The sequence below is a fragment of the Nipponia nippon genome, unplaced genomic scaffold, assembly GCF_047370975.1.
Source record: "Nipponia nippon isolate SJK-2023a ecotype South Korea unplaced genomic scaffold, ASM4737097v1 scaffold_8, whole genome shotgun sequence".
Taxonomy (NCBI): domain Eukaryota; kingdom Metazoa; phylum Chordata; class Aves; order Pelecaniformes; family Threskiornithidae; genus Nipponia; species Nipponia nippon.
Genome location: NW_028262402.1, coordinates 48,065,789 through 48,209,967, shown reverse-complemented (window position 1 = coordinate 48,209,967; position 144,179 = coordinate 48,065,789). Strand labels below are relative to the sequence as shown.

The following is a 144,179-nucleotide window of genomic DNA, read 5'->3' as shown; positions in this document are numbered from 1 at the left end:
CCATGCAAATCAATCATCTACTTATTTCCCTCCGCTTGTGCTGCCTTCAACAACAGATTGATAATGAGGACAGTTAGACAGACAGAAACCATATGATGAGTCCTTCACCTCAGAGGGCACTGTAGTATCTGGCCCACTTTTCTTCCCTTTGTCTCTGTTCTTAAGCATTGCCTTTCTCAAGGATAAAGAGAAAGGAAAGGAGAGGCAGGAGAAAAGATTGTCTTCCTGAAATCTGGCCCATTGCAGAGTTTTTATGCTTAGGCTCAGCTATAGATATAATATAATTTCTGGTACTCACACACAAGACTACAGTTGCAGATAATTGTTTGATTTAGGCTTGGCTACTACATCTTAACGATCTCCCAAACCGTGTTGTGCTGTGGGGCCACAGTACCTGTCATCTGTTGGCTGGACATGCTTGAGCACGCACACTTTGGGAGTGTCGTATTTTATTATTATATGCCTTTGTCTCCAGAAAAGGAAAAAAAAAATTGCCTGGCATGGCAACGAAGCCTCAGAAAGAAATTTTTTGGAGGCAGAAGTGTCAGAGGGCAGAGAGAAGGTTAATGAAATGTGTGAGGCAACAGAAAGAATTGCCTATTTTTCCTCGGTGATAACTGGTCATTTGCAATGAAGTGAGCGAAAAAATTCAAAATGAATAAGGCATTAGATACCAGACATTAAGTCAGAATTACAGTGCTGGAGCAGAGCTGTCTAGAGAATGAAATATAATACAAGTTAGCTATCTGATTGCTATCTGGGCAGAGCACTGATTCCTCACAAGATTTCTCTCTGCAGCACTGCCCCTTTTGTTCATAGGTTGCCTAATTCAGCACTTTTATCAATGGGAAAACAGTCTCATACTGTCATTATTGTTATTTTAATGCACAGACTTGCATCCTCTGGCAAGGGTGTGGGGAGCAAAGAAAACACACCTATCACTCCATAATCATGTATGATGCCTTCACACCAGCATGGGTGATGCATTGCCCCAGTGGCCCTTCTCGCTGCTCGTGGGTTGCGTCTCCAGTAGCGCCTATGGATCCCAAGGGCAGGTGCTGGCCAGGGAATGACACCTGCACTAAAATCTTCAGGGATGGGCCAGGTTGAGCCAAGGTACAGGAGCTGCTGCCTCCCCAACATGGACAATGCAAGAGATCTCCTCTCCTGACACTCATTGCTGGAGCTCCACCACGGGTCTGTGCATGTACTGACCAGCAGCAGCACCCACAGCCCATATCCCACAGCCTGGCACAGCCAAACATGTCCAGCAGGTTTGAAGCGGGGCATGCATTTAAGTGCTTCACTGAACCAAGACCCACATGCCCATAGTAAATGTGGTCCATTTACAGCCTGCATCTCATCACAGCAGTGCACCTGATCCCACGTACTGCAAACCGTTTCACTTACAGGTTTACTTTAAAATGTAAGGTGAGAGCTTATACCTTCCCTGAGGGCAAGGAAGATACTGAAAAACTAAATATACAGCTTAGTAACACAGAAGAATTGAGAAATACGAAGGCATGTTTGATGGGAATATATAATTGTTTGACACCTGTCACTGAAGTTTTAGCATACCAAGAAAACAGGAGGAAGAAGAACATATCAGGGAACACCTTCAGGCTGGAAATACCTAAATCATACAGCTAAGTGGTTCACAAATATCATCTTTCTTTAATGCTCTTGACAAGAAGTCCAGGACTCGTCTAAATTATGCGTTACTCAGAAATAACTCATGAAGTAATTTCTGCAAATGATTTTTGGTTTCACAAAGAGTTTGTAACAACTGTTTGGCATTCAGAATTGTTTTGTTCTGTTTCATCTGGCTAATGAGCCCAAATCATTGCTTTGGTCATGGCAAGGTTTAGACTCAGATTGCTAGAACAAATTCATTCATCTAATAATTTCAAAAACAGTTTCCCAACACTGTTGGAATACGTTGGCATAATCTCTGCACATCTGCAGTGCAGAGCATAATCTCTATTTTCAGAGCCGAACAGTGCTGTTTAGGACCACCAGGGAGAAGCCACGGTAGCCCATCTCCAAGCCCCACAGCCTGGTTGTTGCTGCCCCCATCCCAGGACCTCTGCTCGATGAACCAGCAGACTGCTGGAGCCAGACAGAAGGAAGATGGTGTTGCCAGTGCAATGCCCGAGGGGCTGCGAGTTGCCCAGCTGATCCCCTGAGCAGAGACCCCAAAGCTCATCAGATGGTCACAGAATAGGGGGAATAACACACACTCCTGCTCCGTGTCCAGCTATCACCAAACAACAGGAAAGCCTAAAGCGCAGATGCTCAGCTCAGGGGACACTTGCCAGACCCACGGTTTGCAGCTGTAGGGTGTCTCAGGGCCAGGCTGAGAATCAGTGAGACACTGCTCAGATCTACCTGGCCTCAGATTATCAGAGGGCCAAATACAGAGCAGGGTTGTCCACAAGAGAGACCTGACCGTGCCAGTAAAAAAGACTCTAATAGTTCTGCAGGCACCTTTGGCAGTAATGTCATTCTCTATGCTTTATATAAGATCATGATGAAAAGCTCAGGAAAAATAACTGAAAACAAGTGATGGGTCATAAGAAAGAATCAAAGGAAGGCTAAAAAGAAAGCAGGGTAAGATTTTCTGTTTATTCCCCCATATGATTATATGAAGAATGGTGTACTTTAAATTATGATACCATTTCTTAAGCACAGTTCATCTCATGAAACTCATTACACAGCTTAAGTTTAAAAAAGAGAATATTTTTATTATAGAGACATTCTTTGGAACTGCTTTGCAAATTACTGGGAAAAGGCATTACCCAGGAGTTGCGTGTTCCTCCACCATTGAAGGAAAGAGCTTTGCAGGATCCAAAACAATAAATGAACCACATTGTGAACAAAGGTAAAAACTGTAGTTACAGTAAAACATTTAATTTAAAGAGCCATGAGTTTTGGCAATGTTATAAGCTTTCATTATTCAGGGCACACGCCAACTTCCCATCAAAAGGGATTATAAAGAAACTGCTCTTCTGGACTGGTTAATTTATGATTGGCCATTTCAGGACCTTTTCATCTGTGTCTCAAAGCTTCTTCAGTCATCACTGAATAGCGGATTAGATCGACAACTTGTCCACTATGGCAATTCCCAAGCTCCTATTCCAAGCAAGTACGCTAAAAAGGAATGCAAAACCAACTTAGATTCTGCCTTTTTTTTTAATGTATTTAACTGGTTTGTATTAGTAACCATATACTCAGAAAATACATTCTCTTTCCTTTGTCCTGAAAGCATGTCCATCCCAGCATGTCGTTCCCTAACAAGGAGGTTGTTTTCAAGATATTAGTCAACACTGAAACATGCATTTCAACTGAAGCTACTTTAGTAGCTTAACTAGGTAATCATACGGTAACTCATGTTATTATTGATGTAGTTGTTACAAGATGCTTGCCTTGGCCATGCGAATGACAGGGAATGTGTGAGCATTCGTTGTGCTTCAGTCTTCAGTTCTGCAGGAAGTTGAAAAATGTGCAATAACAAAAATCACACTTTTTTTGATACTTGAGAATTTAACACTGAATCCATGAAATTCTACTGGCAAAAATGGATGATGATCAGATTAGTTCATCCAGAACAGAATGCCTTTATTAATGTACCTGATCACACAGAAATGCTCAAGCTGAATATATAGTCCTCTGTATAAGGCCTCTGTATAAAGCCTCTGTATAAAGCCTTCATAAACAATTCCCAGTGCTTCATTCAATACTTCTACCATACAAAGCATTAATTAGTGTTCTTGCATACGTCAAATATTTAGAAGACCTTTTAACTTTTGCAGAATGTTATTTCTGTACAGGCATAATTATCACAGAAAATTTTGCTTACTTATTTTTCCACATGCTTAGCATAGCTGGTTTTAAGTTTCACAAAGTAAGACACACCAAAAGTCCATTTGAAGGCATTAATGTTACATTTAAAACATAAAGCTTCTCTCAGTTCGTATTCTTCTCAGCCTGAAGTATTTATAGATGTTTTAAAAAAAAAGAACCTTTATTTTCAATTTCCGTTCTTGAACTGGTAGTACATGGATTTTACATACTTCAAGCCATTCAGCTCCTCTTTATTCCTGAAGGCTAATCCTCCATAGCTGTCATTTTTTCTTGATTAGTGCTGCGGTGCAGAAGTTGTGCTGGTTTGGACAACGAGCCGTGCACAGTTGTGGTACTGAGCATTACCCAGCTGCAGTACTGGTCCTCCTGGTGCCAGGACCCACATGAGCTTTGCTCTTATCTGCCTCGGGGAGGTTCCAGCTTCCATCCTGCTGCAATAGTGGGGAAAACACAGCAACAGGTATTGCTGGGGTGAGACTCTCAAAAGCATTAAACAGTGTTGGAGGAGGGGGGAGAGAAGGGAAATTCTTTGAGGAAATTAATGAAGTATCTGCACTGCATTTTATTATTTGCTGCATATCTGTTGTAACTGTCTTCACAACTTGGTCATCAAGAGTTTAAACCTTTGCCCTGATTGCATAAAGTTGTGCCTTCATTTTAAGTTCATTTTGTGTGGTCCGCATAGGGGAGCCTGAAAGGCAGATTGTTTTCTACAGCAGCGCTGACAACTGTTACGTTTGGAAACAGGGATATATTTACCATCAACTGACAAAGGGCCAATTTGAAGGATGCTGGTGGCAAGCCCTAAGCTTCAACTGGCCAATGAGTCCTCCCTCAGGAGGAGGACTCCCTTAGGAGTGATTGTCTACTATTTATTTAATTTATTTCTTAGGATGAAAAATCTCCACTGATAAGAAATTGGTTCCCAGAGTAGAGCTAAATTGCACATCTGAAATGAAAACTTCATACTTGAGATTTTGGCTATTAAAACATTGCACCTCTGCTTTCTCAACCTGTGATTCTCCTAATGAAAATGTATGCAGAGAAGACGACTTCTGGGATGGGTCACTGGTAGCAATGTGAGTACCAGGGGCTTGTGGATATGGGCACTCGGTTGAAATGACTCAGAGAGAAGGGTGCCAGGCAGGACTGTGAACGCTGCTGCAGCCAGCTGCTTCCAGCAGGCTCGCACACTTTTGTGGAGAGACCTTCCCAGAGGTCAATGGTGCAGGCATTTGCACAGGTGCAGCAGCCTGAGAGCAGAGGGGAGCTGGAGCCACAGGGGCTCACCGTATTGCACCACTGTCCTGTTACACTGCTGTCATACTGCTGGGCTGGAAAGACAAATTGGGGGCAGAGGGGGCGGGCTTCCAGTTTGTGTGGAAGTCTCTGGTAAGGTTCAGCCAAGGATGGTTCTGGGGTCTTAAGTAACTGAGGGCATACTTTGTACAGAAATAACTTCAATCTCAAAAAAACCCCTCAACATCTGAAAAGTATTTCCAAATAGTTCCTGCCTGCCTAAAATAAATCCCTGAGGATTAACCTATATAATTCCACCTTTTGGCATCTCAGGCTAGTTATATCTCGTACGTCTATCCTGAACTAAATACTGCTTGCATTAGGCCAGTATTAGTTTGGTATGCTGGATGTAGAAAGCAAACAGAGTGAGAATGACCTAAGGTTAAACATAAGTTCTATTTATATATTTTCAAGTGATCAAGTTAATCTGCATGTACATCTTGAGTGTGACAGTCACTAATATGCCATAGCAGTTCAAACCGACCCCTTTAAAGGAGATATTACATAGCCTGGAAGGAGCAGAGAAAAGTGATTCTGCACAGATCTATGAAGATAACAATAACTGCTGTAAGGCTTTGCTGTAACTTGTCAACTATAAGGCACCATGCAAGTGGAGCAGATCATAAAAGACTTTCCAGCCTAGCTTCTAGCAAAGATTGTGAATGGGTTCTTGCTTAGAAATGTGAAAATATAGAAGATGGCAAAGTGACTAAAGCAGAAACAGTAGATTAGAATGCTATTCATAGTCATTCCCTTGGTGATAAATTAAGTAATTTTTTTCAAGATCTGCACATAGCTATATGATACATTTTGATAATATAAAAATTTCACGTATTGCCTGTAGTATAGTACTCCCTCTTTCAGCAGGGAATAAAACTGGAGACTTGGCTCAGGTGCACATAATTGTCTTTATGGGCACAGGTGTCTGAAAGCCTGGAAGTAACCAAGTATTTTTCTAGCTGTTTCTTATTACAGAATTAAAAAACTAAATAATCGGGGGGTGGGGGTGGGGTGAGACAGGAGAACTGCATTATGAACTTTTGTATCTGCAAAAAGTGTGCTACAGCCAAACAGTTTGAACCTTGACAACATATTATCTTTTGCAGATGATTTTGGAACATAATATGAAGAAACACTTTCCATTTACACATTAATAGCAAAGTGGGGTGAAATTTGCTTCTAGATAATTGTTCAGTTCAGATACTAAATTATGCAGCAAAATACACCATAGATAGTCATAATTTGATCCTAAAGTCTATAACAAATTCTGAATCACTTTTCTTCATCTGCCAAAAGAGTTTCAGAATTATAAAAAATTCATTTTGTCAAATGTGAACATGCACAAATACCAAAGCATCCTCTCACAAGACAATTATGCCTACATCCTGCTGCTGAAAAGCTAAACATACTTATCAGCTATCATAATTTACTTCTGAATATCAGGTCAATTAGAAAAATCTGATCTTACATGCACTAACATATACAAACAATACATTCCTTGAAGAAAAAGTTGGAGCCCAGAGTTTGCATCAGCAAACTATGCAATCTGTTCTGTAGTCAAGAAAGTATTTGTCTGGAAACACTTTACAGTTAAGCAGGGAATTGGAAAGTGATTTCATTCCATCGTATATTCAATCTCGGGCCTGATTGCAGATTACGAAACTGAATTAGCAATTGAAACAGGCTAATCTTGCTCTATTCTCTCTTATTTTTTATTTTGCAGAAAATGATGCTGGCAATTCAAGGTCTCAAGCTTGCCGGCAAGCTAGGTAGCATTTGCTTCTATCAGTAATACTGTAGGCTGAGAAACACTGTGTTTATGTTTGTGCATGCAGCTTCTAAGATCTTTGTACCATTTGTACTCCATCGAAGTACCATTTTAAATAATAATCTGAAAATTACAATGACTGAACTTTCGTTTTGGACAGCAGAAATTATACTTTGGTAAGATGTACTTTGGAACAGACAGCAAGGAAGAATTAAGAATTCACCTTAGAATTGATGGCATATAAAATATATGCATTCACCCCACCACACTCAGTGTGGGGGTGGGTATCTGACAGACCATCCTTTTCTCTGGTCTTGTATCACCTGCCTTATTCAGCACCTGGGGCATACATAGTCTTAATTCAATCAGTCCAGAGCAGGAGCATGAAATCCCCTCTCCAAAGTGAAGGGGTCAGGCCATGATCCCTTTTCTTCCCCCGGAAGCATCAGGTACCCCAGGTACCCCTTTTCTGTGGCTGGGGTATGTGGCCCTTCCTCCCCAAGGCAGACTGCAACCCTGCAGGCTCCAACAACACCATGCTCCCTCAGCCGTGAATGGTTCCCATTTCTCTTCTCCTATTAACACCCTGCTAGGAGGTCTGGGATAACTGGGATACCTGCAAACCGTTGTCTCAGGCCATCTCCAGGTCCATACAGACCTTTACGGCACCAGTTATGCTCAGGTGGCATGTTCCCCCTTTCCTCCTAAACTCCATGGGATAAATACCTCCCTTTGAAATGGAAGATGTTGCCCTAGTTGCACAGCAGCAGCAGTTAAAGCCACTGTACTGTGTCCTGAGAACTAGAACTGGTAGAAAATATTTCCCTGTGTTTACCTCAAAGAGAGCTCAATAGACTTTAAATTACTGCTGTGGATCTGGCTTGTGGGTTTTCTGCTGGTCAGTTGGCATCTCAGTCTTTCTCCTAGATGGAAGAATCAGTAAGATTTTACCCTGCAAACATTACTTCTTGAGTGTTCCCTCAAATTTTGCTTTAACTGTTATCTTTTCAAATGCAAAACTGTGCACTCATGGTCAAAATGAGGCAGAAGCTTGCAACAGGAGAACATTGCACTCCACATCTGCTGTGCAGGACAAAGAACTCTGCTCTTTCTGATACAACACTGCTTGTTGCCAGTAGACATAGTTTATTCATTTACGAATTTTATAGACATAGGGACATTTTCCTATGCAAACCTTACTATGACAGGCTTTTTTCCCCCACCCTCCGTGAGATTGCTTCCAGTGGGCCAGCAGTGATGCTCACTGCCACAGCAATCACAGCCACAGTCACTCATTTTTTCCCAGACTGAATTTTCAAAACATGTCCCTGAAGGGGATGTCTTGGAATAGTTTAGTCAGAATTGATTTAGCAACTCACTTTTGACCCTGGAACATGGAGGACTTGAGTCAGCAAGTCTGCAATGACCATGTTCCTACAGACTTCTTCACTTAAAGAAAAGTCATGGACAGTATGATGTTTGAGAGAGTTACTTAATCATGACATTAGAACATCTTCCCTCATTTATCAGCAAACAGCTTGGCAAAGACCACAGCTGATGTAGCAGTTGCCTTATTTGCTTTCTCTAAAGTGAAAGCAGAAATTTAAACCTTCCTTTTCTGCTTTAGATGTAATGGCATTTTAGAAAAGGTGTTCCTTCCCTGGCAGAAGCACAGTATATCAATAGATCAATTTGTTTTCCTCAGAGGTTTCTGTTACACCTAATTGAAAATTGAATTTTTACAGATAAAATATCTTTCCAGAGCAAGGGGAGGAGGGCCTTTGATGTTGGGGGCTTTTCTCCTTTGCTGTTATTCCCTACAACCCAGTAATCAGAAGCTCACCGTAGCCAAATCCAAACACTACAGCCAAGCACAAGCTGTTCTTTTGTTGTTCCTGGGCCCCTTGTATTTTGAGCTGCACTACTGCCTGGCACTGCAGTGCATATGCCCACACAACTGCTGCCAGCGCCTGAGTCACTGGGAAATTAAAAACAAAGCTGTGACTCAGCAAAATGCCAATCAAACCGGAAAAGAATATAGTATGCCACACAAAGAGTAAACCTCAAGTAACTCAAAGCCCAAAGGACAATAAACATCGAAGAAAACCACCACTTTTCTACAGAAGGATAGTCTTCATTAAAATGGCAACATCCATTACCAGCTGTTGCAGCAGTTAAAATAAAAACAGCTATGAATACATCAATATCTCAGATACTACTGTTTCTTTCTTTCTTTCTGCATGCACAACAAGCTTAAAATAGATAACAGTATTAGTGCTTGAATTTTACAATGTATTGTTCCTGCCAGCCCGACTTCTCTCTCTAAAAGCTTCTTAATATGCAGGCTTCAATTGAGCCTGGCTTTTGTCAGCCTGTCAGCTACCCTGTGAAATTCCCAACTTGCAGACTTCCACTCTTTCCTGATCTCAGATGGCTTCCAGGTAGCGAGAGAGTTTTAACCTTCCCCTTCTCTGGCCACCTTAGCAAAGCAGGAGAGACCAAGGAGACAGAGACAACCACGCACAGAGCATGTGGTTAATCCTTCCTCTGACAGGTTGTCTAAGAAACCTCTGAGCCCAGAGTGAGCCTCAGAGGGAGCAAAGTGGAAACATTCATGATTGTGTTACTTGGGGAGCTTAATCTCTGAGGACCTTGCAGAAGTGAAAAAGTTCCCATGCACACCGGGAGGGTGCCTGGCCAGACCAGCCTGGTGTTCCCAGCCATCAGCTTCTTCCCCAGCTTCCTTTTACTGAAAGCAGCACAGACCTCACCCCACGTAGCAAAACATGCAAACTTACTCCCATGCACTATCTAATTAGTCTCAGTGGAGAGTGAATCTCAAAATGTCAGCTCCTGCAAGCCACACTGGCCCATACCATCTGAGGATCTGCCTTCTAAAGGCTCTCAAGGGGACATTAATTGGATCCGAGTGTGACATTCTCCATCACAGCTGCCTGTTCAAGGAGAGCTGTAGTGTAAGGGGGGAATGAGGAAGTTAGTGCAAGGTTGAAAACACTAAGTTCTTCAATGCCTAAACATTATGTTTTAGGATATTTGTATTTCAGCAGTACTCAGGTCAGGAACTGGGAACCCACTGTGAGACATGATTGTTTCCCATCCAAGCACAGAGCGGTCTGTAACACTAGGCACACAACTCTTGTTTTTACTCACTCTCTTTCGAGGTATTATTTTTTCCTTAGAGTTTTGAGTAATGAACTGTAAGATGAGAGAAACCCCCTACTTTATCCAGAAAGAGCAAAAGAAAGCAAAAACTTGAGGAAAGCATTTACAGGATTGTTCCTTTATTTTTTGACATAGGTTTTCAGAATGAGAGTCTCATCTCAGACCTCCTCCATGCCACATCTTGGTGACACATAGCTTCTACCGGCCTCCATTTCCATTACCAGTGGCCATAGCCAGATGCCTAAGCCAACAGCAATTGCTGAAAGCTGCGGCTGGGCTCCAGTCCCTACTGCCCAGCTGAGTGTCTTTGGATAACAGCTTTTCAGAGTTTGCCAGTCTGTCACTTTTTGCCACTGCCCATATGCAGAACCGCCGTGTCCTTTTGGATCATGCTCAAAAGCATTAAGAAAGGACTCTGCTGCTGCGATCCTCTTATAAAGCATACTCCTTGCCAGGAGCTGGTGCAGGCAACGATACATTTACTGTAGCATCTTGCACATTTCCAGCTGCTGACCAGTGCCAAGAGTTTCTCTATAGCTTCTCCAAAACACAGGCAGCAGGGCTGAGCTGTCCCTGCATCTCTCTCTGTTGATCATCCACCCGAAGCAATAGGATGGGGAAAAGAAACCTGCCCCCCTCCCCACCTCTGCACTAAGTCCCCGCCTGCCTCAAGCTCAGTACCAGCCAGGTGGCGCTCAGCTGCTTCTTGGTGTGCCCACTGCACGACTGTTGTTTTACAATGGGAGATGGACCTAAATCAAAGAGCCCAAACCCAGAGCTGAATCCCCCGGAGACCATGGAGCATGCTGGTCTCTGGCTTTCTCCCACGGCACCAGCAAGGCTGAAGGTGCACGGCTGCAAGCTGAAGCTACAAAGGTTGGCAAGGCCCATCCTGCTTCTGAAATCAGATAGCTTCTCCTCCTTAACTGGAGAAATGAAGGAGACGATGCAATTTTTAGAGAGAGAGAGAGAGAAAGAAATTCAGTGCCCCAGGCAGCAGAGCTAAAGCAGATGGTGAGATCTGCTGGGGGGGAGGGAGATAACCTCAAGGATTATAACAGCAAACCATGAGCCCTGACTACTATCAAATAACTACTGAAGCAGAAGGATCAGTCCAAAATCAAGTGACATATTGACTAAGGCTGAAGTTTATAAAAGCAATGCTTTGTCGATGCCTCCATAAGGAGCACAGGCATGGCAACCATCAGGAAAGAAAAGAGGTGGCTGGGTAGTTTCGATGGACTATATTTAAAAGGCTTTTTGGTGTCAGCTTCCAACAACCAGTTTAAAAAAACAGAGACCTATTACCTCAGCAGCTTGTGGGAAATGAGCCTGGATAATGGCCATTTATGCTAATACATGCACAAATCCCCTTGTGAAATACAGAATGCCCACCCAAAACCACCTGGACACCCGGGAGGGGACCAACAGTAGCAGATGCTTTTCTCTTTAAGACCTGAAGGCTCAGAGCTTTAGCAGATAAGATTTTCCTGGGCCCCATTTAAATAAAGAGTCAGAGTGATTTTTACGGGAATTGTGCCCTCTGTTGATGCAGGCGAAACACTTCACCGAGATGATGCTGCTAGCTGAAGTGCGGCTGCTTTAGTAAGACATGTTCTTATTTAGGAAAGGGTTGTTTTTGTCTGGCTGGTTTGGTTTTTAACGATACTTTTCAAGTAAGCCCATAACAGACATCTCCTGACAAGGACTGGGCAGGAATGCATTAACATGAAAAAAGTTCTCCTGGTCACTACTTATGAATTTCCCCCCTGGGATGAGCATGAGAAGAGCAGGGCCAGGTGTCCACCTCCCTCTGGTGTCCATGCACCTGAGATAAGACAAACAGTGGCTTGAGCAAGCAGGAGAAGACAAGGCCATGCGCTGCTGTGTGTGCGCGTTGCTCCATTTGCATGGTTTCGGTGTCTGAATTAGAAAATGGAGTGGGAATGAGAAGAATAACAACAAATTAAATTAAACTTATACAATAAATTAAAACTTCACAAGGTATCTGAATTTCCTCATTGATCCTTCACACATTTGTCTTTTCCAAATCATGCTTCTAACAAATATTTTCTCTCAAAATAAATCAAAGGAGGCAACAAACCTGTAGTTGTCTTACCAAATTAAATATGCCGTATATGGCATACAGAATATGCCAATATGGCAATACAGAATACCCGTGACTTCTCCCTTAAGTAGTGTTCTTTAAGCAAGGATGTCTAAGCAAGCATGTTATCTCCCTGGTGTTTTTCACTCCTCTAACCAGGAGTGCAAGACTCTGGCTTGCCTGATGTCAGAGGTACTGTTAGACCAGCGGGGCAGCCCCTCCAAGCACTCTTGTTGGCTTTCTGCCCTGTAGACTTTTCTATTCAGACTCGAGTGTTGTGTTCATTATGGAGATTTCTAGTGACATTCACCCCAAGCCTTTCTAAAGTCTCACTGCTTAGTGCCAACCTCTTCTTTACTGATTCTTTTTTTTGATCCCTCTATTCTACTTACCATCACACCACCATTCTCTTTTTCCCATTTTTCACACTTGCTGTAGCTGTAAGCCACCCTTCCCAGTAATCAGCCATAGATGTGTTATTTAATATCCTCTGATAAGGATATTTTTTGTTTTTATAAAAAAAAATTACAAGCACTGACTTAAAATCTTGGTGCAATTCTTGGATTTGAGTTTCAAGCAGATTGGCTGCAGGTTATGTGCACAGACACACACTTTGCATGGATAAAATCTGAGGAGTTATGCAAAGACTTGCTATTTCCATCTCAGAAGTGAATAGGATACCTGCTATCAGAGACCGAGGCATAAAACTTGGGAAAAAGCTAATGTGGTTCAGACTAAAAAACTTTAAAACCATGGACTCTGGCATCTGCCCAATAACAATACTGGCTGATGTTCAACAGAAAGGGAAAAGTCTCATAAGGATCCAAGAAACTTTGGAAATGTTAATTAAATGTTGAAGTTAAGATTTTAAGTTGATGCACTTAGCCTGTCCCCTTATTTGCTTTGCTGCCTGTGCCTAGCAAATGACACAGCCATCTGTCACACAGCAGCACTGCTTTCCCAAGCCTCACCATTTCTCCATAGGGAGATATAATATCAATCACTTAATGCCCACATGGGGTGTCCCTGGAAGGAGGCTAGCAGGGGAGGCTAACACCTTCACTTCTTTCACTTCTTACCAGCCTTGTCTTGGGGTGGCTGGGGCTGCTGCTACATAGCCTGGGGACAACTCCTGCTCATCCTGCTCAGACAAGAAACACCAGGCAAGACTAACATGAAGGGAGATGCCAAGGTCAGATCATATTCCTGCAGATTTACCGTAGCCCAAAGGGGAAATGAATACTGCTTCCCAGTCCTTAGAGACTGCAATACATACATATTTGTGCTAGACCACCACGTTACAGGCAGACGTGTACAATGCAATGACAGCTTCATTTGGCACATATAATGAAATCCAAATTAAAAAAGGATCCTAACAGGTCACTATTGCAACAAGACACTGCAGTGCTGCTGATAGTCCCATTGGGAAGGGACTATCTCTCTCAAACTACCTCCGGTATCACAGGTGCTTTCAGAAGCGGCACAGGAGCACGGTAGCAAGTGGTTTGCTCATAGGAGACAGTATTAAATGCACAATTTCTTGGTTTCTTGCTCAGCTTATCAAGGACGTGTATCTTTATATAAAAATGGATATAATCAAATAATATACTCACCATCAATTGTTATTGCAGAGCTTGCTTCTATTTGTTTAGGATAGATAATTACAACATATCATGCTATGTTGTGCACCATTAAACATAACAGTCATTGTAGTCACCTCACAAATACACATACTGCTTTATTTACAAGAGTTTGACATGAGATTAGTATTTAGGGAGAGGGTGTGTTAGAGATAAAGCAACCTTCCCTTAAGCCTTTGCTTGAGAGGAATCTGATCAAACATGCTTTCCCATATATTCTGCAATACCTGGATGATTTCTTTTCAGCTCTGAAAAGTAAGATCACCTCTGGAGTCTAAAGATCTCATAGAATATTTTATCATAACTTATCAGCTTACCTCACAGGCAAATTTATTAGTCTCACAGACTGGAAGAAAAGCGTGGAGGTCTCTAATCCAACCCCCTGCTCAACACAGAGTTGATACCAAAATTAGATGAGGTTGTTCATGGCCTCACCCGGCCAGGTTTTGTATATCTCCAAGACACAGACTCCACAGCATCCCTCAACAGAGTGTTTCACTGTAACGACTGTCATGGTGAGGAAATCTTTCTTAATATTTGCTCAGAATTGTATCCTTTTACCTTTATATCTTGGAAAATACTCTGGCTCGATCTCCTCTGTAACCCCCCATTAGGTACTTGGAAACAACAACTAGATCCCTCTTCAGGCTTTTTACCTCCCAGCTGCACTTGGCGCTCTCAGTCTCACCAAACAGGAGAGGCAAATTTGGATGCATTATCCCACCCCCGGCCTCTTGCAGAGGGCTCATTCAGGTGAAGTACTTGCTGAGGTGAGAGGAAACGCATTTTCATTCACCTAAATCTGCATTTTCAACCTCAACTTCTAATTACTGCTGACTTTCAGAAGTTTGATTTTAAAAGTCAACTATTTTCCTCTATAGCCATGGTTCTTATTCTGGCCCCACATCAGGAGCAGCAAAACAGACAGAGAACAAAACACTGTGATTTGTGCTGCTTCCAGCTCAGCCAAACCCAGGGAACAGTGAGTTTCTCTGGGGATGGGGTCACCCCGTGAGGCTGCCAGGCCAAGAAGATGTGATTGTGGATGGAAAAACAGGACTTTTCCATGCTCTGGTGTTTTTCAGCACAGCTTGTGCTTTTTCTACACCAGTACTGACCTAGTCTTTTTTTTGCATGCCTCAGTGGGAAAACACACTGAGAAAAAACCCAGGCACTTAATTTATAAGCCTTTTGGAGAAAGGACTGCCTTTCTTGTACTTTCCATATAATACCAAGCAGGCTGTCAGATCTTAAACAAGGGATTCATAAAGAGGTAGTTGTATTACTAGACACATATGAAAAAAAAACTTGTTTTGCACTCAGAGCCGCCAATGGCTCAGCACACCCCTCAAAATAAATCCCGCCAATTTTAACATTAGGTTATGAACATGGGCCTCTCCCCATGTTTCACTTAGAACAGGTGAAGCTTCTCTGCATCAGCTGTGCACACTGCTGCCTGTGTTGTAAATGCCATGGGGATCAGATTTCTTGCAGTTTTTCAGATGTCTCCACCGTGATTCCTTAGAAGAAAAAAAAGTAAAAAAAAATACCTAGCAGTATTACCAATGGTCATAATTTTCAAGACAAGATAAAAAAGCTGACTAAACCACGTTTGGGACAGCTCTGATCCAAAACATTTCTGTTTGCATCTTCTGTGCCCTTTTCTGATCACACAAGTGGGCAAGCACATTGAAAATCATTGGGTGCAGGGAGCCCCCGCCTCCCGCCCCCTGTTTGCATGGGGCCAGGCTGGCTTCATGGGCTGACGCGCTCCTGGGAGGCGTGAGGAACGGCCACGTTCGCCCGTTGCACCTACATCAGGGGCTTCCCACCCTCACACCCCAAATAATTAGTTATATTTCTCTTTGGGAAGGAAATAGTCTCTTGGAATGACAGTAATATACATCCACACCCTTTTTGGCACGATAGGCAAAATTAAGTACCATCAGTCTTCTCAAAAGGGCATTATTTCACCTTCATCTCCTTTGTAGCTCTTTCCTTTACTTAAGCTTCATTAAAAGCGCAGGTGAGTATCAGTGGTGCCCACTACACAACAGTATAGCACAGACAATATGGTAGGTAACCTTTCAAAAAAGTTTGCTTTCCAATGTCACCATCTACTCATGTTTTGTAGCACAAGTGCCCGGTTAAGTAACACACAGACATGCCAGTGAGCCAGTATTTTTTCTTAAGGCACGCAGACATCTTGAGAAAGTTCAAAACAAGAATTAGGCCAAATTCGAAATGCTGATCTCAGAAACCCACAGAGTTAGGTCACTTTGGGATTTGGTCTCAGTTTGCTCTTAAGATTAGTCTCTAACCTAAGCTCTGCAGCAGCTGAAATTTCTGCTTCTCCTCTGGCTGGCCATTATTACAGAAATTTGGTCAAACACTGGGACAGGTTGCCTGAAGAGGCTGTGAAATGTCCATCTATGGAGAAGTCTGGAGCTACCCATGGAGGTGCCTTGATCAGAGATTTCATCACAGACCTCTGGTGTTCTCCAGCCTGAAGTTTGTTGTGGCTCCAACGCCTCCTTCTGGTTCCCCATATTGCCCCAGCGTATTTTCCTGATTTGATTCCCAAGCCATCTTCTGTAGTTTCCCCTGACATACACTGAAATGAGCGTCACTTGTGCTTTGGTGTGATGTCCCATCAACACGTGCTCAACCTCTTTGTGGCAAAGGCACATCAGCAGCATCTGGAGAGGGCAGGGCTCAGTCTCTCTGTTGTCAGCTCTTCAGTCAACAGCCACAAGGCAAACTGCAGGGCTGGTGAGCAGAGGTAAGACAATATGTAGATTTTTTTTTTTAAGTTTGGGAGGGATTGTTTGTTTTTTAAGAAAAAAATGCTGTCTTGCTGACTGGATTTGGCAGCTGCTAGATTCCCAGGCAGAAAAATACCATCTTCAAGCTGTAACAATCCAGGAGGTAAACTTGCTTCTTGCTTTCACCATGGTCAGAGCTTGGCCTGGGGCTGAGGGCAGGGAGCTCCCCCATCTCCATGGCTCTCTGGCTGTGCTCCTCCTTCTTTCTCCTTTGTTCAGCTCCAGGCGCTCTTGTGTACACATTGCTGAAACTTTTAAAGTTGTCAAAATACCCCCTTCCTGCCCAACCACCTCTGCCTTTTCCATTTTCAAGCCCTCCCTTAATAACCCTCTCCTCCATAACTCTCCCCTTTCACCCTCCTCCATGACCCTAACGCAGTCCCCATCACCTGAGATACTTCTGCATGCTGTGTTTTACTCTGCAGAGCTTAGCTTCTTCTTAGCCTCACATGCCAGTATCTCTGGTTATTCCTATTGGTCTCCATTTTCTACAGCCTCCACTCCCTTTACAAAGCCTCTGTGACAAGAAGTGCAGATAGTGCTTGACCTGAAGTTGTGCCACCCAGTCCTCTTACAGAACTAATGTCTTCTCAACAGTGATCTTCAGGGGAAAAAATATCGCCTTACCATTACCTACACCCTTTGGACGACTAAAACTTGTAGAGCCGATGTTTCAGTGAGCTACCCACAATGATGCTCAGGTCAGAAAACAGTAATTATATTCCAGCTGTATGAAACATGCATAGTAATTAACTATGATAGCTCTTTGTGGATTAAAGTAATTGGGGCTTATTATGATGTTTGCTTAGTTTTCTTAACCATCAGTCACATCCTGCATAAGAGGAAAAATCAGCTTTCTTTAAAATATCCAGTTCCTTTTCTGTGCAGGCTTTATTGAGCAATCAACATTAAAATTTCATTCCTTAACTCTGCTAAGATTGAAAAGCGCAAAAGAAGAATGGATACCCAAAACATCAGATTTTGCAAAGGATCTTTAGTAGCTCCAGAAACCTGTATTGTTACTTAATTTAGTGGCAGCAGAAATACCTGCAACTCCATTTTGTCTTAGTGTGTATCAACTGCATATCAGTGGCACTTCTATGTGTTATATGCTTCTAGCAATTATTCAGTTTGCAATTACTATTTGAGAAAACGTATTTAGGTAATCATAATATCAAAAAGGCATTGTAACATGGCTTAAAAAGGCCAATTATTAAGACATATTTTTAAATGAAGTGTTAGATTCAATAGGTGTGCTGCTGGTAGCAATCACTTCAGCCACAAACACCTCTAACATGCAAGCTAGCAACTTATAAATGGCAGCCCTGATTATTTGGGGATCTTCCAGCAGCAATGAGCTGCAGTGTCAGTGTGCTTCCACAGAAAGTAGACTTATGGTTCACTTTGACTTCTTTAGTTGTCTAACTTCAGAGCCAAAATTTGTCAGACACAGAATTAATTCCAGATTGTTTTATTACCTGAAATCAGTAACGGAGTCCAAATAAGGCTCCTGAGCTGCTGAATGTGGCAGCTCTGTTACATAAAGGGCATGAAAGTGTATCTCAACACTGCAATCTGAGCAGAGGTATTTCGATGTAGGGCTACCCCACCTCACAATATTATCCAATCTAAATGAGAAATTCATATGGTATAGGAGGGTACCAGTGATATCAGGGGGTACTGCTCAAAAATTCTTTAGCATAACCAGAGATGGTAAACTCTGGCCCTTGGTTTCCATGGGCCAGTTCCCATAAATAAGGGTTGGAAATACAGAGGAATTTTTCCGTATTGAGCACAAATGACCACAAGAACACAAAATGTTAAGTTTTTTTTCTATCAACTCTGTGTGTGTACAGATCACACAAAGGACTGAGGAATGCCTTCTTTTTAAACTATAAACCATAGAACCACATGTCTATTGACATTCTTTTGAAACCTTAATCGAGGAGTATTACCACTGAATATGCTGCCCCTCTGATTACAGATTACTCTGCTCACTCCAGAAGAGAACTGTCTGGCGAGAACTGTATGAAATGTGTACTAGGACTACACCACCCATGTGCAAAGATGTTATATATAAACCACAGGTACTGGCGAAGATTAATTCTGGTCTCCACAGCATAGGCCTGTAAACCCACAGCTAAGAGCCCTTATTTATTCATAGAATCATAGAATCATAGAATCATTAAGGTTGGAAAAGACCCTTATGATCATCGAGTCCAACCGTTAACCTAGCACTGCCAAGTCCACCACTAAATCATGTCCCCAGGCACCACGGCTACCCATCTTTTAAATGCCTCCAGGGATGGAGACTCAACCACTTCCCTGGGCACCCTGTTCCAGTGCCTGACTACCCTTTCAGTGAAGAATTTTTTTCCTAATATCCAACCTAAACCTCCCCTGGTGCAGCTTGAGGCCGTTTCCTCTCGTCCTATCACTTGTTACTTGGGAGAAGAGACCGACCCCCACCTCGCTACAACCTCATTTCAGGTAGTTGTAGAGAGTGATAAGGTCTCCCCTCAGCCTTCTCTTCTCCAGGCTAAACAACCACAGCTCCCTCAGCTGCTCCTCATAAGACTTGTTCTCTAGATCCTTCACCAACTTCATTGCCCTTCTTTGGACACGCTCCAGCACCTCCATGTCCTTCTTGTAGCGAGGGGCCCAAAACTGAACCCAGGACTCGAGGTGCGGCCTCTCCAGTGCCGAGTACAGGGGCACTATCACCTCCCTGGTCCTGCTGGCCACACTATTCCTGATATAAGCCAGGATGCCATTGGCCTTCTTGGCCACCTGGGCACATTGTTGGCTCATGTTCAGGCGGCTGTCAGCCAACACCCCCAGGTCCTTTTCCACCAGGCAGCTCTCCAGCCACTCTTCCCCAAGCCTGTAGCATTGCCTGGGATTGTTATGACCCAAGTGCAGGACCCGGCACTTAGCCTTGTTGAATCTCATACAGTTGGCCCTGGACCAATGATCCAGCCTGTCCAGGTCCCTCTGTAGGGCCTTCCTGCCCTCCAGCAGATCTACACTTCCACCCAATTTGGTGTCATCTGCAAACTTACTGATGGTGCACTCAATCCCCTCATCCAGATCATCAGTGAAGAGACTGAACAGGACTGGCCCCAACACTGAGCCCTGGGGAGCACCACTTATGATCGGCCGCCAACTGGATTTAACTCCATTCACCACCACTCTCTGGGCTCAGCCGTCCAGCCAGTTTTTAACCCAGCGCAGAGTGCACTTATCCAAGCCGTGAACAGCCAGCTTTTTAAGGAGAAAGATGTCACTTTTTGCTCTACCTATGCCTTCTATTGTTTCTAACATATTCAGTAGTTAGGGTGATTACTGTCGTGATAATAGGTTACTTCAATGTAACCACAAAAGAGTAAATACAGCATGTATTTATAAAGTACTGGGGAGGTGTCCAAATTAGCTCAGAGCAGTGCAACGTTTGAATGGCTTTATTCTGAACTCTTAATTTAATACCTGGTGTTTTAAGTAGCCATGGCAGAATTATATGAGCAGGCTACTGCTGCCCTTCAGTGGGAGTTACTGATATAACACTGGAACAGCACACAGAAAAAGGTGCCAACACTGCCAAATAGCAACAGTTCCTGCAAGAGAGGTTTGTATCTATTTTAGGGTCTAGAAGAAAGTTTAAAAAAAAAAATGAACATAGTGTGTGATCAGTATCTATCACGAAAATTACAAGCAAAGAGAGCCCTGCCACCAAGAGGTTTTCCCTCTCCCAAGCTTTCCCTGCCAGAGAGCTGCTCACAGACTCTCATCTATCAAAAGCCATGAGGGTGCATTTCTCTCCGTTGGTAAGGTAGCAAGACCTCACCATTAAGCACACCTCTTTGTTTAATCTTTAGTGGTCCCAAGAAGATCCCCCAGCAATGCAAAAGAACTGTGGCTTTCTTTTCCTCTTATCCGCAGTAGTGCTGTAGATCAGGCACTACGTATTTCTGAAGATCACAAAGGTCACTTCAACACCTAGAAAATGGTTTAGAAAAGTTAGTTTGTCCAGCCATGTAGCAGAAGCCCCACCACGTGCAGTAGGGATAGTAACCAGCTCATTCATAAAGCTATTGCACTATGAAACTTTGCAGTCAAGAGTTTACAAATCAAACCTTCAACAAAGCACACAAATCACTGTGCAAGAACAACAGGGAGAAGGTACTCCTGAGACAGGGAAAGGTACTTCTGCAGTTAATCAATCTGATCCCAAATGATTGACAAATGACTGCCACCCTCTTCCTAGGTTCAGCTTCAGCTGGAGCTTATCTTAGTGCAGAGCGTTGCATCAGGGGCAAAACTGATCTTACAAGAGCTGTTGTTTTATGAAGACAATCAAGATGATCACAGAGGACAGAGGCAAGGAAACAAGAAATGTTTCTTAATGAGCATATGCTATATACAAGTATAGCAAAACACAGTAAGCCATAAGTGATGATACCTCACATTGGTGATTAATGCACCCATTCACTTATTCATTTGACTCCAGCAAGTCCATGGCCAGGGGTGGCCTGCATTGGTGGGAGAGACAGGATAGTGCAGCTGGTTCTTTTCTTTTCTTTTAAGTCTTTTGTAATGATCCTGTTATGCTACCTATACATTAACTCCTATTATCTTCTCCATGCACATGGCAGTGCATGATAGGCCTTGTCAAAATATGAATATTTGTCACTGAAATCATCCTAGTTTGAGGTCAATTTATCCTAGTTCCATATCAAAGTTTTCATACAAACAGTAGCTTCCCTTCAACAAGCCAGTAACTGTCTTAGAAATCGTGTATGTCAGCAAAAGGCTTCCACATGTGCAAGTACCAGCAAAACAAACATTTAAAAGTTTATGTTGCACACAGAGGCACATGAAAAAGTCTGTGCCTCAGCCTGTGCTAAAGAGTGAGCCTATGTTAGACCAAGGAGGTCTAGGGCAGGGCATTAGCAGTGTTATAGCTATTTTGGCAGCACTTGTAACTGGAGTATCAATGCAGAGTGGGAAACAGGTGCTGTCCCCTCTTCCCATCCCTCTGTCCTGCTCAGCAGGCAAAGCCACAGGTGGGCCAAAGACAGCTTGTTCATGGGCAGCGATGCCTCATGCCTTTCTGCTCCGACTAAAACGCATACTGCTTTGCCCTGCTTTTGCTCTTGTAAAACACATGGCCAGACGTGCACCTGGAAAAAGTAAAAACCTTAAATCACTTTGCACAGAGAATTTTCCCCCAGGAAAGAGTGAAAGACTGACAAATGTTAGTCTTGCAGGTTAACACATGCCACTTTGCCTTCATCACTGCAGTATCATGAACCTTGCATAGAATTGAGTCCTCCTCAGGCAAAAGTCTTTGAGAGGCAGGATACTCTCATCCAGCAAGGGGACTGAAATTCCTGACTTCCAGAGTATGAGAGCCTGTGTGCAATTCTGCCTTATATCCACAGGTGTCAGTGAAAGACTGGCACTTTTGAGCTGTCTGGAGCAAAAAATCACAGAGTTGGATTGAGCCACATAAGTTTAACATAGCTAAACTCCAGGGCTGTAGGCCCATCACCTGGAAAGCATACAATTTAAAAAAGACTTCAAAAGACATGGTTTCCTGGCAATCTCAGAAAAGACCATTCCTGAAATGAGGAGGGCTGAAGAAATCAGCAGAGTAGTTCCCTTCCACACCTATCTAAGCCTTTTCTTTGTGCCATGAAACCCTGTCTGGTTTGTGTTTATTCCTCAGGCCAGATACCTTCAGCTTCCCCATCCCACAGCTCCTTTCATGTGCTAAATTCCCAGTGTGTTTTCCCTTCGCTCCACTGGACACCACAGGTCCAAGCTCACCTTCTCCGTCAGCACTGGCTAACTTCTGCTTCATTTGTGCTTTTCCACACCAACCCCATCAATCTTCTAGTTAATGAAAAAGATACAGAGTGCCTTCTGCAGTCCTTCTAATTAAGGCTTCCCAAACTGTTATTGCTACTCTGAGAGCTACTGAAAGAGTGAGGGAGAGGAGAGCTCATGTATGAAATAAGAAGTGCCTTAGACGTGGGGTGTTTTGCAATCCCTGCTCCCAGCCTGAGCTCACAGCATACATTTGGCCTTTGAGGGCATCAAGACGAGACAGATCTTATGGAAGACTGTTTGTGGCAAAGAGAGGGGGTGGATGCTTGCAGCTGTCCTCAGGGACATGCAGTCAACTAAACTGCCTCACCCTCCATGGGGTCTGCCTGTGCATGATGCTGTGGTATTTGCATCTTTGTGATCTCCATCCAGGCAGGGCACTTCTTTGGAAGCAGTCGCAGGACAAAGTATCCCCTTGCAGGAACCACCTGGGACCATCTGGGGATACAGCTGTACCCTGATACACAACTCCTACACAGGAGATACAGATGTAAAGCAACTCCTTGCTGCGAAGGAGAAAAAGGAAAACAGCCTTTCCCGAGCAGATCACTGCTCTGTATCAGCCTAGCTGTATGAGCACGTCTACTGATTTTTCATTTGTGAAAAAAACCCTTGTTTCATGCACCCCTTCCCAGGGCAGTGCACACGCACTCCTCATCACAGCTTCCCTGCAGAAAATCCTCTCTGACAGGGAACACACTGTGGTGCTAAATCACCCTCCCTTGTCAAAACAGAGCCACAGATCAAGCTGGGAGGCAGCTACCTGGCTGCTCCTGTCATTTCATGCCACAGCCGCAAAAGTCCTTGGCTTCAGCAGAGATCTGTGCTAACCACTGCCGCTGCCAGCCGCCGAGGTTGGAACAATCCCAGTCAAGCCAAGACACCAGGAATCTCCTTCCCCCGCTGCTGCTCCTTGGACAGGCATTCCCGGCTGCGGGATGAGGCTGGGGCAGGGGTGCTTTGCATGGGGACCAGCTGGTCAGCGTGCCTGAAAGGGATGACCAGGTGCAGCTCTTGCAGATAACCAGGAGCTAGGCCTGCTGCGCCCATAGGTCTGTGTCTTTTCAGAAGTTTCATCATCGCAATTCTGGAGAGTAAATAAAAGCCATGTGGGCTTCCCCACCCATCCTATGGAGGCTCTCACTTCTGTGAGATTTTATTTTCCTTGATTTAACTTTTATTAGTTGAGATTTTAAAAGAATGTAATTATTTAAAATTTGAGAATTAAGATGGAACTGAGATGGAGGTCACTAGTGAAACTCATGAAATAATGATTGTTGCAGGCGGGATGCTGCTGGCACATTAATGAGGAAAAAATTATGCACATGATCATTTCTGAGGTGTGACATTTCTTGTTTGCAGAAGGGGATAAGGACCAGTGCTTCAACCGTGCAGGTTGCTTAGAGCAATAGGAAGATGTTCCTATGGAAGAATATGGGAAATGGTTCCCTGAGTGAAGGACATAGTATATTAAGAAAATTCCCTGCTGTGCAATGAAAGTTAACATAAACTCTTGCTTTTATTTTTTAAATACCACTATAATATATGAATATATAAAAATAACTGTATATGAATAAATATTGTGCCCCTGTGAAAACTCTTTTTTTCATGAACAATTAATGTTTAAATGCTGAAGTATGGGAAAAGTTCCCAAACAAAAATGAGTGTTCATGAAACACTTTCATTTTATGTCAAATGTAACCAGATGTAGAACTACATTATGCTAACTGCTGTATCTTTTGAAAATGTCACTTTAATTCCAACTGCTCAAAAATACTTCGCATATCACTGGAAGAACAATCGAACCAACATTACAGTCTGTGCAGGTTTACACTAGTCTGCACTATTTGCTGTCAATGAAGCAGTTTCACGCTTTGCAATTTACAAGTGATAGCTCTGATTACAGCAAATCTCTCCAGTTGCCATTGTCCATTGTAATCTGTAGAGCATCTACACAGTATTCAAGGCAAAAGTCTCTTCTGTTTTTGAAGCCACAATTATTCTATTGTGTTGTCCCACTGAGCTAATTTGGGGTGATTTTTTTTTTATTTGGAGGAAAAAATTTTCATTAGAACTAATTCCACTTCTTTTAGTCTTGCAGACTACCCCTATCATGTGAAAAGAGATATTTCCTGCTCAGATTTGTGCTAAAACAGTGAAATAAGATCCCTGTAACTTCATATGTGGTGGAAGAGGGAAGAATTAACAGCAAAGCCATTTTACTTTAATTCTACATCCAAGACAAACTTTCCAAATCTACACTCTGCTTCAGAGGTCCATGAACAAGTATGTGGTGCATGACCTAAATCAGCGTGGTGTAGGCAGTGGCAGCTCCCATCTGTCTCTCTAAGGTTGTTTCTGAGCACTGCAGCTCTGGTCCTTCACAGTGTTCAACCTTGTACCTCCAAACAGTGGCCACCTGCGTGCAGGCATTGAGCTGAGCCATGGAGCAAGTGTATCTCCAGGGTAGCTACAGGGCAATTAATTTTTCAGTAATTAACAGCCATCAGCTGTTATTGGCATATTGATACGTGCACAGAAGTGCCTGATCCTCACAAGCAGCTCTGTTCTAGCTCAGTAACCCAGCTCGGGACGTGGGAACAGGCTGTAGGAATCGTAGGGTTGCTACGGTGCCATAGCAGGGAGGCTGGTGAAAGGGGTCAAGCCAAGTATCAATTTGTGCGACTGCAGGAAGCTAGTGGCAAGGTTTTATGTTGGTGGTGTTACTGCAGGAGGTGTTGAGGCTCCTCTTTTCGTTTGGTTTGTTCAGGCATCATTAGTCAGGTACAAGGAGACTCTGCAAGCAACTACACACAACGTAGAAGCACAAGGCAATCATTTTATTGGCTAACACCTGTGAAAAGCAGGTAGGCTGTAATGACCTATTAAGCTGAGCACTAGAGCGCTCACCACCCTGGTGAGGTAGGATGGGCAGGCAGGTACCTGAATCCCTGAGCTGTTAACAGTCCTGTCTCACCACCTGGCTGCCTGAGTCAAGGTTATGCAGCTGTGTACCAGAGCTGGGACTTGCATCCTTGGCAGACAGGCAGCAAAACCCCTGGGGTGGGAGAAGCGTATAGGAGAGAGACAGTGAGACACTGTTGCTGAGCTTCTACCTCTGGGAGAAGTACAAAAACTTGCTAGTGTTTGTGTGGAGCAGGAGGTGTTGGAAAGTACAGTCAGTACTGCCTTGGCTGCAGATTGCCCTTGTAGGTGCTGGTGCATGCTGGTATCTGAGGAACTCGGTTTGAACTACGTAATAAGTATTTACGGAGTTATAACTAGAATTTTTTTTTGTTCTAGCAAGCTTCCTGTACAGCAAATTTTGAAGAGAAAGCAACGTTAAGTTCTGCAGGAGCTGGTAAATACTGTGCAGCCTCACTTGTTGAAAGGATGACAGTGTTGTATTTTTTATGTTTTACTTCAAGAGGTTTGCTAAAGGAGTTCTGGACTCTGTACTTAATCAGACAAGATTTCTTTTGAAGTAACGACTGAGTTAGGATTTATGGATTGTCTGTACATAGGGGAAACAAATAGTAGAGAATCTGTCGGCTACTGCTTGCTTTTGCAACCCATGAGTATAAGCCAATCCCACAGCAGGCAAATGTCACCTCTGCAGACAGGAGGCATGTAAGCAAAATAAATTATTTTGTGACAATATGGTCACAATATGGTGATTTATTTTGCATTCATGTTTTGGAGAATTGCAAATACATGTATATCAGGTGTATTCTACATGTTATATATATATGCTTTTGGATACAAAAGAAAAAAGTTCACGTAACTTTCTGCTGTGCTCAGCTTCTGGTGCTTCTTTTTTCCAAATATTATGGTTATTTGAAGGCAATGGTTTTATTGATGTATGTCTCTGGATGTCTGCTGGAAGAAATCATATACAATGAATTTGCAATGAGTTGCTGCACAGCAGTACTGATATGTATGCTCAGAGATGATAACACAGAGGTAAATTTGCTGCAGTAGTACTGCCCAGAGGCTTTCTTTAGCAGCCTTCTGGAAATGCAATAATGATTATTACTGCCTCCTAGAACTATCCAAATTATCTGACATATATGTATCAGATGGAGGCTCTTCGTTATTTTTGAAAGCAATGGAAGTGTATTTCAGAGCTCTGAAAGCATAATACTTCATGGTATCAAAATAGCAAAGGGAACAATAAAAATTAGCGTTGCCAACTTATTAATGGTGGTGTTTGTTCACACTAGGTATTTACCAATGTGCACATCTCTTTTGCTGAAACTATCCTGTGGCTGTTCACGGCGAGAAAGCCTTGTCCCTCGCACTATGCCATAAGTAAACCCAATCTTGCCTGAAATTCTTCAGAAAAGGAGGTCTCTAGTGTCATCTCTCGGTGAAGTTCAGGAAGACCCACTGAACACTTCCAGGGCTCATTGCACTTTTGTTGACTATACAGGTAATAAAATGGTACATTTTCAACTGAGGTCACATGTTCCTGTGGCGTTATCTGGCAATTCGTACCCTGCATACCTCTATAGAAATACAGGGTTTCCCTTACTTCAGCTCTTCAGAAATATCAAAATACAGCCCACACACCATAACTTGTGCTGTGTTTCCCAGTTTGACACCCAGCTGTGCCACAGGTGCAGACAACACAGCTGGGCCTGCCCAGGAGTGATGCTGTGCACCAGGATGGAGGTGCCCAGCAGAGACACTGCTCTGGACAGGACAGTTCAGCCCCCGGGGCTCTGTCTGCCCTAGGAGGCTGTTGAGCAGGGACTATGCTCCCACTAACTACACCAGGTCCACTACACTGCTTCAGCCACTGTTTTATGGTGGGCGACCACTTTTTTCAGCCATGTCGTGCCCCATGTGATTTTATGCTGCCCTGTGACTGCCTGCAGGACCAGCCACCCCACCAGTGTACCCAGAAGCAGGTTGGGAAGGGAAGCCCCCACGTTGCTCCAGGCAGCATTATACCCCATACACTCTCCTCGTGCACCATCCTCCTACCTGAGGGGAAGAAAGATTGGGGGATTTTTAAGCCAAACGACAGTGTCAGATATCCCAAGACCTGTTTCCTCCATTTGCACGATGGAAACAATCATGGAGTTAAGGATGCCAGGAAGGTTTCTGGGGCAAAAAACATCTGTGAGCTTTGTCATACATTGTATAACTACAGCCAGGGCTGTAAATACTATTGCTGGCTCTGCTTGCTTCATAACCATGCAGGTGACAAGGGTAAGGTGCACCAGCTGCTGGCTCCTGTGCAGGTCTGGGGAACACTTACAGATTTTACAGAATGCTTATGGTTTTCTGTGAAAAGTGCAAGACCTGTGTAGGAAAACATCACAAATGTAAAGTCTGCAAGTACAGGCTGCACCGTGAACAGATCTGTAACGTAAACCAGCTCCAGTGTTCTGTGCCCATGATCAAAACTCCAGAGACAGGGCAGGGCTGTACTATCAATGACCTGGGATGTATCCAGGAAAACAGGACACGTACCCCAAATTACGTTTTTGCCATGGAGTTAGGACTGGGTGCCCATTTAGATGCAGAAGGGCAAAGAGGGAAAGATCTGAACGGGAATGGTAGTTTAAAGAGGATACACATCTCGTAGACTTAATTCCGATGTTTATGGACACAAAGTTTCAGAGCTATACTTTCCTAGCAGGTAATGCCAAAGGCTGTGGTGGCTACTTCATTGTTAGTCAGCTTCTGAAGAAAAAAATAGATGTGCAATTTATCCCTCAAGTTGGTGAACTCGTGTATCGAAGTCACCAGCCTAATTATACACTTCACTGACTCCCGAGATAAATTACTATGATTTTACTAGCCTCTATCCCTTCATCAACAAAACAATACCATACATTCTTGTGCACCCCAAAGCTGTTTTTGAGAATTTTGACACCCTGACAACCTGTTTTAGGATAGTCAAAGCAAAGATCTACCTGCCTCATGGGCTCTTTTTCCCCTGAGAGTCAAAGGCAAGATATCTTTTCCCTTATGCTACTCTTGCACTGAAACCTGCCAGGTCCCCTGCATCCAGTGATGAAGAAAGAGCCCATGTGGGCACCTGATGTTCCCGGGAACTGAACAAGGCTCTGCAGGAGGGCTACAGGCAGGTTTTTGCAAGGTTTTGCATGGAGAGGTAGCAGTCTCTTCACAAATTGCATAAAACTGCACCTCTGCCAGAAGCAGGAAGTATCAGGCTGTCCAGCCTGGTGCACAGATGATAATAAAAAAGTGAAATATGTTGAAGATTACAGGCAGAAAGAAGATGTCCTTTTGTGGGCTGAACATATTAAGAAAAACCCTGCCAAATGCCAAATTGCAAAACTGTTTTTAAATTCTCAGGGGGGGAAATTTGGACAGAGATCTAACCTCCCCAACATCACCATCGTAAGAGAACCAGATGAGTTGCATGTTTACCTGTTTTCTCTGGTTTCTGATGTGTGCTCCTGTCTTTTTTTTTGATGAGGGATTGATCCTTCACATGGCTGCTGATCATACGGATGAGCTGCATGTACTTTCTCACACAGCATCCATTCTCAAAATCGGGCTGCAGTGATTTCACTGGTGTTTGCTCGTCACCATGTGGCCCACATACAAGGCTGCAAAATTTGTATCATGAAGTTGAAAGTGTTCTTAGCATAATTGTGGCTAAAAGTGTCATTATTCACACATCCAATAACAACAGAGTCTGGCAGCTGTCCCAGAAACAAATTTTCCTCGTTGCTGACATGACTGGATGGTGTGGTGAGCACTTTCGTACCCACCTGGTCCATACCCCGCAGTCAAGGGGCAAAGAGAGCTCCTCCACCACCACCGAACCTCTCCATGTGACACACCTTGAGATATAGTTTGAGATTCATGGGCCCATTGGCTGGTTCTTCTGATTCATGTGGTCCTTTGGGGGGATACCTTAGGGTCTTTTTCTTATTTAAAAGAGATAGTTCACTAATGGGTCCACAACCAACGAGTAGGGTTAAGTTGCATAACCCAACTCACAGCTTTCTCCAAAATCCCATTTCAGATTCCGTTTGTAAGAAGTGGATGGAATATAAGCTGATGAGATTCAACCGCAGCATTGGCCAGCTCCAGTCCCAAGACTCTGCGGGCACATAAGGCCAGCAAATTAATTTTTCATCATTTCTGTTACAAGGATGTAGGTGGAGACTAGATCCTATGTGGACCTTGGGGTCATAATATAGGGAAATTTTTGAGAGGACTATTATAAAGGACCACAGCCAAAGCCTTCTTAGTTAACAAGAGTCTTTCCTTGCATTTCAGAGATTTAAGAAACAGCATCCTCATGCACATCCTAAGCAACCCTGATACTATGAGTCATACACTTTTAATGTATTGCTAACATCTGTCTCATTTCATACTAAGGAACTTGGCCAACAAACAGAGCACAAACAGGACCTTTACTAGCCAAAATATACAGGAAGTCATTCACAGGGGAAAAAAAAAAATTGAAAAAAAATCTACCATGTAGGCCAAAATCTTAGACACAGACACATTTTGTAGTAGTTATCTACTAACATTTCTCAAACAACTGCATACAACTTACGTACCCCAAACATCATGTGCCTAATATTGTGAACTAAAGGGAAAGCAAAATTCAGACCTTTTGTATCCTGGCTTTGTTCTTTTCCATTTTATTTAAATAGCACGTAGAATTTGTCTCTTTGTCCTGTTTTTTGAGCTTCTTTATTTCTTCCTGTATAAATCATTCTTAAGGCTAACCTCCACCTGGTTTCATCTTCCTTCCTACCTGCTTGCTCTGTGTGACTCAAGTATGCATTCTCCTTTGCAGCTAACGAACATGGATATATTTTTGGTGCAATGCCTGCATTTTATTGGTACCAATAATCCAGTGTCATGGACTCAGTCTCAGGTAGAAAAAAACTCCTCTTGGGCAGTAGAATGTAATAGTGTCAGCTTTGCTTTCTGTGCCTGGCATCTGCTTTTCTGCAATCCCAAACAGTAAAAGGGTAGAAGAGAACTCCATCTCAGGTAAGACGTATTTTGGGACTATTGGTTATAAATGTAGCTCTCTGACTGTGATCGTGTTACTCTCAGTTATGTATTACAGGTAGCTAAGGTCTTTTATCCTGTATTTAGTCTGCTGTCTGTTCTGCTCAAGGGCATTTTTTTCACCTCATGTTTGTGCAGTGGCTCACACTATTCACATGAGACCAGAGTGATCAGGTGAGAAACTGCACAGGATGAAAAGGTGCCAGCACTGTATGGAAATACAGGTTGAGAAAGGAGGATTTCAGGTTCATGGGGAAGATAAAGAGACTGAAATGGTATCAGTAATTTTTATTTTTGTTAAGACTATTATCATCTTTTCAGGTTGCTATTTAAGAGGTGACAACTAGGAAAGTGGGCTGAAACTCTTAAAACAGGCATACACTTCCATAAACATTATGAAACAATTTAATTCGCAATTTATTTCACCCACTGCAAAAGATAAAACACTCCGTGACCATGTTTTTCCAAAGCCATGGCTCAAGGCACACTAAAACAGTCTCCTTTTTTTTCTTACCTTGGCCTGGAGCATTTTGTTTAATTTCCATCTTCTTAAGAACAAAATCTTAATTATAATGAGAAATTGGGGCGGGCGGGTGGAACTTGGTTTAGAAGGTTATATCCTGCATACAGATGAGTAATTAGACTGCACTAGATATGGTGGTTTGCCTTTACGACTGCAGGATGACTTACTTTCATGAGATAAATATGCAAACAGAGCACAACAGAGCCTTAACATTAAAGTTGTCACTAGCAGTTCAAGATGTTTAGAGTTACACCAAAGGAAATAGCTCCCACAGTGAGATCACGAGTTGCACAGTCCAAAGCCTGGCTTTGTTATTGCACATTTGCGGGGGGGGAATCATTAAAGTTGCATTACAAGAAAGTAACAACACAAAATTTCATTGTTTCTATTCCAGTCTGACCCTTCCTCAGGAAAAAGAACTGAACACTAACAAATGTTCTTTGAAAAGAGTATGTTTCATTCAGTGATAATATGTGAATGACAGGATATAGCAGAATTAAAATTGAGGTGTGAAAATGAAGACTCGCTGTACAAGGGGACGCATGCTGAGTGTGTCTGTCCTGGAGCAGTCCCGTCCCTATCATTTGTGGTACATAACCAACTTGGGGGAGGATAGAAATACAGCCTCCCTCCTTTTGTCACTGCAGAGTTGAGACATGTGGAAGCAATAGGCCTGTCAGAGTCGCAAAAAGCTGGACATTCCCCAGTTCTGGTCTGTGCTCAGAAACACACCTTTCAGGTGCACTTGGGCTGTTTTATCATGAGAATCAGGCAGGTCTGGTGTGGCAGCTGCCCCCAAGCCCCTTGAACCAGCGGAAACAAGGAGGCAGAAACACAGCTGTCTCCATAAGGGGTCATTGCTGTGTGAAGAGAGCAGATGAAACTCACAGAAATGTGAGAGGAAAGAGAACAAAGGAAGAAATACATGAGTGGGAAGGAAAGGGAGGCAGGTAAGAGAAAAAATGCAGGGATAAGGGACCTGAATCAGCAAAGCAGGTAAGGAGAAAGGCACCTCCTTCTAAAGGTAGTAATCCTTGCACCTATCTCACAAAATACATAGTAAACAATGCCAACACATAGCAATGAATACTTTTTAATAGAAGATGTTCACAGCCTTCAATAAAGCACACACCAGCTGGCTCGTGATTTATGGCCTCCTCCTTTTGGTAGGAGTTGGGGTATCCAACCTGCCTGCAGAGCAGTTTGAACTGGAGGCATAAGAAAGCATCTGGATGCACTTCGGTGTAGGCTGCAGCTGTGAATTCCCGCAGGTTAGCTCAGGAAAACTGGTGTGTTTATCTTGCCAGCTCCGCACTTTTGTTAGTCACTAGAAATGCTGCCAAACCCGAGCCAACGTGCTGATAGCACAGTCTTACTCATAGTTAATAATGGATTTACAAAAATTAGTTATTATGATAATCATAAAAATTTTAAAAAGAGGGTGTTATTGACATCATGCGGTACTGTATTCGTGGTGAAATGGCAGTCCTCTGAATTCCCATCTCTTCCCTTCCCACTGATTTAGCCCACCTGCTCATTTTTGTGGCTTATGGGATTTGCACTCACACCTGTTTTTTGAATACTTTGATTCAAGGAGTTGTCTTACAAAGAGAAACAACTAGAGAGACTTCGTAGTGTGAACTTGTATGGCACTTTGAATCACGCTTACTTCAAGGCTGGTTTTTAATGAAAGATAAGTAGCATTCATGGACATCTCTACAACAACCAGAGGTTAGTCTATTTTCCGTTTTGGTAAAAACTAAATGAGCAAGTAACCTTTGTAAGATGACTTTGAGGATCAAAATCCAGCCCCTATTAGGCAGATATTCAAAAGTTCTTCACACACTGGTAATCATCCCATGCTCATGGCACAACCCTCTCTGTAATTCTGCAAAGAGTAACATAGAAACCAATGCACTGTCTCTGTGTTTAAAAAAATGATTCAAAGCTCTTTTTCAGCAAGTGGACTGTGATGATTTTGGAAGAACTGTCTCCTAACCGAATGTTTCATAGAGACTAGACAATCATTTTGAGATCCGTGCTATAACTTCATCTTTTTCCATTAGGCTACATAATTGAAAAATAGTATCTCCTTTCCTCCAAGAATTACTAGGTCAGGTTCTCCCATTTTTTGGAGGCTGGACTTAACAATTGTACCTGTGGGACTTAAGAACCATGCCACAGACTCACAGAATAACTCAAGTTGAATGGGCCTCCTCAGATACCTTGTCCAATCCCCCAGCTCAGAGCAACACAGCTAGAGCAGGTTGACCAGGACTGTGTCCAGCTGGGTTTCAAACATATCCATGGATGGAGGCTCCACAATGTCTCTGGGCAACTTGTGGTGGTGTTTGATCACCCTCATGGGATTACAGTGTTTTCCTGTGTTCAGATGGAATTTCATGGTTCAGTCTGTGCCAATTGCCTCTTGTCACTGGGCACCACTGAGAAGATCTGGGCTCCATCTTCTTTCTCTCCCATCAGGTATTTATACACATGGAAAAGATCCCCTTGAGTCCTCTCTTGTCCAAGATGAACACTCCCAGCTCTCTCAGCCTCTCCTTAGAAGACAGATGTTACAGTCCCTTGATGATCTTCATGGCCCTTTGCTGGACTCACTCAAGGCATCTCAGAGACTGTTTGTGCCCTGATCTGTTGCACCTCCAGCACATAGCTGGGTGGTTCAAGTCCCCCAGGAGGAGCAGGGCCTGTGAATGTGAGGCTTCTTGCATTTGTCTGAACAAGAATTCATCTACCTGTTCTTCTTGGTCAGGAGGTCTATAGCAGACACTCACTACACCATCACCCAGGTTGGTCTGCCTGCTTGAGCCATACACTCTTCATTGGCTCCTGACCCACCCCAAGACAGAGCTCCATGCACCCCTGCTCCTCACTCACATAAAGGGCAGCTTCCCCTCCTTGCCTTCCCAGCCTCTCTTGCCTCAAGAGCATCTATCCATCCACTGCAGTCCTTTTTGTTCTCTACGCCGCATGCATTAGTGTAGAGGCATTTCAGAAAGACACCCAAGTGTGCTGATTCCCTACAAAGGGGATGAGAGTGCTCCCCATAAGGCCGTTCCCCAAGCACTTCCTCCTTTACGCGCCTATGCTTGAGGTGATTCCTGTGTCCATTATGTTTAGAGTGTACAACTTTGTACATTAAGATAGTGGATGTAGAATAAACTAGACTTAACAGATGTGTTCTGGTTTGTTTGGACTACTTCCAGCTTGTATTCGTACCATCTTAGTATGTATTCCTCTGGGGCTTGTGACAATGTACTCCACAGCCATCTATTCCTACTATATTTTACAAAAAGATCTGAACATGAAGTAAACCGCAGTCTCATACACACTACCTCTTCTCTGGGTTCAGTTCATTCCTCTGAAGAGATCCCTCAAAACCTACAAACTGCTCAGAATGTGCCTTGGCATTAGGTTTGAACAATGACTGACCATCCTCCCTGTGTCAGTGTAAACCAGAGCTGGGAACTCACTCAGCTGAAAAATTACTCCAGGAAAAAGGTTATTCTAAGTGGGATCCATTCCCCAGCCTGCCCCAGGAAAGAGCTGCACGAGTGCTAGTGCTGACACCACCGTGGGCAGCATGGATCAGTGGTGGTGGCTGCTTATGCCCACATTGCCACTGGATAGCTGTTTGTGAAACCAGACCGTTTTACACTTGACAGGAGAGCTGCTTCACTAGTTCTTTTTCAGCTAGCTCAGCTCACTAATTAGTTTCTTTTTTTGCAGGAATACGTGTGCTGGCATGCTGGAGAGGGCAATGGAGGGTGGAAGTAGCAATGGGCAGCCAGAAACATGGGAAGCAGCAACTCCTCAAGATGCCTGTGCAACTGCAGACATACATTGCCAAAAAAATCTTCACAAATCTTGGCTGAAGTGCAGATTTTTTTCATAGCTTGCAATTCCCAAATGCCTAAGCGTTATCAGCCCCCAAATAAGTATCCATATTTATCTTTTACATCACAGAGATGTCTGTTAAAATATTTTTTGCATCTTTTATTCCTCATGGAAGGGGATTTTTCCTCTATTTGGAATGCAAATGCTATCTGTTGCTTGTTTGAAGTTGAACAGTATTTTATCACTTTTGCTCAGAAGTCTTAAATAGCTCAGAATAGAAAGTTTTCTTTTTTTGGCAATTTTTTACAAACCTAGTGCATTTGTACTGTGCCCAGTGTGCAAAAATTTGATAAGCATGTAATTCTCTAATTTCTTCACATCCTTCATGTTTTCAGAACCAGGAGAAATAGAAAAGTAATTTTTAGAAACTCCCAAATTTTCGACTTTGTTGTGACTTCAAAATCTAGAATATTAGGTGGAGCTTTAGTGCTGAGACTGTACTGAGGGCTTTACCTCTTCAGTCTGATTTTGTAATTCACACAATAAACTGAAGAGTTGTTTTATGTAATTGGCTGTGATGATGTCAAGCTTCTCTGTTGTAATTTGCTATGTCAAAAATGCTAAATATCTTAGTTATTTTAATGCCTTTTTTTTTTTTTTTTTTTAGTTAGTTTGGTGTGTATTTCTGTATTTAAGTGTCATGATCTCCTTTCACTGTGGATGGAGGGCTTACAAACATGTGTCCATATCCTTGCTCTCAAATTTAGCCTTACATCAAAACAGCATTTTAGAGAACACTGGCTCAGAACCTAAGCAATTACTGGATGACAACAATCTTCTGCAGGTATGCTTGAGATAGTAAAGATAGATAGTGATCTGGTCTTCTGCAATGAACAGAAGTATTGACCAATAGCGTGATTTAGGGGAGTGAAATATTATTAAAAAGCTGAAATTTTAACACAATATCTTATGCCCTTCCCTCCCATCCCCCCAAATTTAAGATCTATATAGGAGTCTTCCAGTTTATGTGCAGACATTCTGCATTTAAGGATAACAAGTAATTTCAAAAAGGTCTCATTTTCCTCTTAAAAACACTGATGTTTGTTTTCAGCAAAACATTATCATTTGCTGAACATCACGAGTCTGAAGAATAATAGCAGAGTTAAAATGCTCCTTATCAGGAAAGAACTCTTCACATGTTGAGGTGTTTTGTACCTGAGAATTCAAAGAAAAGTGCAAAGTTTCCAAGAGCCAAATCCTGTAAAGACTGTAGGTGTACTTTCTTGCATGAACATGTTCTCTGTCATGCTTGTCATTACATTGATAATTTGTAGATTGTCTTTGCTGGCCACAGCATTTCCAGAGGAAATGATCCAGAAGAAAATAAAAAAATGAGATTAAATGAAGCTGAAGGCAAATAAAATTGCAAAGGAAGGAGGTACTGAAGGATAAGTCAAGAACAGGACGCCATACCAACTTTTGGCAATATGCAGAGTCAAGGGTTAGGAATAAAGGGAAGCAGCATTCCTTTTCTCAGTAAGCATCAAGAGGACCTGTACAGTCCAGGAAAGTGGATTGCAAGCACACAGGATGGAGTCAACTAGAAAGATGGAAAATAGTGAAAAACGTTTAAAAATTACAAGTACTGGATACTCTCTCCATCTGAAATGTAGCTATCTTCATTAAGCAAATAACATACTATAAAGCAGGGATAGTCTGCAATGTTTCCAAAGTGAGGTGTCTTATAATAAACTAGCTGATCAGCTTAAAAATAATAAACCTGCTTACACATGCTGTTTGATACTAATGGAAACGTTACTCAACATATCATAACATGTCTAAGGTTTGTTTAAATGATTCAGCTAATGAAGGTGGACAGCACTCTTACATTACGTGATTTCAAACAAATAAAAGGTGGCATTCTGCAAGCATCATAAATTTGGAAAAATATTGCCAGCTATCTTCCTGCACCAATAAGCATCAGTCCTCAAAACAAAATCCTTATGCTAAATGGTAGTGTGCTGTTAGAGAAGAGCTTGCTGCTAGAAAGGAGAGTAATATGAGTTAAATACCTTGTAGTATCTCATGGTTGCCATGATAAATAATGGCAATTATGCTCAAAGTACTAGGTACTAGATTGCTGCCTTCTAGGCAGAGGAAAAGGAAGGAAGGACTTAGATCATAAGGCACCTGTGGAAGTCACCTAATCCAGCCTTCTGCTCCAGGCAGGGCTAGCTGCAAAGCTAGGTCAAGTTGCCAAATTTTGAAAATCTGAAAGAGCAGAGTTTGCTCAGTCTCTGTCCCAGAGTTGCACCACTCCCATGAGTGGTGGTGGCCCCCAGCCCCGGGCCACCCTGAAATCTCAGGATAAGAGATGCCTGAATTGCATACCAGAATGACTCAGCACAAAATGTGGCCAGAATGGAAAATACTCACCAAAGCCAATCATCTCAAAATCCTATAAATAGCAATCCAAAAGTGAGACTTTTTGAGCTCTCTGGGACTGCAGTGAGCTGTGTGACCCTGTATGTCCCCATGAGCTGGGACGCCTTTCAGGGTAGATTTCACGAGGACTGAAAAATCATCTCTCGACGATTTCGCGAGGACTCAAAGGCCTGATTTCGTGAGGTTCACCGACCGTCCATTGATGAATGCTGGCACATAAATTGAGTAATCCATGAAACTCATGAAAAGGGGAATTTTAATCACAGGTTAACCCATGTGTGTGTGTGTTTGTGTGTGCAATTTGGTTCAGAACTCTTTGTCTGTGTGTGATTTGATTTGAACTTCATCTGTGTGTACAACCCTGATGTAAGTTTCGAATCTTTAACTAAGTCGCTGTTTTGATTGTAACAAATTCCATTGAATCGCTCTGTTAAACTGGCTGATGCTTACGTGCTGTTAAGAATTATACAATGGAATTTTGTGATCTATGTCAAAAATATTAACAAACCCTCAATTGCTGCTAAACCAAAGCCATGTAAAAAATCCTATTCTCGAGAGCAATATAAAGAATTGATTGCGCATATGCAATCCTTTAGACATAAACTGTTGACCAAGTCTGGGACTAGGACTGGATCCAGCTGCACCTAGGCTCCTCTCTGAGGAAGGAGTGTAGAAAGCAAGGGCATCCTTTCTGAACCTCATGACTCAATGGGAAGGTGTCCCTGACAGTCTTGTCTGACCCTGTCCTCTATGCAGTAAGTATTCAAGTGTACCTTGCCATCGAATCTTGTTAAACTACTGTGGCATTTACCGTTGAACCTTGTTAACTCACTGGTTTATATCAATAAAGTACATTTTTGCCTCTTTCTCACCCCATCCGCGACACCATGCTTCCTTATTGCAACTTTTACCTATTCACTTTTTTTTCTTCTACTGTTTCACTTCTGAGAAAAGTTTGGCTCTGTCTTCTCAATAAGCTCCCTCCAGGTGGTGGAAGGCTGCTTTAGTTTCCCCAGCTTGTCCTGCTCTCACTGGGCTGAACAAGCATTTACCATTGAACCCTAGCTTTTTCTCACACATCACATGCTCCAGCTACAGCTATTTGAGTCATCCTTACCTAGACTCATTCAACTTTCTTCACATCTGTTTTATAATAGGGAGCTAAAATTGGACACTTTATTGCTGTTAAACTTGAAACTTCGCCGGTTTCGAATAACAATGCAGCAGCAATAAAGAAAGAAGTTGGCTTTCCAAAGAGAATTGGGTAAGAAGCAGGAAAAGCTGGGAGCAGATGGTGACAAAGAACAGGGGGGAAAAAGAGAGTGAGAATGAGAGGTAGAAAGCAGCCCTTCTGTCTGAGAAATAAAAAACCCTACCCAGAATGCAGGTATGAACAGTTTCTCCTGTGGGTATATAATCAACACGTACACAGACATCAAAATGTGAAGTTCAACCCTTTTCCCTGCCCCAGCTGCCCATTTCTAGCTGCTCCTTAGCTTGGGTCCAGGAGATGAGCAGCTGCAAGGTGAACTGCATCAGCAAAAAAAGGAGCAAAAAACCTAGTTTACTTCTGTGATTCACACTGTGGCCATTTGAACATGAGTGCTGGATCAATGGGAAGGGAGAAAAGGTGCTGGGAAGGACACAGGGCAGTGACTGTGAGCTGGGAAGTAGGCACATAATCCCTTGGGTAGTGGTTTATGCTAACTGAAGAGCTATAGCATTATTCTGGAACATAAGTTACTTCTGCACAATATTTAATAGGAGCTGAGGGGTAAATACACAGGACTTCAATCCTGCTTCTCCTTCAAGGTCAGATTATTGAAGGCTTTGAAGGATACACATCCCTGAAAAATCCAGGGCTGAATCTGGACAGAAGAACCAGTTCTGGCTATGTGCAGTAAGGAAAACATAAAAGCAGTGCTCAACAGCTGCATTTTCAGAGGAGAAACCTCTGAAGTTGTACTTTTAATAGCTTTTGGTGTGCTTCAGACAAATGAACAGATTCAATGACTGGGATGTGATAGTAAAGGCAACAGATATCAGGAGCGTGGGACATCCTACTTATGAGACCTAGCATAGATCGGGTGGATAGAAACAGTGATCAATGATGGACATGGGTGCTAGCTCAGATTGTCATTGGGAAGAGGGAGCTGGGGAGGCAGCTCCTAATGAGTTAGCTGGGAAAACGTAGCATTAGCTGTCAAACTAGCACAAGGTATCCTGCAGGCATAGGGCCACAGGCTCACATTTTTTCTTTCTCCAGAGAACAAATGATCAACAATAGAAGCAAATCAAATGGCTGACACAATGAATTGGAGACCAGCTTCACCTTAAACTTTGCAGGTAAAATACCCCTGAAAAGCCTTTCATGCCTTCCTGCTTTGGAGGCAACATGCTGGGAAGGAAAGAGGCAGACAGACATTATTTCTCTCAAAGACAATACCGTTGTTTTAGTTAGAGTATGTTCACAAGACAATAAACTGTGGTTCAGGTTCACCTGTTATTATCAATGAGCGAACTTCATAATCCTTACAGGGTTTATATCCCGCTCTTATGGAAGCCTGTTTATGCAAAGTGTCTTGGGAATACAGGACAGGGAAAGTAGTCACTGTGGGTGTGCATTCACTGGCATTTAGTCCCTTTCTATTAAGTTATTTTAATAACTGCTACATTTTTTCCCTCTGATTGTGAAGTGAACCAAGAATTTCCCTCTTCTAAGCCTACTCCTTTCCAGGCTAAGTTTCTTCCTGGCTATTTTGAATCCTTTTTTTCTTGTGCTTCCATTGCTAATAATTTTAATGGTTCTTTTCCCTCCCCCTTCGTATTCCCTTGCTGATGTGTTTGTAGACAATAAACAGATGGTCTCTCAGCTTTCATTTTGCCAGGTACAACATGTCCAGCACTTTCAGTTACTTCCTGATTCACCTGTTTACTTAATAGTGCTTCTGTGCACCTGCTACAGGATCAAAGGATCCTCAACTGCGATAATGTAAGTTGTGCATGGCATCATTGCCCTTGAGTATAGATATTAACGTTTCTCCATGGCTGCAGAAGAGATCTTTCCTGATGCCTCCTACAGTCATATCTGTCTGTATTATGGTTGTGTCACCAAGCCATGATTGTCATCAGCAGTACGGCAGGTTTATTCCCTCCCCTCTTGTGAAGCCATAATTTTTTTTCTGTGAAGTGTTTATCTTTCTCTGTGTAGTGCTCTTGGTTCCTAGGAACTTGAGTCAGTCCAGTACAACTCATATTCCCTGCCTCTTCCACTCCTTAGTAAGAACATATTGGATACTGTTTGCATTTACTCTTCAGTTCCTCTTAAATCATAAGTTCAAGGTGGAGCTGCTGTTTGACTCACCCAGACTTTGCTTTTGGTTGATCTGTTTTTCTTTTCCTTTATTCTCCTTTTTTTCCAATTTTCTGTTACCTTGCAACTTTTTTCCTGTGCCTTCCCTTCCTTGTGTTTTCAATCAAAAGCAGTGGCTTTCTTTTAGCTTCTTTTTGAGTGTCATCATATCATCCACCAGATTAGCATCAAATACCTTAATGATCTGTCCAAAACAAAAGTCTGTGTTACACCCTATGGTCTCACTAGCACTGACTCTGCCTCCAGCATCACCACAATCTCTGGTTCTACTCAGAGTTTCTAGTACCAGCCCCATTGGCTGTACCATTCAAAATCTCCCTAAACTTTATACCCCAAAGAATAAAGGTGGCCTTTGCTACCTTTTTCCACTGTGGCTATAGATCCCAGCAAGGGTTAAGCAGTGGGGTGCTGGACCACGAGCACAGTTTCTGCTTCCTTTATAAAGCCATCGAGGCCAATCTGGTAGCAACCGGAGTTGACGCGTTTGGACCTCAATGCTATTGCAGGTCAGGTTGTATGTTAAGTGTATATAGATCAATCTGTATCATCTCCTGTGGTGGTGCATCCCCCCCCCGCCCCTTTCCTCTCGACCACCTTATGACCACAGGGACCCCTGCCAAGGCTTGGCCTCTGAGCAATGAGTCTGGCGACCAGGTGCCCCTTGGTCATACCAGGCACTCTTGCATGGTTGAGCTGGGGAACAAGAATGCCTTGATCCCACTTGACATAATCAGTTACCCCTTGACAGCTTGGGAACACCTCCTTGTGGATCGTAACTCGGGCGGATCAGTACGGGAGGATCGTACCTGTCTTGCTGAGATTAATGAGAACTCAGCAATAACTGACTGCAGCTGTGGCCAGAATGGAAATTTACTGATGCCTAAAGTCAATCATCTCACAACCCTATAAACACCAGTACCACAGGAGACCCTTTGAGCTTTTCTGGACCGCAGCGGGCTACGCCAGTATCTCCCCCTGAGTGGGATGCCTCTCAGAGCTGCAAATTCTTAAGTTTGCATACAGAGGCCTGGCAACAGGACCTGGGCTGATCTCCAGCGCCCTTCACTCCTTGGGGTTCAACCCTTCGCCTGTTGAGACAATCATTGAAGTTCAGTTCATTTCACTGAACTCGAGGGGAATTTTTGATCAGTACCTTTATCTGAGCAGATCAAACTCCTGAGGGATTTTAAGAGGTATTCTTTTATTAGGCCTATTGTGTGATTGTGTGTGTGTGTGTATTATACAAATACTGCAGTAAGCTTTATTTAATCACTTTGTAGATGCTAGAGTAACCAATGATTCGTTACCACTAAATTCTTGTGATTCTCTCATTGTGAATAGACCTAAGTTGCTGCTAAATACATATCATCCTTAGACATAAACCATTGACTAACTCTGAGACTAGGATTGGATCCAGCCGCACCTAGGCTCCTCTCTGAGAAGGAGTTTAGAAAGCAAGGGGGTCCATTCCAAACCTCATGACCCAACAGGAGGGCCTCCTTTACCCCTGCCTTATATTCCCTTTTCTCTCTCTCTCTCTCTCCCCCCCATATATTCCATTCATTTAATAAGTAATAGAGTGAACCTTGCCATCTAATTCTGTTAAATCACACTTTTATAAATTTCTATTAAAATCACTATTCACAAATATCTGTGGTGGTGATTATTTAACCGACCTAACCGCTCATTTGTGATATCTCCTTGACCAGAAATAGTGTTCACTCTGCTTCTCCACACCTGATGGAAGGGGTCAGCCAATGACTTCAAAAGAGGCCCACCCCTTTCCTGCAGATAGTTGGTGACCATCCTAACAGATGCCTCTTCTGAGATGGGAAGTGTCCATTAGTCTTCTCGAAGTGTAAGGCTGGTGATCTACAAAGGAGGCAGAGTTTGCATGTGCATTCTGTGGAGCTGGAGATGTTCCTGTATCATATATGGGAGGGCATCTTCAAATCATGACAGGCAATGCCAGTACAGTATTCTGTATCAGCCTGCAAAGAGAACAGAGATCCTTCGTGGAGGCATGAAGTTAGCCAGCTTTTGCAATTGGACTATCAACCTCTACATGCACCTGCTGGTGGTGCATTTCAGATCTTGCAGTCCTAACAGACATTTCTCCTTGAATCATATCAGTCTCCTGCACTCCATTTTCCCATACAGCAGCCATCTAGATGTAGGCCTCCTTGCTTCATGCATTGATAACAAGTGTTGTATAGGTACTGCCTACCAGTATCGGCAGTTCTGGTTTCTGAACTGAAAATTGAAGAGCACTAGGACTCTGCTGATGCTCTGCTGGTGTTCTTAGGTCCACTCACAAAAATGCAGACCTTCATCTCTAACCTCTGCCTGCTAGGACTCTCCATATTATTTTGGCCTCTCTTTATTTTTGCGGAGTATGCCTGTTCACTTGCACAAAAGTGTGAAAACTTGACACAGTGCAAGCTTTGTACATGCTACAGGCTGTAGTTTTTTTCCACACTTCCCCAACCATTGCATAATTGTGCTAACTACTGCCTAGGCCACTGCGTTTATCTCTTTTTTTTTTTTTTTTTAATTTTGATTTTGTATTTTCTTGTGATTTCTATCTCCCTCATTTGATTTGGCAAACCAGGTATGCTGTAAGTGCTGAAAACCTGCTTCTTAATAAACCCGACTGCATGAATGATGGACTGCTGAGGCTTTCTTGAGTTCTGAGTAACTCATTTGATTCAAATCAGAGATGGGTAAACCATTGCAAACAAAAGCACATACCAAAACATCCACTGCAGTTACAGAAACAAATACAGATATTTGTCATTTCTGACACAACAATCACTCTTGAAAATAATTGATAAAAATTATTTGAAGGCTTTCCTACCTCGGACCATTTGTTGTTTTTGTGTAAAACTCTGTCACAGGATATTTCCTCTAAACTATAGCAGGGCTTTTGCATCTTTCCAACTTAAAATTCTGAAAAGTTACACCTATAACAATTAAACTCTAACTACTTGTTAGTATCTGATATTTGATTGTAGAGCTTAGCCAACCTACTGGAATGACGTCAAATAAGAAGAGTTTCAGGAGGTTCAATCTAATTATGTTATAATATTTAACCGTATTTAAAAGCAAATAGGCATTCTTGTTTTAATATTAAACCTTCCAGCACAGCCAAAGAGCTAGCTGTAAGCTTTTTGTGCTTTGTTAGAACAAGAGCTATCAGCTGTTCCTTCAAAGTTCACTTTTAATTTGCTTTTGACAAGACTGACAAAGTCTTATAGCCAAGCCTGAAGACCTGATTTTGTTCCTGCTGCCAATGGCAAGTAGGCATCAGTGCCAACAGGAGTGTTCTTCAGTGCCTTCTGTGCTGTAAAATTAAAGATACATTAAACAAGTGCCCAGATAGTCTTCAGCTTTCCTAGAGGAGGGCAGCGCAATTCATATGGGCAATGTCATATGTCATATGTTTGCTGAGCCCTGTTTGGATGTATACACCTTGCCTTGATTCCTCACACAAAACCATATTTTACCCTTCAATGTCAATTAAAAAAAGCAAAGAAGCTTAATCTTAGGCCAACTGTCTTCTGTATGAATGAAGTATGTAGGGGGAGTGAAAGGAAAAAAGAAAAGATTTTTGAAAAACTGGCATATAAACTTTAAATGAAAAATACTGCTTTTACACTTGCTCCCTAAGTAAATTTTTTCCCAAGACATTTTACAGTGTCATTAAACAATATAGTCAGCTAATTACATACAATAGCACTGCTTTCTAACGAACCGGTGATTGTATACCAATTTATGACTAGAAGTCTGCCAAAATCTTTATGTGTGTAATGGTGGATAATGAAACTTTCTGTAAGACGAACACTTCAGCTGGCACACCGTCTACGCTTTCAATGCATGAACAAAAGGGAACTTGTCTCCCATACAGAGGATCCTTATTCAGCAGGGTCAACGTTACGCATGTTTGCTAAGCAGTGCAGTAAAATTGTTTCCTGCTCAGAAGACGTGCAGGTACATCTGACCTTGAGGCAGCACTGTGTAGCAAACGGTTGGTAAAGAGCAAAATGGAAATGACCGCCCTACGGACCCTGTAATTCACACTGCACAGCCAAATAGTCACCCTGTTTACCTATGGCTCTAATTCTTATGCCTAGGTAAACGGATAGCAAAGCCTTTTGTTTGGTGATTTTTGGGGGGTTTAAAAAGCTTTCTATTTCACTGTACCTGTGACAATTGTTAACCCTTAATTCTACAGAAAGAACCATAATGTCTGGTTCAATAGGAATGCATATGCTGTTCATAGCTTTCCCAGGCTTTTGGATATCATGTAAGATGTGATATTTTTAAAGATGTGAGTATGAGACAAATACAGCATGCCTGTCTTTCCATTGACAGAGCCTTCCTTTATTACTTCTTGCAGACAGAAGAAGAACATGGTCTACTGATGTCTTTTTTGACACAGGGAGCTAGCATTCTGTAGAAAGAAATTAAAAGGGAAACCATCACATCTGATGAGAATCCCTGATGTTCACTTCAATTTTTTAAAAAATTATACAAGTTCTGATAGATTTATTAACAGCGTGATAGGCTAAAGGTAATTTCACTTTCATTAGGGAACTGTCCCATTTTGTGTGTGATTTTTTCTGACTAGCCAGTTCACAACATCACTCTAAACTATTAAAATGTTATCATAATTACTGTATCATTCTTTTAGTAAATAAATCAAACAAAAAAATTTGGAAAGAATGCCTGGAAAACATGAATGTGTGAGTTACCTAAAAGCAAATTTCTCAGTAAAAATCCTGTAGCTTACTAATTTCATTCAAATTATTTCCTCCCTGCTCCTTTCAAGTATTTGTAGAATAAATTGAACCCGGTTTCCTTTATGCAGTTCAATCATTCATTCACAAATAGCAGCTAGACCTCATAACTCCACAATGTCTTCAAAGATAAAGAGTAGCCCTGGCTGTGTTCACACATCTAGGTTTGCATAGGAATCATCAAATTCACAGGTTGGGAACTGGTCGGGGAAATATGATTTTAATATTCATGTTGCTTCTACTCTCATTCACTCTTAAACTCTCCTATGCTCTCAAAACCATTGTAATTAATTCAGGCATGATACGGAGAAGAGACTATATCTGCAGAGCTTGAAATAATTTTCCATACCCTCAAGTGCAAATTTTTAACGAAGAACAGAATTGCTAGAGAGACGCCCATCGGTAAAACTGCACCGAACTATTGACAACAAAGTACAATAACCTTTGAGTCATTTATATCAGTAAATCATGTCAGCTCAGGGTGCTAGAAGGTGAGAGAAGAGAAAAAAAAAAAAACAACAACTGGTTTAAATTCTGTTTTCATTTCATTAAAAATAACACATTTCGGACTAGAGCGTAACAGACAATCTTGAAATTTCTGGTAAAATATCACTTTTCATTAGCAGGAGTACATGTGACCTGTAATATGATATTATCTTGTATCATGTACTATCATATGATATGCAGCTCATATGCTACATCCCACATATTTCCATTAAAATGTCTATTTTTTTATTTTCTGATTTTAAAGTTTTCCATTTTATTAGCATTTTTTAAACTATGTTTGTGTTTCACAACTTTCATAAAAATGTGTATGATTTCACAAATTTCTTTTTGAGTAGCATAATTCTAGCAACTGGTTTGTGAGAAAACAGCCTTACAGGTTTCAACAGGATACAGGATAAGCAATGACCTTTTCAAGTGAAATGCAAATTGCAAAACAATCGCAGTCATCAAATCGTCTACTGGAACATCCATTAAGTCCATCTTCAACCAGACTTCCTAAGAACTGCTTTTTGTGCATCTGGACTGCTACCTTTTGACCTTGGTCTGTAGCCAGTTCTACTCGGCAACCTTTACACCATGTTAGCTGTTCCCTTTTCCCACCTGATCCTCATTAGAAGCAACTTTTTTCCTGTTTTGCAAGAGAAATAGGAAATCTGCTTGTCCAGCCTGATGCAGACTGAGGCACTCACTGCCAATAAAACAGTCTAGCTGTTTAGGGGAGCTGAAAAACGCCAAGAACAACATTACAGAAAATCTTAAGTGACTGAAAATAAGAAAAATAATGGAACCCTGAAAATTAAACTGCGTTATGGGGCTATTTCAGCTTCTCATCTTCTCTTCCTTTTTCTTTATATAACTACTATGTGAGAGGCAGTAATTTGAAATCAAGTGCTATTTTCAAGGATAAGTACCCATAGCCTGTTGTCATAGCCTTAACTGACCTCTTGTAGAAAGCACAGAACTTCTGCAGCTTGCAAAAATAAGAAGATCTGCAAATGTGAAACAACTGGCACATATATAGCTTCCCCATAAAAAGAGCTCCTTTATTTCTTCTTCTCCCACAGCACCATGAGGGATGAACCCCTCATTCCCTGGCCACCCCTCCATCCACAGCTTTCATGCAATCTTCAGCAGTCCTCCTCCGTTCACTGCACACACACTGCAGTCGCACTGCAAGCCTGCTGCCTCCCGGGGGATGCGGGTTCTGCCTTTGCTGTGCTGTGGAGCCAGTAGCTGCCACTGACAGGTCTCGCTTGCTTCTCTTGCATTTTTTAGAGTAGCTAGGGAACTGGCAGGGGTAGAAAATTAATCTATTTTTCTGAGGCTGAAGGTTATCATGCAAACCAGTTCTTCCCCCCATGTGTGGGGTAGCCTAGTCACTGGCTTTTGATTCTTCTGAGAGTTACAAAGATTATTTAATCTTTGTAACTTCTTCATTAAAGATTTTTCAGAATATCTCTTTTTATCTCTTTCCCCAGTGTAGAAAGGGAATGTATCTGAATTCTTAAATTTTTTCACATAGCCAGAACATAATTCCCTGTCCAGCTTTTCCTGTAGCAATTAACTTAGCCTGTGTCACCACAGATATGATGTTTTCATGGTCCAGCTATGAAATTAAAACAAGCAGATCAATGAGTAGACATCTATAAATAGAAACAAGAAGTAATTAACATAATTATTTCAGCAAATACTGTGTGATAGCAGGAGATGTGAATTACAGTAATGTGGATTACCTGAATTACTACAGAAGATGTGAATTACCTGAACTTTGGATAGCAGTCATTGATAACTCAGCATTTCTATTTATATGTGTGGGTAGTCTGTAAGATCTGAAACATAAAAAAAACAGAAATAAGACAAATTATTTTGTAAAATAAAGTATGTTCAACAGATAGGGAGAAAGTACAAATTATACAGGAAAAATGTTATTGTAACTTGAGTTGGATCTGTTAGCTTACGGCGAAAAAAAATTGCAGGAAGAGCATTCATGAATATTTGAAACAATGAAGCATGAAGCAAAGGTGCTCTGGGAGACAGTCTTGCACCAGCAGGGAGATGAACTGGTGGACTTCATATTAGGAAAGACAGATGTAAATTACACGCCTATTTAAACAGTTTTTTTTAATGTGTTTCTGCCACATGCTTACACTTTTGTAGTTACTTTTCTGGAAAAGCAGCTGCTGCTGGTGAGCAGGCACACAGCAACACTGACTCTGCCGTGGATCTGAAGGGTCCTGCTGTGCCCCCAGCCTCCACTCTCATCTCCCCTGCACAGACTCCCAGCCCCAACACATGGCTTTACTCCTCCTGGTCACTGGTTTCCTGTGTCACAACAGGTCCAACTCCTCTGAAGATCTGAATTTTGTGAAACCAGTGGCTAAACTAACAGTTTTCCATAATCCCCCAGTCCCTGACAAACCTGCACCTCCACAGGTGCTGTGGCAGCTCATGACAGAGGAAATTTGCTCCAATTTATGCCTTGTTCAGTGGAGCAGCTCTTTTAAGGGAAGGGATCTCTTTATTGCACTCAGCAGCTGCTTTTGCAGCTGAATTTTTGCTGTACTTTGCAGCTTGAACTTTACTAAGCAGTATAGGGAGGTGTGAGCTGCATGTTGTAATATCCATCAGTTCCAGGTTAAGCAGCCAGGGAGCAACCTATAAGTGGTATTCAGAGCCCAGTATGGTTTTGGGGTAGCTTCACGTCTAGGAAACCTCGCTAAGAGATATATGGCCACCCACTGCCTCTTCTGGGAGCTCCAGGACACCACTTGGGGCTGCTCTGGGTCCCAGTCCGAGGTGCTCAACTTCTTTATGGACTGCACAGGACACACAGGTGCTTAACATCAGCTTCCTAGGCTCACTGCCCCAGGATTACGGATGGAAACACCTCATGCTTAGACATGTAAATGCTTTGTTGACTCTGGCCTGATACCTGTCAGACATTGATATTTTTCAGTGCTGTCTTATCTTGACAAAACAGAGGGAAAAAGTGAGATGATATCCCTTTTCAGAGAGCAGCAGTTATTATCTATGTATGCCCATTTCCCTCCCGTGCCAATGCCTGTGTGGGTGCATATATATATAGGTATGGATCTATCATACATACCTCTGTATGTCCATCCCGGCTCATCCTCAAGGGCTGCTGGAACACATCTTCCAGAAAATGTGCAAGCTCACACAACGGAGGGTTAATGACTGGTAGGCATCCCCATGAAAGCAGCCTGCAGCCTGCCTGCAGTGCAGGCACATGAACTGAGAGCACGTGGAAAATGACCTTGTCACACTTAAAACCAGTTTCAGAGCAATATAGGTATCACATGAAGGCGTGCCTTTACTGCGGGATGACAAGACCAGAATTCATCTTCTCTGTAGGGAGCCTTGATTATAAAAGAACTAAAACCCATTAAAAATACTAATACACAACATTCATGCCCACATGAATGAATCATTTGTCTAAGAAGGAAACATGCTACAGGAAAGCTCACTGTGAACAAGATTGGCTGTAAACTTCCATGCCACAAAGATAAAAATTGTATAGATCATTAAAAAAAATGCACATGCAAGATTCCTAGGAACATACAGACGAGTTTTTTCTTATCATAGGGACGAGAAAACTAACTTGGCATTCAGATAACGGGCATTCTTAGTTCAGATTTCAAGGTAATCTTTTTTATTATTATTCCATAAGAAATAGCATGGAGCACACTAGCACACAGTGCCCACTTCAGCTTCTCTGTGTATCTACACTCTGGTAAAATATTGAACGATGCAGCAGTCTTACCTGCAGCATTAACTCAACATGATGTTTCCCTGGGCTGTTCCCCCTCAACCTCCTCTGTGAATAGTGCAGTAAAAGCGGTCACACTGGGAAATAACACCCCACTGCCTGCGCCTATGCCAGACTCACGCACAGCAGTTCGGCTGCAGGGGAAGCACCTCACGCCGTCAGTGCTGCAGTGGTCTGAGCCTCTCTGTGAACTGTTTCACAGTGAGGTGGAGGACAATCAGTTTGTCCTTTCCCAGGCAAAAATGGTGGTAGCCATTAAACTCACCTGACTCTAACCTGGGGTGAGTGCTGCAGCCTTTCTTCCATGTGGTGACAGGGGCCAGATCCAGCCTGGAAGTGCATATCCAGGGTAGGCATTAATCAAACTGTTATTTTTGGCAACAGAAGATTCAGGGCTCAAGACTCAGCAACAGGTTTTTAGCTGTAGCTCTGTGTGATGGGAAGTCAGCATGGCGCTTTGCATGGCTGATGCAGATTTTTAAGGGCAGGTTGAAACCCTTGTCAAGCAGGCCAGCAGTTTTGAAGCAGGACCAGAGGTCCTGAGCAGCGCTGTTACACAGTCCTGGATCTGCAACAGCTGGATGAGAAAAAGCACATTCCTGGAGAAACAACGACAACTTGCTTTGACCTTTCAGGGACGTGCAGGTGAGGGGCATGCAGCACTGAGAATCAGGTTGCTACTGCTATCCAAAGTTTGCTAGCCACCTCCTCAGCTGAACTGCATGACTAGAAACCTGTAGCAGTGGTACTGAAAAAGCCACGAGCTCCCAAGGGGGAGCTTTGCTGAACAATTTTCATTTCTATTCATCCATAAGCAGGAAAGACAATGTATTTCCCAAAACTATTAGCAAGTTTTCTGTGAGGAGGTAGCCCAAACCATAGAGATAAGCACATAATTATTACCTGCTTCCCCAGCTACATCATACGAAAATATAAGGAGGAGAGATTTGCCGTTGTACACGCTGCCGTTGTACACGCTGCAAACACGCTGCTGTTAAAGACATCCAAGTGCAATGCTTACAACAGTTTTGTGCACCCAAGGCACCTGGAGATTTGGTGTATTTACATATATCTGTGAATTGCTATTGTGTACAATGATCCTGAGATACCAGTCTGTCATGCCCTCACGCCAGAGTCACAAGAATATTGAAAGCCTGATAAGTTACTGGTAAGATCTCCTTCTTGTCATAATTGAACAGGGTAAATATAGTACAGGAAACTACATGGGAATGTGAATTTCAAACACCCAGATCAGGATAAACAAATAGGTGACTTTAGGTAAAGGCAAAGGTAGCTTACAGGAAATATGACCTGAAGAAATTGTGAGAAGTCATTGGAGAGTGAGAAGCACCCGACGTATATGACCTGGGTTATATATCAGCAACAGATTAGCTGGCAGTCGCTCATGCTCTTAGGGACATGAAGTGGTGCCACAGTTCCTCAGTGCTGTGTAGGTGGCTGTAGCTGAGGGCTGAGAGAAGAGGGACTATTTTAACTTTGGCAGCGTTTTGCTCTGAAAGGACAACTGCTCCAAATCACTTCTTACCTGAATGCCTTCCTTAGGAAGGGCAGCAGCTGGTCTTGCTCTGTTTTTGCTTTTGCTATGACATGAGTGACCCACCTTAGAAAAATTCTGTCTAATGATTATACTGTTTTATGAGATTTGTTCTTGATATTGACATCTTGATAGATCCTGAAAACAAAAGTGAGAATGGCTTCACAGATCCTTTGGGAACTAAAGGAGTAATGATGGTGGGAGCTTGAAATAATTGTACTTGATCAGAATGTGTGGCAGCTTTGTACCAGCTGCTGTTTCCTTATAAATACTCTGATTTGTTGTAAATGAACATCTGCCACATTTGGATAAACACAGGGCAGAAAAATACAGTGCTGGCTGAGCAGACATGAAATGTCGCATGAGATACCATAAAATTTCTGTGAGATATAACATGAGATTTTGTGCGGTGGTGCACCTCGTGCAGGTACAGCCCAGGACAGGTTGAGACAGGTGACCCAGTACTTTCAGGACTCCTGGGCAGTCAGAAATCAAAACTGTCTCCTCTAAGAGGAAGGTATGAGGCTCAAGCACCCTGTGTGAAGGGCTTCCCCTTCCTGAGCTGCAGAGCAGGTCTACAGTAGGAAGAGGGGAGCCTGACCCTATTTTTGAATGGTCCCCTGTTCTAATTTGTTCACTTTGTGCAATGGAGTTTTTACAACTAACCTAGGCAAGGTCTGGTTAATTACTCCATTGTTGAAAATATTCAGAAACATAATTAGTAATGTTCCAAATTATGTAGCATTAATAGACAAGTCAAGTTCTGATTATGGAGTTTGCTACACCCTGTCAAAAACTAGTGGGTATACGCTCCAAGAGTAAATCCACAGGTTAATTTTAAAGATTATTTTTTGTATTGGAGGTAGCAATATTTAGGCCTAGAATCTGTTGGTAGCAAGCATCTCTGAATTTCAAATGTCTAAGTATATTTGAAAAACAGAGTAGAGGTGTTTCTGCACAGCTTTGAGCACTAACCCTTTTGAAAATCCACCAATAAAAACTGCTGGAAGAGAGAAGAGAATAACAGTAAAGGAATCAGAGTACAATTGAACCTGCAGACAAAGAAAGGATTTCTTGTATACCTATGTCCTTTTCTGACGTTATGCAATTTTGTTTTCTTTCATTTTATGTACTAAATTCATTATTATATCACATTGCAAGCTAGAAATTTATCCATTTTCAAAGGACTATTAAAAATATCAAAGCAGTCGAATAACATGTTAAAGACAGAAGGAGACCAAAATCCAATGAAAGATAAAAATGCGTGATTAAGAAAGAAGTATATTTTCCCTTCAAGCTTTTAACAGTTATGAACAGTGTTTTTGTTGTTTGTTGGGTTTTTTTAAGACAAACAAATACAGGTCTCATTCATAAACTAGCAAAGTGTGTAAATCATTGCAAATTGTAACATGCAATGAATGCAGCACTTCAGTATGCACTCCAGAGATTACAGCGGCAAAGGGATGGTGCAGGAAGTTTCTGTTTCCTTCCTTAAAGTTGGTTTAAGATTACAAATTAATCTCAAAAGAGATTATGAGTATCTCAAAGAGTTAATGAGTATCTTAAAACTGCCTGTTTCTCTTAATTGTACAAAGGCCAGTTGATCCTGATGTGTATAAAATACCAGTCCTTCAAGATGAGAAGCACATCTGAGAGAGCCAGCAAACAAACTGCAGACAGGAACCAAGTGCTGTGTCTGCTAGGAAAGATGCCAAAAGGTGTTTTTACCTTCATTCGCCTTTTTGTGCTCTTACTTGGTTTCTCCATTACTTGTCTGGGAGTCCTTTGCGTTTCCACAAGTTCCTCCACATGCAGATGTGGAAATAATGAGCTGGTGGTTTATTGCCTGTTAGCTTTGGGGTTCTTTCTCCTTGTGACTGGCATTTTCTGGAGCACATTCCATGAAGTCTTGAAATACAGGGGCTTCAGCAGCATCTTCATTCGAAATCCCAGCCATAGAGACCTACGTATCAGCACCATAGACAGGTATGTGTTGCAGTACTGCTGCTGATGAATTGGGAGGGAGGGATGCTGTTTTGTAAACATACTGCGAGAAGAAAGAAGCAATATAAGTTTTTTACAATATAAAAAGTACGTAGTGATTTTATTATATTACTGTGGAGAGACCTGTAGTCTGAAATTTGATTTGTTAGAGCAAGCAGCAATGTGCAAACAGTAATTTGTGCAAACAATACATAAGGTAAGGTATACTACAGGAAACAGCAGGTTGCACAGGGTGGTCCAAAGCCATGCATGGAGGGAGCAGGCGCAGCTATGCCAACTTCATGGAGCTCCTGCAGGAGCATCATTAGTTCCATCTCAACAGACAATTCCAGATGTGCTGCTGTGGGATATGTTCTTAGATTACTTATTACCAATGAGGCAGGCAGGGAGCTTCAGCTCCCTATATGGTGCCTGCCAAAGTGTAATCGTCCCCGCCATTTCTGAGCAAAGTCAGAATGCTTTGAGAGCGTTTCTTAAACTGATTGGCAGTAGGCCTGACAAAAGTCTTCAACAGGGTCACTGGATACAAATTACTTTTCCTGGACTGTTGTGGAAACCGCACAAGAAACACCAACAATGGGTGCTCTGAAAGCACTATAAAAACAACGTCCAGCAAATTTTGGTTAGATAAGCAGAAACACGTGAAATGTATTTTAAAACTATGGAAAACAATGATTATTGTAATAATAAATGACTCACTAATTTAACCTACTTCAGACAGTTATCTCTTTCTTCTTCCAAATCAAACTTTTCTTGGGCACTTGTTGAAATGCTCACAAGTGTTGAGTGTTTGTATGGCATAGGTGAGAACTCTCATGGGGAAGGCTCATCTTTAGAGTGCTGTGTTTTAATAAAACATTTTGCAGAAAGACACAGGTAATGATCCTAGCTATGCCAGCTGTTTTATATTAATATATTCCATTGATCTGAACCTACTTAGGTCTCCATTTACAGTTTAAACCTCATCTAAACTTTGGAAATATAACAGAAAAAACATCTAGCCAAGCTCTCTGAGATAAATCACATTTCACCATTATATGTTTCTTTTTGACTTGCTTTTTTCAGGCCTGACTTTTATCCCCCCTCCTATGAACACAGCACAGATCCTGAAAAACAGACCTTCCCACTGCCAGTTGCCTTCACACTAAAACAGCAAGAAGTCATCAATATCCCTCCGCCTCCATATAGCGAAAGCAACGCAGAGTTCATCAGTGAAACTAACGAGCAGGAACAGCCACCACTGTATGAAATATCTGTGCAGCAGCTATGGCAACAGCAAACAGCTGACTAAGGCTCAAACGCTGGAGGGGAGTCAAATTCTCATCCATCCACACAAGAAAAGAGTTACCAATGGGTTACAGACTGCCAGGGGACCTCAGGAAGAGCAACGCCTGCCAGAACATGTGAGACAGGCAGTGGCTGAAATCCTGCATCTGTGAAGTGCAGAAAAAGACGTGTGTCTGTGATCCCTAATAGTATACCACTTAGGGCGAAACTGCCCAGGAAAAGTATTGACCATTTCTGTGTTTGAGTGGAGTTGGTGGGGATATATACAAAGGTGCTCAGTATTTCAAAGCAGAACGAAATTCCATAGAGATAGAAACGATCAGGCTGTATCTTATAAAAGTCAACATCATTGGCAATAGGAGTTTCTTATGCTGCAAGATAAATGAGGCATCATGCTGTTATCAATGTTAAATGTTTTGTGCCTCATAAGGAGTTTTGGCTGAAAGTCCTCATTTGTGGTTTTGTAACATTAGCTGACTTGGGAAACGTATTAACTAGCTTTTGTTTGGGATTTGTAAATTAGTTGTTGTAACTGATTATTTTTGTATCATATGCCTTTCAAGTTACTTGTTTTATTTTGGGGTACTAGTAGCTGGTATTTTACTATTGAATTCATTAATAAATTTTGTATTTAAAACAAATGCCGTGTATTTGCTTATATGATACAAGGTGTCCATGATTCAGGATAAGTACACAATACAATACACACAATACACTTCCTAGCTGCTAAACAGACAACCCTGGTTGTGCCCACAGCTCCTCGAAAGGAACTAGCAATTGCAGGAGGAAAAATCTTCTCTGACTCATTCCTCTGAGCTGTCTCTAAAAGCAGCTGCTTCCACTGCAGCCTAATCGAGACTGTGGGAACTAAAAGAGGGGTCCTGTATCCTGTTTGTGGCACAAGAGGCCTTGTGCTTAGGGAACAAGTATCAGAAAGAGGACAGGCTTGGACTCATCCTTCCTCCTTCCTCAGTTACATGTTTCCTTCCTTTCACAGTATCACTGAGGCAAATTTGCATCCAGGCCACTGTCATCTATAATTCCAGATGACAAGAAAAACTTCATGGACGTTCACTCAGATTTAGACCTTCAACACTGCCTGTAGGTGGAGTTTTGCTTTTTGTTGCAGAACCAGTGAGACAGAAATGTTATCACACTTTCCAGATCCCTACATACCCTAGGACAACAACTTTAGCATTATGGCTGCATATACATCAGAAATGCAAGCCGTGGTGGTGATGGTAAGAATGGCTAAGGCCAGGGAAGTGACAATCGCATCAGCTTTTTCTTCCAAAGAATTTCATCCTTTATGGGAAGGACCTATAAATCTTCAGTTGATGTAAGGAGAAAGAAAAGCAGAATAAAATGGGGTGGAGAAACTACAAAGAAAGGAAAATCAATTCAAGACAAGTTGAGGAAGAGAAATGTATTAAAACAATCGCAGGCTAAATAAAGGGTCCCTGAAAAAGATAGAAGCTGATAGGAGATGCCATCAGCATATAAAGATTTTTCCAAGTGACTGAGAAGCAGCACAGCACAGACAAGAACAGTAAAAGCCAGAGGAACACTGTACATTATTTCCAAAACAGCTGAAGTGGGGATCTCCTATGCCAAGTGTCCTTGTTACAGTCTTATCTGCTAGCACTACCATATCTGCACCCTGAAATCCATTGCTTCTTTACTCCAGGGTCCTGGATCTTGAAGGCTGCGGGCACTGCACAAGTATTGGTGCAGGGATCAATCACAGCAGATGAGACTGATTAACCAGGAGAGCTCCCATGGCAAAATGCTTGTCCTGTGCATGTTCAACTTTTTTTTTTTTCTGTGGGAATCTAACTTTTCAACCAGCTAATTTTTAAAGCAAGTCCATGTGGGTGGGAAATAATTGAGACTACAGGTAGCTCTGAGAGCAAGCACTGCAAGAAATTTCCAGTGATCCCATGCTTTTGTTTAATTACACTGACTTTCAGTATGGAGGAAGCATTTTATATATATGGAAATTGTTTTTTCCTGCTGGAAAAAACATATGTCTGATTAGGAAGCTGAAAGAAAAACTTTCTGCTCTAATGTACTCCACTGCATAGACCTAAATTCAGAGGTACAGGATGCAAGGTATGGGATGATTTCTTTCATGTAAAAGCACCTAAGTCATATAAACCCTTTGCATAAATAAGGCCTCCTTCTCTAGTCCCTTTAGTACAGGGAGGGTATAGCACCTCATGATTTCTTATGTGTTTTCTCACATTTACTTAGGGTGAATAGAAGGTTGTTCTTGGACCAGTTTGCTATAGGAGATGAGGTTCAGATTCTTTCCACATAGTTGATGGACAATCAGGTAAAGCTAAACCTCTCTTCCTTTCCCCCAATCCCAGGGCAGTCTTGAAATGCCCCTTTTCAGCTCCAGCTTTCTGCAGATGTTTTGAGGTCTCAGTGGATCCAGAAATGTGAAACCAAAGATAACTGCATCTTCAATCTCTGATACGGAAGAAAGTATTTGAGACATGAAGGTTATTGAGATAAGAAGAAAATTAAGGTTAATACCTAATATTTTATTTTATACAATCTATTTTTCAGTTTGTCTTTTCAGTTAATGAACTATTTGGCTACAAGCTGAATGGAAAATTGTGTGGGCAGTTAGCTCACAATGTCAACAATTTGAAAGCAGCAAAAGCTGTTAAACAGTTTGCTTTTGATCAAACTTACTAGCAAGAAGTCATCTTTGCCAAGAATAGCAGCTGGAAGTTTTAGATTAAAAGGAATTTTCTTTGGACTGAAGAATATGAACTGGTCAAACTAAGGGTTCAGAACAGAACAGATTCTTTCTGTGCATTGACAACAACTTCCTAACACAGGTGATTTAGGAGCCAACAAGAAGATGCATGGCTGTCCTGATACTTACAATACCAGAAGAAATGGGTGGGCATTTGAAGGCTTTCACTCCAGTGATCATGAGACGGTAGAGTTCAGGATCTTGAGAGGAGGGAGAAGGGCAATAAATGGGACCAGAGTTAGCAGAGCAGACTTTAACTTCTTCAGACATCTGCTTGGAAGAACCCCATGGGTTACGGCCCTGGAGACCAGACAAGTCTAGGACAGCTGTTTGATTTTCAAGGATCACCCCCTTCAAGATCAGGAACGCTTCATCCTGACACACAGAAATCAAACAAAGGCAGCGGGAGGCCTGCATGGATGACCAGGGAGCTCCTGACTAAACTCATATATGAACAGGAAGTATACGAAAAGTGGAAGCAGGGACAGGTGACCCAGGAGGAATATAAAGACACTGTCCAATCATGCAGGGATGCGATTAGGAAAGCCAAAGCCCACCTGGAGTTGAATCTGGTGAGGAATGTGAAGGGCAACAAGAAAAGTTTCTACAGGCATATTAGGTGAAAAAAGCTGAGGTGCTCAATGCTTTCTTTGCTACCATCTTTACCAGCAAAACCAGCCTTCAGGAATCCCAGGCCCTCAAGACCAGAGGAAAAGTCTGGAGCAAGGAAGACTTACTCTGGGTGGAGCAGGGTCAGGTTAGGGAGCACTTAAACAAATTGGACATATGCAAGTCCATGGGATGACTTGGGATGCATGAACAGTACTGAAGAAGCTGGGCTATGCAATTGCAAGGCCACCCTCCATTATGTTTGAAAGACTGTGGGGACGAGGAGAGGTTCCTGAGGACTGGAAGAGAGCAAATGCCACTCCTGTCTTTAAGAGAAAAAAAAGGATCTGGGGAGCTACAGGCTGGTCAGCCTCACGTCGGTCCCTGGGGAGGTGATGGAGCAACTAATCCTGGAAACCCTTGCCAAACCCGTGAAGGATGAGAAGGTGATTGGGAGTAGTCAGCATGGATTTACAAAGGGGAAATGATGCTTAACTAGCTTGATGACCTTCTACAATGAGATGACTGGCTCAGAGCATGAGGGGAGAGCAGAGGCTGTTGTTTGCCTCAACTTTAGTAAGGCTTCTAACATGATCTCCCACAACATCTTCATAGACAAGCGACAAAATATGGTTTAGATAAGTGGACAGTGAGGTGGATTGAAAAGTGGCTGAACAGCTGGGCCCAGAGGGTTGTGATCACTGCCACAAAGTCCAGCTGGAGACTAGTCACCGGAGTTGTGCTCAGGGGTCAATATTGGAGCCAATACTGTTTAACATATTCTTTAACGATCCAGATGAATGGGCAGAGTGCACCCTCAGCAGTTTTGCAGATGATAAAACAGTAGATGGAGCAACTGACACACCAGTGGGTTTTGCTGCCATTCAGAGGAATCTGGATGGGCTGGAGAATGGGCCAAGAGGAACCTCATGAAGTTCAGCAAAGGGAAATGCTGAAGTCCTGCCCTTGGGGAGGAATAAACCCAGGCATCGATACATGCTGGGACCAGTGGGCTGGAAAGCAGCTCCACAGTGAAGGACCTGGGGGTCACATGCTGGACTACAAGTTAACCACTCACCAGCAACTCACTTTCACAGCAAAGACAGCCAATGACATCCTGGGATGCATTAGGAAAAGCATCACCAGCAGGTGGAGGGAGACAATCCTTCCCCTCTGCTCAGCACTGATAAGATGCATCTGGAGCGCTGGGTCTAGGTCTGGGTTCCCCAGTACAAAAAAGACATGGACATACTGGAGTACCTCCAGCCAAGGGTCACAAAGATCATAGAATCATAGAATAATTTAGGTCGGAAGAGACCTTCAAGACCATCACGTCCAACTGTTAATCTAGCACTGCCAAGTCTACCACTAAACCATGTCCCTAAGCACCACATCTACACCTCTTCTAAATACCTCCAGGGATGGGGACTCGACCACTTCCCTGGGCAGCCTCTTCCAATGTTTCACAACCCTTTCGGTGAAGAATTTTTTCCTGATATCCAATCTAAACCTCCCCTGCCACAACTTAAGACCATTTCCTATTGTCCTATCACTTGCTACTTGGGAGAAGAGACTGACACCCACCTTGCTACAACCTCTTTTCAGGTAGTTGTAGAGAGTGACAAGGTCTCCCCTCAGCCTCCTCTTTTCCAGGCTAAACAACCCCAGTTCCCTCAGCCGCTCCTCATAAGACTTGTGCTCTAGACCCTTCACCAGCTTCATTGACCTTCTCTGGACACGCTCCAGCACCTCCATGTCCTTCTTGTAGCGAGGGGCCCAAAACTGAACACAGGACTCGAGGTGCGGCCTCACCAGTGCCGAGTACAGGGGCACTATCACCTCCCTGGTCCTGCTGGCCACACTATTCCTGATATAAGCCAGGATGCCATTGGCCTTCTTGGCCACCTGGGCACATTGTTGGCTCATGTTCAGGCGGCTGTCAACCAACACCCCCAGGTCCTTTTCTGCCAGGCAGCTCTCCAGCCACTCCTCCCCAAGCCTGAAGCGTTGCATGGGGTTGTTGTGACCCAAGTGCAGGACCTGGCACTGAGCCTTGTTGAACCTCATTCAGTTGGCCTTTACCCATGGATCCAGCCTGTCCAGATCCCTCTGGAGAGGCCTCCTACCCTTCAGCAGATCAGCACTCCCACCCAACTTGGTGTCATCTGCAAACTTACTGAGGGTGCACTCAATCCCCTCATCCAGATCATTGATAGATTAAACAGAACTGGCCCCAATACTGAGCCCTGTGAAGCACCACTTATGATCAGCCGCCAACTGGATTTAGCTCCATTCACCACCACTCTTTGGAAACCACCATCCAGCCAGTTTTGTACCCAGCAAAGAGTACGCCTGTCCAAGCCACATGCAGCCAGTTTCTCCACAAGAATGCTGTGGGAGACAGTGTCAAAGGCTTTACTGAAGTCCAGGTACACAACATCCACAGCCTTTCCTTCTTTCAATAAGTGGATCACCTTGTCATAGAAGGAGATTAAGTTAGTCAGGCAGGACCTGCCTTTCATAAACCCATGCTGACTGGGCCCACCTGGTTGTCCTGTACGTGCTGTGTGATGGCACTCAGCATGATCTGCTCCATAATCTTCCCCGGCACCGAGGTCAGACTGACAGGCTTGTAGTTCCCCGGATCCTCCTTCTGGCCCTTCTTGTAGATGGGCATCATGTTTGCTAACCTCCGGCCAACTGGGACCTCCCTGGTTGACCAGGACTGCTGATACATGATGGAAAATGACTTGGTGAGCACTTCCACCAGCTCCCTCAGTACCCCTGGGTGGATCCCATCCAGCCCCAGAGACTTATGTGTGTATCTATGTGATGTAGCAGGTCACTAACCATTTTCCCTTGGATTATGGGGGCTTCATTCTGCTCCCCGTCCGTGCCTTCCAGCTCAGGGGGCTGGGCATGCAGAGAACAACTGGTCTTACTATTAAAGACTGAGGCAAAGAAGGCATTAAGTGCCTCAGTTTCTTTGTCATCCTTTGTCACGATGCTTCCCCCCACATCCAACAAAGGACGGAGATTCTCCTTAGCCCTTTTGTTGCTAATGTATTTATAGAAACATTTTTTATTGTCTTTTACGGTAGAAGCCAGATTAAGCTCTAGGTGGGCTTTGGCCCTTCTAATTTTCTCTCTGCATAACCTCACAACATCTTTGTAGTCCTCCTGAGTTGCCTGCCCCTTCCAAAGGTCATAAACTCTCCTTTTTTCCTGAATTCCAGATGAAGCTCTCTGTTCAGCCAGGCTGGTCTTCTTCCCCACTGGCTCATCTTTCAGCACATGGGGACAGGCTGCTCCTGCACCTTTAAGATTTCCTTCTTGAAGAATGTCCAGCCTTCCTGGACTCCTTTGCCCTTCAAGACTCCCTCCCAGGCCACGCTGTCAATCAGGCTCCTAAACACTGAAGTCTCCAGAAGTCCAAGGTGGCAGTTCTGCTGACCCCTCTCCTTACATCTCCAAGAATCAAAAACTGTCGTTTTGTGATCACTATGCCCAAGACGGCCTCCAACTGTCACATCACCCACAAGTCCTTCTCTGTTTGCAAAAACCAGGTCCAGTGGGGTACCTTCCCTAGTTGGCTCCCTCACCAGCTGTGTCACAAAGTTCTCTTCCACACACACCAGGAACCTCCTAGACTGTTTCCTCTCTGCTGTGTTGTATTTCCAGCAGACTTCTGGTAAGTTGAAGTCCCCCATGAGAACAAGGGCTAGCAATTTTAAGACTTCTCCCATCTGCTTATAGAATATTTCGTCTGCTCTTCATTCTGATTGGGTGGTCTACCTCAGACTCCCACCATAATATTTGCCTTATTGGCCTTCCCCCTGATTCTTACCCGTAAACACTCAACCCTATCATCACCATCATTAAGCTCCAGACAATCAAAATATTCTCTAACATATAGGGCTACCACACTACCTCTCCTTCCTTGCCTATCCCTTCTGAAGCGTTTATAGCCATCCATTGCAGCACTCCAGTTGTGCGAGTCATCCCACCGTGTTTCTGTGATGGCAACTATGTCATAGTTTTCCTGCTGTGCAATGGCTTCCAGCTCCTCCTGTTGGTTGCCCGTGCTGCGTGCGTTGGTGGTTGATTGCGCCACCTTTTTGGGGGGAGAAACCCTAACTCCTCCATGACTATTCTCCAGCACTTCCATGGTTTCTAACACATCCATAACCCTTGCATCTTTGCTGCCGCATGGATCTCCATCCCCTACCTCCACTGAGACAGCAGACTGAAGGACCTCGCTAGCACAACGTCCCTCAAACATTGGTGTGCTGCCCCCAGGCTTATTTCTAGCAAGCCTGGTTTTATCCCCTCCCCCCTTCAAATCCTTTTCCCCCTTTGAGACAAGTGTACCCTGTCTGTCACCACCAGGTCTGGTGTCATGTAGACTAACCCATGATCAAAAAACCCAAGATCCTGTCGGTGACACCAGGCTCAGAGCCAGGTATTGATCTGCTGGCTCTTCCTGTGTCTTCCCTCACTGTTCCCCACAACTGGAAGGATAGAAGAGAGCACTACTTGTGCTCCTGATCCCTTAACAAGTTGTCCCAAGTCCCTGAAGTCTCTCCTGATTGCCCTGGAACTTCTAGTAGCAACTTCATTGCTGCCTACCTGAAAAATCAATAAGGGGTAGTGATCTGAGGGCCGTATCAGGGTAGGAAAGTTTCTCATCACATCTTTAACCCAGGCCCCAGGGAGGCAGCAGACTTCCTAAGAAGTGGGTCCAGTCTGCATATTGGGCCTTCTGTTCCCCTCAGAAGGGAGTCTCCTATGACACTGACCGGTATTTTTTTCTTTACAGAAGCTGTTTTGATGCAGGGCTCAGGCTGACTTAACTTCGGTGACACCTCCAAGCGAGATGAACCATCGTCCTCGTCATTGTTCAGTTCCACCTGCAGAACCACATACCTATTGTGCAAGGGGACATGGGAAGGTGGGGCGGTCACAGAGGAGACGCGCCTGCTGCGCCGGGCAGGAACTTGTCGCCATTGCCCCCTATCCCTGAAGTCACTGTGTTCAGCCGGGTGGAGAGAGGGTAGGGAATCTTCTGTGTCATGGGTCCTGTCTGCCTGCTGGGCCTGTCTGGGGGAAGGTAGGGTGCGATTCCAGTCATCTCTCTCTCTAGCACTCCCTGATACCCCTCAGCCTACCCACCGCATCCCGGAGCTCTGTCACTAAGCGGAGAAGCTCCTGTACCTGGGCGCACCTCCCACAGGTGTGCTCGCTGCTGCCGTCCGGTACCGCTGTAAGAGCAGGGCACGCCCCGTAGCCTGACACCTGGGTGGCTGCGTGTTCCCACTGGAGCTCTGTCTGGGCAGCTGCGTCAGTCATGGTGGGTGCAAAGCTTGGAGAGGTCGTGGCTTTCTGCCAGGGGCATACCATTGCTCCCTGGTTGAGCTGGCAGGGCTTCAGCGCCCCCCCTGCACATCCTTCCACGCGAACAGCGGCGCCATGCCCTTGTTGACGCGCCGCACGCTGTTTGCCCGCCCTGTTGGCAGCGCTCCTGGTCGCCAGCGCTCCCTAAGGGCTTCTTTTATACGTGTGAGGGGGGCCCTGGCCACCATTGCTCCTGGGCCCGCCCAGGTCTTGTCAGCCGCTGCCGCGAGCTGCAGGCTCCTGGCAGCTCTCGGCTCCCCCTGCGGCTCCTCAGGTTTGGGAAGCCCCACTGTGCACCGCACTAGGGCGCTCTGCTGCCGAACCAAAACACATGAAATTACATCTGGACACTTAAGAAAGTTTGCGGTTTTTTGCTATGGGAGTGGTCAAGCACTTGAACAGTTTGCCCAGAGAGATTGTGAAGTCTCCACCCTTGGAGATAATCAAAACCAGACTGGACATGGTCCTAGGCAACCTCCTCTACCTGACCCTGCTCTGAGCTGGGGGATGGACTAGGTGATCCTAGTCCTGATGGACTAGATGGTCCCTTCCAACCTCAAGGATTCTGTCATCCCGTGGTTCAGGTGAGTACTGCTGCCTTCCAAATTGCCTCTGAACACAATGTGCTTCTCATCCTGCCACTAACTCTCTTACAGAAGGGCACTTCTCCCAAGGTAAAATGCAATAACCATTTAGCTGTGCTGGCAAGTGAATTTGCTGGTATTTTATGACTTGGCTCAAACCACATGATGCTAAAGAGACGATGCTAGAAGCCTGTGTGGTAAAAAGCCACAGCCATGCTCCCCAATGAGACTACGCCAAACAATTTGCTGCTTCTAGTCACATTGGCACTACACTCTTCCACCATTTTCAGTAATCTGGTCTCAGCTGTTGTGTTTTTGTAAACTGTTAAAGTTATGTCAGAGTCACCAATTCATACTGTGCCAAATTTGCCCTTATTTCCCCCTAGTGCAGACTATAATTTATCTTAGATCATGAGAGCAGTTACTACAATACACTGTCATTAAACAGATATTATAGACAGTTTTCTTTAATATTGAACATTATTAAATCATTCTTAGACTATGCTCCTTTCCCACCTTTACTTGCTTTTTCTCGCTTTCTCTCTCTCAAATCCATTGGTGTGCTATTAGTATTCTTTTATCACATCTCTCTCTTTCCAGTTTGATCCAGCCATTTGTCCTCTCCTAATCCTCTCTGTCACCTGCTGCCTCCTTCTCTGTTCCTGGGGCTCACCCAAGCCTTGTCTTGGTCAGCCCTCTGCTAATGCACCTTGAAATTGTTCTCTTTCTCACTGGTGTCTCGGAATTCCTCTTTCTCCTTTTCCTCCAGCTTGCTGGAAGCAGACATTTGTATTGCTGGGTACAGAAAAATCTGAGGTTTTGGGAAACAGAATTACTGTCCAAGTAAATGTTAGTGCAATCACAGCTGAACAACACAGGAATCTTGCAATTTCCAAACTTGATAAAACTGCTTATCCAACAATAGCCACAAAAGGGTCTGGGTCTCTGTCATGGCGCCTAGACACTGTGATAAGACAAACAGTATTAGTAATAGTTTTCCCTCTGCTAGATGTATGGTCTGTTTTTAGAAACCTTGCATCTTTGTATAAGTGCATATATGTTGCTCTTTTCCAAGCGTTCATCTCTCATGTTAATAAGTAACAGACGTCATGAAAAGCAGCACACTTTATGACGCTATGGCTACTGTCCTTCCCCAAACACATCAGATATAAAGATATACAGTGTACTTTAGCCTTACAAAGTTTTATTCATCTTTTTGCAGAGAAAAGCAATTAACTGGTGTAAAATAACAGCTGTTACATTTTAGCAATATCACCAGTCATCATAAAGAAGGGATGGTGAGTGGATTTGGGGTTAGGCTAGTTCTGGAAGCCTGCTGTTTGACAGCTATTCAAAACCACACACAGACAGCCCTTTTCTCCATTTCGGTACAGAGGCACAACTATTATTTCTGAAGCCAGGACAAATCAGTACTGAGATTTTAAAATATATCCTTTGTTCATGAAACCTGCCTTCATGAAAACAGACTGCCATCTACTGCAGCTAGTGCTCCAGTGACTTTCTGATAAAAGCACAAGTATGCTTCTCCACAGTCCTGATTTGTTCCTCATGCGTCTTCCCACTGCATCTTGAAAGACACCTGGCTTCAGTACATCTTACTTTTCAAAGTGCAAGTCCCAGTCCCAGAAGCTTGGCAAATGGGATACTTGGTACTATTACTACCTAGTTCACCATGTGATCGAAAGTTATTTCATTGTCAGAAAACATGTAAGAGATTTTAGATGTTCTTCGACTGCCTTTCAGAACGCTCTTTCATGCCGTCCAGTAATTTGAACTAAGTGTCATAATCTAGTCTATGCTTGACCATGTGTGATCCATTAGTTAGGAGCTTACTATCCTGCATCTAGAGGAGCTTGATCTATAAGAAAAATGAAAGATTAGATAAACAAGGTTACTGTCAAGATAAATATTCTTACATTCAAAAGTAGATGTCCAAACTGTGAGAATGCCATGGTCATCTCCAAAAAAAATCTTTACAAAAAGAAATAAAGCCTTAAAATCTCTTTTAGTTTATGGGAATACTTAACGATAAGGTAGAATACTATGTGATAACATTAGTACCTCATTTGTTTAGAGTCAATTAAGTAGATAATGTAATTGTATTAAAGGCAGTTTTATTAGGATGCTTGAAAGTGCAGTGTGTCTTGTCCACAATTACATATTAAGACAGAAATACAGCATTATTCTTTATTGTGCACTAAGTGCCATAGCAATTTTTTGACAGAAGTGTTGAAAGAAATCAAAACAATTTCCTTTGCTGCAATATTATATAAATTGCACTAAAATTCGACAACCACAATGAATTGAAACACACTGCAAAGAGGCAAGTTGCACAAGCCACCTTGACAAATGATACAAGTGACCACACTGTTCCCAAGGAAGCAAAGCTTTCAAACAAGTCACATGCATAAAGTGTTTGTGTTCTTCTTCAGAGCACAGTATTGTAGCTAAAACTGCAGTATCATTTCACAAGCAGAAAAATGCTGATGTCCATATCCCCAATATCCTTCTCAGACCTATGCCGGGACATCTCTTTGCACTCCCCAAATTTTTATTCCATCATCCACTGTTACAAAGAATCTAACAGAAACTGCATCCAGCTGGTGAATCAGACAAGTATTTCTATTTAATTAATTCGCATTTGTTTTCATTTCCTCTTCACTACATGCTTTGCTTACCACTTTGTGCTAAGTGGATCATGAGTATTCCAAATACTTAAAAAACTTCCATAATAACTCCTTCATGAAAAATTGCTGAACTTGCAGTGATTACCTTTCAAACACAGTAAGCACCAATATCATCTGCTGATATGAGGAATATTGCAAAAAACAGCCAGATTCCACACCCGACATATTGCTGGAAGGACACAATCAGCTTCTGTAGCACAAATGCCTCCCTTTGGAGGAAATAAAACAAAGAGTCAAAAAATCAGGAAAATCTAAAGGCACAAGTCACATTGATATGCTTTAAAAGCAGGGGTAAAAAAAAAAATATGGGATAACCCCTTCTTTGGGAGCATGTGCAAGTGTGTATACAACACTGCTGCCAGCATGCATCTGTGAGCAATGGGAGAGACAGGAGAGGAGGAGTGGTGTCAGGTGAGGAAATACACCCTTTGCTAAGCTTAGTATACAGCCCTTATGCCTCAGACATGGTCTGTATACCTCTTCGTAAACCAACAAGAAGGTGACAAGGATCCCAAACAATATTGACCAAGCATGTCTTTGCTTTGCAACTCCTCCCTCTCTCTCCCTAACTGAAATTTCCCCAACCTTTATCACAGCATTCAAAAACAAGCAGTTTTCCTTTTCTGTCACATTGCTGACAACAAGTGAAGGTTAAGGCCTCTTTCTTTGGTTATATTGTTATCTGAAATTAAGATATTGCAGGTAAAACAAAGAAGTCAATACACTATTGTATTTGGAGATCAATGCAAATGAATATGCTCAATGTTATATTGAATTTTCTTCCCCCTCTACCTCTATCCCCAAGAAAACTTTTAAAATCATACAAGGCACAAATGGCTAACATGTTTCAGCAAGGTCCTGTCTCTTCCTTGCTGTTCCTCTTTTGGCCCTGGTTTAACACTCTTCTGTGGCTTCAGGTGATGACAGTGGGTCCCTTTCGCCCTGTCCTCTCATGAATCTGAGATATTTTCAGTGCGATTGCTATAAGAGGACTCAGCACAGCCTAAAGAGGAAGAAATACATTGAATTACATAAAGCAGAAATATCAACAGGCATCTTATATTTATAAATCCCCCTTTTAATCGTAGTATTATATAATAATAGTAAATCATTAAATAATAATAAACACTGACACAGTTACACAGTCTATATTGTCATACTTGATATAATGAAGTATCATGCTGAGCATATGGTTTGTGAAGTGTTACACTGAGTATACCTAAGCTATGCAGAAAAGAGAAAACAATAAATACACTATACTGATAATGTCTCTATGTAAGAGGAATCGTGGAGCTCTTGCGAAATCTGATGTACAGAACAATCTAGAAATCACAAAAGTAGAATTATTTCTATTCTTATGAGTGGAAGCCATGTAGATGAAATTTTTTTCCTATACACACTTAATCTGTGAAGCTTGGAGGCAGAACGTACTGTAACAATTACCTTAACAGGAATCACAAAAGTGTGTTTTGAGTAATACCATCTGTAATTGTATTGAATAGGATAAATTCCAACAGAAGCAACATGAACTCTCAAGTTTCAGGCTACAGACCTTATTAAATGGTCGTATTTATGAAACTGCCCAGATGGCTGAATGCAGATAACAACTATGATAGTACCACATGAAAACCAAGTAAAACACAAATGGCAACTGAATCTTCTCTCAGTTAATTAAATGATATGCAAAGATAAACCGGCAGAGCTGAGTTTTGTGTGAAAACCTTCTTTTCAGGAATCATGTATTTGATTACCAAACTAGTAAGGTAATGTTCTGACCCTCAAACATTTCCCCCTGCTGCCTCTTTCAAGTAAACTACATTCTGGCTTTAAACCTGTCAGGTTTAAAAATCAAATCAAACAAAACAGTAATTCTGGAGAGCTTAAATTTACAGATATCTTTTTTTAATAATCTTAGTAGAATCAATACTTTGAATCCATTTCAGCCACCTAAGAGTTTCCGACAGTATGAGGTGTTTGCTTTATTTATACAAATGGTCAGACAGTTAAACCAAAAGAGTGAGGAGACAAACTAACTGTGCAGGCAGAGTCATGGAATAACACCATGAATGCCATTGGTGTCAAGTGAGTTTATGATCAAACTTAGTTATGCACAAGTGTGAGCAGTCTGAAATGTTATTGTTCAAAAAGCTCCATATTTGTAGATACCTATCTACTGATAAATCATTGAAGCAGAATACAAGTCCATTAAAGCCAAACATGCTTAGAGAAGATTAATATGTGGTGCACAAATTCACATCTGTGGGCAAATGCTGCAAAAGTAAATATTAAAATGTGCCAATTTATAAGGTCTGGACCTTATCATTCCTTCCCTCCAGCAACACGGATTAAGGAGAACTGAAAGAAGACCAAAGCATCTGAAGTCCCTCTGGCACTCCCCTAAGAAAGCCCTTCCTTATATAATCTAAAAAGCACAGGAAAATTTAAAAAGCAACCCTACTGACCAACTTTACTTGACCCTGCTTTCTTAAGCAACAAATGCACTCTGAAGGAAAAAAACAAAACCAAACAAAACTCTACACAATGCTTTGAACAAAACACAAAACCAAATGAGTTTATGTGACAGCCATTTACATAAACAATTATCTGGTGCTCTTTTGCCAAGTTGTTCCAATTACTACTAAATATTCTACTTGTTACAATCAAGCTTTTCAACAGAGGAAGTCCTGTTTTAGTTCTGTCCTCTCACACTTCAATTTAACTACACTTTCTTCATCCTGCAGATGCAAAAGAAACAAAAGTGCATTCTCTTCGCAATGGCAAAGAGCAGGGCAGAATAATAAGGAACTAGAGCCGTATATGCCTCTTAAAAACTCCTTTATCTCTGCGATGAATAGTTTACATTTCAGTTGCAAAAGAAAAATCCCAGCCAGCAATCATTTATAATTAATATGACTCTAGAAAGACTTCTATATCTTAAAGACATCTTGATTTAAAAGTATTTTTCAAATGGTTCTTTCTACTTAAGAAATTGTAAAAGTTTACTGTTAACATGTCAACTCAAAACGGCAATTGCAATCACTCTGTACATTAATAACATATTTATCTCTTGGAAACTGTTTGGGACATATGGCATGTTATCCTTTAGATAAAATTTAAGAACTGAAAATTAACAGAACTGACTTAAATCAGAATTTTGCTTTAGTAATAACAGGTAGAAGTTACACTGCTAAAAAAAAATAACTGGTAGGAATGATTATTCATATCAGGAAATACATCAAACAAGCAGATATCTAACATGAGGCAAATAAAGATCAAAAGCCCTTTTCTTGGGAATAATCTGTACCAGAGCTGTCAGAGGTTTATCATTCCTGCCTGGCTCATGTAGCATTTCTCCTCTCTGTGATCTTGCAAGAAAACTCCATACAACTCCCTTTCTTCTAGTCAAGTTCTCAGATAAGATTTGCTTCATGATGCATCCAGTTTATCGAAGGCTCAGGCAGGGCTGAAATGTACCTGCTTGCAGGTTAAAAGCTCAGCATGTGTCTGGAGTTTGGCTTTAGAAAATATTTTTCTCAGAATAGGTGGACAAATGCCATCTATACATCAAGAAACACCTTGTGAAAACCTACTATATGTAGCACTTATGCTAAAACCTGCCAACTTTCATCAAAAATTCACACAGTTCTGATGCAAAATCATCTGTCCAGACTTTGCCTGGAAAGCTTGTGAATATTTTATCTTCAGTCTCTCCCCGAGCCTGCACTGAATTTCAATCTTATCAGGAAAATCAAATCTGGGTGTGTTTTACATAGTCTAGGCATGGACATTTCCCATAGGTCTCAAATTCACTTTTTCTAGTCCAATGTAAGTCTCAAAAACAAGTTGCCCCAGCAGTCTCATCAGTGAAAAGAATTCTGCAGAATTTATCTGGGAAAAATAAAACAAAAAAAAGCTCAGAGAATGGTAATACTCTCAAATAGGATCCAAACATTTAGTGAACACCAGGTAACTACAACTCTCTTTTATAGTTCTGAGACGTGCTTTGTCTTCTCTTACTGTACTGATCTGCATTTTGCATACAGCATGATGTCCACCAGTGTTATTTTGAGCTCTCTCAGCTTTACATATATCCAAGTGAACGTACAGGGTGGAGCACTAGGAACACAGGGTCAATTATTTGTATATATGCCAGTATTTGTAAAACATTAAACACTAAACCATTTGCTCCCTGTATTCTGGGACCACAGAGAGAGGTAATGGAAGGCCATCCAAATTAGACAGTCTTAAAGAATGTCCTACTGCGGACAAAGATTCAGCACCAATTGGCTAAACCTTGTGTGACTGTTACATAGGCATCTGAATTATTAATAATCAAAATGACACTTCTGACAGTAATTATTTCAGAACAAATGTTCATACCTTGCAAAAGATTGCTAGGCAGACCTGGCATAGTACTACATGTTCCAGAAGAATTCACTTCCCTGGAACAATTATTAATGCCTCAAAATTAAAAAGACATAAATAAGTGGGTTAGTATACCATGAAGTCGTCAAAGAAGGGCTATAGTTTAACTTTTGGAGCTCTGTAAAGATAGAAGATGTGCCAAGTGTTTTCCATCTCTGCATCTTCCCTCTCTAAAAACTGCCGTCAAACCCCAAGTTCTACCTCTTCAGCTGCTGGTCTATCAGATTTAGTATCAATTAAAGTAGTTTTTCAGTTCATAAAGGTAGCCTTGAGAAAAACACAGTTGCAGAACGCTTTGAAGTCACCAAAAGCTGTAATTGCTAGGTGGTGGTATTATTGTTGTATAAATTATGATAAGGCTTGACATTTCAGGCATGGGCTAGAAATCCTTTTCTCTCCTAACACTTAAATTCATTCTCAGTCCTTCTCTTTTTATCATTTAAACATTACACAGACGGTTGCTCAGAGGTCAGGGTAACTGAGACAGCTCTAAGTCCTGGGACAAGGACACAGAAGAATTGAGAAATAACTCCTTTGTTTCTTACGTCTTCCTGCTCCCACATCATCTTCCTTTGCTTCATGTGACTGCTTAAAGCTGCTGTTAGCCCTTTGTAATCTGGGCAATAGAATCACTATCACATGAACTTAGGGAAAGAAAGAGAAAGGCAGAAGAGAGGGGCAAATCCCCCAAAACATGTTTTGGTGGCCTTACCTGTTAGAAGGAGCTTTTCCTTTGGCTTTAATGTAGTTTAAAAGTCAAACCAATACACTTACAAAGCAACACTAAACACTAAAGCAACCTGGATAGCCTGGTTCCTCGTGGAACAAACTGGTCTGGCTCTGTAACATCCACAGCACTGGTGGTGTTCACTTTATTACCACGAAGCAGCACACTCGCCATGGCAAAAAGGAAACTGCCCTATCTATTCTTGTGCATGGTCTGCCTGCTAACTCAAATAAAATTGCAATAAAGGTCAAGAGGCCAGCTGTTCTGCCCCTAGCAACAGAGGAGGGCAGGCATGAGGGGTGAAAAAGACAGAGGAAACTGTAAAATGAGTGGTGCATGGAAGCATCTACATTTGCAACAGATTCGTTCTTTTCTGGTATATCCAAAAAGCTTTGAGTGAAGATTAGGTTTAATGAACTCATTTCCTTGATTCATGAAATATAATTACTGAAGTATTTTTTCTATGTAATAGGAAAACAGACTTTCCTTTCCAGATTCAGCTGATTTAAAATTTGTTCACTGTATGGCTTTGGGCAGAATCAGAAGCAAAATTACCTGAACAGCACCAACATGCTGTGTTACCTGAGAGTGTGATCAAACAGATGAAAATCTCCATATTCCATGTCCCCTCAAAGAAAATCTTACAAATTTTAATAGCAAAGGCAAAACTTTATATGATTTCTCTGGACCATACTGTATGTTTTAATAGCTAACCAGAGCCATGCTAAAAGACCCAGTGCTTCAAAAATAAACAAAGAGGCAGTAATTCTCTAGCAAACTGCACTTGTGCTTAGGGTTGCAAGAGCATCTTGACAGATTTTTGGACACAAGGACTTCTGGGTTATTGATTTCAGCTCCCTGCTCTTGGACAAACTCACACCATAAACAACCACTTTATATAACCACTATATATATACAATCATATACAATCATAATCCTTTCATATGCCAACCACAGTCCACCTGAAAATCAGTTTGTTTTTTTCTTCTGCTACTTGCCATTCAAAAATTGTTTCAGAAATTCAGTCTTTGATTATCAAGACACTCTTTATCCCAATGATTTTTCTTTTAATTGGCGTGCCTTTTTGGACAAAAACACAAAGAAGCAACTCCTGCCCCAAAATCTTTGCTTGGCTGCTGTTAATCTAATGATTCTGTAGCTAACTAGCACGTAGTTCACTAGTCTTTGGCAAAAGTAATTGCAGCATTTGTGATTCACTGCATCCCGTTTAAAGACTAGCTGATATAGACTGCATAGGTCTATGACAACACCAATTTAATGCTGTTGCAATTCACGTAATGAATAATAACATACTGTAAACAGAGCGAGTTAGTCCACATTCAGAACAATTCAGATTATTCGCTACACTATTCCCAGGGCACTTATCCTGCAACAGCAGTACAACCACGTTGTTGAAGGACGCACTGGATTTACAAACAAAACAATTCAAAACAACTCTGCATAATGAGTCATTTCTTTCTCGGTCTTCATATATGACTTCCTGTTTGCGTCTTATCCAAGTTTGATAATATATCCAGGTAGCTAGACAAAGGACAAGAAGATACTAACCATGTGTTGGGATCTGCAAATAATGAATAATGAGTTCATCTATAAAATGAAGCTATAAATGAGCCTAAAGGTCAATAAACCTTTTTTGTACTTCGTGCCTGTTGAAGATATCTCTAGATTTTCCATCGGTGTTAAAACTTAGCACAGCCAATAACTCTATTAGCTTTAGAAAAAGATACACACCCATGCATAAAGGTTCAAGACTTCAGATATCAGTTTGTCATTTGTTATAATGAACTGCATTTCCTGGAATTGCTAGTTGGATGCCTATTTGACTGGTTAAACCCAAAGAAATAGTCTTTTTAGGAAATATTCCAAGTTAGCTGGAAAGCAAATTTCTCAGGAATGCACAGTGATGAGGCGCATCCCCAATGACAAGGAACATCAACAGACTCGTCTTCCATTCTAAGGGGAACATTCCAGTTTTAGAAAAGCATTGAGCATTGCTTTCAAGACTTTGTTTTAGAACTAGATTGCACCATCACTATGAATTACGTAATTTTAAAATGCTTACATTGAATTGTTTTTAATAAACTTTGCACAGAGCACGATGGTCATTTTTCTTTATTGCTCCTGACTTTCACTCCTGTTGATACTGACTTAGAGGAAGAACTGAACTACTCATGGACAAAAAGTAGCCACTCCTTATCTCCCAGGTGACCATGAAGCTGCTTCTGCTAATTTCTTTCAATGGATCGTTCAACAGCCAGAAGCCACTGCTATTCACATTTATCTATGACCTTGAACTTCTAATTATTGGCATATTTTACTGCTTTCCCTTGGACTCTTATGTTGTTGATCAGGCAGTTTCCTATGCTTAATTTATTCTATGTGGAAAGTATTACCAATTAATTGTATGAAAGACGCTACTAAAACAAGATTTGGGTGACCCTTACAGTCATGAGTAGCTACTGTTTGGCCTACATATAAATTGGAACAAAAGGTCCTTATGAGCCTTGCTTCTGTCTGCTTACAAGAATGCTCTTACGGAAGCTCTAATGTTTCTGAATAAGAATACATACTTAAAGGCAATAAGGCCTGAAAATCAGCTCTTCCCGTAAGACTCATGCAGAGTTACACAGCACTGAAGCACAACAAAGTATGAGGAGATCTTCACTTGAGCACCACTCACTCGAATGGCTCCCTTGGGCCAAAATTAAAAGGCACAGCTTTGAGCAGCCCCAACAGTGCTTCAAAGTATGTCAGGCTTTCTGTTGGGTATCAAATCAAAGTAGGGCCTACAGCTAGCACTCTCACAGTAGTTGAACCTGGATGAAATTGAGCACTGTTACAGATCTTTGTCCAAATTTTATTCTGGACAAGGTTTCATCATAGAACAGCCCAGGTTGAAAGGGACCTTGAAAGATCATCTGGTCCAACCTTTTGTGGAAAAGGAGTTATGGTCATCCACAGAAGTATAGCACCTCTAATGCGAATGATTAATTCTGTCCATTTCAAGTGAACAGTTGTTTGTAGAAGAAATGTACTTGTATATATTGTCTTTACAATATGTCTCAGTTAAAGCTTAACTCAAAAAGTGCCCCAATGTCATACTGGTGTTTCAGGACAATATGCATGTTTCAGCATGCATATTGGAAGGTGTAGTTTAGATTTCTGCTTATCTGTGGAAGATTCACCATCAGCAGTTACACTGTCAAAGAGAATAGAAGCAAATTAGAAAAACTTGAAAACTGCTGAAAAGTTGGCTGATTAATTTTGGAAGAGGCTTTGTCTGAAAGGAAAGGGGAAAAAAAAGGGATGCTGATAGGAGGCAAACTCAAGCTAGTTACCACAATGATTCCACAAAATGGCACTGTAACTTCCAATATAAATGAGTTGTCTATTAAGACACAGAAATTTATTTCTTGTGAAAAAGAGCCAAAAGGATGCCTCAAGGTAGTTTTGCCTTTTGTTTCAGGTATTGACTGGAATTGTCACCAGGAAAAAACATGGAGCAATGCAAAGCATTCATCTTCCACTTGTTTATGTAAACAATGAAAAGAAGGTACTGGAAGGAGGTGGTCCAATGAGCAGAAGCAACGAAGCATCTACTTAAGCAGCCAATCGTCAAATACTTTGTGTCTTGGTTTATCGTATAAAAAGTATGGAAGAGAGTTTTTCCTGATCAGCTGTTCCACGCAGAGTGCAATGACACAGAAGCTACATGTAGTCATCTACCCAATTACAAAGATCAATTACACTTAAAGAAAAATAAGCATTTATCCCAAATATAACAATTTCCTTAAATACTATATAAGGCATATACTTTACATACTTCTTTATGTCAGTGCTCTTTGAATAACTGGTCACTTATGAATATCTTGACTATGCGCCTATTATGGAAAGCAAATAGGAAACAAATCTGTCACAGTTCTTCTAGACATACACGTGTCAGTATGAATCTCAAAGCAAACTAAGCAATAAAGGAATTACAATAGCAGGAAAACTATCACCCCTCCCCAGCAATGCTGTTTTCTGAAAAAGGAGTTTGCTATTCACACCCTTCTCCATATTCCACTGAAGGTTATCTAATGTGCTCCTGAGAAATTGTTAGTTATTTTTGTACTAACATGAGGATCTCCTGAAATCAAATTTATGTACTCCCTTGAAATCCACCATCTGCCTGTGGGATACAATCTATGACCTTGCAGGTCCTAATGCCCTCATGTTGTTGGCAATGTATCCAGCCAGGGCAAGGAAAGAGGAGCAGTAGGAACTGGGCAATACTATACAATGAGAAACCAAAGAAGGAATTTATTGCATTAATCAAGATGAAACTGCTCTTTGTCCCAGATTTTGTGCACGTGGCAAGAGATGAGGAGGGTATTTACAGTACTATGTATTTCCTGAGGCAGTCTGGATATTAAAATGGCTGTTTGCACTGCATGAATGCAGGAAAGTCACTGCCACAAGTTTCAAGGCAATGATTTTTCCACTCCTGGTATTATCTGTTCACCAGTGAATATCCTGGATAAACAGCCAAAAATGTAACAATCTGACAGGCTCTGGTACATGTATAGAAAAAAATCTTCCAGCTTTTTTTTCTGTCCCTAGGAGTAACACACCCTTTTGGTGTCTAGAATAAAAGACCAGACTCTGAAAGCCCTGAGGCAGTGATAAGCCCTACTGGCCCTGCCCAGTCTCCACTGAGGATCCCCTGCTGCACCCTGCCCATGGGCTCACACAGCCCATTTCAGCCTACCCTAGGGGTGTTAGTCCCTGGCTGAGCTATGCGGTAGGAGTGCTTGTCTCCAGACTCATGTCTGGCTCTGCTGCCTGGGTGGACCTCAGACCTGTGCTATAGGTAGCTTCTCTCCTGAAGGACTCCTTGGATGCACATCATAGCTTGCCTCCAGCTCTGACTTTGACCCTGTCTCATGGATGGACCCACACTGTTGCCTTGTCTCCAGCCCTGTCTCTGGTCCCATCTCCTGCGGCTCCAGACGGACCCTGAACCTGACCCATCACTTACCTTGTCTGGGATGGTCAATGAAGCTTGTTACCAGAGCCTTGCTCTGCCTGCTCCACTTCCCTGCTGTGGGCACTGCCTGCACTGTCGCTGCTCTGGGTGCCTGGCTCCTATCACCTTGTGCAGCAGCCCTGTTCTTGCTGCTCCCTGGACACAGTCTGTGTTGCTGGTGAGGTCACTAGACCTTGCAGTGGACTTTATGCACCTCTCTCAAGCAAATCCATGCAAAACAGAGATGAAATGTAACAGTAGGGCAGCACATTCCTCATTTTCTGAGGATAGCCTCTGCTCCCTCAATCTAGTCTGTTCACAAGTGGAAGATTCACTGAGAACATTTGCTATTTTCCACTCATTTAAAAAAACAAGTGTTAAATACTGCGCATTGATCGTAGCTTACTTTAGGAGACACAAAAGGCTAAACTCTGCCAGCATGTCATTTCTCTCATGTTGCATACCTTGTAACAAGTAGAACAATCCGTTGATGCAAAAAGGATTCTATTTTGAAATGGCATGTTCTCATTTGTAATTAAATAGTCAAAAGTTTAGCTAGATGAATGCTGCAAGTATATGCTCTATTGTTTTCTAGTATTTTGGGGGGGGGATTTGTTAGACAGGAACCATGTTCAGATCACAATTTTTGTGTCACATATCACAAGGTTACTGTAAGTCCGCTGCAAACCTCTAAAACGAACTCTTAGTCTGTCTCTTACCATGACTTATTTTCCTTTCATCTATGCCTTGCCTACATGGCACAGAGAACCATATTTAAAATGGTCAGCTTAATTGCAACTGATAAACAATTTGTGCTGTAACAGAAGTTGACATAGCTCTGGTGCATTGACCTTGGCTGGCTGCCAGGTGCCCACCAAGCCGCTCTATCACTCCCCCTCCATTCTTCACTGACATTGGTGTCTGCATAGTTGTTTCTCCCACTTATTCTCATTCCTCCCTCCCTGCTGCTGCTGCATGCGTTTTTTACCCTTCTTAAGTATGTTATCACAGAGGGGCTATGAGCATTGCTGATTGGCTCAGCTTTGGCCAGTGGTGGGTCCATCTAAGAGCCAAATGGAACTCGCTTTGTTCGACATGGGGGCAGCTTCTGGTGTCTTCTCACAGAAGCAACCCCTCCAGCCCCACTGCCACCAAAACCTTGCCAAATAAACCCAATACAGTAGCAACTGAGAATGGAGTTGTAGCAGTGTTCTTCCTTGGTCAAAATACATTTATGACCCTGCTAGCTGGCTAAACCCAGATGCACAGAAAAAGAATAAAATTGCTAAAAAACAGTCCTTTACTCTGTTGGAGGCTTAACATTATAAGTATTCTATCCAAGGAGTTACTGAGGATGCAAACTATTACTTTAAGAAAAAGCAAATAAAATCAATAGATCATATCTGCAGGAATGGAGTCTGCAACATTTCTGGAAAAACTGAAGCACTTTTCATGACTGATAGACAATTGTTGAACAGCGTAAGAAGAAACTCGCTAAATTTATGGTGGGAATCTGGTGAAAAAACAATGCCAAACATTTACCTAGGGTTCAAATGCATTTGTCAGCTTTTATGTTTTGGGAAATTTGCATTTACATTCCAGTCATGAATACACAACTACATGGGACTTCAAACTACAGGGTTTTGATTTACGACAAGCCAAATGCTTATCCTCTCTTCCATGAAACATCCTTAGTCCTCTCTTGTTGTGTATCACAGCATGAAGGTGTTTTACTGCGAAAAATCTGAGAGTTCAAAATGTGATTTATATTACGAATCGTTTTATGCATCTGCTGGACTATACTGCAACTTGCTTTCAACCTTTACTCTTCCTAGGAAAGAGTCTGGTTATGATACAAGATAATTCTCAGACAGCTGCAAGTCTTTCCCTTACAAGGAATCCCTACATTGTTTAGACTCTGGCATGCAATTTCCTAACTGTACTCTCATAGTGAGGAATCCCTGGGATGCTGTAACTAAGTGATCCCCAAATAAGTTGCTTGAAAAAGAATTATCTTTTTTTTACTGTTGTTCTATAACTCAGATTACAACATTTGAAAAAAAAATGAGTGAAAATTTAAAAGTAGCATGGCTTCTCTTAATAGACTAAAAGTCATTGCCCAGCATTTATCACCAGGCTTCTCAGCCCTTGACATTCCTGTTGTGTTAGATATTACACAAACACACATTAAATCTGCTGGTCCTGCCTCAAAACATGTACAGTCACATGATTAGGAAAATCATGCACAAACACAGTAAACAGGGATCAAAGTGCTGAGTGTTCCTTCTGATTAAAGATGAAAACCTGTAGTCATTGCTATTGCAGAGGAAGTGCATTACTTATTGACTTATTACAATTCTATTGCATTACCTGTGGTTCCTTATTGTGTTGGCTAGGATCCTTTTCATAGCTCTCTGCGTAGATCCGGAGAGTAGCTCTCACATGGCTAGAAGCACTCATTCTGAAGATAAGCCTGGAAGCATCTGAAAAAATAATCCGCAGCCCCTATGGGAGAAGAATGATCAGCATATATGGAAGGTGGCAGTACCTTTACAAATCACAGTTCCCTGCTTTAAAATAAGAAGTGAAAGAAAGAGTCATTTGGATGCAATTCCTCTTTCCCTGTACCTTTGGACTACTCATTTATTACTCTTTCCCCCCCTTTAAAGACTGGAAATGATCTTGTGTATTCCCTCCCAGTCCTCATAACAAGGACTCTCTTACTGCTGTTTTTATTTTCTTTAGCTGATTTGTTCTTGTTCTGTGTGGCAGAGCACAAAATCAACGGCTGGAGAAATAGTTATAAGATCAGCAAGGATCAGTGGCCTAAGAAATAGCTACAGGATCCCAGGATTAAAAATCAGTTGTGAGTAGTGAATACAAAAGACAGGATCAGGTGCTACCCCTCAAAGACCATGCATCAATATCTGATTACAAGAATTTCAACAAGAGTCTGTAGTACAACTTGGGAAACTTAAGGTGTTAATTACTTTCAAGTACACTAATTAACACACGTTAACTGTGTGTAGAATAAAAAGGATTAATTATTCATTAACTGTGAATTTGCTCTTTGCTTCCACCTTCACCTCTTTTTTTCTTTCCTTCACCCCCCTTTCATACTGTATATATGAATACATTCTTCTACAGAACACCTACTTGGATCCAGAGTCGACAGACTTTCTGTACAAGAAGGCCATTAAGGCCAAAGGACTAAATTGGACAGTTAAAGAGTTGTAGTGTTTCAATACTGTACCAAGTCTGCACTAACACGCAGTCTGTAAATGGTACCCTTAGGCTAAGTGCCACCACTGCTATGCCACTGAACTTTATTTCCCCTTTTAGTCCTGCTGTTGGTAAATGCCCACTGCATAAACTGAGATCCTTGCTACTTTTGTTTAAGGGGCAGTACACCATTAAAAAATGAGAGAAGAGAATTAAGAGAGACGCATTTTATTCTTCCAGTTTTATCAGCAGCTTGAGAAGACACTGATGTTAGGAACACAGTGCTCCAATATTCTAAACTATAAGTAGAAACCTTTCTTTCCTCAGGTATATGCCAAAACATCTTCAGCACCCACCTCTCTGGGCAACCTGTTCCGGTGTTTCACCACCCTCATTGTAAAAAATGTCTTCCTTATATCTAGTCTGAATCTACCCTCCTTTAGTTTAAAACCATTGCCCCTTGTCCTGTCACCACAGGCCCTGAGAAAAAGTTTGTCCCCATCTTTCTCACAAGCCCCCTTTAAGTATTGAAAGGCTGCAATAAGGTCTTCCCAGAGCCTCCTCTCCTCCGGGCTGAACAACCCCAGCTCTCTCAGCCCGTCCTCATAGGAGAGGTGTTCCAGCCCTCTGATCATTTTTGTTGCCCTCCTCTGGACCCAGTCCAACAGGTCCATGTCTTTCCTGTGTAATGCCCATTAACACTAGAAAATATACAACAGGAAAATATCCCACATGGATAAAGGGTTAGATTAGATGGCTTAAGCGGTATTTTCCATCTCTAGCTTTGGTGATACCATGAAACTTTTTTTAGCTGCTAGTATGGTATTATATATTAATTTTAACATGTATCGGCAATTTACCTAGTAGTCTCAATATGTACAGCGTAAGTGACAAATAGCAATAGTTTACATTCAGAAGATTGAGCTTTACAGCATGTTTTTCTAATATTTGCTATTAAGCCAACTTTGTAATAAGATGGTTCAACTGATGCTGATGGGAGTTTTGCCATTGATTCCAACGGAAACAAGATTTCATCTTGGGATGCCTAGACTTATACCAGCAGTTTGTTATGACCTGATCCTGTGAGCAAGGAATTGTCTCTTGCTGATTTCTCATTACACTTAACTTTATGACAGCGAAAAGAAAGAAGATAAATTGAAGAGTTTTGCATTTCTGGGTATAGCTTGTTTCGAATGGTTGCCAAACCCAGGACCAGCAGCTTGAAGCATAGAACGTTAATGTCAATCAGCTTTAAGAGAGGAGGAAGGGAGTCTAACATATCTGCACAAAATGAAAGCACAAACATGTTAGTGTCTTCCTCTTCAAAGACTAAATGGGCATTTTACATGCTGCTGCCAGGCCTAGCAGCTCCCACAAAGACATGACTAGCAAGACCACTTAAATACTCTTCCACATATTCCATGTTTATCTGGCAATAATAACCATTACACATTGCTACTTGGTTTAGCACATCTGAAGTCTCACCACTCATTAAATTATGATCTTTATTAATGGCACTTAGGATGTTTATGCAACGTATATAGATACATGACCAGCATTCAGACAGTTCACTATACTATTTCTGAGCTTATTATTTTATTCCTTTTGCATTTCTCAGGGACACATGACCAACAGTACTGATTTCTACACACGCATGATGAAAGTTAATATTTGTCTGTAAGACTAGGATTCCTGCTATACAGCTGAGAATACTCTGTAAAAGGGAATTACAGAGACACAGTGGCTGTACTCCTTAAAAACAATAATCCTAAGTGCCAGGGAGAAATCATATGCTAGGGAAACAATGGCCTTTGGAGCTGGACTGTCAAAGTCAGCTTTTAAAGTCATGATACTTGCACCTGGAGATGTAGTTTAACTCATTTTTCAGAGAGCCCAGCAGCAAAAAATCTGACTTCTGACTCTCCCTTGGAAACAGTGATTTAAACACTAGCAAAGTTTTTCACTCAGGAAGGCCACAGAAATTAATGACAGCTATTAAATTATTATATTCCTCACTGTTTTCTGGAAATTATACCTAAAAGCTGTGAGTTAGAAATATTTGTTAAAGCAAAAAAACCCAGCCAAAACACTGTTACCAAATAAATATGAAAAAGCATTGCCTGGAAAATAACCTGTGACTCTGCATCTTGTGTAAAGACAAAACCAAACAGTTTTTCCCCACTTGTTAGAGAATACCCAGTCTAACATATAAAAGTTTTCCTTTTTGACATTTTTGAGCTTTTGTGGTCAGCAAGGTCAAAGCAAGCTGGTGAAATCACAAACAGCCTGCCTTACTGTTTTTCATGATGGTATTTTTTCACCTGACATAAGCTCCGTTAAAGCCACATATTTGCTATTTCTTATATAGGAGGTGTCAGCTCCATGAAACATAAAATTTTATATGCAGAACTTATAAACCAACACAAGAGGAAAAGAAAGAAGAGTAACACACTGAAAAGCCCACAGGACAGAATAACTTCCAGTTTTAATAAAACAGGACACACTATTTGTCACTAACAAGAATAATGTTTTCTTATGGGAACAGATAATTTTTTTTTCTGGGAGCAAGCAGATGAAAAGGTTCAGTACTGCTCCCACACTGAACATCTGCAGATATTTATTTTAGGCAAATTGGGCCTGCTAATGGAGATTAATGAGCTGTGTGGAAACTCTGAAACAAAACTATGTTCCATGGTTAACCCACTGGCTTTGAAGCTGATGCGATGGAGAGAGAGCTTCACAGGGATTTCTCACTTTTACATTACAATCCAGTTAAACAGTAATACTGATGTATTAGTATGTACGAAGCAGTCGGAAAACTATATCTACTACCTATCATACCATGTTGTTTCATTTTCAGTGGTTTGGGGCATTTTCCAGTTACCAATTCCATAATTAAATAAATAATAATAAATTAGCATACTACATTAGCAGCAACAAGACTAAGCAGCAAACTTAAAGCAAAATACCTTAGGATTTCAAAAAACATTGTTAAAGCATAACAGCAGGGACTAACACCAGTAGAAAATCTAGCCTAGCAGCAATATATTATACACAGAGACATATACATAGATTAGGAGCACGTAAAATGGCTATACTTCAAAACACTGCGATTATCACCATTTTTATTTGCTCCTCTACGGACCCTTGAGTGTGCCCTAGGCACAGCAGGCCACACTCGCCACTCTGACAGGAAATACCTCATTGCTGACACACAATTGAAATATCATTCTGAACAGAGAAGAACTTTTGCCTTATCTCTGGAGAGTTATCTGAAATAACTTTTTTCCAACTTTTTCAATGCCTGTTTCCTGACTCTTGCTCAAACTGAAATGCAAAAAAACCCCAAGACTACGTGCAGAGCCCTTTGCATCCCAAATCTAACGAAGGAAGGAGAAAACATTAATGAACTTTCAATAACAAAGCTCTAGAGTTTTATTCTGTCACTCTCAGAACGTAAGAAAGCTTAATTAAAGAGCTCAAAGTTAAGCATTATAATGGGCTTCTCATGCTTCTAATTCAAATTTCACACAAAAATGCAACTGGTCCCATTCCTGGCTTGCAGGATTCTCAGGAGCAGCACTGTTATGTGCTCATTTGTGCAAAGGCTAGCACAATAGGACTTTAAAAATTAAAACAGTCTTCAAGAATGGCAGGAAGTTTCATTTTATTTTATGCCTTTTTATTGCACTGTGATAAACAATATTCATGGGTTTCAATAGAATGAATTAGAAGCTACGGTCTGGCCGTACTGTTTGCTGCCTATTTTGTTGTTGCTGTGTTTGTTTTCTGAACCTACTGTTTATTAACACTGATTAATTATTCATGTAGCCAGCTTCTCATTCATGGGACATAGTGCAGTTACACTGAATATAAATCTCACTCCCCTACCTACTGGTGGAACAAAACTTTGAACAGGTTCCTGAAAACATAGCTGGAAAATCTGCATGAAGCTCATGACAGTCAGAAAGAGGCATGTGCATTTACTTGAAGAGCAAGCCACCTGAGGAGAATGGCAGCAGTGAACTGTTGTTTCATTTGCATGGATCAATGTCCTCTCTTATATTACTGTGCTTGGAGAATCCCACTGAGGCTGCAGACACATGGGGCTAGGAATGTGTCCTTGCCAAAAGATGAACTGGTTGAACTGTATTCTCAATAAATACGTGCTTCTCTCTATGAAAAGACAGACATGCTCTCTGGTTTTATGGGCTCACTTTCAAAGTCCATCTGAAAACAGGCCAAGTCATGTTTGTCTGTTTGTGTTACACGGTGATATGATTAGCAATTATATTCCAATTTAGGACAAGGGCTTTGGATGAAAATTATGGGAAAGAAAAGTGCACTGAAAATTCACAAGCTGCTTTTTAAAAGTACAAGGGCCACAAGTCTGCCGTGCCTGTAATTTTCCAGTGGACTTGGCTATGACAATATCCTCATATCTTGTTTCAGCAGTAAAATGCACAAAGAGAGTAGTTCAGTGGCAGGTGGGCTGCTTATATTTTCTGGATGCAATGATGAATGGAAACTATAAAGACTCTGAGCAGAATGGCATGACAATAGTTTTAATGGCTTGTAATACCATTTGCTAGGGTCTGGTCAGGTCAAGTAATTTACAAACCAGAGAAACTAGGACAATAAAAATAAACTGCATAAAATCAGAACACATTTTAATATGAGTCATAGCTCATATTCAAGATGTTTGAATATACATTTGTACCTGGCAAAAGTACACAGTTAGTTTTGAGCACATCATGAATTTCAAAACACTGGAGTCTCAGTTTGAACTGCAGTTCTTGATAGCTAAGGAATCTCATTATGGACACAGCCCAGAAGGAACACAGAACTGGTCATTTGGGCTAGAGAAGTCAAACATGCCCACATATGGCACAATCACCTAAAGTCTTCTGCATGCTGTTGGCTACAACAGATATTGTGCCTTAATTACGCAACCCTGTGGGTCACCAAGAGCAGGAAAATTTAAACTTTTTTTGTAATGTACAGCAAGTGGAGATTTCAGATAGAAAATAGAGAAAGGCAAGACTGTCTTTCTGCACGACACTTTGCATTGTTCAGGAAAGGGAACCCTCCCTATATGTGCATTACTGTCAACAGGGACTCCATCTCCTCCTACATTCTCTGTGACACTACTGCCTCCAGTTACGCACAGCAAGTGCAAGCTCAACCAGAGGTGGATTATCTTATCCAGACTGAGCTACTCTTAAGTAGGAAATGCGGTATCTATCACACCAAATAAAACACCATTCTATAAATAAATGGAGATGCTTGCCAGCTGACCGTTTGAAACAACACTGTTAGAGACAATATGACAGTTGCAAAACTTTGCTACTCCATCACTACAGCCATACCTGTCTTTTGGTCACAGTGCCATCCACAGGATCTATGTACTCAAAGCTGTCTGTTCTTTCCACACTGTAGATATTGTTACCCACAGCAAACTGCTGATGGCTGAACGATTTGTCAGTGATCAAAGCTTCCAGGTCTCTCATTATGAAATATGCTGTTCTGGGTTCCAGTGCTTCATAATCAAACCTTGCACACATATAAAAAAAGTAGAACCAAGAAGTAAGACCTCTACAGCTGAGAAAAGAGTTCTGCTTTCACAGAACTCAGTATACTCACAATTAGCAAGCTACTGCTTACTTCAAAAATCAGAGGTGGACCACTAAAGTACTGATTGCAAATTAAACCAGCACATGCATGCAAGTCCTATGCAATCTGACCATTATGTGTGTGCACCACAGTTCTACACTGGCCACCTGACTCTGAGTCAACAGAAATCACTTGGAAAAGCATGGTTTCTAAAGCAGTGTAGAAAGTGTCATCGATACACAGCTACCTTTCTGAGATTAAGGACACAATCAGTGCAGTGCTCAACAGCCAAGTGAAACAGAGAAAACTTTGCTACAAGTTTTGAGGAACAGCTGTGTGCAAAGACGTTACGGATGTGTGAACTCCTGTGGATTAACTCTGTTCTGAGAGAAAGACAGAGGCAGAAGCTAAGATGTAAATGACAGAATTCACCCTTTTGAGACCTTAATAAAAATGAGTAAATGTTCAGATCTTTGGAGGTGTTCTCCTGAATTAAAAGTAGGCATAGTTCCAGCTCTCACTGAAACACTGTCACATGGAAGCACACACGGAAACAAATGCAGGAGTAAATCTTGCTGGGATTTTAATTTTTTTCGACACCATGTAATAAGCTATGCCTACAGATTCCACAAGCAAATAATTCAAATCTTTCTGCCATTCGATATCAAAAAATTCAATTACTCACATACTAGAAGTGACATATACACACTGCTCCTTCAGTAAGTAAATAACTTCTGCTGCCACTTACTCATCAGAAAAAACCTGCCTACAGAACAGTGGCAATCTGTAGCAGATTTTCATTCTGTGGACACAGCAAATGCACACCTAAATGCAGCTCAGCACAGCTCAACAAGCCATGGTTATAGCAGAATTGTCCTATCAACTGCATAAGTTCCTTGTCTTTTCCTTATTTTTCTCACCTGCAGTAGTAGTGCCGGCCAAATTTTGCCCAGTGATCCCTGACAATCTCCTCCACGCTCTGCTTTCGAGCTGCTAGGATTGAAAGCCACACTAGCACAGCCCATAGTCCATCTTTCTCTCGAAGGTGATCAGACCCTAAAAAGACATACGTAAAGCACATTATTTGGTATCATTGCAAATCAGAAAACAAGGTAAAGAGGCTGGGCAAATGTCTCATTAACTTTGTATGTCACATAACAGTAATCAACAGTACTAACCTCGGCAACTCTGGTATCTTCCAGACGGACAACCAGAACTAATGTTTAAAATGTAATTTATTTATATATGACAAAGTCTGTACTCCTAAGGTTAAATAAAAAGATGTACAAGTATTTGAATAGAAATTGGAAAGTAGGAAAAAAATTTTTAGTCATGATTCCTGCTCACTGACCTACAGGGTGTTTTCACACCTCTGGTACTGTTTTGCAGAACTGGGCTACATATGCAAACCTTTGGCCATGAACCAGAATGTTCTGAGTTATGTGAGTCAAGTTCAACAGCATCTCCTTGTCTCTGCACATGTTCACCTGTCAAGCTGCAGAGAAAGAGTTTTCCCATTCCATGAAAGATGAAGATTTCCAGAATGTTCATGACCTCCCATCAGGACAAAAAATGAGAGCCTGAAAAAATGTTTCTGGAAAAAAAACAAACCAGAGAATAGCACTTTTCCCCCTTTCGATATTTCTCCATACCTCTCAGTGGTAAAGATGTTTGGATGCTCAGATATAAAACCGTTCGTAGGTTAACCTTTATGAAGACAGAAATTGATCCAACAATGGAGACTATGAACAATTTTGGAATACCCCACAGGATTTAGCACACACTCTCAGATATGGGAGGCACAAGTTCAAGTCTATTATCTGAATTCAGAAGAGCACAGACATAATCTTGCACTTCCCATATCCAAAGCCAAAGTGCCAGCTTGGAGTAATAGGCTGCTCTGCAATAGACATGTAATGTATCTTAACCAGAAATATTTCTGTGTAGCTAAGCTTTGCCTGTTAAAACTGGAATGTATCAATCAGCAAAAAGTTTGAACAAAATCAGTATTTTCTAACAAAAGACTGTTTCATGGCAAGTTTCTTGGTCATCTCAGCAAGTGCGCTCTCCTTTTGGATAATTTAGAACAAGCTTCTGTGGCAATATATATCTAACCCAGATTACCAAAAAATCACAAGGAAGCATGCATGAGAATTAAGACGAAGTAAGATCTGAGACATCTGACACTCAGTAGATACTGATGACAACTACATAAGCTAATAGACTCAAGAATCTTGAAGAGACATCAAATACGTGGCCATTGCTCTGGCATAACAGTACTAGATTTGGTTGAAGTTTGCTAGCTGCAACCTTATCACTTTCTGTCTAGTCACACATTACTGAAACCCTGAGTACAACGCAAGTGCAGTAATCCGCAAGTTTTGTTTCCTCCATGAATTACCTACCAACCAGGGAGGCAATCAGTTGGACTATCTTAGAATGTACCCTTAGAACGTACTTAGCAAAATCCTCCAGAGAGGAATCTAAAAAGTCGTAGGTTGAAAACTTGTTTTATGAAATATCCTCCCTCCTCAAACACAAAAATCCTGTGGCAGTAAGAGTGCTTTGCAGTGCTGTGGCTTTACAAAACAGCCTCTAAGGTTTACAGTCATCTGTCAAAATGGCTCTGTTTTGCTACTGGCGGAAGACATGGTTCCCATAATATAAATTGATGCACTGGAGATGTTAATCCTGAGAAAAACTGTCAACAGAAAATTAAAGACATATAAGGAAAACAGCAAGACATGCAGAGAGCCACTGTGATTCCTAGGGTTCAGTCTTGATGTCCATCTTCCAGTCACTGCTGCTGCGTTGGACTTGGAGTCCCTCTTCCTGGGAGACAGCAACAGTCACGGTAGCAGCTGCTACTCATACACATCTGCTAAGAGCCCATCGTCCTGGGTCTGCCACAGCTCTGCCTCCCCCTTAGTCTTCTTGTGTTATGTTCAGCCCTGGGGGTGTAGACCTCCAACACCCCGAATCTAACATTAAGCAGGTTAACTACTACAGAGTTAACTAAATGCAGATTACTATTTCAGCTGGATCTGGAGACCGGCCCTGCTACAGCATCACTGGGGCAGGGGCTGATGGCCCTGGGGGCTGACATGGGGTCCTGGGCTGTGGGCAGGGTGGGGGAGCCCCCGGGGCCTTGGCAGGGCCCTTGTAACAGCAAGCTCACCCCACCATGGCTGTTGCTTTCCTTCTTAACCTGCTTGCCTCTTCTTTCAGCCATTCATCGTTAGCACTGAAAAATTCAATTTCACTTAAAAAGCCATCTCGTTTGCTGATATTGCCAGCAACTTAAACAGCTTAAGTGCCTCAACAGACACCATCAAGAAGTGGAGACATGGTATTGAGCTGAACACCTCAGCAATTTGTTCCAATGTAGACGACCATTTATTCTCCTGTTGTGTAACACTCTGCAGACTGCAGGCCAACGAACTGTACAGTGAAAGGCACAGCATCCATTCAGCAAAATGGCCTATACATCATGATATCAGTGCAACGGTCTGAACTGAACACCAAAGAAGAGATGAGTTTTGATTTAACAAACAGTTCGAGCATGTTTCACTGAACCAAAATGGTCCGGTGAAACACGGACGGAAGAATTTTTGGAAAGCTCTCTGTTGTGCTCTAAGCCTTGTTCTGGCACGGCTTAAGCTCATAAATCTCTACGAAGAGGCATAAGTGTGTACACTTATCATTCTTCTGATCCATTTAGCAGCTTTAGCATGTGCTGTGTCCTTGCGTGTCCTTCAGGAGGACACACAGATTGTTGCTTCTCTCTGGAAAGAGAAAGCATTGGAAGAAAGTAACCCGGAGGCAAAAGTCTGGATGGAAAAGCTGGAAACAACCCAGCTGTTCTGGAACCAAAAGTCACCAATTAAAAACACTAGCCTGATGTGAGTACAGGGACAATAATCCTGTGTGCCCAAGAAGTGCCTCAGTTTGTTATTCTTAATAGGAGGAAAATTGACAACTGGGATTTCTCAGAACTTGTTTATTCCACCTCTTTCTTTCACCAGCATATCCACCAGCTGGGTTACTATATGGACATATGTTGTTCTGTTTAGTGCCCTTCTTTCTTTTAGCAAATGAAAATCTATTACTGCAACTCTGTTAGTCAACTCTGTTTTTCACCTACTGTACAGTTGTCTGTAGGTGTCTTTGCTCTCTCTCTCACTTATTCCTACTGCCCAGCTGACATGGTAGAAACTCTAGGGAGGGAGCTCATTCTGCTGCCTCAGTTCAGCTAACACCATTCTTCTTTGCTTTATAGATCCTGTATCTACTGTCATGGATCTGCAGAGGCAGAGTTGCCCTGTGCAAACGGATCAAGTAAAAGGTGCCCCACAACTGTGTATTCCTGAGATTGCAATACTAATATAATAGTCCTCCTGGCTTGCTGAGGGCTCTCGGCAATTTCAGGATAATTCTCAGTGATATTTTTAATTGAAACATCCAAGGCATTAATGAATTCCAGACTCTGTTTAAGGAGCTGAAGCAGAAAGAGACAACAGAACAGAGGAGTCAACAAATATTTTTCTGATTATCCCACTATATTTAATTTGCCATCATAAGGGAAATTGTAATAACTGCAACTACTTCAACAACTTATTTTTAAGTTAATTTGTCACATATTTCTCCATGTAACAGTAGCAAAAGTTATTTTTTACTACTGCAACAGTCAATTGCTATGTCCAGGCTCAGAGTAAACAATCTGGGAAAAGCTCTCAGAGCATGTTCCCATTCATAAAGAAGTACTCAGTTTAAACAGGCTTAAACTGAAGTAAAGTTTTGAGAGGCAGTAGCCTGAGAAACAACGTAAGATCATGCAAAAATGTTCATATTATGGTTTTTCTGATATTGGAAAGCTGTTGGGCATGCAGGCTGTCTTTTAGATGTCTACCTTATTCTGCATCTGAGATTTCCAATTCTGATAGAGACAGTGAGCCCTGAGGGTCATACGCATGAAGAAAATGTAATTGTTTTTCCCTAAATTAGTCATCTCTGCCTAGCGTATTGCATTCCGTAAATATAATCTTAAAACAAAAATCTGACTGAAGTGAGTATACATACTCACAGTAAATCATTTTGTTTGCACACACTTTGAGTCTTACAAATTTATCATCCAGCAATCTGAAACTTGACAATATTTCAGGCAAATGGAGATTTAGGGGCATTCTGATCTGTTCCTTTATTCAAGTTAATGAGATTATTTTAGATTTGTATTACTGTGACAGATACAACCAAACAGCTCTTCTAAGGCTTTCATTCATTTCAGCAGCAGCACATTTTTGTATTTTCCACTAGTTCTTCTTCTACATAATCTTGCAGGAGAAGGCAGCTGATGTTAATAGCATCTGGAAATTCAGAGATGAAGCATTGAAATTTATGAAAGATGTAGCAATTACTGAAGTGGCTTAAACTGCAGAAAGATAAATCAGCCACACAGCTCTCCTAATCCTGATTAATAGTTTGCTGATGAAATTTAGAAACTAATTGCTGCTGCTGACGCCCTTCTCTGAACTGTGTCCTGGGCATTAGTCATAGAACCAGAAAGCTACTAACCTCATCTGACAAGCTCCCCACACTGCTACAAAAATGGAAGAAGTTTTTAAAGCACTGGTTGAGCTCCAAGATCAGCTGCCAGACAACAAGTCTGGGAAACACAGCCCTATGGGATGTTTTCAAAATCTTTTCTCCTTTTATAGCAGAAAATTTGCTTTTATTTACTTGCCAGAGCAGAATCCCTTATGTTATAAAATCAGGCCTCTGTATTATTTGGAAATTCCAGCTGAGCTGGATTACCTGGGTACACAAGCAATTGGTCTCCAATTGGGCTGTTCATTTAGTTTGACAATAGACTGTGGATCTGTAAAACCCCTTTCTCTTGCACAGAACAGCAAGTTTCCCACTCCGATCAGCTATATGGTACATTTCTTTAAATATTTCACACTCAAAGCTAAAGAAGTGCCAAGTTTCAGTTCCCTAAACAGATATGATTGAGGGGAAAGCTGTAAAATTGATTCAAATGCGCAATACTGGCAGAAACTTGTGAGGGTCACGCAGCTTAGGACATTACTAAAAGATTCGCAATAAGGTAAATATTGATTGCTAAAAACAGCTTACATCGCTAAAGTATTGGTCACCTACAGACCAGACCACATTTTACAAACAAACCTCCTGGCATATGAGATATTTTCAGACAGCTGCATCGAACTGAAAGATGATAAGGAAACTGAGGCAGGGAGAAAAACAAACTTGAGGCATCATAGTCATTGCATAATTGCCCTGTAGGCACCGTCACGGTTCATTTACACAGTAACTACACACGCACTGAGGAATTTAAACCTAGTGCTCAAGTTGTCTGGATGCCCATGGGATTGCATCTTGAGAATTCAGGTTAGCTTTTAGATGGCATTGGCTTAAATGGGAGGTCAGGAGGCCTTCTGCACTGAAGCTCTGCAGGTACAACAAAGCTCATCTGACCAGAACCATGCTGGCTAGCAATACATTGTTCAAGCACCCTTAGAATTCACAAGAGACAGAATTTATCAGGAATCTGAAGAATTAATTACAGCATAGGAGAACCAGATTAAGACAGGAACACAGAGAGTGCTACAAACGCAGAGACTGGTCTGAGGTCAGGAGACAAGAGCTGCAAAACAGGAAGAGATGCTATAGTACAAAATGCAATTGTTTTAGGGCCCTACAGAAGGATACAAGCAAAGTAAAAAAGTAAAGTGTAAGAACAGGGGGAAGTTAGAGGAATTATCTTGCCTACCTAGAAGAACAGACAAACTCCAGGGGCCCTTCCTTGACTTCTGTGAGACACCCATCCCTCTGTCCCAAATTCAACAACCATTTGCTACTCAGGGTGATAAAGTTGAGCCAACACAGATCACAATGCCATCAGTGTTTCAGTAGATCAAGCCCTGAGACCACTTGATTCCTATATAACTGATCTGCAGGGCTAAAGTCCACCAATGCTTGGGACAGCCTGCTTAGCAAGACCTGAACATGCCTTTTCAATGTGCTATGGAAATTTGCTGTTTCGCTTTTTTTGTAACTACACCATGAAATTTTAATAGCAGGGCTCCTCAAAGGAGACAAGGCTTCTACTAAGCAACCAAAGATTCTTCGCTTCTCCCTGCGACAGGAAGCATCTGCAAGAGTTGTGCTCAACATCACCAGATGAAGATGGTCTAGGAGCCTTACTTCCCAAGCCGAAACAGGCCTGAGGCAGTGGTTTGTCATGGCCTATGGCACATAGAGGCCACCCCTGCTTGCTTTACATACCTCTACAGATAAAACTGCATGCAGCAGGAGATGCTGCACTCTGTGGCCTAAGGTACCCAGATGTACTTCAGCCTATGGGAACTCACCATCAAACTCCTACAAGCTCCTTCCAGTCAAAATCCACACTTCCTGTTCTTCAGCATGATTATGAAGGCAGGAGTTTTTTCCAAATAATTTGGGTGCTAATGAGGCCACACTGATGTCTCAAGACCCACTCAAGTTTCATGGAAATATTTGGTTTTGGATGAGCAGGAAGAACTTCATTATTTAGAGGGAAGGGGTACAGAACTGGCCTGGTGAAAAAGCATCAAAAAGCAGTGAGAGTTGAAAACTCCCCAGTCCATACCTCTCATGGGCAAATGGAGACATAGTCTAACAACACACCGCAACAAATGGCAGTATCTTCGGAAAGGTACAAGATCTCCCTGCCCCTCTCTCCAAGTTAGAACTCCCTCAGTGACCTTGCAGAAACGCCCCCTGAAGGTATCTATTCAAAAGGTTCATTCCAGGCAATACAAACCTGTGCCAGGCACAGCAATTAAGCCAAGGCATCCAGGTTGCTCATCCTGGGACGTTGGTTCCCATTCACAACAGAAAGACAACAAGCATTCATTATTAATTTAAATTCTGTTACTTTTTACAGACAGACACCCAAAGAAATCTAACACATTTTTTGTTCTTCCAACATAGTCCATTCAGACACTTATAGACAGTTAATGACAGGCTAACACATAAAGTGGCATATCTATGGCTTAAAGGTATCCTCATTTTTAAAAAAACAGCATTCTGCTCTGATTGACCTTAACCAACAAACTTAACACTAGACTTAACTCAATCAAAGCAAAATGAAATTTGTAACAAAGTTTTACTGCATGATAAATTATTTTCTAGGAAAACCTGTAGCCAACAAATTATACACCAAAATAAAGAACTCCATGGAACTCACATCAAAATATAGAATAAATTGTTAGCCAGGAAAATGGTTAAGTTATTCTCATATGTGCTCATTCAAAAACAGTTGAAACATAACCCTACTAATAAATAAAAAGGAGAAAGAATTTCTGTGCCAGAATCCAAGAAAGAAAAAAAGAAACACTGTGAAATTATTCAGGTTTTCTCATAAACCAAAACCACATTTGTGCAGATTTACAGACTACATATTTTAATCATTTGCTCTAATGCTTCCTGTCAGTACTGAATTCATGAGGGCTCAAATTTGTCTCTCATTCTACATTCTATTGTTTGACTGGTTCTTGGGACAGATAAGGGAGAAATACTTAGGGAAAACACAGATGCTGACATGTAACTGAATTTCTTCTAATTATGATTTTGAGTTTTGGTAATTGTGATGCTCCAAAAAGGCACACCTGCAACAGGTTTGATTAGACATATCATTAGATGTACCAATCCTCATATCCTGTACGCTGAATCACATTAGGAAAAAACATGAGGTTTTTCCATACTGGCAAAATCCCTCCAAATGCTGTTGCAGTCTGTGAAAAGACTATTACAGTGGAACCAGTGAGACCCTTCTGCATTATGTTCAAGTCAGAGGAGAATGCCAGGCACCTCCAAAAGCTGTCTGGGCAGTGATAAGATTACCTATGGCTTCTGAATGTCTACCTTCCACATTTTTCATACATCAAGGTACTGGGCACCAGAGTTGCAAGAAGACCCTCCAGATGTGAACGACTGACAGTTCTCTGTTCCAGCACAAGACAGAGTTAATTTGCATGATTCTTTTGGCTTTGACTTGAGGCACCCAGGAAAATTAAAAGCTGTCATTGAAAGTTGGTGGAAATTTTTGATTACGTATTACTTACCAGTGCCAAAGCTTTCCTCTCCACAAAGCGAGCAACGTCCAGAGTCCATAAGATTGGAAAAATATCTCCATCCTGTTGGTGTCTCATACACAGGAACCTTCATTATTTTTGCCACTCTGGAAAAGACACAATAAAACACCACAGGATTAAGACAGTGCTTTTTTGTCTCAGAACCTGACTTAAACCAGAACCTAGGTATGTTTATACACTAAGTGTAGTATTTTGGAAAATGTAGGACCACAGCTCAATAGGTTTTACCAGTATATTTCTCTTGTTACTGAGCAAGAAACTGTTACAACTAGAGTGCACGGTTTTGTTACACTAATATTTCAATGCAAGTTAAAGCATCATGTTGAAGTACTTTCCTTTACAAAACACAGGTGGCCAACACCTATACGCTTGAAAGACACTTTTACTTCTGTCCATGTGTTCAAAGCCAAGACAATAGAGAAATGTTTCCATGATGCAGCTTCTCCTCTAAAAAAGCTTTCCCAGTCTCAACCTGAGTCTGAACTTACTTTCCCTGTCTCCTCTGATGCACCTATATGAAATATTCCCACTAGCTGGCTGACCTGCCAGTATTTTCAAGAACCAAAATAAACCACCACATAAGCTGGATGTGCTTTCCCTTCCCCAGGTTGTTAACTGGTAATTATTCCTGTTATAAACTATAATGAAAAAATCCTTTCTTGGACTAAAAAACAAGAAAGAAGAAAAAAACAAATCCTCTAAGGAACCCACTACAAAACTAAGATTTATGCAGAATGAATATTACCATTCTTCTTGTTTCTAATTGTATTGGCTTGTTTTCATTGTATGCCTAGGATTTTCAGAGCCAACTGGTTTTTAATATGAAAAATAAGACTTGAGACATAGTCAAGCAATCTGACTGCCTCAAAAGGACCTTACAATCTCCCTAGGATTGTTGCAGTAACCACACCTAACAAACATTTCCTAAATTCCACCCCCACAGAAGAATACTTGACGTGAGACAACTTATGTAATTTTGACTGCAGTCAAGCTCAGGCAAAGCAGATCAATTAAAGTGGGATTCAACGCGCTTAAGACAATCCACCTAGAAGTTATGTGTCAAGGCGAAAGCAGTCATGTCCACGATCAACAGCGAGACACTTGTTTTCAGATGGTCCATTGCTCTGTCTTAAAGCAAGGCGTGTAAGGTAGATGGGATGAACTGTCCAAATACGCAAATACTGACCCTTTCAAAACCTGGTACTTAAATGTACCTATATGACAGTTCAGCCCTTAAGTATTCTCTCTGAAATCTTGAAATTGTTAATCAGCACTGGTATTAAGTCTCCAAATCCACTTTTTTTTAATGTAACAAATATCCTTTGCTATCTAAGTCTCCTCCTATTCAGCCTAGGTGTTCATTTTTATACTTACATATTACATCTAAAAAGACTGTTTTTTAAATGAGATAGAGTAAGAATTGATGATACTTATTTGAAAAGAGCTAGAGGTACCTGGAGAAAAAAATATTATCAAAATGTTTAATCCTAAACTCGGTTTCCATGTCTCTAGTTTAGAGGCAGAAACAAGTGTATACCTCCTTGTGTTTATACAGCACTAGCTATATTACTGGCCCTTACAAATGCTGCTGCATAAGGCAGATTATACAGTACGGAGCTGAACAGGTTTCTGGCTGGCTCTGCAAAAAATCAAGAATGTGAAAGGATTTAATCTCTGTGTGACAGTAACTGCAGGCTGGGAACAGGACCGTACTGCCAAAAACTAGAAAACAATCAACCAGAAAACAATGGCTAATATGCTGGACGAGCAAAACCAATTCTCTTGAGGTAGCCTAACAATACAGCAGGAACGTCTCTGCTTGCAGAATGTTCCCATATCCTGGTATTGGTTTTGGAGCAGGAAATCCTTTCACCCTTTCACTTTTCTGTATTCCTCTAGCCTGGGGACAAACAGCCTTGGATGGACCTCTCTTGACCAGCACCAAAGGCTTCCAGGGGCTGTAACGGTTTTCAAAGATTTCTATGCACTAGGCTAGCACTGAAAATACAGATGTTGATTCTGTTGGCATTAGGTTTACTTTAAACTAAGCCTTTCAAACATACAAACAAACATAATATACATATAAACATACATACAAAGTTTATAGTGAAATACAACAGTTGGTTCCTTGCAATGCTTTTTGCTCCTGACTCTCAAGATTTTAACAGAGTAAATAAGTAGAAGCATACTGAAAATTAAGCATACTCTTTTTTTATTGCCATTTTACTGAACTAAAGAATCATCACTGGAAGTCTCAATAAATGCAGAAGCCTTTATGCAACTTGTAGACATTTAAGGTGAATGATCACCCCAGGAAACATGACAGGGGTTCCCACAGGAAGATGCAAAAAATTCTCAGAGCTGCAGACTCAGAGAAATAATGTGCTGCATCAGATCAAACAAATAACAATGCAAACTACAGGAAAATACTCTCAGAGGAAGGAAACTAATATTCTGTAACTGGGAAATCACTAGATGTTCAAAGCCAGGGAAAACAGATTAAATGCGGGAAGGGATTTTTAATGCTTCTACATCTACATCTTTCTAAACAAGAAACAGAACTGGTATGACTTCAGTGCAGAGAAAGTGAAAAAAAAAAAACCACCAAACAAAACCCAACAACCTATCTTCATTTACCAAAACTTTTTTTCACTTTACACTGACCAATCTGCTTTCTTGCAGACAAAATGACAAAATCAGAGCTTTCAGTCACTGCTATGCCAAGTAGCCAGATTTTTTTTTTTTAAAAAGTGCCAACTGAGACAAAAGGGTAGCATCCCTCGTGGACCAAAATTTGGAAATTAGTTTCTAAGTATCACTGAAAGTTTCCAGTACTACCTAACACAGCATATGACTTCATGACAAGCTGGAAAGATACTAAGTAAATATTTTATTCTGCTAGGCAAATAAATGTTTAGGATGAGGGTTTCTGGAACTTGTAATTCTGCAAGAACAATTGCTGGTGAGTCATGGCAAAGTTTTTCGTTTTATCTATAACAAATTACAGATCCATTAATTACAATCTATGATGTTTTTAGCAATGTACCTTCACAGAACAGTTCAAACAAGTTTATATATATATACAGGTTTTTAAGTTTCTCTTCTTTCTGTACATTTACACTCGAGTCCCTAAATTTGGGGAGTTAGAAATGGAAAGTGAAGTGGTTACCATAAAAATTTTATTGTCTATATGAGATCTCTTGGTCAGACAGCATACTACTTCTCTCAGAAAGTGAGTTGTGGAACTGGTGCTGTAAGGAGTTTATATCTTGCAGAGGTTTCACTTATCAGAATAAATTTTATATGTCCTTACATATGTATCACACATATATATCATCATCAAGATACTGATGCAGTAGTGCTCCTGTAAGGGCAATACCTCAGTCTCTGAGTTCTCTGGGTGAAGGTGTTAGCTGTCAAAAGGCCCAACTTGATGGATGGAATATACTTCCTGAGCAATTCAAAATAAAAACTGGAAAAAAATATGCCATATGAATAGGTTAATTTTCCTAGTCTATTTGAAGTAAAGGCATTCTATTTGTGTCTAACCACACAGTTGATATACCTGTGTTTATATGTTCCATGAGTATGAACTATGTAGAAGGAATACAACAAACCGTGGACATTGTGGTTCTTGTCACCTCAGACATTTAATGGGACTGACTTCAAACAGTATTCTTGCTGGCCTTCTTTCAGCATAAGTGGTCACTACATCAATGAGATTACACAATAAAGTTTCTTCTGTCTGTGTGTAGCACTAATTAGTTCTTGCTAGACTGGGAAATGGGGTATTTACACTTGGACCTACACTGAAGGGCAATCACCTTAGTTATTCTGGCCATATCAGAGGTAAGGGTGCTTATGTTCCCAGTATGCTGAAATACTAATTAAGGAGAAAAAACAAATCAAAGAAGAGTGGACTGTACTTTTCGCAATTACACACATTATTTAAAACCATATTTTGTAAATTTTAAAAAAGCAGGAGCAGCAGATTTTGCATGGGAAGCTAATAAAGTGAGTTAAAATAAAAATATAAATTAGTGTAAGGTTATATAGTTAAATCCAACCTCCTACTGTACAATGTCACTCTCATTTTTAGTTTGAAGAGCTAGTCCCACACTATCTATACTGACTGCCCACCTTTTATTAAAGCATAAGGAGTACACATACAACGCAACCATAAGAAGCAGTTGAGTTATTTCATCACTAGAAAACAGAATTATTGGAGAGTTTAGTACCAACACAGAACTGTTAAGCCAATTCTTGAACTCTACAATAAGTCTCACCAAAGCATGAGCTGGCCAGTTCATAATAAAGGTAATAACAAACATAACAATAGTCTTCATAATGAAGATCAGAATTTTTGAACATCTGTCAGGAAAAAAAAATTAACAGCCAATTCTAAAATTGCTCCTGAAAGCCTTAACAGACTAATGTCTTACCTGTTCTGCACTAGGCAACTGGACTACTTATTGTACAGCTGCACATCTGAATGTCCCAGATCTTCTTCCTTATACTTCATAGCCATATGCATGTCACCTAACTAGGAAAGCAGAAGGTACAAGACTCTTGATAGCCCAAATGATTTTCCTTGGAGTTATAGTAGAAATATTATACTGCTTAAACTAAAACATAGTAAAAAGATAAGTTTCCATGGGAAAAAAAAAATGTTATTTTATTTAAAAGGGTTAAAGGAATGTCCCTGTGATACCTTCCTTTCAGTTTTCCACCCAGTGGAGACAACAGACTATTTTTCACAGATGGGCTAATAAAGAAAAGTGGTCCTTGAGTGCATCTCCCAGTCACTGTGGTTTTGCACTAGCAAAACACCACTGACTTTAGCAGAATTACCCTGACTTACATTAACGAAAGTCAGAGGGAAGTTTGCTCCAACCTGTTCTCTACAATGCCACAAAAAGTCCTGATGAATACACATCATTCAGATACAACAAATGGCCTGCAGCAAGCTGACTTTCTTGTGCCCAGTGCAACTTTTATAACTTCTGAGAATAGATCAGTCAATCAAACAAAATTATCCTGCCAAAGTTGTGACACCTGTTCACCACAAAGATAAAGGTCACAATGCTGGGGGAAGGGCTTTCATCGTTGTAAATGACTGCCTAGAGTTTTGCATTGTAGGTGAAATGCTGGATAGGGTAAACTGCAGCACTGCATTCATTCTGGAGTCTTAACTTGGAGGAAGAGAGAGACATTAATGAAAGAATCACTACAGCGGCGGCTATTGCATGGCCTTGCCTCTCGTCTTCCACCACCTGTAGGTACCAGCTGCACGTGTGAAAGACGCTCACGGACGTTTGGGTGAGCAGGCTTCAAAATACAGACTGGTGTTTCTTGGACACATTTTTTTCAGTCCTGCTCCTCTCCGTGGAGCCAGCACTGAGGTAGACAAGGTGCTGTAATTTACAGAGCAATGAGCCTGATTCTGCAGAGGGCTAAGCACTCTCAGGCCCCAGCAAGCAGGAATTGAAGGAATTTGTGGGACAGACATGTGGGCCACTGAAAGACAGTGTGTGGTAGCAGCATTTTGCAAGAGATCAAACCTCTGTAACGGTTTCTTTCAGAGTTACTGGCTATAGAAGAAAAAAGGTTCCACACTGGGTCTTCTAAATCTCTATTAGCCACTGAAGTAGACTGTGTTATCTAATCTCCAGCTGATAAAAGCCTCATTTGATTTAAGGCCTGAAGCATATTTTATTCTAAAGACAAGATTATGGTTTGACTGAAACTAAGAAAACCAGTTTTTCTTCTCACTTCTGCAGTCTTTCTTCACACAAAGAATGAAAAATACCTCAAGTAAGGATCTGCGTCTGATTTATCAAGAAAATAATTTCTCTAGCTGAAAATAATAGTCTTCACACAGTCTAACCTTGGCATACAAATGTGTGTTATTTGATATTTTACTGCCTGAGATGCTTCAAAATTTTTGTAACACTCTGGACACTTCTGAGATCAAAACAACTGACTTAATGTTTGCCTGTATCAATTTTCCCATCCCTTTAATAAAGATCCTACTTTTGCTATTTTCTAACCGTATAGTACAGTCTTTGCCTTGATGGACTTACGTAAGTGTACCTGCAACCAGACCTAAACTTTCATGGGTTCGTTCTTTTGAAGTACTAAGATGACATCCAGGATTGAACTATCATGCTGCCACAGTTTCTTTTCCATCCAGTCATTTGCATTACTTATTCCCTCTCCAACATTCAAATTTCTTTTGCAAAGAATTTTTTTTTTTATTTTATTGAAAATTTAGACACGATATTCATTGCCTTTTTAGTAACCAAGTCCCTACACTGCATGATGTTTCCACTTGTTCTTTCTGTGGTCTCTTCTTGTTGATGCTGAAGAGCTCCTTGCTACTTCATTTCTCAACTTTGGAAGTCTAATTCAGCTCACCTTTGGTCAGTTCCTTCTTCATTCTTATTATTTCTCAAGATGCAGGAGCCGTTAACTAAATGGTTTTAACTTTCTTCTTCAGTCTCATCTGTAAGTCTCTCCTTTTTAACTATGCAACTCCAACAGCCTGTGAGAAATTCACAGCAGTAGCAATAACAGCACCAGCACTGGCACCAACTATAACGTGAAATGGATGTTCTGCTTCTGGATGTTTTCACTCTGTCTGCACTGCCTTCCCTTAAAAGGCTTCAACTGCATATTGTGCAAGGAGCAGAACTAAAACAACAGTCACCCCCCTTATATGGTCAAGTATTACAGTGTTACTCCTTCCTGGTCCTTAATTTATTAAGCAAAAAGCAGTGGAATGCTAAGCCCTTGCACACAACACAGATAACCAGGACATATCATTAAGATAAGATATAAACTGCCATGGCTGGCAGAGAAGCTGTCAGGAGCGCAAGGCAGAAAAAAAATAGTTAGTAGACAACAAGTTCCTTTTATTTCTGCTTTCTAGTATGCTGCATCTCACAGAGAAAGATCATAGTAACAGGAATCAATAAACAAAAGGCATCTGAAGACACTTCAGCTACAAAGGATCTAAAAAATTTTGCTTTTTTTGGTTTTGCTTCCTCCACACCCCTGCAAAATTTTAACTTCAAAACACTTCTGCAGGTGGACTAAAGGTACACTGAATCAAGGTCTGATGTTCAGGGGTAATTTCTGTCTTGAAAATTGGTAACTTCATGTAGATTTTTTTGGCTGACAACAGTTGTGAGGATGGTTATAGATTGCTAATAACTGCAGAAGTCATCTCCTTGTTACATTCTATTCAGGACAATTTGAATTCCCTTTCTATCAATGGAGCCTCCTGGCACTCATGCAACGTAACTGCGGTGCCAGCTAACTGTTCCAATATTCTCTCCTGCCTCTCAGTCTCACATTGGCCTTTCCCCACGTTTGAAATCTTTCAACAGCAAAAACTAAAAATTATCCCAGCAGAAAGGCAAAGTCCTAAAAACACAACCTACCTTGCTCATGCCTTGTAACACACAGCAACCATACATATTAGAAACTTATCTGAGCTACATGGAACACATTCATGTTCAGCACACCACCACTGTACTCCAAGGATGTGAACAATTTTGTGGAAGGTCAGCCCCTTGGCTTTGAATTCCTAAAACAAACAAATTTAAAACTTAGTATCTCCCTTTGGGCCCTTCAAGTTCATTGGACTTTTTCTGTCTCCTGTAGGAGCAGACTTTAAAAGGCTTGCACCATCACAAGGAGAGTCAAAACACTCACTCATCAGGGAACTCAGGCTCCCAAATACACGCACAGTGGGGGCCTGCAGTTATTGACACTCCTTGTTGCCACCTATAGACCATGGTGTGAACATACAGCTCAATGTTTCATACCGTTAAGTTTTCCTGCACACAGACTCCAGTATCTCAGTCAAATGTTACAAGCACCTTGTGCAACATACCAAAAAGAGAGCACTCTTTAAAGTATTTGAGACACTTTACAAAATAACGGTAAACTAATTTGTCTCTCTATCCCAACAGGCAACTTTCTGATTCAGTCCCAGGGGGTAAAAGTAAATTCACGTGCCTAACTTCATAGCCAGCTACAGAGCCAGGGGAGCACTGCAGAACTGAAATGCATTTGTAAGCAGGCCAACAGCTGCAGCACAGCTCTGCTTCAAATCTCTGAGAAAGGGCTGCAGAATGCCTCTGCCTCTTCCCTGCTCTTCAGGGAGTAAGTGGTCAAAGTAAAAATATCCAGCACAGCTCCTTGCTGAGTCTGCCTTTGCCTTCAAAACTAATGCGATAATCCTGTTCACTATGGGCAGGAGGTGCAAGGATACTTTTTATGGACATTGTACTTTAGCCTAGTCTCCCTAATTTGCTGTGCAGTGAACTGCCACTGATGCAGAATTCAGTGGTGAATGGGGACAGTAAATGCACCTTTAACAAACACACGAAGCAGATGGCATGCAAAGCTGGAATTTTTCACCCCATATTTGCAGGTGCTGCAAGTAGGTTATTGTCATAGTGATCAAGATACGAAATTACTGACAATGTTAAAACTATCAATAGCATGCAAGTTACATATGTATTACCACAGTGAGATTGTTACCATCCCCAATTTGTGGGTGCCATGAGGCATTAAACCACCTTTTTCTGAGAAGTTAAATCAGTTCTAAGTTGCACCGGAGGAGACCTCATACACAGGCTTAGGTTTTAAGGCCTTGAGTACAGCTTTGGCTTGTAAGTTCCTCTCTGAAGTCTGGACGATAAGATAGAATCCTAGCAATGTGATTCCATGGCAGAAAAAAAGTTCCCTGAAGACCTAAGTGCTTAATTCTATTTAATAGAAGTTTGTGAATATGGAAACTAAGAACTCCTCTTCTTCTCAAGGAAATACAGCATTAAAGAAATCCCACCATGAAAAACCGGACTTTTTATCAGAAGCCTCTCCTTCAGACAGGAAACCGGCCAGTGAGCCTACGACATCTGTTTCTGCTCAGGCAGACTATCATGGTATGGACAGTGCTGTCAGCATGAAAGCACTGTAGCTCAGACTACAAAACACACAATTCTTCGCAGTCTCCGGAAAAAAAAATGAAATCCCCTCTGTCAGCATTTTAAAAAATCTCAGCACTTGACAGATTTTAGCATGGAGCAGATGTTCAGAAAAGAATCAGAAATGGCCACAACTGCTAGATGCTAGACTTTTGCACAGTAATAATAAAATTAAATTGAATAAATACTGACTCAGTGGTGTTTGCTATAGGTAGAGCTACTAAGAAGCACTTTCTTGAAATTGCTTTTAACATTGGAATTCACCTGTAATAAATGCATCAGTAGGTCAAGAGAAAAAAAAAATCCTCCTGCCTTTTGTTAAAAGAAAAATTAATTTAATCGTAATGAGAAACCTTTAATTCCAGAAGTAGTATTTGTGCTCTTATTACAGGCAGTGGAATTAGGTCTTACATGAATTCACATCTAACTGATAGAAATTATTCTCAGTTACTTTTTTACTAGGAATTAGCTAAGTGTAAAATTCTGTTTCCAAACTATTAGTAATTTTAGCCTTTTGAACTCCTCACATGGCCAACACTTTTCTTTCTCTCCCGTTGAATGATAAAAGTCAGAATGAATCCACTGCGTTGAAAACTAACCCAGACTGTCAACTTGAATGCATGTATCTGGACTGAGTTTGCTAAGAGTAAGTGTTTATTCTAAGTACAGTATTTATAGTAGCGTCCTTTTCTGCTGTGCGTGAGGGAAAACACAGACATGACAGGATGAGAAGAAACAAGAAAGAAGACCAGGAACAAGTCTGCAGCATTTCTCAGGTGCAGCTCCGCTAAATTCGTAGCCCAAATTTTCATGGGAGGAGAGGACTAGACTGATTTAAGTCCTACTAGACACTCACTAACCTTAGGCAGCTCTGAACGTGCAAATGACAGTAAAACACATGCCATGTTGTGCAACTAAGCATGGTTCAGGGATCTATAACCTCATGGCAAAGAAGCTATCTGTTCAGGAGGAAGCAGTCTGGTCCCATCAGTGCGGCGCTGTGCCCCCGTTGGTTGGTCTGCTTCACAGGCTGGGTTTGGTGCTTTGCTAGCACAAACACACACAGGCAGCGGGACTCTAGATAGTATCCCTGCACTGCTCTGTATTGTACCGTGTAGACATATGGGCTTATCCAGGCTTCCATGAAAAACACTGCATTGTGTGAAGCAGGCACGACTCAGACTTTGCTGAATTACTGCACTGTATTTTCCTTAGCTGCAGCAGTGTTGAGAATGTTGACAAGCTTTATACAATTTCAAACTACAGTACTGTCTGTGGACACACAATCCAGTCTTCTCAGTTGTGTTCCTCCTGTCCCTTCCACTTCCATGTCTTCCTATGTCTTTTCAGCCCTGCTCCAGCATGCCACCCACGCTGAGATTTAGGAAGAGAAGCCATCTAGGAGGTTCGTGCTAGGGGATGCTGACTCAGTCACGGCACAACTGCAATTTCTCCTTTACAGGACAACAAGTGTTTTACACAAGGGCTCAGTGCCAAAAAGTCATGAGGATAATACATAATAAAATGGGGGAAAAGACAAAACATTGAAGTCATGGAAAAACTAGCACTTTTGTGAAAAACTTCTTCTTTCTATATTCTGCATTCATTTTTTTAAATGAACTTTTTTATAAAAGGCTTTCATATTTCCATTCAAATCTCTGGGGGGTCTCATGAGTCCAAAAGTTAACTGTGCTTAAGTATTTTGCTGAACTGGTGCCAAGAGGCAAAAGTCAACTATTTTGCTTTATTGAGTATTAAGCACCCATTATAAAGCAAGACTAGTTATGTGTACGGTAAGACCTGTTTCCAAGTAATCTGCTAACAAATCCAGTACCTTGCAAACAGAAATACTGCTCCTTATGAAGAGGAAAAAAATTGATGCCAAGGTGGACAGGGCTGTGTAAATAAAGATAAGTTGGAAGGTTTATTTTTTTAAAGGGAGGGAAGAAGTAATTTCAAAGTGCAGAAATGGACGTGTTCATCCTTTTGCTTCTGATTTCTCCCCATTGTGCACATCTACATAGAAAAACAGGATGCTGCAGACACACCCTATAAAGAAGCCCAATGAACGATTCTTCAGCGTAACTAAAGCTAGCTGAGATGTTTGTCTGTGCTGAGACTATAAATTGCATGTGCTCCTCCTGCCTCACCCCTGCAGACCTCTCCTTTATCTTTAACCAGAAGTACCAATAGGAAAATTCTGTCGTTTATATGACTTTATTTAACCTTGTACTCAAGGCCCATCAAACAGATTAGTTTGAACAGGTATCAGTCATCACTAACAAATGAATTGTAGCTCAGACGGACTCCAAAGCTTGTGGGGGGAAGGACAGTTTGTTGGATCCACATGGGGGAAGAAAACCTTCTAGAATAAATAGTTACTGAATGTTACGAAGTTATTATGGTGACTTTCCAGCAGTCTCCCAAGTCACAGGGTGATGTTTAAAAGATCCTAAAGATAGCTGGTTAAATAAAGAGCGTGTAAAACAGCCCTTCTTAAATTGAGGCATGAGCAACAGGCACAGGAGGAACTCAGTAGACTCCTTGCCCATTTTATCTCAGGTATGGGAATACTCTTAGGCATGCGAAAGCGTTGCCAAGACTCTCATCCATTCATTAGTAACAAACTTTTAATGCGCTGAATGATCCATTTGAAGAATTTCCAAAAAGATATTGCCAGGTTTTCCATAACTCTTTCCACTGAAACAAAGAATTGACTTATCTGATACAAATAGCAAAGTGTTCTGAAAACATATGACATGTGGAGCTTGATTCATCCTGCATTTGATGGTGGCTGTAAGGATAGAAAAGGAAGGGTCTGATGGGTTAGTTTAAGCTGCAGTTAAATATTATTACAGTAAACTCAGCACGACATTCCACCAATACTTCATTCCAGTGAGTTAAAAGAACCTAAACTCACTCTCTAATTATGCTGGCTGAGCGATACCCACCACAAAGACAATTTTTGCAAAGGAGAAAAGTCAGATTTAAACTGGATGAGGAGCGTGCAGCTCATAGACTGGTAACCACGTCAGTAAGGCACTGGCAAAAGCAAGCATCAATCAGGCCTCTTAAGCATTTCTAAATGATGGGAGAAAGAGCAAAACAAACTATGTTTGTACAGAGTTTTGACAAAAAGAAGCTAAGAGAGCTTTAGGTGTACCTGATGGGGAGCTCATTCATTTGAACACGAGGAAGTAATCTTACAGATCTACCAGCCCCCAGTAGGCCTCCTGAGAACATACAGACTCGTATGATTTTAGACCACAATTTCTTGTGTTTTTGAAGAACTATCTAAGCAAGATTCAGGTAACTAGGAGGGGTATAGAATTAGCTCTTGATTCTGGAAGACTCAAGAACCAAGAGCTGCTGTGGACCAGTGCACGAGGGCTGACGACCAATGCTGTCTGGCCTACAAAGGCGCTATCCTTATGATCACATCATGCCCAGTCTTCCCTAAGAAATCCATCTTCACATGGGAAGAAAGATACTGAAAAAAAACATGACACCGGATGATTGCAGAGGTAAAACAACCCAGCAGACGACCCCAGCAGTGGGTGACCAGCCAGTCAGGAGCAGCTGCTAAAGAACTTAATTCTTCAATTTACAAATAGATCTATGACTAAGCTCATTTCCTAACACAACCCAGCAGTAAGTGTATGGAGACATTTGCTGTATCTATGTTATTCCTCTCTGGAATCACAAAAAGATTCTCTAGGCCAGTCAAACCACCCATAATGCCTGCCCATTGACATTAAGTAAGGAGGCTCTCTAGCATACTACAGGAAACCCATAGCATGCTGTGAGTCTACCCATCAGAGCAACAGTAAGAGTTACTGGGGAAAAAGAGATAGGGAGTGTCACCTTTAGCGTGCCACCTGGGAGCCTATCCATAGATAGAGTTCTGTCGATCTTGGGCAGGGGGGAAGCAAATTTTGCCACAGTATTGTGGTGTTTGGTGGTAGAAAATAGCCAAAGTGTGGGGTTGCTCTCTCACTCTTCCTAGATGGAAAGAAAAAGTCAAAAGGAAATGTGAAAAACTTGAACAAAATTGAAACAAGGAGCAAACAACAGTCAGGGCACTGAAAATCCCTTAAACAATACGAACACCAGTGATTATGGATGTCTCTTAACCTAGACCACCTATAACGATTAGTAGTGTTTATGACATTTCAATAAAAGGACATACTGGAGTACCAGGAAGATATTGCTGAACTTCGGTAGTTAGAGATGGAAATAAATACCTTCCAGAGCACACAAAGATAGAGCACAGGTTCCCATGGCACTGCAGTCCTACACTTACCACACCTGAGATCCATACTACCAAACAAAATAAACAACAAAGCAATCCTTTAAGGAAATTTAGAGGCTGTGGCTTAGTCCACACTGTAACATTTTGGCAATCTCATGATGTTGTTTTAGCAGTAATAAATGCTACTTGGACCGCAAAACCCTAATGGGTTTCATCAATAACCAAGACTATACTTCTTCTCAGAAACTTAAATAAGTGATATAACTGATACAAGTGATGAAAACATGAAAATTCTCACTGGTCTCCCAGCCAAATCAGCTAGGGTAAAAAACTGCTTATGCATTACAGTCACAAGCTATATATATATGGGAAATTATTCTTCTTCTCTTTAATATAAATAACACACACACACAGTGTATCATATGCAAGTTCATGAAAATGCCATCACTGCCTTTGAACTGTACATTTCCAGGAACCCAAATTTACAAGTTTGAAAACTTCTAACAAAAAGTATTACAGTAACTAATTTCGTTTTCAACTGTTTCTCCTGGTTACAAATGTTTTGGAAAGCTTTGCACAAGATGCAGTCTGTGTAACTCTTTCTTATTATGGGGTTGTTTTCTTCAGTGTGTGGGATGCTAACAGGTGTACTCACCACGATGTTCCATACCAAATGTTGTTCTCATGTTGCTTTAGTCATCAGTTCGAGATTCAAATCCAAAATGCGTAACTTCGCACCCTCTTTTGTAAGTGTTTCAAGACTTAACTCGCAAAGGAAGTGTAACCTTCAGGACAGAGTGCCTGTTACTCCCTGCCTTCTGAAAACTTCATTGTCCCCTTCACACAAGGTCTAATAGAGTGACTAGAAACAGCTGTTGACATATACAGTATCTAGATATGGCTGCGTTAAAAGTAAGTATAAAGCAAGACACAAAAGCTGCTTTGCTGAAGACAACTAGCAAACACAAGCGTTTCTATGAGTATACAATGAGGGAGAGATGTGCTTTGGCAGCAACATATCCCAACAGAATTTTGTCCTGCACATAATAAAACGAGTTGGCACGGTGCTCAGCATCCCTGTGAGGTGACATTAGAATCATACAATATCTCAAGTTGGAAGGGACCCATAAGGATTATCAAGTCCAACTCCCTGCTCCTCACAGAACTACCTAAAACTAAACCATATGACTAAGAGCGTCGTCCAGACGCTCCTTGAACACTGACAGGCTTGGTACCATGACCACTTCCCTGGGGAGCCTGTTCCAGTGACAAATTGCACACATATGTACTGTAGATCCACACAGAATCTGAGGTTTGATTGCAGAGTTCATAGTACTAATGAAGAAAAGTCCAACCATCTGGCAAGCATGTGGCCATGCTCTCCAAATGTACTGCAGTAATCCCTGAGGTTATTCATGTCCTTCCTGGCTGAGACACAAGAATCACTTTTCATTACTATTTCAGCATTCATACGCCTATAGAGTAAGTTAACTCCTCTTTGTCAGTAAATTAAAGGATGAAGGGAATGGATGGCGATCACATATGATGACTTCTAGCATTTTCAGTGAACTTGCACGTAACAAATGTAATTCCTTTAAGGATTCCAAGCTTATCTTAGCCTCCGAATTCTGCCATGGCTCAGCAGCAGAAAGATTATGCCTTGTTCTGGGAAAGATACTGTCCGCTTTTTTTATGAGTGCAGCTGACCATATTAGACAGCCTGTGTCTGTCCCATTCCCAACAGCATGGCCTGTGACTACTTAAGCTCTGCGAGCAAAAGCAGGTTTTTTGGTATATACATCCAGAAAAACACCTGTCCCTGCTATGCTGTATTAACAGCCTGCCTTGTTACTGGCTTCCTGAATAAGGCAGGTAGGAGAACAATCTTCTTAATGCCCAGAAAGAACAGAAACAAACGAAATGACTCAGGTTGTTTAAAGCAAGCCTGTCCCTGGAAAAGGAAATTCACCTACCAATATAAGATACAAAATTACACAAATTAATTTCATTAGTGGACTTTGTCCCATTCAGGATTTGGCAAAAACTGCATATTTAGTGCAACAGTTGAATGCCAGAAAGGTCTGTAACGCATGCATACTATGGGGGAAAAAAGCTTGAACAAGGAACAACCAACACTCAAAACTTCCACACCTCCCCACCCTCAAAGAGGGACATTTTCTGTTCCAGCCTCAAGTCCTGCATGGTCACTGCTGCATAGAAAACCTGTGAGTTTTCCAGCAATAAAAATGGTCTACGAAGGCAAGGGGGAAATGTTTTGTAAGTTCTTTTATTCTATAGAAACTGTCAGGGAGATTTTATTATACCAGAAAAGAGAAGAGATGTAATAAATGGACAAAAGGGAGAGGTATTCTCCTTACATCCTTCTGCAGATACTTACTGAGGTGAGCCTCAGTAATGCCATCACTAATGACTGGCAAGACCTGTGGTCTTTTACAGGAAATGCAATAATCCTATGAACCTAAGCACAGGGAAAAAACCCTCCATTAACTCAGGAGTACCCATGGCCCATATGAGGTCAGCTGGTTCGAAAGGCTCTGTGCTTATGCTCATTGACAAAGATGCAAAACAGATGTGAATATAACCACAATATGTGGTACAAAACTCTGTATTGACAGCGATTCAAATTGGGGTTTCAGTACTCTTGAATTGTCTGAATAATAGAGAAAAAATAGCTTTAGGTACATATCAGAAGTTACTGGTTGCTTCCACAACTACTTCTTCACCTCCCAAGTACTGTAATACTACATCTATCCTCTCGCGCAGAGTCAGCAGGATAGCTCAGAAAATGATCAGGAAGAAAACAGTGCAGTTTCTCCAGTTGGATAATTCCTTGGTTTAGAAGAAAATAAGAAGTAAGTAATTTAAGGCAACATCAAGGTTTTCTATACATCACCTTGTTGTTAATCATGGTAACTACAAGACTGCGAGAGTGCAGGCAGGCTCAACAGTCTTGGTAGCATGAGGACTTTCCAGCAAAAGTCTCTTCACAGGGCTACAGCATTATAAAATAATTCAGATTGGAAGTGACCATGGGAGGTCTCTAGTCCAACCTCCTGACCAAAGCAGGGTCAGCTATGAGATAAGAAGAGGTTGCTCATGTCTTTATCCAGTTGGAAACGGAACAACTTCCTTGTTTCAAATTATTATCATTGCCTCTTGTCCTCCCACCATGCATAGCTGTGAAGTGTTTGGTTCCGTCTTCTTGACAGCCTCACTGTAGCTACAGGCGGCCGCTATTAGGTCCCATTAAAGCTATCCTTCTCCAGCCTGAACAAACCCAGTTCCGCAACCTCTTCTCGCAGGGCCTGTGCTCCAGCCCCTATCTGTCTTGGTGATCCTATGCTGAACTCGCTCCAGCTTACTGCTGTCTTTCCTGCAGAGGGGATCCCCAAACCAGACACAATATCTAGAAGTGGTTTCACAAGTGCTGAGCAGAGAGTAATCACTTCCCTCACTCTCTGGGCCACACTTTTATTCATACAGCCCAGGGTGCTGCTGGTCTTCTCCAATTCCAGGGCACACAACTGGCCCTTGCCCAGCTCACTGCCCACCAGGGCTCTGCCTTTTTAGGGGCAGGATTCAGAGTTTGTCCTTGCTGAATTTTATCAGGTCCTTGTCCATCCATTCCTCTCAGCTGTCCAGGTTCCCCTGGCTGGCAGCTCTGCCCTCCAGCATACCAACAGGTACCCCCCCAATCTGGTGTCATCTGCAAACTTGGTTAGAATGCCCTCCATCCCCTCTTCCAGACCACTGATAAAGATGTTAAACAGGACAGGTCACAGAACAGACCCCTGCAGTACCCCACTTTTTACCAGCTCATTAACCAAGGCCCTTGAACCTGACCACCAAACCAGATTTTTACCTGTCTCGTTGTCCACCCATCCAAATCATAAAGTCCTGATTTGGATACAAGAATAATGCGGGGCACAGTGTCAAAAGCCTTGGTAAAATGGAAGTAAATGACATCTGCTCCCCTAACCTCATCAACAGATTCAACCATTTTACCACCCAGGCAAGCAGACTGGTTAGACATGATTTATTCTAGTAGCTCCCTAATGATGCCATTGAGATTCAGATTTACTTCCTTACACTAGTTTGGCTTTTTCTCTTTTGAAAACTGTTCTGTGGATTTTAAGAGAGTGAGAATTAGTAAAAGTGCTCGGTGTGGTTGTGGTACTTGACTGGGAAGGGAAAGGAAGAAAGCAGTTTAACAACTGTATTAGCATTCATAGAAACAGAGAAAATTAAAAAGGAAGATGAAACTATAATATGCCATAGAAATAGACTGTTACTACAGAATCACAGAATGGTTGAGGTTGGAAGGATCTTAGGCCTCTTCCATTTCCCCACAAAAAGAAACAGAACACAAAGTTTCTTGTCCTCCAAAATTAATCTGACACTTCAAGTGACTATGACCTAAAGTAAGATCTGTTCTAACAGGACACTCAAACTTCTTCAAATAATGTGAAGTACCCTGGCTTTGTCACAATCTTACAGAGATCTTCAAAACACCCAGAATATAAAGAACAATTTCCTGTCTTCTTAATTTGTAAACAATCCAAGTAACTTAGCAGAAGGTTATACTTTAATACATATAAGAAGTAGAATTTTAAACACACTGTTTTGAAATTCTGTGCCAGGAAAGTTTTCTTTTAAATCAGCACGAAGCCTTCTCCGTGAAGGTCAGCCATTTACAAAAAATCCATTGATGGGAAAGGTTGCTCTTGGGCTGATATCAGCTGTGCTGTCCAGCACAGGCAAAACATGTTCAGACACGCTAACCCATGTGGAAGCCTTTCTAGGTTGAAGCATAAAATAAGACTGCTAAGCCCTTGAAAGAAAAGGGGCCCTTATTTTAAACTTTCTTTTAGTAGTCACAAAGTCTTCTCTAACTGACTTGCTGTAAACTTCCTCAGATTGTTTTAATTAAAACACTTTGGGACTGTTTGATCTGGACATTTGTAGGACTTCCTGTTGTTTATTCATAGATGTATACTTTTTGAGATATAAGACAGATGCAGCACTAAGAAAACTGTGGACTTTCTGTTACCCGACATCTGTCTATTGCACAATGCAAGGCCTGCTCAGAATGTTTTGCAAAAAGTTTATTTTTCTCAGGTAGTTTTTCACGCGTGGCATATTAAGCCCAGACAAAAGTCTGTTTGTTTGTGAGAACTGCAAACAAATGCATTTCTTAACAAGAGTCAACCAAGTTTACAGAATATATTTATGCCCCACCAAGCACCAAATCTTGCTCTCTGTAACTTTGGTGGACAAACTGACCTCATTTACAGCCAAAGCTTAAGCTGGAAACAGAGCACTGCATAGTTTTCAACTCATCTTTTCCTTTAAAATGACGAGAGCTTTCAATACACCTTTCTGTACTAAGTCCTGAAAGCTGCACGTTGCACAACCAATGAAACTGCTCATTTTAGGCTAAGCAGCTATAGCTTTCCGCTCCAGGCATAGGCCAGAATGCAACTAACTATGAATGAGAGTAAGAGGTGTATGTAATGTAACGCTGCTCTGCAGCCTGCCATTCTTAACAGGGGCCAGTTGCCTTCAGGCTCAGAACTGGCCAGTGAATCCCTCTCAGACTCAAAAACTATCTATCTTGTGTGCCAAGTAAAAGGAGGCAAGCCACAGGACCACCTAGCCCCTCTTGCCATTCATTCATAAAGAACAACACAGAGTTTTCTACTGATATTTCACAGAACACCAACATGTTTTCTGTCCTTTTCTTCACAAGCAATGAAATGCAGCCACTGAAGAACACAAGATGCAGCATCAATTATCTCCTGGGAAGTTCAAAAGCATGCAATACATTGAGAGGGGTTCATTCTCATTTTGGCTGAGAAAGCATCTGAGAGCATCTGAGACTGCTGCCATCCTGAAAAGTGTTAGGAATAAACACTTACCACACATACATCCAAAATACGGCCTGCCATGACCACAGTGGGTAGCATGTTTTCATCAGTGCAGGCTAGGACAATGAAACACTGGATAGCCAAGAATATGGTGGGCTTTCAACAGCCAAATATACCACACTATACTAAAGCATACCAAATACAGCATCAAAAAAAATACAAAGACGACAAAGAATGCTCCTTGATGATATCCTTGAAAACATTTCCAATGATAAATCACCTCCACTGCTTAAAAAACATTCAGGTATGAAAGCATAACAGCTAGTTTCCAAGCACATTGTAGAAATAAAACTAAGAGGCACAGCTAATGAAAGGACATCAATGCCTTGTAATGACAGCTGTTTTTTTCTCCACAAATCTTTTCAAACATGTCATATCTGTGTAAATAAAACATTTAGCTGCATAACATATTTGAAAGCTGATACAGAAAAACTACCATTCTTTACTAGACATACAAGTATAAAGAGGACATATAGGGCTATTTTTAATATTGCAATGTTATTTTAAAAGTTACAAATCCTGAACAAATTTCCCACCACAGTGCTCAACAACTTTGTATTGAACTTCAAACATGTTAAATTATATTCATGAAGGTTTTATGCAGCATTCCAGAACAGAACTTGTCCTTCTGCTCCCTCTAATTTAAAAACTGCTTGTACGTGACATGGACTCAGTTTGACAGAGGTGTCTTAAAAAATTCACAGCAAGCCTATTCCAGATAAGAGAAAGTGAGACTGATTTATCCTACTGAAGGAAGATAAAAAGAGTGAGGTCACGACTGGCATAACTTGAACAAGTCACAGTCACAGAGTGAACGCAGTATCAACCATGTAGAAAGATGTATTTATAACTTGGAGAAGTCTTTACTTTGGAAGAATCCCTTACAACTCAACAGTAAATGATGTCCATGTAGAGAAAGAAATGCTCAGCACCTATCCGGCTTCTGGCACAAACTTCTTCATTAAAACAGATGATCAATACAGAAGAAAAGCAGATGGTTGCAAAGAAACAATAAACTGCAGATTCCCAAGAAAAGACAGACAAAAAAAATCAATGTGGGATTTGTAAATGAAGAATTCAAGGAAATAATCACAAAGGCACAAGAGGAATGTGGTGTGCTGTTCCCCATGGCCAGAGGTGTATGTTTCTTTAACTGCTACTGCTTGTTAAACAGCAATAAAAGGCCCCATCCATTAATTCATTCAAAAACCTTTTTCAATGTTTACAGAGGAAAAACTAAGCTTTACAGGAAGAAGCAGCAGAAACACTTACAATGGACAACACATTCCTCAACAAAAACATATAGGAAGGGTTCAGTGCTTCAAGAGGAAAGAAGCTCTCCTTGGGTCTGCATTCCCTGGTTGAGAACTGGGTTTAGACCATTGACTCCCAACAGCACTGTCCCTGCTGGTACCAGGCCCTGGGAACCACTTGCAGAGGAACAGTCAGCCCTTCTTTCTTCACCTTCCCATCAACCTACATAAATTTTTGTGCACAGCTTGACTTTGACATAACACAGTATGCACTAGCCCATTATTCAAGCTTCATGATGCCCTTGTGGTTTCCTTCTATTATAACTGTGTTCTAAATGACGAAGAGAAATGTTCATTATTTGTTACTGGAGATAATTTGCTTCGCTGGTGCTTCCAGGTAGGACTGAGAGACAAAAGCAAACTGACCTAAGCTGAGAATGAAGAGAAGACCTCTTCTTGGACAATTCCTACCAAACAGCCAACTCTTTCTTTGTTTCCTAATTCTCACAGTGAGGTAAAAACTCCTGGAGCAGTGTTGCTCCTCTCTAAGCAGTAAGAGAGAGGAACCCACCTGATAATAATGAGTAAGCAGAAATCCAGCCTTTGCCACAAGTGGGCAAACTTTGCCAGGTAGTTGGACAAAATAATTGTAAGAAGACAGTTAGTCGAATTAATATTTTTTGTCCTGTCTTTGTGTCATTCATTGCTGCTTATAATGCTTGGGGCTCCTGTCCTAAAAAAACGAGCATACAGAGCCATTTAAGCAAGCTTCCTGCTGTGCGTCAGACAAAATGGACACCACTCCAAACCAGCACTGTGAATTTAAGAGTTCCTTGCTGCCAGGGTCAGCCTCCTTCCTGCACCCAAGACCGCTTGTTTAGAGCTCATCACAGCTCTGCTCTTCACTGCATGAAGACATTTCTTCAAACAAGTCAGAACAGTCACTGTCACTGCAGGCCCCCTTAAAACCTGCCTCTAGCTGACCAGATAGTAAACGAACAATCAGCTGACAGAACAGTGATGTGTCAAAGTTGCATTAAAAGATGGTCTACCAGATGTAAAGTGGCAGGGTGCTGCATGGTAAGGTGCGTAGCTTTGCTCAGGGTAAGTATAATCAGAGCACCTACATGCCGTTGAAATGACCTGGCTGTAGAAACAAGGTATCAGATAATGCTAGCCACAGTAGTATTCTCTTGACAACTTTCTTTTCCCGTGCCAACTTGACTGCTATTTTCCACACCCACCCAGCTTCGTAATTCCTGCAGAAACAATTTTTACTCACCCTTCTGATTCTCGTTTTGTAGACCATTAGCTAACATGTCAGCATTTCATTTCCTTTCCTGTTATGCAGACATCAGATAAATCAGAATACAAGGATATGAAAAAAGAATAGTTTGTTGAACAGGGTACACAGCTTCACAATCCCCACAAGAAAGAGAACACCAACCTAAGGGTACATATTGCCAGAGAACCAAAGTCTGGAGACACACTGCCACAATCCTGTTGACACTGGAGCACATTAAAGCAGATGTTTCCTGTCAAGTGTTACGCTCTCCCTACAGTACATGCTAGTATATTCCAGCAGTCACTTCAAGCAAACATATGTAAATGTTAAACATTTTGAGTGAATTCTCTTGCAATCTACTGCTCCATTTGTTAATGCAGTATTCCTAAGCAACATTTACAGTCCTCTGGATTATTGCTTCCTTCTGTTTAAGTTTAATAATGCACTGTGAAAAACTATTAAACAACACATTATCATGCACACAAGTGAAAAAGCATTAGATTTTCTAAATCCTTTCTTTCAAGTACTATATATGATTTTTTTTTTTTTTTTTTTATAGCTAAGGAAAAGCTCTAGTACAATGATTTAGGCTAAACTGTGGCCACACAATATGGGCGCACCATAAGAAGAGGTGGTTTTCATTTCCTCTCTAACACAGACTTCAGGAGTGAGGTCCATGACCTCAAAAGACAGCAGCCAAGTGGACAGGAATTGGTCCAATTCCCTCACATGACAGCTACTCTTAGCACCAAGGTCCAGAAGCAGGCCCAAAGAGACAGTTCAGTACACTACAGTAAGAAGATTCTTTTTGTAGACACAAATCAAATTACACGTTTCAGACAATAGCAGGGCTCTGATGACTAAAAAAGTGTTATCCCAAAGACACTGTGATGACACCATCAAATACAATGAAGTATTTCTAGCAGAATTCATCTTGCTCTCATGAAAAAAAATTAAGAAACGTTCACATACAAGATCTTTTTGACCATCGCTATCTCTGTTTCCCTACTCTGGTAAGATCTGTTGGGAAAAGATTTCCAAGTGTTTAGATTTTTTATGGAGTAGTGACTGTATTATTAAATCCTAGTTAGATGTGCTTGAAGTTAGCATTTCCTAACTTCTTCAGGAAGATTAACAAGTAGAATATAAGTTTCTTTTGTTTTCCTAGGCACTATTTCTGCTATCTTACTGCATCTACTATCACAAATGTTGCCATGTCCTTTTTCATCATCTTTATTTTAACACTTTCTCTATTTCTAGTGTAAGAACAACAAAATACAGAAAATAAGAAATATCAGCACTCAACAGCACAGGAGAAATCTTTAAGTACTCTGTTTATTAAGTGTGCTTTCCCTCCCTTGTTAATCAAGTGTTGTTCTTATTCTTGTCCATACTATTACATGACGTAGATAACAGTTGGCCTGAAAGTCCTTTTCCTTTATTTATTTTTTCTAATTCATTAACAAAAAGGACTTTTCAAAGTATTTTTAAACAACCATTCCCATGGAACTGAATGGTACTGCACATGCATTAAAGGCCAAATTATGATTAACACAGGATGTCATACTTCAAGATTAAATCTATCGAGGTAAGTGGGACATGTCTAAGAAACCCATGGATGTCAACTGGTATAAATAAGAACAAAACTTACCACTTAATCTTTGTATATAAGGTCTGTTATGCTTCTACTACCTCACATGGAATAAATGCTGATTTGAACGAATGACAGTCTACATATGAGAGAAATATTTAAACGTTTAAGGGATTTGTTTTAGATGTTGTACGGAGTGTACGTGGCAGGGTTTGCCAGAGGGGGGCTGCAGGGGCGGCCTCTGTGAGGCAAGGCTGGGGCTGCCCTATGCCGGACACAGCCAGTTCCAGTCAGCTCCAAACAGACCCACCACAGGGCACAGCTGAGCCCAGCAGGCAAGCTGGTGGCCCCTCTGGGAAAACATACTTTAAAAGGGCAAAAAGCTGCCCAGCAGTGAGGACTGAGGAACAAACATCCCTGCGAACACCAAGGTCAGAGAAGAGGGAGGGGGAGGAAGAGCTGCTCCAGGTGCAGGAGCAGACATTACCCTGCAGCCCACGGAGAGAACCATGGTGGAGCAGATGGATATTTCCTGACAGGAAATGCAGCTGGCGGAGAGCCCGCGCTGGACCAAGTTTTCTCCTGAAGGACTGCAGCCCGTGAGGAGAGCCCACGCTGGAGCAGGGGAACAGTGTGAGGAAGAAGCAGCAGCAGAGGGGAGCTGTTACGGACTGACCTCAACCCCATTCCCCATCCCCCTGCACCGTTTAGGTTTATTTATTGACAATTTTAATTGGCAATAAATTAAATTAATTTTCCTCCAGTCGAGTCTTTTGCTCATGACAGTAATTTGGAAGTGATCTCCCTGTCTCTATCTCAACCCATGAGCTCTTTCATCCTATTTCCTCCCCCCATCCTGTTGAGGAGGGGGAGTGAGAGAGTGGCTGGGTGGGGGTCTGGCAGCCAGCCAGCCGCAGTCAACCCACCATAAGTATTTGGATACATATTTTGATGTCCATTTTAGAAGCTTCTAACAAAATCTTTAACATTGGTATAACTACAAATAGTTAATAGTTGCAAAAAAAGCTAAAGCCAAGCAGTTTTGGAAAGTTATGCAAACAGGATAGATTACAGCTAACATCAGATGACAATCTGTAACATTTCACTCAAAACTTTTTACTTATTTCATTAAAATCACTATTTGGAAGTTCATTAGAATTTATTTCATTAAGTTCATTTTGACCAATACCCACAAGCTTTCACTGTCAGATGTTTCACTCACCTTAACAATTTATACTTGCTACTATAACTAGCACTATGTAACACAAGAGTCATCTTCTAAAGACAAGAGTGAGGCGAGGGATGAGTACAAGCCTTAAGCAAGGAAGACCTGCCCTCAGTAGAGGACGAACACACTGAGGAACACTTAAACAAACTAGACATACACAAGTCCATGAGGTCTCAGGTGCTAACAGCAACTTCAAGGCCACTCTCTGTTATCTTCAAAAGGTTGTGACAATTGAGGGAGCCTTCTGAGGACTGAAAGCAAGCAAATATCACTCCTATCTTCAAGGGTGGCAACAAAGAAGATCTAGAGAACTACAAACCAGCCAGTCTCACCTGAATCCCTGGGAAGGTGATGCAGCAACTAATCTAGAAATCATTTCCAAACTCGTGGAGGACAAGAAGGTCCTCCAAGAGTAGTCAACATGGATTTAAGAGGAAGTCATGACTGATCAACCTGATAGCCTTCTACAATGAGGTTACTGTCTCAGAGAATAAGGAGAGAGCAGTAGATAGTCTATCTTTACTTTAGAAAGGCTTTCAACTTTCTCTCCCATTACATCATCACAGACAAAATGAGAAAATATACAGTAGGTAAGTCAACAGCGAGGTGGATTGAAAAGTGGCTGAATTCCAAGGCTCAAATGGTTGTGATCAGCAGCACAAAATCCAGCTGGAGGCCAGTCATCAGGGGTGCCCCCCATAGGTCAATATTGCGGCCAATACTATTTAACATCTTCATTAATGACCTGGACAATAGGGCAGAGTGCACCCTTAGCAGGTTTACAGATGATACAACACTGAAAGGTGTAATATACCAGAAGATTGTGCTGCCATTCAGATGGACCTCAACAGGCTGGAGAAACTGGCAAACAGGAACCTCATGAAAGTCAATACAGGGCAATGCTGCCAAGCCCTGCACACGGGGAGGAATAATTCCTGGCACCGGTACATACTGGGCGCCAAAAAGCTGGATAGCAGCTCTTCAGAAAAGGACCTGAGGTCCTGGTGGACCATGAGTTGACTATAAGCCAGCAATAAGCTTTTATGGCAAAGAAGGTCAACAACATCCTGGGTAGCATTAGAAGAGCACTGCCAGCAGGTGGAAGGAATTGAGCCTTCCTCACTACTCAGCACTATCGAGACAAAACCTGGGGTCCTGAGTCCACTTCTGGACCTACTGAAAAGGTTCTGGAAAAGGGCCACAAAGTTGACTAAGGGATGGAGTATCTGTCATACTAGGAGAGGCTGAGAGAGATGGGATTACTAAGCCTGAAAGAGAGAAGGTTCCGGGGGGAAATCTTGTCAATGTGCATAAATACCCAATAGGGGGTGAGGGGAGTAACGAAGACAGAGCCAGACTCTTCTAACAGTGCCTAACAACAGGACAAGACACAACAGGAACAAACTGAAATTCAGGAAATTTTGTTTCTACTTATGAAAAAGCTTTTCTACTCTGAGAGTGGTGAAATACTGGCACAGGTTGCCCAGAAAGACTGTGGAGTCTCCATCTTTGGAGATATCCAAAACCCAAGTGGACATGGCACTTAGCAACCCACTGTAGTTGACCCTGCTTTGAACCAGGGTATTGGACTAAATGATGTCCAGGCACCCTTTCCAGCCTCCACTATTCTGTGATTATTTCCTCCTTTTCTGCCAGAATTAATAGTCACAGTACAGTTTTTAAATTAGTTTTTAATGCTTCCAGTGCGTAAGCTTGAAGCATGAGCTTTATGGGTAGATACACAAAAGGGTTCTGTGACAGTTGTCCCTGGAGCACATAAGACCAGTCCATTAGAAAGGAATAAAAGGGATCAAGAAACAAAAAAAGCAATAGATTTAAAGCATACACTATTAAGCAGTAACCTGAAACCTACTGCAGGACTTAAGCAAGCAGTGTTATCCATTCTTTTCTGAATTTTCTACTCAAAGAACAAAATATTTTCCTTACTGATTTTATTATATTGGAGGTGAGACATGCAGCAGCAAACACAGAGAGGATGCTGGCCCTTACAGTAAACAACATGGTATCAGACATCACATTTTGGAAGAGAAAGTATTTCCCTTCTATTGCAGAAGTACAGATTGAGGTTTTAGAATTTTAATACTAAACATTATGCTGGTGTGCTAATTCTACATAGAATTGCTCAATCTTTCTTTTTTCTTTTTGCTTCATTGTATTAGCAATATTCTTGTCCATCCAAAAGGCTTTTTTTTTTCCCTTGCAAGTTGGCCAGTTAGTCCATGGGAATGGAACCATGAATGCCTTACTCATATTCTTTTACACCCACTGTCCCACTCTAAGATTTCACTGACGCTAGTGGAACTGTCCCTTACGTTTATAGATATATGAAATTGGAATTCAGTTCAACATGAAACCTATACTGAGAATCAACCTGTTTGTTAGCCACTCCTTCAAGCAATATATTGGATTTCAGACAATGGCATTCCACGATCTTACTGAAAAATACCTCTTACAGACAAACATCTTTCCTCGAAGTTCGGCAGTTCCTTACGGTGGGTTTCACTGAGAATCCTGGAAGACAGGATGGCTCAATAACTCATGCAGTGAACCTCTGAGGAAGGTGTTTATGACACTCCTTACTGCGTTCCAATCCATGTAGCCAGCCAATATATAGGAAAAGTGACTTGCTTAAGATGAACTACTGACTGTGATTGCAGGTCTAAGCTGCGCTCTTCAATGAGCGAGTTCAGCACTGGCACTCATCAGTTCAGCAGGTTATATGGCACTCATCAGTTCAGCAGGTTATACAATTTTGGCCACCAAAGCATGAGAATCTCTGGACAACATTATGGCATTTTTACAGAAAATTAAAAATCAGGTATTTAGGATTGTCATGTGTGTAAATGAGTCACAAAACAAAAGCAACCAACTTTGAAAACATGTAACTTTTAAATCTTCAGGAAAACAAAGACAACCACAAAATGAAAGAAAAAAAGAAATTCAAGTGTCCTGGATACAGACTGCAAACTTCATAATAATAAATATTTGTAAGAATGGCTGGGAAAATATTTACATGCTTCCATCATTATCAATTCCTCAGTTTTATTTAATAATCAGGCTTAGCCTCACAGAACTAAATAAGGCAGTAATCACCATGAGGCGATCTGTGCTCCAGAAGGTCAAGTAAACATTGTCAGGAACATAATTCAAATAGTCACAGTGTTATTGAAGGGGACTTCAGTATAGTCATACTTTCTGACAGAACTACCAAACTTCAAGGAAAGAAGACAGACAAACATATTTAAATGTCACTGTTTCTTCAAGTCTTACAGGAATGCAGATATCCTGGGTTTTACATCCAAAATGAACCTCTATTTATTTTATATAGTATTTCAATACAATGGCAGCTTTCACTTAAACAATGAGATTTTTGGATCTCTAAATGGAATAAACAAAATACAGCAAACCCTGACCTAACAGTATTTCCTTAAACTAGACCATCTACCTACAAGTAAGGAATATTTCCCTGAAGACTCTGTCAAGCATTAGAGGAAGCTTCTAGCTCTGAATTTCGTAACTTTCAAAAATTTTCTGAATAGGGAAGCACCCTAATATTCTTGCTTTTCAAAGCATACAAGCTACATTTCACTTTAAAATTACTGTTTCCTGATTAGACACATTTAATGGAGGCAGCAGATCATTCTTGTGTTAGTAAAGCTATGCAATCAGATCAACACTGAGACACAACTGACTCAGTGAATGCTCTTTCCACACAGAACATATAAGGCAATAATATTTAGCTTAATCCTCTTATGCCAATATTTACAGAAAATTTAGGTCTGGATGAGACTTGTTCAAAATTCAGCTGCTAACACAGGATGCACATCCAGCAAATCTTTTAAGAGCAGATTGGGCTTGTCAGAAGTAGCTTTAGGTATACTTTTAACCTGCCTTGAAACTGGAAATGGATTTCATGACTGCCTGCAGTCCTTTCTGGAACATTTTGTATCATAATAGATGATATATTTCAACGGCTTAAAATAACTGGGTGGTGGGGGGGGGTTAAGTTCTTGTTTAGTACTGAATTGCTACTTTATCTGTTTTAAACATCCATGATTTTCATAAGCAGGCTGCTAGATTAGGCTGCAAACCATTATTTACCAAGAAAAAGAGTAAAGTTATTTGGAAAAGGAACTACCAGTCAAGTGTTTGTACTCTCAAAAAGGTTCAACCTATTTATTTCTTTTCCAGGTTAAATTAAACTATTTTCATCCAAGTAAATGTTGATAAAATTAGTCTAGGTAAGATCAAAATATCATCAAAACTAGCTAAAACAATAAAGCACATAAAGATTGTGAAAATTAGAAGCTCTTATCAAAAGATTTCACAATTTTGGAATTGCTATGTAGTACAAAACAGAGAGATTACTAATGTAATGACCAAGGTGATATAAATAAATGTTTCATCTTACTTGTCCAGGGCTGTGCTGGTAGGCATGCTCCTGCCAAATCCTCGGACACCCATTTGACAAAAGTATGGAATGCAAGACAGATTGGCAGCAATTATAGCCAATGAATCCGACGCATTAACAAAGAAACCATTTTGGCCAAGGATCATGTAGCGGTCCTGGAGAAGAAAAGAAATTCAAAAAAAACATCTTAAATTTTATGTTTTGGAGAGTGGTAATTTCTTTTATTAGATCCACTGTAGGTAGGGAAAAAAAAGGACAGGTTTTGGGTTACTTGCATCCCTCTTCGGGCAGAATAATTTATTGGTATCATCCTGGCAGGTTTATAATCTCGCTATCACACCATCACTCCCTCCAGCCTTGCAAGTCAAAGCTCGAGATCAGTCCCTAGCTTCAGCCTCCTACACGACACTTCAGTAGGTCTGTTCCTGCCAGGGAATGTTTGTGTAGGAGAATCCTTTTGCCAATGACACACACTATACAGGGAGTAGGAGGGTGTTTTGTGTTTACTGACAACAGAAAACAGCTTCTGTTCTTCAGAACATTTTCATCTTTCTCTCACCCTGTCAGGACAGAAAGTTGTTTCTGTAATACTTTGCTGTTTATAATGCTGATAATATGACATAAAAAAAAAAATTAAAACAGAGATTATGATTCAGTGCTTTATTTAGCTAAAAATCTCTCGATTTATGCTGTTAACCAAAAAGGACTTAACTTAGTTACTACTTACTGTGACACAAGTCCATATTATCTATGTATGCTGTCTCTTCCTAAACAGGGAATAAAAGTGTCACACCAGTACAAGATAAAATCAGCCTAATATTTAAAGAATTCTCATTCTGCATTCAAATCCTGCTTGATTTGCAGTCATCTGCAGAGACAAATTACAACATATGTGTCTGATTTATGGGTTGCAAATGCTGTCATCTGTACCTGAAAGTAATACCGCTTTCAGCTTCGAGGGCTTACTGAAAAGCAAATAAATTATACTTACATGTCCCATACCTGACCCCAGACAAAACAACAACTACGGTGAAACCTCCAGACAGATCAAAATACTTACTCCGTCAGCATCAAAAGCAGCTCCAAATCCATACTCGCCACCTCTCATAGCCTCCAGCAAGGCAGTTGCGTATGTTAAATTGGGATCAGGAGGCTGTCCACCAAAATCCTCCAGAGGAATACAGTTTATGGCAGAATTTGCAGGAGCTCCCAATTCATCACACAGGATTCTTCTCACATAAGGTCCCATAACTGCAAAAACAGAAATCTGCCATGCAATCACAAAAGCGTATGCTTGACATTCCAATTTTTCACAGCACCATGGAGACTTGATACAAAACATACTTTCAGCAATTCTATACATCTGTCCTAGCAACTAAAAGCAAACTATTATTTCACAGAAGAGTATGTGATTGTCCCCCCAGTAAATAATCAATTGGCAATTCAGCATTAAAAACACAGTTCCCCACTAGTGGAAGTGAAAAAGTAATCACTGAATGGTGAAAGATGCAAGTTTTATTTACCCATTATTAAGTAAAACAATTACCATACACCTAGAGGGTTTTTTCTCACTAGAATAAAAATAAGATGCTATTCTATGTATCCTGGAATGCAAACAATTTAACACATAATAGCAAGGAAAGTAAACAGTAAGGGAATACAAGTGGGAAATAAACTTACCTCAACATTCCAATTCACGTTAAAATTACAACTGGTTTGTCCACCAAAGAATTTTGCCACATTTTAGTTACTACCATGCAGATAATAAACAAAAACTTTCTCAAAACTAACTCCAAAATAACTTCTTTATTTTGTTAAAGATATGGCCAACTAAGACACCAGCTCATGCTACTATATATCATAATTATTATATGCATTTGGCAGCTGAATGGACACTAACAACCGACTGGGCTCTCTGCATCCCTGAGGCAGGTGTGAAGAGGTCACTCAGAGATAAAAAATTCATGAGTGATTGCTTGCTCTCTCGTGCTCTCTCTTTCTCCTACCTTACTCCCAAATCTTGCTAACTGGAGCAACTGTAACCCAAAGTAAAACTGTGACAAACTTGTGTTCAAGAAAATTTAGGTGCTAACTCTGTAAAATATACAGTAAACAATGATTCAGGTTCTTATCAAGAACCTGACAAATTACTCTGTTCTACACTAATGTTAAACTATCAATGTTTACAGGCATAAAAGCATATTCCAGAGGTGCAGAGCTGAAACAAACTTTGGAAGACAGTTTGTCCACATACACATGTGGTCCTCTCTAATGTTCACTATATTGTGGCTGGTGACTCACTTCTGGCTAATGCATCTCATCCAGAAAGTCTTTTGATCTGATGCCACCCAGAGAAGGACAAACCCCAATTATCTTTGGTAGATTGCTCCAGTGGTTATTCACTGTTACCCATAAACAAGTGAGCTACATTTCAATTTGAATTAGTCTGGCCTCAACTTCTCACTATTGATTGTTTTTGGTATTTTGGGGAATAGAAGACTGAGAAATAATTTTTTCTGCAGAAAAAAAAAAACCAACCTTTCTCTCTGTTACAAACAAGTATTCTTGTATACACTTACTGTATGTGTACTATGTTAGTATGGCTATTTCTCCACCCAGATACAAAGTCATAAAGCCAATTCTCTGTCACCTTGTAAATAAAGTAAACAAACTCAGTCCTTTAAAATTTTTGTGATGCATCGGTTTTTCTAACCCTGTGCCAGACTATGCATCTGACCACGTGTAATATTTTTCAACACTCAGTTATAGATCTGGACATCAGAGCTCTATAAACTATTTGAATAACATTCCCTCCAGTACTGTACACGATGGGAGGCAGTGCCTTCCTCATTGCTCCCTCTGCATTGTTCAAGGACATCATCTGCCCTTTTGCCACAGCCTGGCAAAACTAGGTGTTCACACTGACTGTATGCCCACTATAATCCTTTGAACAGTGACTGTCACACTGTAATAGATGAAATGCTTTACAAAAGCTCTGTAAGTCTATCCAGCTCCCTTTATTGGTCTGTTTTTGTAACCCCATTAAAGAATGAAACCTGGTTTGTTTGATGGAATTTGCTTTCCATAAGATAATGTGGAACAGCTTTACTTCATTCCTATCCTTCAAGTAATTATCTGTAGAAACCTATCTTTATTTTTTCGTGATGTAGCCTAAGACAGATCTCATACTGATCTATGTTTCCCCAAGTGACTCAGCTTCTAACTTTTTAATATTGGCACACAAACAGTCCCCTTGCTGTCTCCTGTGACACTTTATTTTGTCCTGCCCCCAGTACACTGGAATTTTTTAACAGTTAATGTTAGTGAGACAGAGGTCTCAGCCAACTCTTTAAGAACTCTTGGGTGCAATTTATTCAGACTTAACTAACTTGATACCAGTTAGAATTTACTCTTCGTAGAGGCTGCCTTGTAACCTCCTTGGTTACTGCACACTGCAACCTACTTCATCACCCTCTCATGGCAAGACTACCTCATCCTGCTTGCTTCCGAATACAGAAAGAGAACATTTATTGGACACATATGCCTTCACTTCTTTATCAAGAAACATAAACCTCTTTGCCTAATAAGGGACTTAACCCATTGTTAAGACTGACTTTGTTACTAGTATAATGTTCAAATCCTTTCTTATTATCCTTAACCTTACTAAAAAGTCTGACTTTTATATGCTGTACCTTTATTGGGAAACTATTGCAGTGTACCATCTTTATGGGGAAGCTATTGCAATGTACCTACAACTTTGTCCTGATAACAACTTAAGTTCATACCTCCATTCATGGCATCAATCCGTATTTTAATCTGGTTGGGTCCGGTCAGCAAATTTCTGATCGCATTGAAGTCAAAGATACTTCGAAGGAGATTGAGGTAGATATCCACAGAATCCACAATTTCCACTAGAAAAATTAGGTAGAAAAAAATGGCTACAGTTCACGCATGGGAAAATATCTCTTTCAGCACACTCCCACCAGCCATGCAGCTCAACTAAAATCAGAGCGTGCAACCTCTACATAATATGGATTTGATCTGAAGCCCATAGAGGCAAAGTCAAAGACTTCCACTGATGTCAGTGTGGCTACCATCAAGCTTTAAGCCTTGCAAAGATCAACAGTTTTGCCTGCTAAAGGACTGCAGAGATAATGTAAGTTGACAGTTCCTATTTCACTGAAAACATTCATGAGAGTACATCATATCAAAGTAAGCTCTTTATTTATCATTCACTACATCACTGAACAGGTTTATTGTCAGAGGATGGAAGATGTCCATGCTGACTTGAAGCCACACATTCTATTCTTCTATCTGACAGCAGTATCTGTCTGCATCATTCCATCAGGAGAGACATACAGCCTATTCTTCTCGGTTTTGGCACCTGGAATATCTGTCTCCAGTTTGTTGTCAATCTACCACTATAGTTTTGCATTTTAGATCTCACTGATTTGGGTAAGTTAGGCTCAGATACAACATCTGTCTTTTGCTAAGGTCTTGCTAATTTGAATTCTAAATTCATAAAAGCAGAGAGCTACAATTTTTCTAGTTCTTTTGGATGTAAAACATTAAACTAAAACAAATTCATGAAAGTGAGTCTGTCATAATGAAAGCAGTTACCAAGCAACTGTCAAAAGCCATGCTTCTCAGTCATCGTGGAATGTATTACTTTTCCTGATGAAATTAAAAAGCTTATGTTATACAAATATCTTTTTATCTGGTTAAATGAGTATCTTGAAATATTTTAGTTACAAGTTAAATTATTACTTAGAACATCAGCCAGTTTTCCTCAGAAACACTGACCTCACCCTAATGCTCTTCTTTAAGATAACATGAAAATGACACAGACATTTTTTGAGCCTGAGAAAAACACTTAGAATAGGTTGTGATGATACACTTAAATGGAGAAACAAAAAAAAAGGTTCTCAAGGCTGAAAAACAACCTGTAAAACCTATGTGAAAATGAGCTAATTCTATGGTATATGTTGAAAGTCTCAAGGATTCACCAAAATTACATTACTGCATATCTTCTATGCCCTGCTCCTAACAATGTTTAAGTAGGCTCTAAGCTGCACACATCTGAACAAATGCCTCAGCTTCAGTGGAGCTGCTCACACACATTAAGATAAAGTACATATAGGATTAAAGTTTAAAAATTATTTTAGCTCCTGCCAAATCCAACTGGTTTACTCTCAGTTGCTTCAACACCTCTGTAGCTTTGATTTACAGGATTTAGTTCATACAACGGAAAAAGCAGAAGTTTTAAATACATCAGATAGTATCTTAAAATACTTCTTAAATTATTTTCATTCTTTCTGCACTTTCATTCTGCGTTCAGACCTGTGTAAACGATACTTATTCATGCACTTGTAAGCCAATTACATTGCTTTAGTAGGGATTCCTGGCAGCTCTACTGTCCCAGGACAATGTGTTCTGGGAAAAGATGACTAGGAAATTATTTTCCTTAGAAAAACATTCAGACAAATTGCAATTATTTTTAATCTGTTTTTATAGTACCTGTAGGGAGAGGGGATGTCTCATTTTCATTTAGAAAAATACAATTTGGAGAGATTAAAAAGTTGAAAAAGCAAAATTGAAAACTGTGGCAATCACATGATTCCAGAGTGGTCCTAGAGCTGAATCTTCTTTGCTTTTTGTTTGCCTAAAAAGCCAAATATGTTCTTTGCAATCAAAAAAAAAAATCATAATTTAAGGATTTTTTAATCAAAAACTTTATTTATCAAAATGTACTTTGTCTCAAAATACAATGTTCTGGTGGAAAATAAACTGGCTTTAATTCTACAACATCACGAATGAGGAAGAATTCTTGAAGCCACACAGAGTTTTACAGTATTTGAAATACTGTCTGGACCCCTTCCTTTGCTTTTGACTCCTTCATGACAAAATGGCTGTGTTAGCTCTTTTTATATCAAGTCTAGGCATAAAAGCACTCACATGCTTAAAATTAAACACGTGCTTAAGCACTCCCTTTACATTTGGAGTCACTGGATGTATAGTGCCTTACACATCCCACAACTTTTCAGAAAGAGCAAAGAATGAATAAACTGAGACTCTCATGAACTCTTTTGTCAATTAGACATCCGTTAGCAAACCATTCCTAGTCCAAAAATGTTTGTATTTGGTGTTTAACTACTAGCAAGCCTAAGCACATATATTTGGCAAAGGTATTTGGCTAAATGATGAGACAATGCACTTCAAGTCTGTAACTCAGTTTCCTTATGTGCAAAACAAATGCAACACCTACCTATACTGCCTAATATTTTGCAAACTTGTAGTAAGGCATTTTGAAGAATTAAAAGTTCTGTTTAAATAACTACCCATTATCATTCTGCAGGAATTCTAATATTCAGAATCAATGGACGTAGCATGCATAAAAGCACACACTGATACCTCGGAAAGGTTTGAATTTGTTCTCCAGATCAAATTCTTGTCTTCCTAGGCGTGATAAATCAACTTTGAGATCGGGACAAATGGCATATTCCTCCAAGGTTTTGCTGATTTGATAGATTTTATCTGAAACCATATCTGGAGCAGGTCCTATAACAAAAAAAAATGTGGTGGGTCATTTTTTTTTTTTAAATGAAGGTTCCCTATTTAAAAAGTGAGTGCTATAGCAAACATTTTTCTGAATATATTGGAGTTATTAAGGAATAAACCCAAACAAAGAACTATAGTAAATAAGGTCTCTCCTTTCAGTGTAACACAGGTCTAAAACATTTTTTTAAGAAACAAAACATGGAAGTACAGTGCATTACTTGCAACATTTTGATTCACATGGAGTATTTAAATGAATCACTACCCAAAGCAGAGGGGATGAGGGAACCAAAAAACCCACAGCCATCTTTCTTTGGGTTTATTGCTCAAAGACTGCCATTTTTCACTCTACACAGAATCTCAATATACATATTAAAGGAAAACCTGTCCTTCAGCAGCAGTTTCTGGTGTTTCATAGATAGGGCTTTCTGCAAATGCACACTTGTGAAGGTGAAATAGCTTTGTGTTTCACATTATTTCATTAGACATAATTATCATTTTAAAAAGTCTTACCAGTTTGACAGTGGTTTTGCCTTGCAGTTTTCCTCCAACGGCTTAATGAAATGTATCTTTGTCAGAATTCAAAATACTTTAATTGCTTAACAAGCAATTATAACCTGGAACAGTTATGTCATTCAGAAACAGAAATCACATCTCACTTGTGCATGACTTTTATTGCCAAATCCTGAAGATCGGCTCTATTTTTGAAGATTTACTGTCAATCAAATAAAAGTTGCAGGCCTGATGCAAAAATTACCAGATGAGCTATGCCATATGTGGTGCAAGAGTTGAGTCTCAGTTACAACAAAAGTCTTTTCTGGCTTATCTGATTCTTCATTGCTTGCATTAAAGCCACACTTCCACTCTGAAAAATTACTTCCTTTATTCTCTTTTACGTACTCTCTCTCCTAATCCAAGGCCTCTGTCTTTTCAGTGCTAACTTCCCACTCCTCTAGCAATGCTGCTATATTCAGTGCAGCTTTGCCACGTAAATTACTGTGTTACATCTCAGATGCAGTGTACCAGATGGTCCAAGGCAATACGATAAGCAACAGTCACTTAACTCTTCATTTGGCTTAGAAAATGACTTCTTATTCATCGAATCCAAACCCATCCAACGGGTGAGGACAGGTTTCATTAGCTCCAGATCATCCTTGTATTGTCTACTGATATTTCCAGCTAAGGAGATCTCACAGTGTCGCTCTGCATTCTCTCCTACAGGTACAGAAACAAACCGCTTCTGCCTGACCTGGATCTGCAAAACAGACTGAATGAGAATGCAGTGCAACAACCGCCTTCCCTAGGAGCTTGTCATGCTGCCTAACCATTCTCTTGGTTCAAAAGCCTTGCCTAATACTTAACCCACATTTTCTCAGCTGCAACTTAAACCAACTACTTTTCATTATTGGGTAGTCCCTGCTGATTATCGTAACTAATTGAACCTTGTGACCTGCGCTTGAGGAGTGTTTCATATTTAAAGCTTAATAGCCTGTTTTAATTTTCTTTAAAAAGGCAAAGTACACTAAAAAGAATGCCCCACCAACTGTTACTCATTTATCAAACAGATTTTAGGTGTACACAGTGTTTTAAAGTTTATAGAGTGCTAATGCATCTAATGGTTTGGCTCTGGTATGTTTGTGCTGTGACCCTGGCTTTCTCACTGCCTGACCTTACACAGTCCCTTTAATCTCTCTGGGATTCAAGCCTATTCTGTTTATAAAATCACACTGCTTTAACCACGCACGTTTTTCAATTAAATGAGGTACAAGGGAGAAGCACCCCCTTCTCCAGTTCTCCCACTTTTAAAATAGGGGAGGAAACATTATTTTAAGAGCTCTTTCAGTTTTTTCAGATGGAAAGCACTCTACATATGTGCAGTATACAAGGTGTCAGCAATCGTCACCGAGATGTTTTATGTGTATACACAGATCTATAACATAAAACATACACAATGTATAACATACCTACATGTGTTAGCTTGCCCATTTTGGAATACGAGACATTAGCTATATACGCAAATTCCACTATTCAACAGAGGAACTGCAATAGTTAAAATGGTACAACCCTCTCCCTGGGTAAGAGCAGTTATTTCCTGGGTAAACATGAGAAATGCTTTCTTCCATACAAGACAATGAGTTACACTGCTTACAGCACTTCTGAAATTACATGCTTTAAAGTAAATGCCAAGACAAGCAACACAGAAATATAAGCAAAACAGAGCTCCCTCATAGGCATCTTTATAAAAGGATCAGAACTGTTACAATAACCTGGCAGACTACATAAAATGCTATAAAAATGGGATGGCAAACCTCTTGTTTATAGAAATCTTACAGATACCACAAGGACTTCAGTGAACATTTAATGCTTATTGTACAGGCCGATGTAAACAAATACAGTCCTACTATTGAAAAAAAAAAAAAAGACAGATGCATATCTTCTTCACAGTTTTAACAGAATAAATGAAAAGCACACAGGTAAGGTCAGCTAGTTATCCTTGTCAGCATATTTTCATCACACCAATACGCAGTGCTGTAATGTGTTATTAAAAAAAAAAACCTACCTCCATTAGCAACCTCAAACTTGACTCCAAACTCTCCTCCAGGTCCCCCAGGACTGTGGCTAGCTGTTAGGATAATTCCACCAGCTGCTTTGATCTTCCGGATGATACATGAAACAGCAGGTGTGGATAAAATACCATTCTGTCCAATAACCAGTCTGCCGATCTGGGTGGAAAAGGAAGTTGAAATACTCTGAATGGTTCTAAACTTTTGAAAATTAATAAACAAACACGTGCACACACATATAGGCATATGTGTATAGGATAGAAATTGTAAAGTCCTAGTACAGAACCTATTCTTTTGCAGAGAAACACACGTACATGAGTTGGTTCCATGGTAATCTGGAGAGCTGACAAAAAATATTGTATCCCAGCACATTTAAACCCAGTGGCCTGTATACTGACAGTAAAGCAAGAGCACAGCCATGGTAGTGATTTGCAAAGCTCCCAAGCATAGCACTGGGCTATGATCCCGCTACCAAACCTTTCCAGGTATCCCCATGAACGAACAAATCCCCTCAAATATCAATATAGTTTAGGGCTGACTGTGTGGATGCAGTTTGCAGGGCTGGGGCTTTAACTAGCGTAAAAGAGAAGAGCAAGCAAACTGTCTTTCATGGAGTGGCCTTTCAGTGTAATCACAAATATCACTACATGCGAAGACCTGTAGTCTCTGCAAGCCACATCTCTATTACCACAACACCCCTGGACGTCCTGCCCCATAGACAGCACTGCTCCTCCTCCAGCCATCGGTGACTCCTTGGCTATTCCAGATGAAGAGGGTGTGTTTCCCAGGGCACAGCTGAGCAGGGGAAGTTCCCACCATTCTTAAAGTAAAAAAAGCTTTCAGGTGGTGTTATTAAATACTGACTCAATGTGTTTGGTATTATGTGCAGTTCCACTGCAAGGTTCCAATTTCAAAACCTTGCCTTCATCCCCTACACAGTTACTACAGTTTCAGCTCAACACAAATAATCTAGGAGCCAACCAAAAATGTATTTACAAAGAAATATGAAAAGGTTCCAGTTCTTGGGAAACAGGCAGATACAAAAAAAGGAGGGGAGAAGGGGAGGTTAGTGTCACAGATGAGAACTGAGGCAGCTGCATATGGACCTTAAAAGGATATTGCCGAAGTTTGGGGTTTTTTAATATCCTCACTTTTAAAAAAACCCACAACCAAACAAACAAAAAAACCACCCACCACTACTGAGCAGTAGTTTGGGAAGGGGGTGGGAGGGAGAGACGGAGAGAGGGAGAGGTAGAATCCTTCCCGCTCCCCATCTAAAAGCAGACGGGGAGTTCAACCTCAGATTTCCTTCTCTAGTTTGAGGGAGATTTGATAGCTCTACTGTCTGTGTGGCAAAGCAGCAGCGCAGGAGGTGCTGCCTCCTTTCTATAAAGAGCCGTTCCTTCATATACAGATGACCACCTTCTGGGTCCAGCATTGTGTGAGGCCCTTAATGGTGCGGTTCCAAATAATTTCAGAAAAGCAGAGGATTAATAGATGATTTATTTAGCCTGTTTTTGTGAACTATTTTAATAAAAAATAAAGATTTCTACATTGAAATGATCAGCTTCTAAAGTAAGCACAAGTTACTTTTTGCTAACCCTCACAAAGCAGGAGCTGTGGTTAGCCATTTCTCTTTCACTGAGAATTAAAAGATCTGCTTTCAAATTTAAAAAAAAATGCGCAGAACAATGCATTCTATTAACTGAGATTTCCACCTCAAGATTTGGTGATAGGATGATTGTTTTTCTACCTGGTTCTCTTTTCACAGTTTTTGCAGATAATTTTGAAGCCTATGGATTGTTGCTAGAAAACAGGAAAGCTATCAAAATTGTAAGTAAAACTGTAAGTATCCTTGTTGATTGTCTGCAAATCAGCAGAATCCACATTTTCTATTTCAACAGATTATTTTAAAGCAGCGCTTCCACTGACATGGCCAGTTGGTGAGGGTGGAGTGTATACATGGTTAACACATACACCACACAGCTGAAGCTCATTTCTGCTCGCTTCAGTGGTGTTGAACAATTTTACTTCCTATTTAAGCCTAGCCACACAGTTTCATTAACCTAAAACTGAATGATTAAGAGCACTACCGTCTTCCTTCTTATAGAACCTGATGCCGACTATAACATAAATACCTTTGATCATTTGTGGAACAAAACATACCAGCGAATACAGTTTTCCTTGAAGAACAGATTAAATGTTATGCTTGTGTACTGTGACAGCATTTACTTGAGAGACTCTGTATCGCTTTTTGACTTTATGTCTCTCCTGCCTTCCCACTCTTGCTTTTCCCTAAAAGTAAAACTAAGCAGTAATTAACAGCATGTATATTTGTAAAACTCTCAATTTATCATAATTTACAGACCTTAGGAGCAACAATAAAGGTATATTTCCTCCACTCCTAGCTCCAAGCCAAGAGAAGCGGCTGATTAAATGTTACTTCACTGATTACAGAACAAAATTGGTATCTCTCTTACTGATCAGACTTTTTCACATTTATGTAGTATTCTTCCCATCCTTTAAAACTCTTGTAAATCTCCAAATGCTACATTTACATTTTATTTATTCAACTGTTTTCAATACTAAAGTACTTCAAAAATATTTTCTATACAGCCCTACTTGTTGCCACAGAAATGTAATTCCTATATTGCGGAACGAGGAAGACTCTTTTTTTTTTTTTTTTTTTTTTCTTTTTTTAAAGCAGAAGCGTTTCCAGTTGTTGTGGGCTGACAACTGACAGACACAGTTTTACCTCAGAAAATCCATAGGGTAAAACTCCATCCATCAGGACAGGCACTGAAATCACCAGAAGCTCTAGCACGTGCTTTGACACACTTTTAAGAGTCAAGCTCAAGAAAGAAAACTTTCCATTAGCCACATAATTTACTGTTTTATTTAAACCAGTGCCATGCAAATAATTTGAAAGAGAAATAGAGATTTTTTCCAAATTGTTCTGAATTTGAGTGTGTCCTTTTATGGCTTCTTTTCAGTCCATGAAGCAGCTTTTGGACAACATGCCATGTCTTGGTAGACTGTTCTATTTATGCTGTCGTTTAATCACTATTGCCAATTGTACTGAAGCATTAGAAAAAACACAGGACACTCGGAAACAGACTTCAACAAACTCTCCTCCAGTCTGTACAACAGTCTACCCACGTACCTTTATTATGGAAATAAAAGCATGACGAAAATAAATACTGAAAACGTTTGTTTTTAATATTGTCTCTCCCTTTTCTAAACTATGAAGCATGTAGAAAGCTAGAGCAATGACTCAGTCTTCCAAATACAGCTGGCAGAAATGGGTGCCAGCTCTTAAAACAGTATTGTGTATGGGTAAGCAAAAGGAAGATGACAGGAATTACATTTTGCAAAATGCTTGAAAACAACAACACTGAATCTATCTTGAAGTACTCAAGTATAAATGCATTTGTACTTGCATACAGGCTTATCATGAGCATATATTCTCTGTACTTCTAAATCTAAACTAGTGAGGTTTAGATTTTTGCCTTCATGCACACTGAAACTGTTTTTTTAAAGTAAGTAGAATACTCAGATTATTCAGGATGCACAAATTACCTGGCACTCTCTCTTCACCATATTTTCATTTTTTTCCTGTTCAACAGATGTTGCACAAACCAGTTTTCCCATTTTTCTGGACACCAAATATTAATACGAACAGGATTAATTTGCTTTGCCTTCAGCATTTGTCATAAGGCTATTATTTCTATACTACTTAGAAATATTATTTATTATACTAATCTCTATACTATAGAAATACTGCAATATTTAGTATTCTAAATTAAGGATGTTGAAAGTGAAGTTACATGAATGATACACATATATTTTATTTGCAGTGACTACTGCAAAGAGCTTCATCTTATGTGAAGGTCTTCAGTGCGTTTACAAAACTCCCTGAGGACAGTGAAGACCCTAGAAGTGTACACATGCTACCAATCTTCCTCTGCTCTCTTCATTTTGGTGGCAAGAATGCACAACCTCACCCTCTCTTGGCGCAGAAGCTGTTCATTTTGCCTCTGAACCGAACACTAAACTGCCATTTAATTAATTTTAAGAAACAAACACTCAGATTTACAGACTTCTTGCAATCTGGGCTAAAACAGTAACCAAATAATGTCCATGTACTGACTCACAATTGAAGTTCCAGCAATATCCTTCTGAAAATCTTGGACAGTTTCATAGCATGGGAAGATTATCTTTGGAATTCGAAAACTTGCATGGCTACGAGATCACAGGCATGTCATGTCTCTTCTAATACTGTGCCCCTACGCCACATTCTATTTTGTCACTCTGCTTTTAGTAGCAACAGCAGAAACAAAGACCATGACCCTCAGCAAACTGTTACAGCTGAAAGAATAGTCACCCTAACAAGTACTTGACAAGAACATTTTTATGCAATATTACCACTTGCAGCTGTGCATTTTCAGACGATTCAGTTGATTATCATGGAGTCACTTAATGCTTTTTTTTATTATTTTTCCCAGTAATCTCTCACATGCCTCAGTCAATTAAACTTGAAAGAACATGATGCAAGCAGATTATATCCCGGACAGCACGGGGCTCTGCCTTCCTATCTTTTACTCTAGTATCCTGAAGATGACTGAGCACCACACTCAACGTAGAAGCAAATACATCAATCATACAGGTCTGGGGAGGAAGGGCAAGATCCGCATGGAAGACCACGGAAAATAAAACCAACACGGTAATATAAAGAAGACAACTGGAAAACTCTCTGCCATCTCAAAGTTCTACAGCACTCCTAGCAATACTCCCTGATCTCTCTAGGATGCTGCTATGACTTTCCATATTCAGAGTATGATCATCAGCTTCTTATCTGCCACTGAGACTCATACACAGCAGCTTCTCATTTAAACCCATTCTAAATTTTGCATCAAAAATGAGATGCCCATCCAGTTGACGGGTCTAATGGAATACTTGCATTTAATTTGTAGTGGAACTGTATTATACACGATGGAGCCTTTTACCTCGGTTATTCCAGACGTTGAGGTACAAGGACACTACTCCTGACAGGACACAGGTGAAAAGGGAAATAGAGCCTCAGACACTCTCCTACCACCCCACATTGCAAAACTGCTTGTTGCAACCCAGAATGGTGCAGGACCTCTGCACGGCTTTCCTCACACTCCGCCACCCTCCCATGACAGGCAGTCCCTCACGCAAACGTGTTTGCTGCAGCCCCAGCTGTGTGACCCACCGAAGGGTGGCTCTGGTTGGCCACCTCCAGCTCTGAACGGAGAGATGTGGTGGAGCACGCGCTGAGGACAGCTGCAGAGCACGGACCAGCCTGTAGCTATTGCCACCCGTGGAAGCCTATGCGGGCTACAGCTGTGAGGTGCGTACCTGCAACCCCAAGCTGGAGGGCACGAGCCAGAGGGGCTGGAGATGAGAAGGCGGCAGGGCAAGCACTGGCAGCTGACCGGGCAGGGGGCCTCATCTCATTCCTTGTACTGGGGCCTATGCCAACTGTGCTAGGCTGTTAACGCAGGGGGAATGCGGGGTGAGTCACCAAATTAGAACAAGGGGAACCTAGCAACTCTAAAGGGCAATACATTTACAGTTGATAATAGAAAATCCCTTTTATTTTTGTACTCAGCAGGCACAATTAAACATAACACTCAGTATGGGTCTTCCAGGAAGGAGATTCAAGTTCAGTTTATCAGCACTGCGTGGCTGTCCCTCTCCTGGCACTCTGGGGTGGTTAAAGTTTTTGAATGCAACTCCAAGGCTTCCACACATTTCATCCGATCCTGCCTACACCAGCTCACTTCTTTCCTTGTGATACTGGCTACATGCCTTCTAATGACATTAACCTCATCCAAAGGGAGAGACCTTTGCCCTCAGGAGTACTCCCTTCCTCTCCCCCTACTTACATAGCACAGCACTAAACAATGCCGTCAGGGAGGTTCAAGATATTTTCCCAGCAGATGTATTTTAACAGCCAAAGATTAAAACATACAAACAGTATTCACTAAGTAAATGTGAGGCTTGCGCATTTACAGTGTGCTTGAGAGAAACAGGGGTGAGGGTGAGCAGGATGAGGATGGTAGAGAGGGGATGGAGCATCAGCACATGGAAATGGGAAGCCTTTTCAGTATCAGCAGCACCCCACCAGCTGGCCTGCTGAATTTGTGAGGACTGTGTCATTAATAAGAGTATCATGCTTGAATTCAGATATTTGTGGGAACTGCGAGCAGAAAAGCTTGGGTTTTGGCTTCAGAAAACACTAGGGAGAAACTGTGTTTCCAAGAAACTTGCAGTAACTTAAGAAAGGGGAAGCACTACTACAGCAAGGTGCCAGAAACATGTCAAAGTGGAAATCTCCTGAGGTCAAAAAGACCTGATCTTCAGGGGAAACAGAGCAAAATGGGGAACGTGACAGAAGCAGCAGAAAGGAGGCAAGCTGACAGGAAAAATCAGTCAGGAAAGAGTGCTAAATACAGCATAACCTGGCTGACAAGCCCCTGGTCTTCTAAACCCTAAACTTCTTGTCTTCCTCAGCACCTCAGTCCTTGTGGTCACCTTGTGGCTGTAACCCACTCTGTAGCTCCCACCAGTGTGCAAGGGCAGGCAAGGACCTCAGCCTCAGCAGGGCAGCGCTTGTTGCAAGGCTCTTGCTTTAGCTGTTGCTGCACTTTATCCCGCCTGGTCAACAGGTACAATTCCGGCGGCAAGGCTTTCTCCACCGAGCCACATTGGGGAAGGGGCTAGGGAGCAGCACTCCTCCGGGCCCTGTCCTACCTTCCTCGCAATGCCCCACACACCAGCCCGCTCCTGTTGCTCTGCGCTCGCTCCCTGCACGCTCGCTGCCCACCGCTGCGGACGAAACACCACCGCACGACCCTCACCAGTGTCCCCAACTTCGCCAGTGTCCCCCCGACAGCCCGCCTCACACCCTGGGACCACACAAGCCCTGGCCTCTACCAAGCCCCAGCGCGAAGGGTGAGTTTGCAAAAGCTTGCCAGTGCGTAACACAGCCGGTCTCTCTGAAACCTCAGGTATCGCTCAGCGTCTGCTTCGTAGTATCAGTGTGGTGAGAACGTGCTTTAGAAATAAATTTAAAATACTCATTATTTATACCAGGCTGGGTAATCCATATAGCTTGTACATGACAATAAATCAGCAGGGGAAATTCAGACACATATGGAGATTCGTTTCAAAGTTAAAAGATCTCCTGGTTACAAAACTGGACTGCATTTAAAGAATGGGGCTTTTGAAAAAAAAAAAAAACTAAGAAAAAGTAAATGCACTCCAAAAAAAACCCCTATAAAATTATACCACTTCTTCTGCCTGATCTGGAGAACCAATTTAGCCGTCATAACAAGAGACAGCGGCTTCAACTCTGCTTTGAAGTAGAAACTTCAAGCCTACATTAGCTGGTACTTCCAGCTTTCTGTACATACACACCGACACATGAACATGCACGTATCTATCAGAAGACATCAGCTTTCTTCCCGAGATCTTTCCTATTTTCAAAACTGCACAGGAAAAGCTGTAACGCGTCTGATCGCAGAGGTATTTGCCACTGTGGTCTTCTTGCATTTCGTAATTTGTTTGCAAGTGAGCAGTAGAGAAGAATGACTATTATTTTAAGACGCAGCCAAAATGCTGCATTCCTCTTGCTTCAAGAACACCGTTTTCCTTGGATATTTTTAAAGGATCCTGAGCAGCAGATACCCGCCTGATACCTTCGTTTCCCACACGCTTATTTTTAATTCTGCTACATTTTCTCCTGCAGAGTCAACCGTGTTCTTCAGCTCCCACTCCTGCCTCGGTCTAAAATAAGGTGTGAGAGAGCGCGGCGTGGCCAGCAGTCTCCCGAGGCCATGGCGACCACCTCCGTTACCGGCGGATAGAGGCAGCCCCGCCACAGCCCAGCGGCACAGCCTGAAGGACGGAGGAGCGGGCACCGGCCGCGCAGAAGCCTGAAACGCAGCCGGACGCCACCTTCGCCTTCTTTCCCCCGGCACCTGCGGCGCTAGGCGGGCCGCGGCAGGGGAGCGCTCTGCCCCGCTCCGCCGGCCGGCCCCGCGCCTCCGGGCCGCAGGCAGCAGCCGGCGCGGGCGGGCCGCGGACGCCGCTGCCAGGAGGCGAGGGGGCGGCGGCCCGAGGCGGGCCGGGGGCGCCGGCGGGGCGCGGCGGGCGGCGGGGAGGCCGCCGGCGGGACGGCGTGAGGGCGGCGGGGAGGGTGAGGGGGCCCGCTTACCCCGTTGGCCGCGGCCATCTGGACGACGATCTCGATGGCCGTCTTGCTGAAGTACCGGCCGTCGCTGCCCACCACCATGGTGCAGCCCTGGCGGTCGCGGAGGTCGACGGAGGAGAGGAGGCTCTGCACGAAGTTGGGCAGGTAGTTGCGCTGGCTCTCGAAGAGCCCCGTGGGCCGCCGCAGCCCCCCGCCGCCCGTCGGCCGCTGGTCCTCGTAGGGCGCCGTCGGCACCGTCAGCACCGGGATGGGGGTCCGCTCCATGGCGGCGGGCCCGCTGCCGCCCGCCCGGCTGTGGCTCCGCTGGGGAGCGGCCGCCCCTCACGCAGGCTGCCTGCCCGGCGGCGGCGAGCGGGGAGGCGGTTCCCTGCCGCGGGCTGGCGCGGGGTCGGCCTCCCCTCACGGCCGGCCCCCGCGGGGCCGGAGGCGGGCTCGCTCGGCCCTCGGCGGCCCCGCCGGCGGGAGCCCGGCGCCGCGGGGGAGCCGGGGCGGGAGCGGGGTGCGCGCCGCCCCTTCCCCCGCTCGGCGGGGCCCCCGCCGGCGCCGGCCGCCCGCAAGGGCGCCCGGGGCTCGCCGGTCCGCTGCCATCAGCATGCGGCGGCCCCGGCCAAAAATAACCCTGGAAAGCCACGCCGAGCATCGCCGTCCCCTGCCAGGGATGTAACTGGAGGCAGGGGGCAGAGGGCGAGCCAGCGCCGCACACTTGCGCGGGGGGATCACGCCCTGTCAGCGCCGGAGCCGTCCCCACCGACCCCCGCCCGCTGCCGCCCTCCCGGCCGGCGGAGAGGCGGCCGCCGCGCCTCGGGCGTCCCCTGCCCCGGGGCGGCGTGGGGAGCCGCCCGCCGGCGGCAGCCCCCGGCGGCGGGGCCGGGCCGGGGCCGGGGCCGCACCCCCACGCAGCGCGGACTCCGTCCCGGGGCTGGAGGGGGCACCGCCCGTTTTGCGGGAGAGAAGACGGAGGAGCAGGCAATCCCAGAACGAACGAGTTCCTTCGCTACTAAACCTTAAGCGAGGGGAATCGATTTTTCTTTTTCTCTTTTTTTTTTGCTATATTGCTCAAAAGCAAGGTTTTTGTGTAGTCAGCAAGCTTACGGAGGGGTTTGGGGTTTGTTTTTTTCACGGCAGGAGCCGAGTACTACAGGAGGAGTCTGGCCTGACTGTAGGATAACTGATCATGCTGGTTTCTGTCCGGGATTACTCCCTGTGAGGCCGAGCAACCCTCTAAAAGTGTCTTTCCCTTTGAAATACTGTAAGGTATTTCATACGGATGTGGTGAGGCTGAGTTCATTGACACATGTGTTCATTCTGCGTAACTTCATTGTGCAGAGGTGGTGGCACTGGCAATTGAGAAGATGCTTGACATTTCCCACTATAAAGGCTGTGCTTACTGATGCCTGTGACTGTCAAACATCAGCTGAAATTTTCCATCCAAATGCTTGTTTCACACTGGGTTCACACAACAATATTTTGCCGGGACAACTCCGTTGGCTGGAGAGTTGGAAAAAATAGTCGTATAACCTAGATGTCATTCTTGCGCTTAAGAAATCCCTGATGTAGAACTGCACCTGAGCAGACAAAAATAATTTTGTAAGGCCTTCTTCTGGCCTCTACGAAGGAGTCTGCTCGTATGCTACTCAGAAGCAGGATGGAGTGTCACGGCTCAACAAGACAACGCGTTAGCTGTGTGAGAGGAGGTGGCCAGGCAAACATGGGGTAAAATGCTTTTTGTCTGTTACATAGACTAAGAGCTCATGAAGAGTCAGCGGGAGTCACCTGATGAACGGCGACCAGAGGAACTCAGTGGTGGCTTTGAGCCCTGTCTCTGCAGGCTCCTTACTGGTTCATGGCAGGTAGAGTACGGCAGTTTAAGGCAGAATTGTCTGCTGCTCATCCATCCCTTCGGCAGTGACCACTGCCTTCACAGTAGAACGCTACACGTGCTACAGTAGGCAAGGCCCAACAGTTTAGTTTAAATAAATAACCTAATCCACTGAAGCACATAGAGGAATTCTACCTCTGTTGAGGGAACACCTGTGTACTGGGCCGTGTACTCAGGCAGAGGGCCAGACCAGACACAGGGAAGCAGTAATCTCCTCTTTCTCTTTTGTTAGACCTCCTAGTCTGTAGTCACGTTGGTGGCCTCCTGTACTGATTCAGAATTTTACATAGCAAAAGGAAAAATTCTGCAGTATGGAAATGCCACCTGCATTCTCACATCCCTAATGTAAACAGGGCGCAGCTATAGATGAGGTTGTTACACCTTAAGTAATTTTGGGCACTGCCGGTAATGGAGCCATGACATATAGTCTGCATTAGTGAAAGCTGAAATGGAATCAGGTAACTGGTATCTACCACAGCAAGTATCCAACAAGGAAACGGCAACAAAGGTCGAAAGCATTAGAAACAACGGATTATAAGTTCCAAATGCCAAATAAAGGAAAACACATGACCAAAGTAAGAAGCAAAGTAATAGTCTTCAAAACAGAGAGTTGACTGCATTTTTCATATGGATAGGGGAAATGTGTTCAGCATTTGGAAGAAAACATATCCATTTGAATTGGATTTTTGTTTTTAAAACAGTTTTGTTTTTAAAACAAATTTAAAACGGATTTTGTTCTTAAAACAAAAACTCTGCAAGCACTGACATTCCCAGAATATACATTTAAGATGAACAATTTTCCAGAAGTGTTTGTCTTCACCCGTATCATTTACATAAACAGTGTGGAAAAAAAAAAAGTGTGTAAAGAAAAAGTGTGTTTTGCAGTCTTTTCAAGCATCACCTTGACAATGGCTCTACCAGGAGTGTAATGGGCTGCAAAGAGCACTGTAAATTTTTTAGTTCAAACGCAGGCTCTGCTTGAG

At 41.6% G+C, this 144,179-nt stretch overlaps 1 protein-coding gene across 1 annotated transcript; it reads right to left on the bottom strand.

Moving 5' to 3' along the window:
- Positions 1 to 66,207: 66,207 nt before the first annotated feature.
- On the bottom strand, positions 66,208 to 141,721 carry PGM5 (phosphoglucomutase 5). Its single transcript, XM_087741611.1, has 11 exons — positions 141,321 to 141,721; positions 133,072 to 133,234; positions 130,368 to 130,514; positions 127,742 to 127,867; positions 125,017 to 125,207; positions 123,957 to 124,111; positions 94,939 to 95,054; positions 86,734 to 86,869; positions 85,570 to 85,753; positions 79,349 to 79,483; positions 66,208 to 67,800 (listed from the first exon to the last, which is right to left on the bottom strand). Exons 1-11 carry the CDS (start codon positions 141,579 to 141,581, stop codon positions 67,711 to 67,713), a joined length of 1,704 nt encoding a protein of 567 aa, XP_087597737.1. The 5' UTR covers positions 141,582 to 141,721; the 3' UTR covers positions 66,208 to 67,710.
- Between the last annotated feature and the right edge of the window lie 2,458 nt (positions 141,722 to 144,179).

Excerpts from the sequence above, each read along its gene's own strand:
- PGM5 (XM_087741611.1), bottom strand. The coding sequence starts at position 141,581 with ATGGAGCGGACCCCCATCCCGGTGCTGACGGTGCCGACGGCGCCCTAC. Across the intron at positions 127,868-130,367 it reads CAAATTCAAACCTTTCCGAG|TGGAAATTGTGGATTCTGTG; the intron begins GTATCAGTGTGT and ends TAATTTTTCTAG. Across the intron at positions 79,484-85,569 it reads GCACTGTGACCAAAAGACAG|GGGCTGCGGATTATTTTTTC; the intron begins GTATGGCTGTAG and ends CTTCTCCCATAG.